Source organism: Tachyglossus aculeatus, chromosome 3 (assembly GCF_015852505.1).
Source record: "Tachyglossus aculeatus isolate mTacAcu1 chromosome 3, mTacAcu1.pri, whole genome shotgun sequence".
In the NCBI taxonomy this organism is placed as follows: domain Eukaryota; kingdom Metazoa; phylum Chordata; class Mammalia; order Monotremata; family Tachyglossidae; genus Tachyglossus; species Tachyglossus aculeatus.
In genome coordinates, this window is record NC_052068.1 from 5727384 (window position 1) to 5871562 (window position 144179).

Genomic DNA, 144179 nt, shown 5'->3' on the forward strand with positions numbered 1-144179 from the left:
ATCAATCAATCAATCAATCATATTTATTGAGCGCTTACTATGTGCAGAGCACTGTACTAAGCGCTTGGGAAGTACAAATTGGCATCACGTAGAGACAGTCCCTACCCAACAGTGGGCTCACAGTCTAAAAGGGGGAGACAGAGAACAGAACCAAACATACCAACAAAATAAAATAAGTAGGATAGAAATGTACAAGTAAATTAATTAAATAAATAAATAAATAGAGTAATAAATATGTACAACCATATATACATATATACAGGTGCTGTGGGGAAGGGAAGGAGGCAAGACGGGGGGATGGAGAGGGGGACGAGGGGGAGAGGAAAGAAGGGGCTCAGTCTGGGAAGGCCTCCTGGAGGAGGTGAGCTCTCAGCAGGGCCTTGAAGGGAGGAAGAGAGCTAGCTTGGCGGATGGGCAGAGGGAGGGCATTCCAGGCCCGGGGGATGACGTGGGCCGGGGGTCGATGGCGGGACAGGCGAGAGCGAGGTACAGTGAGGAGATTAGTGGTGGAGGAGCGGAGGGTGCGGGCTGGGCAGTAGAAGGAGAGAAGGGAGGTGAGGTAGGAGGGGGCGAGGGGATGGACAGCCTTGAAGCCCAGGGTGAGGAGTTTCTGCCTGATGCGCAGATTGATCGGTAGCCATTGGAGGTTTTTGAGGAGGGGAGTAATATGTCCAGAGCGTTTCTGGACAAAGATAATCCGGGCAGCAGCATGAAGCATGGATTGAAGTGGAGAGAGACACGAGGATGGGAGATCAGAGAGAAGGCTAGTGCAGTAGTCCAGACGGGATAGGATGAGAGCTTGAATTAGTAGGGTAGCGGTTTGGATGGAGAGGAAAGGGCGGATCTTGGCAATGTTGCGGAGCTGAGACCATGTGGCTCACACTATTAATCCCCATTTTACAGATGAGGTCTCTGAGGCCCAGAGAAGTGAAGTGACTTGCCCAAGATCACAAAGCAGACAAGTGGTAGACCCAGAATTAAACTACGTTCTTCTGATTCCCAGGCCCGTGCTCTATCCACTAAACCGCACTGCTTCTCCAATGGATATTTAAAAATATTTTAAGAAAGCTGTTCTGCTTTCAGGGAATTAAATAATACCATTCAAAGTATAATAAATCTCACAAGAAATTGTTTTTAAGAAGCAGGGTGGTTATTCCAGGGAACAATAAAAATGAATCAGTTGGGGATATGATATGATGCTTAGTCAAACTAAGTTGAGCCCCAAGGTCAAACGAAAGCTTAATAAAATCTGATCAATCATTGCTAGTTGAAATACAGCCCCAACTTAAAATCACGGTCCATCTTAGCCATTTCTTAAGACACTGTTTAGACAAAACAGACAAATTTTCACGGCAGATATTCACTTAATCCAGGATATAGGAAAGGCAAATCTGGGTTAGGAGCAACAACTGAAGGAATATGTCTTAAGAGTGTCGCTTACTACTGAAGTGTTAGGCTTTAATTCATCAGACCAATTTGTTGCCAGTTGATAAGGTTTTAGTCCAATATGCCGAAATGACTTCTAGTGTGTGCTGTCAAGGTCTGGAATATGACTTCGCCGATGCTCCAACACGTTTCATCCAAGGCTTTCAGAATGCCTATGAGACGTAAATATGCGTTGTGGATGAGATAGACGGGTTGGGTTTGGCTCGGGTTGCTCATTTCCTCGAAAGATGGAAGCTACCAGCCTGAGAGACAAAATTGCTAAACAGAAATTCACTCCAGGAGAAGGTTTGAGAGTCCAAACCACCCCTCTCCCTCCCACAATGCCTTGTCCTCTCTATTGTTAAGACACTAGGTCAATGATTCTCTTGCAGAGCAGATGACCTTGTTTAAGTGGCTGTGAGTATCAGACCCAAGGAGAGCCTTCCAAGTGGATAATGGATTAGTGTTGACTGCTGTGTCAAAGGAGAAATGAGTCTTTATTATCCCATTGTACAGATGAGGCAGCCAAGACCCAGAGAGGTTCAGAGATGGGCCTGAAGTTACACAGCAGTAGCAGCTCTGGGACTAGAACTAGAATCCAAGCCAGCTGACTTCCAGATATCTGTTCTTTCACCTACACTTTGGTGATTCCCACAATGATTATGATTCCATATATATACATATTTTTTTTTTTCAGTGTGACATTACCAGAATTCTCAGCCCTAAATCCCAGTAGAAAGAAGAAGCATCATGACCTAATGTTAATTCCACAGGCCTGGGAATCAGAAGGACTTGGGTCCTAATCCTGGCTCCACCACTTGTCATTCATTCATTTGTTCATTCAATTGTATTTATTGAGCATATTTACTTGTACATATCTATCCTATTTATTTTATTTTGTTAGTATGTTTGGTTTTGTTCTCTGTCTCCCCCTTTTAGACTGTGAGCCCACTGTTGGGTAGGGACTGTCTCTATATGTTGCCAATTTGTACTTCCCAAGCGCTTAGTACAGTGCTCTGCACATAGTAAGTGCTCAATAAATGTGATTGATGATGATGATGATGATGATTGAGCGCTTACTGCGTGCAGAGCACTGTGCAACAGGATAATCGGGTTGGACATAGTCCCTGTCCCACACAGGGCTTCCAATCTTAATCCCCATTTTATAGATGGGGTCACAGAGGCACAGGGAAGTGAAGTGACTTGCCCAGGGTCACACAGCAGACACGTGACAGAACCAGGATTAGAACCCAGATCCTCTGACTCCCAGGCCACACTGCTCCTCACTATTGACATTGGTTCATCGCTTTGTCGAATGGGTTTCTGGAAGACAAAATGATCCTCTTCGCCTTTGAATTCACCTTTCTTCTCTCCTGTGCTGGGGTTGATAGAAGTCCAGAACTGATTACTAAATCCCTCCCCCTAGACTGTAAGGTCACTATGGGCAGGGAATGTGTCCATTATAGTGTCATATTGTACTCTCCCAAGCATTTTAGTGCAGTGCTGTGCATACAGTAAGCGCTCAATAAATACAAGTGACTGTCTGACTGTCCCTTAAAAGCCACGAACAGCAGTTTGGAGTATCTCAGAGCATCACAAACATCAAGGCTGGAGAGAGTCTGCCCAGACAAAGCCTGAAAATGTTTCTAATACTAATCAATCAATCAATCAATGGCCTCTATTGAGCACTTACTATGTACAGAGCACTGTACAAAGCACCTGGGAGCGTACAACAGAATTAGCAGGCGCATTCCCTATCCAAAGCGAGAAATCTCTTCATTTTCTCCTCCCCACCCGCTTCCTCCTCTGCCTCCATAAATATTTAGTCAAGTGTAAAACCTTATGTCTTGCCTTAATTGGGTCTTTGAAGTACAAATCCATACTTTGGTTTGATGCATTGATCTATCAAAAGGCTAAATTAGAAGCCAAGTCTGAAGCTGAAAGAATTGGGACAGTTTGAGATGAACACAATGCTGTTGAAAATTGGTGGCAGACTCTTTGGGCCTCTGTCAGAGAAACTGTGAATGAGAGCCATTAGAAAGATTGAAATTATAGTCTTCAGAGTCCTGGCTCATTTTGGGAATGGCTTCATTGAAGGAGCTAACCATTAATCGGGAAGAAACTCCCCCACTTTTTTGCTACACCCCAAATCCCCATTTTCCTGATTGTCAAAGAAGCAGTCTAAGTGGCCTAGTGGATAGAGCCTGGGCCTGGGAGCCAAAGGACCTGGGTTCTAATTCTGTATTCGCCACTTGTCTGCTGAGTGATCTTGGGCAAGTCACCTCCCTTCTCTGGACCTTAGTTACCTCATCTGGAAAATGGGGATTAAGACTCTGAGCCCCAGAAGGGACAGGGGCTGTGTCCAACCTGACAACCTTGTATCTACCTCAGCACTTAATACAGTGCCTGGCTTATAGTAAGCACTTAACAAATACCGTAAAAAAGTGGCAAATCCAATGGACTTCTCCTGTGTGTTCTGGGGGAGAGGAAGGTGGATGAGGGATTTGTGGAATTCCAAAAATTTAGTGGAATACATGGAGAGAGCTGACTCTTCATTGGATGGTACATTCCCAATCAGTCAATCCCAGTACTAAGGCCTAACCCCCTCCCTTCTGCATCAACCCTGCACTGGGCCACATTCCCCTTAATCCTTTTAGAAAAGCAGTATTGCCTAGTGGGTAGAGCACGGACCTGAGAGTACGAGGACTTGGGTTCTAATCCTGACTCTGCCACATGTCTGCTGTGTGACCTTGGATCACTCACTTCACTTCTCTGTGCCTCATCTGTAAAATGGAGATTAAGGGTGTGAACCCCATTTGGGACAGGGGCTGTGTCCAACCTGATCACCTTTCATCTACCCCCGTGCTTAGAACAGTGCTTGGCAAATAGTAAGCACTTACCAAATACCATAATAATTATTATCATTAATCCCTTTGACACTTTGCCCCAGTCCCACAGTACTTACGTCCATACCCTTAAACTCTACTATTTTCCCTTATCCTTAATCTATTGTATTTTCCCAAGCAGTTAGTTCAGTGCTCCGTACCACTGACTGATAAGTGCTTCAGAGAATTCAAGATATTAGAGTTCCTTCAGGAAACTCACACTCCCAAGAGATCTTCTTTTGGGAGGCACCAGTGGAAACAAAATTGAGTTTATTCACCTTTCCAAGATGTTGGCACATCCAAACTACTACTATGCTGATCCAAGTACTAATTCTATCCCACTATGACTACAGAACCAGCTTCCTCATTGACCTTCCGGCCTCCTGACTCTCCCCAGTCCAGTCTGTACTTCACTCCACTGCCTGAATCATTCTTCTACTAAAAATATTTAGTCCATTTCCCCCCGACTCCTCAAAACCTCCAATATTTTCCCATCCATCTCCACATCAAACAGAATCCTTTTACCATCTACTTTATGACACTCAATCAGCTCACCCCCTCCTACCTTACCTCCCTGAGTCCTACTGCTCTTAGTACAGTGCTCTGCACACAGTAAACGCTCACTAAATACGATCGAATGAATGAATACTGTAACCCAGCCTGCACATTTCACTCCTCTAACTCCAGCCTGCTCATTGTGCCTCGATTTTCTCTCTCTAGTAACAAACTCTTGCCCACATTATTGTTCTATTGTACTCTCCCAAGCACTTAGTACAGAGCTTTGCACAGAGTAAGTGCTCAGTAAAGACAATTGAATGAATGAATCCTCCCTGTAGCTTGGAAATCCCTCCCCCTTCATACGTGACAGACCACCACTTTCCCCAACTTCAGAGCCTTACTACAATCACATCTCTGCCTAATGCCTTCCTCGGCTAAATCCCATTTCCTCTAATCCGCATCACTTTTGCATTTGGATTTATGCCCTTCAAGCACTTGATATTCACCAGAACCTCTGCCCCACAGCATTTATATTCATATCCATTATTTTTTTCTTTATATCTGTGTCTCCCCTCTAGACTCGAAGCTTCTGATGGACAGGTAATAATAATGATGGCATTTGTTAAGCACTTACTATGTGCAAAGCACTCTTCTAAGCACTGGGGAGGATACAAGCTGATCAGATTGTCCCATGTGGGGCTCACCGTCTTCATCTCCATTTTACAGATGAGGGAACTGAGGCACAGAGAAGTTAAGTGACTTGCCCAAAGTCACACAGCTGACAATTAGTGGAGCTGGGATTAGAACCCATGACCTCTGACTCCCAAGCCCGGGCTCTTTCCACTGAGCCACGAATCCCTCTCCCTCCTGCATCATCTCTGCACTTCGATCTGTGACCTTTTGACAGGTGATATTCTCCCCACTCCCAAGACTTTCTTTACATAACTTTAAATTCTCTATTATCAATGACTTACTCATTTACATTAATGTCCGTCTCCCCCTCTAGACTATAAGCTTGTTATGGACAGGGAATGTGTCAGCTACCTAGACTGTTGTTGGGTAGGGATTGTTTCTCTCTGTTGCCGAATTGTACTTTCCAAGTGCTTAGTTCAGTGCTCTGCACACAGTAAGTGCTCAATAAATATGAATGAATGAATGAATTCCATCATATTGTACTCCCCCAAGTGTTTAGCACAGTGCTCTGCACATAGTAAGCACTCAAGAAATACGATTGATGGATGGGTTGATTAAAGGTTTGACATTTCATAATCAAGAACCACAGGGAGGAATAGATTCTAGTACAAGCGATTTCATACAATTCATTCAGTCTTTTTTGTTGAGGGCTTACACTGTGCAGAGGGAGCACTGTACTAAGTGCTTGGGAGCAGAAAATACAACAATAAACAGACACATTCCCAGCCCACACTGATCTTACAGTCTAGAGGGGGAGATGGATATGAATATTAATCTCTGTGATCTCTGCCCATCATATTGCCACTGGAGCTTGGAGCCTAACAAGGCTGTAAGTAGGCACATAAGCAGTTCACCGTCTAGTCAGTCAGTCATCACATTTATTGTGTGCTTACTGTGTGCAGAGCATTGTACTCATTGCTTGTGCAAGGACAATATAATAATAATCAGACATGCTCCCTGCCCACTCATTCATTCATTCAATCATATTTATTGAGCACTTACTGTGTGCAGAGCACTGTACTAAGAGCTTGGGAAGTAAAAATCGGCAACAGATAGAGAACGGTCCCTACCCAACAATGGGCTCATCTGACAGTTTAGAGGGGGAGACAGACATGAATAGAAAGAAATAAACGACAGATTTTGACATAAGTGCTGTGGGGCTGGGACGGAGGATGAATAGAGGGAGTAAATCAGGGCGATGTAGAAGGGAGTGGGAGAAGAGAAAAGGAGGGTTTATCATCATCAATCGTACTTATTGAGCGCTTACTGTGTGCAGAGCACTGTACTAAGCGCTTGAGAAGTACAAGTTGGCAACATATAGAGACAGTCCCTACCCAACAGTGGGCTCACAGTCTAAAAGAAGACTAAAATAAGGTTTAGTCAAGGAAGGCTTCTTGGAGGAGATGATGATGATGATGATGGTATTTGGTATTTTAGACTGTGAGCCCACTGTTGGGTAGGGACTGTCTCTATATGTTGCCAATTTGTACTTCCCAAGCGCTTAGTACAGTGCTCTGCACATAGTAAGTGCTCAATAAATACGATTGATTGATTGATTGATTGATTGGTAAGTGCTTACTATGTGCCAGGCACTGTTCTGAGCGCTGGGAGAGATACTAGGTCATCAGGTTGTCCCACAGTCTTAATCTCCATTTAACAGATGAAGGAACTGAGACCCAGGGAAGTTAAGTGGCTTGCCCAAGGTCACACAGCAATAAGTGGCAGAGCCGGGATTAGAACCCATGTCTTCTGACTCCCAAGCCCAGGCTCTTGCCACCAAGCCACGCTGCTTCTCTGAGGCTTCAAAGGGTGGGGACAGTCTAGTGCTCTCAGAGATTCTTTACCTACAGGATCCATTTCTAGCCAAAGTGACCAGGGAGACAATTGCCTTGATAACTGCTGAGAGAAAGGGTTTGGAATCAATCAATCAATCAATCAATCAGTCAATCAATCAATCATATTTATTGAGCACTTACTGTGTGCAGAGCACTGTACTAAGCGCTTGGGAAGTAAAGTTGGCAACATATAGAGACAGTCCCTACCCAACAGTGGGCTCACAGTCTAAAAAGTTTGGAAGGTTTGTAGGTGAGAACACTCTTCTCTTGTCAGAGATACTTTGGCTCTTCCTTTCACAGATTATACAAAAATGGATTTCCCCTAAATTTCCAGACATCAGTATCCATGGATTTTTCTCACTTTCACACAGCCTTGCACGTGGCGTGAATACGAATGCTGAAGCCCCGATTAGATCAGAAGGAATAACAAGGCTTAATGCATATTGATAGTACGATTTCATAAAACCAAAGAGAACAGCTGTTAGGCGGCGATTAGCCAAATATCCCAAAATGAATTTGAACAGTCAGTGAATGGTCAGATTTGCCATCTCAAGAACAAGGCGGAAACTCCAGGTTGCCTGGTTGAATTCCCGACAGCTATTTGCTTAAGGTCAGAAAGTCATCTGTGGAGATACTTGCAAAATATTTATTTCACTCTATGCTTACACTGCATGAGAAAAATGGGATTTAGAATGTTTATAGTAAATAACAAAATAATGGCAGAATGTTTCACTTCTGGATTTCAGAGTACTATAAATCAAAACATAAAAAAAGGAATAATTGTGCACCTGTAAATGTTTGCAAGTAGGCTATAAATATAATGCATCTGGTTTCTAGGCTTTTTACTTCTCACTCCTACTTCCAGTCATTCCCCTCTCTGGTCGACATTTCACGCTGCTCAAGGGATAATTTTTCTAGAACGTTGCTCTGGACATATTTTTCTACTTCTCAAAAGCCTCTAATGGTTAACCATTCCTCTCTGTAACCAAGGAGAAGCTCCTGACTATTAATTTTAAGGCATTCAGTCAGCTCTCTCCCTCCCATTCTCCTGCTCTCTGCAGCCAAAACAGTAGGAGGAGGAGGAGAAGGAGTAGTAGTAGTAGAAGTAATAGTAGTAGTAGTAGTAGTAGTAGTAAGAAAAGTAGTATTCAGGGTAGGAGTAGTAGTAGAAGAAGGAATGGGAAAGTCATAAGATTAGCAATAATAAGAGTAGGGATAGGATGAGGGTAGTATTCATTCATTCATTCAATCGTATTTATTGAGCGCTTACTGTGTGCAGAGCACTGTATTAAGCGCTTGGGAAGTACAAGTTGGCAACATATAGAGACGGTCCCTACCCAACAGCGGGCTCACAGTCTAGAAGGGGGAGACAGACAACAAAACAAAATGTACAAGTAAAATAAATAGAGTAATAAATATGTACAACCATATATACATTTATACATAGTAGCAGTAGCAGTAATATTAGTAATAGTAAGAGTAGGAGTAGTAAAAGTACTTGTAGTAAGAGTAGTAGTACTAATAGGAGGAGTAAGAGTGGTTGTAGCAGGAGTAGTAGTAAGAGTAGAAGTAGGAGTAGAAGAGGAGTAGTAGTAAATGTAGTAGGAACAATAGCAGTAAGAATAGTAGGAGGAGGAAGAGTAAGATTAGGAGTAAAAGAGTAGTAGCAGCAAATGTAGTAGAAGCAATAGCAGTAAGAGTAGTAGTAGGAGGAGGAGTAAGAGGAGGAGTTGTAGTAAGAGTAGTAGTAAGTGTAGTAGGAGCAGTAGTAGTAAGAGTGGAGGGAGGAGTAAGTGTAGTAGGATCAGTAATAATAATAATGATAATAATAATGATGGCATTTATTAAGCACTTACTATGTGCAAAACACTGTTCTAAGCACTGGGAAGGTTACAAGGTGATCAGGTTGTCCCACAAAGGGCTCACAGTCAATCACCATTTTACAGATGAGGTAACTGAGGTGCAGAGAAGTTGTGATTTGCCCAAAGTCACAGAGCTGACAATTGTCAGAGTCGGGATTTGAACCCATGATCACTAACTCCAAAGCCCATGCTCTTTCCACTGAGTCATGCTCAGTGCTCAGTGCTACTGCTGAGTAGCAGTAAGAGTAGTAGTAGGAGTAGCAGTAGGAGGAGGAGTAAGAGTAAGAGAAGGAGGAGTAGTAAGAATAGGAGGAGGAGTAGAAAGTGTAGTAGGAGCTGTAGCAGTAAGAGCAGTAGTAGGAGGAGGAAGAGGAAGAGTAGGAGTAGTAGTAAGAATAAGGGGAGTAGTATTAAGTGTAGTAGGAGCAGTAGCAGTAAGAGCAGTAGTAGGAGGAGGAAGAGTAGGAGTAGTAGTAAGAATAGGAGTAGTAGTGTTAAGTGTAGTAGGAGCAGTAGCAGTAAGAGCAGTAGTAGGAGGCGGAAGAGTAAAAGTAGGAGGAGGAGGAGGAGGAGGAGGAGGAGGAGGAGGCCTTCCCAGACTGAAGGAAGCCTTCCCAGACTGAGCCCCCTCCTTCCTCTCTCCCTCCTCCCTCTCTCCATCCCCCCGCCTTACCTCCTTCCCTTCCCCACAGCACCTGTATATATTTTTGTATATATTTATTACTCTATTTATTTATTTATTTTATTTGTACATATCTATTCTATTTATATTATTTTGTTAATATGTTTTGTTTTGTTCTCTGTCTCCCCCTTCTAGACTGTGAGCCCACTGTTGGGTAGGGACCGTCTCTATATGTTGCCAACTTATATTTCCCAAGCACTTAGTACAGTGCTTTGCATACAATAAGCACTCAATAAATATGATTGATTGATTGATTGATTGAGTAGTAGTAAGAATAGGAATAGTAGTATTAAGTGTAGTAGGAGCAGTAGCAGTAAGAGCAGTAGTAGGAGGAGGAAGAGTAAGAGTAGGAGTAGTAGTAAGAATAAGAGTAGTAGTGTTAAGTGTAGTAGAAGCAGTAGCAGTAAGAGCAGTAGTAGGAGGAGGATGAGTAAGAGTAGGAGTAGTAGTAAGAATAGTAGTAGTGTTAAGTGTAGTAGGAGGAGGAAGAGTAAGAGTAGGAGTAGTAGTAAGACTAGGAGTAGTAGTAGAAAGTGTAGTAGGAGCAGTAGCAATAAGAGTAATAGTAGTAAGAGGAGGAGTAAGAGTAGAAGTATTTATTTTATTTTGTTATTGATGTGCATCTAGTTTTATTTCTGTTTATTCTGATGACTTGACACCTGTCCACATGTTTTGTTTTGTTGTCTGTCTCCCCCTTCTAGACTGTGAGCCCACTGTTGGGTAGGGACCGCCTCTATATGTTGCCGGCTTGTACTTCCCAAGTGCTTTGTACAGTGCTCTGCACACAGTAAGTGCTCAATAAATATGATTGAATGAATGAATGAAAGTAGTAGTGAGAGTAGGAGTAGTAGTAGCAGTAAGAGTAGTAGGAGTAGTAAGAGTAGAAGAAGGAGAAGGAGAAGGAGGAATAAGAGTAGTAATAGTGGTAGTAGCTGTGGAGTATAGTAATAATAATGATGGTATTTATTAAGTGCTTACTATGTGCGAAGCACTGTTCTAAGCACTGGGATAGATATGAGGTTGTCAGGTTGTCCCACATGGGGCTCACAGTCTTAATCCGCATTTTAAAATGAGGGAACTGAGGCACAGAGAAGTGAAGTGACTTGCCCAAAGTCAAAGAGCTGACAAGTGGCAAAGCCAGGATCAGAACTCACAACCTCTGACTCCCAAGCCTGGACTCTTTCCACTGAGCCACGCTGTTTCTCTAATAGCAATAGCAGTTGTAGCTGCAGCATTTATTGAGCTCCCTCTTGGCAGATATTGAACGAGGTGCTAGGGAAGTAGAGAATGAAAGAAGTACCATGTCCCCTGTCCACAGGGAACTTCCACCCTAGTCAGGGGGACAAACGAAACATAGTCACAACTTGAGTGGCTAAATGAAGTGATTGAGGACACCCAGATCCATGAGTGCTGGGGAGGGGAATAAATAATTTGTAAGTCCCAAATTTGCCTGACAGAAGATACGATTCCAGACGCTGGAAATCAATCTGATGGTCAGAGGATTTGACCGTGGGAAGAGTTGTGGTCGGACTGACGTGGCCAGAGGGGAAGTTTCAACATCTGGGAGATGTGATTTGGAAAATATAGTCCGGGTTTGTCAGAAGACCCAGTGTGAGTGTTGAACAATGATAAAGAGGCGCAGAGGACGCCAACAAGGTTGTGGGCTTCTGGAAATGTTCAGTCCGGAAGACAGGGATCACTTCCACCAACTCCGTGATATTGGACTTTCCCGAGTGCTTAGTACAGGGCTCTGCACATAGTAAGTGCTCAATACGTACCATTGGTTTATGAAGTTGAGGAGGCTTCCTTTAACCATGCTGACTTCGAGGTTGTCAGCAGAAGCCTGGCCTAGTGAGAAGTCAGTAGGACCTGGATTCTAATCCCGGCTCTGCCTCTTGACTGCCGTGTGACCTTGGGCAAGCCACTTCACTTCTCTGGGACTCAGTTTCCTCATCTGTAAAATGGGGATTAAGACCGTGAGCCCCATGTGGGACAGGGAGACTGTGTCCACCTGATTAGTTTGCATCTACCCCAGCACTCAGAATAGCACCTGGCACATAGCAAGAGTTTTAAAAAGTATATTATTAAAAAAAAAAAAAAAACCATGCAGGTGGAGATGCCCTGAAATCCTGGGAGAAAGAAGAGCGCGTTCGAATCCTGGCTCTGCTACTTGCCTGCCTTGTAGCTTTGGGAAAGTCACTTAACTTATATGTGCCTCAGTTTCCTCACTCATAAAATGGGGATGAAATATTTGTTCTCCCTCCCCCTTGACTGTGAGCCCGATGAGGGACAGGGACAGTGTCCAACCTAGTTATAGCATAACTATCTCCCTGCTTGTCATATAAAAAGCCATTAACAAATACCGCAATTATCATGATTATCATTACGATTATTCTTGGAAGAACTAGAGACCTTACAGAAGAGCTAGGAACCTTTTCTGAGTCCCAGGAATATGAGCATTGCACCATTTAAACATCCAGAGATTATGTAGAGAAGCAGTGGAAAGAGCCTGGGCTTGGGAGTCAGAAGTCATGGGTTCTAATCCCGGCTTTGCCACTTGGCAGCTGTGTGACTTTGGGCAAGTCACTTAACTTCTCTGTGCCTCAGTTACCTCATCTGGAAAATGGGGATTAAGACTGTGAGCCCCACATGGGACAACCTGATTACCATGGGTTCGAATTCTGACTCCGCCAATTGTCAGCTGTGTGACTGTGGGAAAGTCACTTCACTTCTCTGGGCCTCAGTTACCTCATCTGGAAAATGGGGATGGAGACTGTGAGCCCCCTGTGGGACAACCTGATCACCTTGTAACCTCCCCAGTGCTTAGAACAGTGCTTTGCACATAGTAAGCACTTAATAAATGCTACCATCATCATCATCACTTAGAACATTGCTTGGCACATAGTAAGCACTTAACAAATGTCATTATTATTATTATTATTATTATTAAATATCATTATTATTAAGCTTTATTATTATTTAGTAATCATTATTATTAAGTGGCTTTGCCACTTGTCAGCTGTGTGACCTTGGACAAATCACTTAATTCCTTTGTGCCTCAGTGACCTCATCTGTCAAATGGGGATGAAGATTGTGAGCCCCACCTGGGACAACCTGATTACCTTGTATCTCCCCTAGTGCTTAGAACAGTGCTTGGCACATAGTAAGTATGTACCAAATACCATTATTATTATTATTATTTGCTGAATCCTTATTTCTCTCCCACCTGCCATTTATATCCACCATAAGGATACGAGACAGAGAAGACTGGAGCGACTTTTACAGTCCTGATGGCCCAGCAATTTTGATTGGTTGTTTGAAACTGTCGGTATAAAGGGAATATATTTTTCAACTTTATTACACAACAACTTTTATTAAGGATTTCAATTTATCATCCGAGTGTTATTATCCATTTCCCAGAGAGATGGCACTTTTAAGATAATAACAAATGTGACTGCATCAAGAGCTTGGAGTCTAAGATAAAAAAAAACCTGGCATTTACCACTGTCATGAAGTTTGCTAGAATGCACGGGCGATTAATCCATGGTATTTATTGAGTACTTACTGTCAGTCAATCATATTTACTAAGCGCTTACTGTGTGCCGAGCATTGTATTAAGCACTTGGGAGAGTTCAATACAATATTAAACAGACAAAGTCCCTGCCCACAACAGTCTAGAGGGGGAGGGAGATAGTACTATAAGTAGATAAATAAATGACAGATATGTACAGAAGTCCTGTGGGGCTGGGAAGGGAGATGAAAAAAATGGAGCAAGTCAGGATGATGCAGAAAGGAGTTGAAGAAAAGAAAGGAGGGCTGAATCAGGGAAGGCCTCTTGGAGGAAATGGGCCTTCAATAAGGCTTTGAAGGTGGGCAGAGAGTGATTGTCAGATATGAGGAAGGAGGGCATTCCAGGCCAGAGGCAGGCTTTGGGAAAAAAGTTGACATACAGAGCACTGTACTAAGCACTTGGGAGAGAACAATACAGCAGAATAATCAGACCTGATAATCAGATCGTTCCCATCCTGTAGTGAGCTTATAGTCTAGAGGGGGAGACAGACATTCACATGAATAAATAAATAATTTATAATCTGTAATTTAAAGGTAAGTACTGTGGGATTGGGGATGGGGCGAATATCAAATGTCCAAAGGTCACAGATTGAAGTGCATAGGCATTGCAGAAGGGAGAGTGAGCTGGAGAAAAGAGGGCTTAATTGGGGAAGGCTTCTTGGAGGAGACGTGGCCTTAGTTATGGTTTGAAAGCGGAGAGAGTGGTGGTCTGGCACATATGGAGGAGGAGGGGATTCCAGGCCAGGGAGAGGATGTGGAAAAGGAGTCGGCGGCGAGATGACAGGACGTGAGTCAGTAGTTGGCTGCGAGACAGACGAGATGGAGGTACAATAAGAAGGTTAGCAGCAACAGAGGAGCGGAGTGGGCGGGCTGGGTTGGAGAAGGAGACTGTGACTGTGAGCCCACTGTTGGGTAGGGACCGTCTCTATATGTTGCCAACTTGGACTTCCCAAGCGCTTAGTACAGTGCTCTGCACACAGTAAGCACTCAATAAATATGATTGAATGAATGAAAGGAGAGAAGCGAGGTGAGGCAGGAGGGGGCAAGGTGCTGGAGAGCTTTAAAGCCAATGGTGAGGAGTTTCTGTTTGATGCAGAGGTGGATGGGCAACCACTAGAGGTTCTTGAGGGGTGAGGTGACATGAAATGATCATTTTCATTGATAAATGATTCATTCATACAGCAGAGTGAAGTAGGGACCAGAGGGGTGAGAGCCAATAGTCTGGGAGGTCAGCGAGGAGGCAGATGCAGTAGTCGAGGAGGGAGAGGAGAAGTGCTTGGATCGGCAGGATAACAGTTTCAGTGGAGAGGAAAGGGATGATTTTAATGATGCTGTGAAGGTAGATCTGACAGGATTTGATGACAGATTATGTGGGTGGAATGCCTGTCTACTTGTTTTGTTTTGTTGTCTGCCTCCCCCTTCTAGACTGTGAGCCCGTTGTTGGGTAAGGATTGTCTCTATCTGTTGCTGAATTGTACTTTCCAGCCACTTAGTACAGTGCTGTGAGCAGTAAGCGCTCAATAAATATGACAATGAATGAATGAGTGAGATGAGTGGAGGAAATAGCCAAGGTTAAGGGTTTGTGAGATAGGGAGGATAGTGGTGTTGTCTACTGTGATGGGAAAGATAGGGGAGGACAGGGTTTGGGTGGGAAGATGAGGGGTTCTGTTTTGGACATGTTTAATTTAGGGTGTCGGTGGGACATCCAACTAGAGATGTCTTGAAGGGAGGAAGACATGTGAGACTGGAGAGAGGGAGAAAGAGCAAGGCTGGATGTAGATTGGGAGTAGTTGAAGCCATGGGTGTGAGTGAGTTCCCTAAGGGAGTGGGGGAAGATGGAGACTAGAAGGGGACCCAGAACTGAACCTTGTGAACCTCCACAGTTAGGGGGTGGGAGGCAGAGGAGGAGCCCACAAAGAAGACAGAGAATGAATGCCCAGAGAGATAAGAGGAGAACCACGAGAGGATGGAGTCAGTGAAGATATGGTAGGATAACGGAACCAGGAGAAGGGGGTGGTCCACAGTGTCGAAGGTGACTGAAAGGTAGAGGAGGATTAGAATGGATTAGAGTCTTAGAGATTTGACAAGAAGGAGATCATTAGTGACCTTTGAGAGGGTGGTTTCAGTGGAGTGACAGGGACAGAAACCAGATTGGAGGTGGTCAAGGGGAGAATTTGAGGAGAGGAAGTGGAGACAGCAGGTGTAAACAACTCTCTCAAGAAGTTTGGAGAGAAATGGTAGGCATGAGATGGGGTGATAACTGGAAGGGAGGCATGGGGTCAAGGGAGCATTTTTTTTAGGATAAGGGAGACATGAACATGTTTGAAAGCAGTAACAAAGAAGCCATCAGAAAGCAAACAACCTAGGAGGGAAGAAGGGAAGGGATGGGTTTTAAAAAAAGTCTGAAGGAATGGTGTCAGAAGCACAGATGGAGTGAGTAGGTTTATAGAGAGCATGAGAGATTTCTTCTTGAGTTACTGCAGGGAAGGTAGGGAGAGTTGAAGAGGGTGGAGAAGGAGGGGGAGATTTTAGGGAGATCGTGCCTCAAGGTCGCAATTTTGTTGATGAAGTAGGTAGGCAGGTCATTAGGGGAAAGAGATGGTGGGGGTGGGGGATAGGAGGTTTGAGAAGGGACTTAAATGTCTGGAACAGCTGGTGGGGGCAGTGGGTGTGGGAATGAATTAGGAAGGAGAAGTCTTGTTTTCAGGCAGTGGAGAGGGCCAAATTAAAGCAGGTGAGAATGAATTTATGGTGGGCAAGGTCAGAAAGATGTCTAGATTTCCTCCAACGTTGAGGCAACTCAGGCAGAGGACTAGAGGAAATACGGATCCACTAATGTAAATAAATAAATTACGAATATGTGCTTAAGGGCTGTGGAACTAAGGGCTGGGTAGAGGGGGTAAATCAAATCCATTAATAAAAATGAAAATAATAATAATGATAATAACAATAACAACTGTGGTGTTTTTAAGTGCTTACTACGTGCCAGGCACTGTATTAAGAGCTGGGATAGATGGAAGATAATTGTGTCAGACACAGACCTGGTCCCTTATAGAGAAGCAGCATGGCTCAATGGAAAGGGCACGGGCTTGAGAGTCAGAGGTCATGGGTTCAAATCCCAGATATGCCAATTGTCAGCTGTGTGACTCTGGGTAAGTCACTTCACTTCTCAGTTACCTCATCTGTAAAATGGGGATGAAGACTGTGAGCCTCATGTGGGACAATCTGATCACCTTGTATCCTCCCAGGCGCTTAGGACAGTGCTTTGCACATAGTAAGTGCTCAACAAATGCCATCATCATCTCATCTCTTAATACCCATTTTACAGATGAGGGAACTCAGGCACAGAGAAGTTAAATGACATGTCTAAGTTCACACAGTAGAGAAGTGGCAGAGCTGGGACTAGAACTCAGGTCTTCTGATTCGTGGGCTCGTGATTTTTCCTCCAGTCATGAGAAGCAGCTTGGCCTAGTGGCAAGAGCATGGGCTTGCGAGTCAGAAGATGTGGGTTCTAATCCTGACTCCACTACTTGCCTCCTCTGTGAATTTAGGCAACTCACAATTTCTCTATGCCTCAGTTACCTCATCTGGAAAATGGGAATTAAGACTGTGAGCCCCATGTGGGACAGGGACTGTGTCCAACCTGGTTATCTTGAATCTACCCTAGCTTAACAAATACCATTATTCTGTTCTTTGAAATGCACATTTATCTTTGCTTAATGGAATTTACAGGTGAAAATGCAAATACATTTTGCACACGTTCACCTGATGATTCTTCTTGAAGAAACCACCGTGGGGTATTTCATTCTGCAGCAACTGCTGATTTGTGGATTGGTGTTTTCACAAGACCCTTCAGGCAGCCACTACAGTGTGGGAGGAATAAGTAAACAGAAAAGATCGGTTCCGTTCTCTCCATTTGCTTTGAATTTATAGGCTTCTGGAAAGCAGAAATGAAATTGTTTTTTTATCCCCAAAGCTAGCCTGTTTGGCCCCACCAGAAACAGTTTGTCACCTAGTAGGTGACAAAATCACCTGCCTGTTTCCCGGGACTGACTAAGGAGGTGGTGTCAGGAGGTCGCAGATAATAATAATAGAAACTGTGGTATTTGTTAAGTGTTCACTATAATAATAATAATGGCATTTGATAAGCGCTTACTACTACTACTACTAATAAATACGATTGAATGAATGAATGAATGAATGAATAATGGCATTTATTAAGCGCTTACTATGTGCCAAGCACTGTTCTAAGCGCTGGGGACTTTAGACTGTGAGCCCACTGTTGGGTAGGGACTGTCTCTATATGTTGCCAATTTGTACTTCCCAAGCGCTTAGTACAGTGCTCTGCACATAGTAAGCGCTCAATAAATACGATTGATGATGATGATGGGGAGGATACAAGGAGATTAGATTATCCCACAGGGGGCTCACAGTCTTAATCCCCATTTTACAGATAAAGGAACTGAGGCCCAGAGAGGTGAAGTGACTTGCTGTCCTGAGGTGACCCTGGGGTAGCGGCCATCTCAAGGTCAAATACTATCTCATGACCACCTGAGCCAGCAGGCAGAACTCAGAAGTGAGGGTGGGATACTGCCCCCAATCAATCAATCAATCAATCAATCAATCAATCATATATATTGAGCACTTACTGTGTGCAGAGCACTGTACTAAGCGCTTGGGAAGTACAAGTTGGCAACATATAGAGACAGTGCCTACCCAACAGTGGGCTCACGGTCTAAAAGGGGGAGACAGAACCCCCACAACCAAAACTGCTAGATTGACAGCCCAAACCGGGAATACAGAAGGTGTCCCTCGCCCCTGTGCCAGTCAAATTAGGTACAGAGGAGGGGGGAGGGCAGAGATTGGGTAGACTGAGGCCTGAAGCTGGAATGGCCTAGGGGCACAGGCGACAAATACCTGTCACCTCTGGCCTTCGGGGTCAGAAGACCAAGACATGCAGCAGCAGCAGCCCACGTGTCTTTCTCTGCCCAGAAGGCCAGTTGCCCGCTCTGCAACCAGAACCAACATACTGAGGCAAGGGCCGCGGGATGGGTGAGTGTCTCGTGGGTGGGGCCCAGGTACCCCGCTGCTGATGGGAATCATGACTGGATTCCTCCCATGGAGGGAGAGCACATGGTGAGAGCTAGCCACCCACCACGTGCGCGGGGAATGGAATGAATTCTTCCCATGTGGATTATTCCCAAGTGGGAAGTGCACATGGATGAGAGCTAGTCGCATCACCCATGCGCGATTAGCGTATGATTATGTTCCTCCTGTGTAGGGAAGCTCTAATATTGCTAATTGATTATATTCCTCCCGAAAGGGAAGTTCAATCCATTGAGCCTAAACAATTACATAAATTCATTTTGCCTCGCGGAATATACATTTTATATAAAACTCAGGCTTTCCGTCCCCGGCCTCTCTCTCTCTCTCTTGCCTCGCCGATCACTGAATGAACCCGTCCCTGGACGACGGGTGACACTTGCCCAAAGTCACACAGCTGACAAGCGGCGGAGCTGGGACTCGAACCCATGACCTCTGCCTCCTTAGCCCGGGCTCTGTCCACTCAGCCACGCTGCTTCCCACTATGCTTCAAGCTCTGTGCTAAGCATTCGGACAGACACAAAATGATCAAACTGGACACAGTCCCAGTCCCATATTGAACTCACATTCAAAGTAGGAGGGAGAACAGGAATTGAATCCCCATTTTACAGATGAGGCAAGTGGGGCACAGAGAAGTTAAGTGACTTGACATAAGGCTCTACAGCACACAAGTGGCAAAGCAAGGATTAGAACCCAGGTTCTCTGATTCCCAGGTTTGTGGGTTTTCCCTTAGGCCACCCTGATTTTCACTGCTCTGCACTGGACTATACTCTCCTCAGTGCTAAAAACAGTGCTCTTCTGCCAGTAATAATAATAATTATGGTACTTGTTAAGCATTTACTATGTGCCAAGTGCTATTCTAAGTACTGAGGTAAATATAAGTTAATTAGGTTGGACACAGTCCTGGTCCCAGATTGGACTCACGCTCTTCTCTGCATTTTACAGTTGAGATAATTGAGGCACAGAGATGTGAAGTGAGTTGCCCAAAGTCACACAGCAGACACATGGCAGAACCGGGATTAGAAAACCAGGCCCCCACTAAGCCACATTGTTTCTGGGCATCAGTCAGCTCCCATTCCAATTAATCACTTGAAAATCTACAGGAAAATGTATCCTACGATGCAACAATTTGCAGTACAGCCACCAGAACGCCGTTGTATCATGGGGTTTCCTCCTTATTTTGTTGCTGGTCATGCTGCTGAGGGAGGTGCCTTCTCTAATAATAATAATAATAATAATAATAATAATAATAATAATAATAATAATAATAATAATAATAATAATTTCTGATTACGGCATCTGTCCACCTGTTTTGTTTTGTTGTCCGTCTCCCTCTTCTAGACTGTGAGCACGTTGTTGGGTAGGGACCGTCTCTGTATGTTGCCAACTTGTCCTTCCCAAGCGCTTAGTACAGTGCTCCACACACAGTAAGCGCTCAATAAATATGATCGAATGAATGAATGAATTCCCTTTTGATCTCCCAATCTGATAGCTCTCGCCCTGAAAGCAAAGTTTCCTACCTCCATGCCTTACATTGCTAATTTCTTGTGAGTAGCTGGGTGCTCCTGTGACGGGGAGGATCACCCCTTTCCCAGTGACCCCAATTATGGCAACATTTGTATATATATATATATATATATATATATATATATATATATATATCTGTACAAATTTATTACTCTACTTATTTTACTTGTACATATTTACTATTCTATTGATTTTTGTTAATGATGTGCATATAGCTTTAATTCTATTTGTTCTGATGATTTTGACACCTGTCAAAATGTTTTGTTGTGTTGTCTGTCTCCCCCTTCTAGACTGTGAGCCCGTTGTTGGGTAGGGACCGTCTCTATATGTTGCCGACCTGTACTTCCCAAGCGCTTAATACAGCGCTCTGCACACAGTAAGCGCTCATTAAATGCAATTGAATGAATGAATGAATGAATGAATGAGTGGGTTATTGGTTAAAAATGTTGTCTTTATTCATTAATGACCCAACAGAATTTGTCCTTCTGAGGGCTGTTGGAGTTCATCTGCAAGATGATCATCCCTTGGTGGAAAGGAATAATAATAATTATTATTATTATTATCGTGGTATTTGTTAAGCATTTACTATCTGCCAGACACTGTACTAAATGCAGGGGTGGATACAAGCAAATTGGGTTGGACACAGTCCCTGTCCCACATGGGGCTCACAGTGCTCCAGCGCTTAGAACAGTGCTTTGCACATAGTAAGCGCTTAACAAATATCATCATTATTATTATTGTTAGTATTTTACAGATGAGGTAACTGAATCACAGGGAAGTGAAATGACTTAGCCAAGTTCACCCAGCAAAGGGGTGGATCAGGAACTTCATGTAATCTCCTGGTTCATCCATACTGGAATGTATTGGCTTTGGGTGAATTATCTTCTCCCTTTGATTTAATTTTCCGAGGTCCTATAAGGTAAAGCCATAACAAACCTTTGGCAAGTAGCTTGACCTAGTAGTGGAAAATCACAGGTCTGGTAGTCAGAGGTTGTGGGTTCTAATCCTGGCTCCTCCACTTGTCAGCTGTTTGACTATGGGCAGGTTCTCTGTGCCTCAGTTACCTCATCTGTAAAATGGGGATTAAGACTGTGAGCCCCAAATGGGACTACCTGATCATCTTCATCCTCCACAGAGCTTAGAACAGTTCTTTGCACATAGTAAGCGCTTAACAAATGCCATTATTATTATTATTATTATTATTATTATTATTATTATTATTATTATTATCCCAGCTCCACCACTTCCTAGCTGTGTGACCTTGAACAAGTCATTTCACTTCCCGGTGACACAGTTCCCTTACCAGAAATGTTTTTATGGTATTCTTTATGTGCTTACTCTGTGCCAGACACTGTACTAAGCACTGGGGTTGATTTGAGCTAATCAGGTTGGACACAGTTCCTGTCCCACATAGGGTTTACAGTCATAATCCCCATTTTACAAATGAGGTAACTGAGGCACAGAGAAGTTAAGTGACTTGCCCAAGGCCATACAACAGACAAGTAGCAGTGTTCATCTGGCTCTCAGGTCCTTTTCCCTATCCACTAGCCCACACTGCTTCTCTATGGGGATGAAATATCTGTTCTCGCTCCCTCTTAGACTGTGAGTCCCAAGGGGGAATAGGCACTGTGTCTGATCTGATTCTATTCTTGACAGATAATGGAACAGTCAATCATATTTTTTGAGTACTTATTGTGTGCAGAGCACTGTAATAAGAGCTTGGGAGAGTACAATATAACAGAGTTGGTAGACATGTTCCCTGCCCATGATGAATTTATAGTCTAGAGAGGGAGATAGACATCAAAATAAATGAATAAATTAAGGGATGAACATAAGGGTTGCCTCAATAAGCTTACAGTCTTACAACCTCGTCAAGCTTCCCACACACTCTCTCTCTGAGGGTTTCCTCCACATGCCAACTTCTCATCATCTTAATGTAAATAAGAGGTTCAATTTTGCTTTCACTCCCAAAAGAACAGCTCCCTCAAATTTATTGGAATGCTTACTGAGATGTTTCCAAGTAGTAGCAGTAGTAAGTAATAAGTAAGTAATAAGTAGTAAGACCATTTATTAAGCTCCTAATGTGTGCATTGCATTGTATAAGTGCTGAGGGGGGTGAATATCAAGTGCTTAAAGGGTTCAAATGCAAGTGGAATGGCCATTATTATCATTACAGTACTTTTCAAGCACTCATTATGTGCCAAACACTGTTATAAGAGTGGGGGAAGATAGAAGTTAATCAGGTTGGATTAAATCCCTGCCCCATATGAGGCTCACAGCCCAAATCCCCATTCTACAGGTGAGGATTACAGATGACCATGCAGAATGGGGAGGGTGCAGCTGAAATGAGGGTTTAGTGAGGGGCGGCCTCTTGGTGGAGAGGTGATTTGAATAAGGCTTTGAAGGTGGGGAGAACAGTAGTTCTTTGAATATGAAAGAGGAAAGAGATCCAGGCCAGAGGCAGGACTGTGAGGTAGGTGAGATCGAGGAACTGTGAGTAGGATGGTATTAGAGGAGCAAATTACGTGGGCTGGGTTGGAGTAGAAAATCAGAGAGGTAAGATAGGAGGGGGCAAGGTGATGGAGTGCTTTAAAGCCGGTGGTTAGGCATGTCTGTGATATGGAGGTGGATGGGCAACCACTGGAGGTTGTTGAGAAGTGAGGAGACAAGGACTGAACGTTTTTGTAGAAAAATGATCTGGGCATCAGTGTGAAGTCTGGACTGGAGTGGGGAGAGACAGGAGGCAGAGAAGTCAGTGAGGAGGCTGATGCAGTAATCAAAGAGGGATGGGATAAGTGCTTGGGTCAGATTAGTAGCGGTTTGGATGAACAGGAAAGGGCAGATTTGAGGGATATGTGAAGGTAGAATGGACAGGATTTAGTGACACATCGAATATGTTGGTTGAATGAGAGAAATGAATAAGTGCTTAACACGTCATTAATATTATTATTATCATTAAATCAAGAATATTATATAGTCATCAGGTAAGACCATGTTATTGTTATCAAAAAATCAATTTCTATTTAATGTCACTGGAGGCAGCATGTCCTAGTATAAAGAAAATTGGTCTGCAACCCAGGACATATGGGTTCTAAATCAATATTCATTCATTCGTTCATCCAATCGTATTTATTGAGCATTTACTGAGTGCAGAGCACTTTACTAAGCACTTGGAAAGTACAATTCAGGAATATAGATAATCCTTGCCCAACAACAGGCTCACAATCTTGGCCACTCAAGTCACTGGTCTGCAATGAAACATTTGGCAAGACACTTTACTCTTCTGGGCCCCAATTTTCCCCTCTGTAAAATCTGTATAAGATACCCATAGATTGTAAGCTCCTTGCGGGCAGGGATCTTGCCTACCAACTCTATCGTATTGTGCTTTCCCAAAAGCTCAGAGCAGTGCTCTGTACACAGGGAGTGCAGAGCCAGGATTAGAACCCAAGTCCTTCAGTGGATTAAATTTACTGCAGCTATGCATTGTACCGAACACTTGGGAAGTACAAACAAAGAAACATCACACTCCTTGCCCATAAAGAGCTTCACGCCAATGGAGGAGGCAGACATAAAGATGTTTACAAATAATCAAAATTAATTATAAAATGTACAGATGAATAAGCATAGGTACAAGGAACATGTCTACCAACTCTATTGTATTGTACTGGAGAAGCAGCGTGGCTCAGTGGAAAGAGCTCGGGCTTTGGAGTCAGAGATCATAGGTTCGAATCCTGACTCCGCCACATGTCTGCTGTGTGACCTTGGGTTAGTCACTTAACTTCTCTGAGCCTCAGTTACCTCATCTGTAAAATGGGGATTAAGACTGTGAGCCCTACATGGGACAACCTTATTACCTTGTTTCCCCTCCCCAGCGCTTAGAACAGTGCTTTGCACATAGTAAGCACTTAACAAATGCCATTATTATTATTATTATTACTCTCCCACGCATTTAGCACAGCACTCTGCACATAGTAAGCACTCAATACACATGACTGATGTACATTTGCTGAAGATGGTACCCAAATTCACAGATAGCAGAGATTACTGATGGGTTTATATGACTTGGGGTGCTGGGAATTGGTAGGAAAAAGCTTGTTAGAGGACACAGATTTCAGCTAGAGTTGAAGAACAGGGCAGAATAAATAGGATCGATTGATCGATCGAAAAGTTCCCATCAAAATGTTGGCAATTCAGGGAATGATGATGGTGATGATGATAGTATTTGTTAAGCATGTACTATGTGCTAAACAGTGTACTAGGCGCTGGGTTCGATACAAAGTAATCCGTTTGGACATAGTTCTTGTCCCCCATTGGGACTCATACTCTAAAAAGGAGGGAGTGGGATTTAATCTCTGTCAGATGAGGAAACTGACACACTGAGAAGTGAAGTCACCTGCCTAAGGGTTTAGTACAGTATTTTGTACTTGGTGAATGATCATTAATGACTCAGTGGAAAGAGCACAGGCTTGGGCGTCAGAGGTCATAGGTTCGAATTCCAGCTCCTCCACTTGTCAGCTGTGTGACCTTGGGTAAGCCACTTAACGTCTCTGAGCCTCAGTTACCTCATCTGTAAAATGGGGATGCAGACTGTGAACCCCCCGAGGGACAACCTGATCACCTTGTATTCTCCCCAGTGCTTAGACACATAGTACTTGGCACATAGTAAGCACTTAACAGATACCATCTTTTTTTATTAATACAATTAATCTATTGATTGCTCTCTGTTAAGGACACTTGCCTAGGCGCACATTTCAGGATGCTCAAGAGATCTGAATGGAAAACTCATCTAATCTTGGAGATCGCAGTCCTGAGTCAGATAGTTTAAACTTCAGGCAAATTCAGTTGAATGTCAAAAGTGGGATACCTATTTCAGCAGGGAGAGATTTGGATAAACAACATAGAATACTACTGGTGGTATTTATATAACGCTTAAAATGAACCACCATCTTGTTCATCAGCCAAGTTACTTTGTTCACCTCTAACAATAACGATAATAACTGGTATTTGTAAGCGCTTACTATGTGCTGGCCACTGTTCTAAGCGCTGGAGTAGAAAGAAGATAATCAGGCTGGACACAGTTCCTGTTCCACATGGGCCTCACAATCTTAATTCCCATTTTACAGATGAAGGAACTGAGGCACAGAGAAGTGAAGCGACTTGCCAATGGTAATAATAATAATAATAATAATAATAATGGCATTTATTAAGCGCTTACTATGTGCAAAGCACTGTTCTAAGCACTGTGGAGGATACAAGGTGATCAGGTTGTCCCAAGTGGGGCTCACAGTCTTAATCCCCATTTTGCAGATGAGGTAGCTGAGGCACAGAGAAGTTAAGTGACTTGCCCAAAGTCACACAGCTGACAAGTGGCGGAGCCGGGATTTGAACCCTTGACCTCTGACTCCAAAGTGCTTGCTCTTTCCACTGAACCACGCTGCACTAGACAAGTGGCAGAGCTGGGTTTAGAATCCAGGAACTTCTGACTCTCAGGCTCTATCCACTAGGCCATGCTGCTCTGTCACTCTTATTGAGCATTTACAGTGTGCAGAGCACTGTACTAAGCGCTTAGAGTAGTACAATATAACAGAGTTGGTAGACATGTTCCCTGACCAGAAGGAGCATTCAGTCTTATGACAATTATTTCTTGTCATAAGAAGCATAGAGAAGCAGCGTGGCTCAGTGGAAAGAGCACAGGCTTGGGAGTCAGAGGTCATGGATTCAAATCCTGGCTCCATCAATTGTCAGCTGTGTGACTTTGGGCAAGTCACTTAACTTCTCTGTGCCTCAGTTCCCTCATCTGTAAAATGGGGTTTAAGACTGTGAGCCCCACGTGGGACAGTCTGATCGCCTTGTATCCTCCCCAGTGCTTAGAACAGTGCTTTGCAAATAGTAAGTGCTTAACAAATTCCATTATTATTATTATTATTATTGTCAAATATCTGGTCTGGTCCAGAGGAAAGGGAGTAGAGAGTTTCAGTAGCTCCAAGGCTTTTGAACTAGATTTATTTTGCTGTGAGGGTAACAGCACAAGTGTCTTCAAATTGTGTGTCAGTGTGCAGGTGTGAGCCTTTATTGTAGTCTTTGAGCCCAAAGTCAGAGTTGACTAATCAAACATTTAGCCCTTGTAGGGAGGGATCACTTTTGACCGAATTTTACACCAGTCTTCACTCTGGGAGTCAGACTTAATTGAACAGCTAAACGCAGCGGGAGGGTCATTGATTTTATGTAATCTGAAAATGTTGGGCTGTGCTTGTAGAAACAGAACAGTCTGGGCCAGGACATATTACTCTGTCTCTGCTAATATGAAATGAGAAAAGCAACACCGTTTTCCAGCCGGAGGATGTTTCAATTCAGAGGGAGCTTGCTTAGTTTTTTTTGTCCCACATGGAGACCACTTAGACTGTGAGCCCCCTTATCCTAAAATCAAGTCACTTGACCCCACGGCTCCCTCCAGTAATCGCCCTGTCTCCTTCCTATCATTCCTCTTCAAACTTCTTGAGTGAGTCATCTACACCCCTGTCTCAAATCCCTCTCCTGATTCTCTCCATGACCCCCTCCAATCTGGCTTCCATCCCCTTCACTTCAAAGAAACAGCCCTCTCAAAGGTCACCAATGATCTCCTTCCTGCCAAATCCGAAGGCCTCTACCCCATCCTAATCCTCCTCGACCTCTCAGCTCCCTTCGACACTGTGGACCATCCTCTTCTCCTGGAAGTGTTATCCAACCATGACTTCACTGATGCTATCCTCTCCTGGTTCTTCTCTAATCCCTCTGGCTGCTCATTCTCAGTTTATTTCATCAGTTTCTCCTCTGCTTCCCACCCCTTCGCTGTAGGGGTCTTCAAAATTCAGTTCTGGGTCCCTTTTTATTCTCCATCTGCAGCCACTCCCTTGGAGAGCTCATTCGCTCCCACAGCTTCAACTCCCACCTCTACGTGGGTGATTCCCAAATCTTCATCTCTCTCCCTCTCTGCAGTCTCGCATTTCCTTCTGCCTTCAAGACATCTCTACTTGGCTGTCCTCCCGTCACCTCAAACTTAACAAGACCAGAACAGAGCACCTTATCTTCTCACTCAAATCCTGTCCTCCACCTGACTTTCCAATCACTGTAGACAGTCCCTCATCAATCGTATTTATTGAGTGCTTACTGTGTGCAGAGCACTGTACTAAGCACTTGGGAAGTACAAGTTGGCAACATATAGAGACAGTCCCTACCCAACAGTGGGCTAAAAGTCTAAAAGCCCCTCCATCCTTCCTGTCTCACAAGCCCGTATCCTTGACGTTATCCTTGACTCATCCCTGTCATTCAACCTGGTGTGGGCAGGGATTATCTCTCTTTATTACCGAATTGTACTTTCTAAGCACTTGGTAGAGTGCTCTGCATACAGTAAATGCTTAATAAATACGATTGAATGAATGAATTCAACACATATATTCATCCTGTTGGTCTCACTTTTAAAGCATTGCTAAAATCTGCCCTTTCTCCTCCATCCCAACCGCTACCATGTTAATCCATGCACTCATCCTATCCCGCCTGGATTACTGCGTCAGCCTCGTTGCTGATCTCCCGGCCTCCTGTTTCTTCCCACACCACAGCGTGGCTCATTGGAAAGAGCCCAGGCTTAGGAGTCAGAGGTCATGGGTTCTAATCCCACTCCACCACGTGTCTGCTGTGTGACCTTGGGCAAGTCACTTAACTTCTCTGAGCCTCAGTTACATCATCTGTAAAATGGGGATGAAGACTGTGAGCCCCATGTGGGACAACCTGATCACCTTGTATCCTCCCCAGCACCTAGAACAGTGCTTTGCACATAGTAAGCACTTAACAAATGCCATCATTATTATTATTATTACTTCATTCTTCTGCCTGGATTATTTTCCTCTAAAATTGTTCAGGACATTGTGACCCCGCTCCTTAAAAGATGCTAGTGGTTGCCCATCCACCTCTGAATCAAACAAAGACTCCTCACCAGTGGCTTTAGAGAAGCAGCGTGGCTCAGTGGAAAGAGCCTGGGCTTTGGAGTCTGAGGTCATGGGTTCAAATCCCGGCTCCGCCACTTGTCAGCTGTGTGACTTTGGACAAGTCACCTCACTTCTCTGGGCCTCAGTTACCTCATCTGTAAAATGAGGATTAAGACTGTGAGCCCCCCGTGGGACAACCTGATCACCTTGTAACCTCCCCAGCACTTAGAACAGTGCTTTGCACATAGTAAGCGCTTAATAAATGTCATCATTATTATTATTATTTGAAGTTGTCCATCCCCTTACCTCCTCCTACCTCACCTTCCTTCTCTCCTTCTCCAACCCAGCCTGCACACTTCACTCATCTGGTGCCGTTAACCTTCTCACTGGGCCTCCATCTCTCCTGTCTCACAGCCAACCCCTGGCCCACGTCCTGCCTCTGGTCTGGAATGCCCTCCCTCCTCAAATCCCTCAGACAATGACTCTACCCCCCTTCAAAGCTTTATTGGAGGTCCATCTCCTCCAAGAGGCCTTCCCTGATTAAGCCCCACTTTTCCTCATCTCCCACTCCCTTCTGCGTCACCCTGACTTGCTCCCTTTGCTCTTTCCCCCACTCCCAGCCCCCACACCACTTATGTCCACATCTGTAACTTTATTTGTTTGTACTGATGTCTTTTTTCCTCCTCATCTAGACTGTAAGCTTGTTGTGGGCAGGGAAAGTCACTGTTGGTAGTTGTGTTGTATTTTCCCAAGCTCTTAGTACAGTGGTCTGCACACAGTAAGTGCTTAATACAATTGATTGATTGGGATCTGGTAGTGTCTCCGGTAAGGAGTCTCAGTCAATCAATCATATTTAATGAGCACTTACTGTGTGCAGAGCATTGGCCTAAATGCTTGATAGAGTCCAATAGATGTACTGAAGGCAGGAGAAGACACGAGCCTGGAGGGAGGGAGAGAGAACAGGGGCAGAGTTGTAGATTTGGGTGTCATCAGCGTAGAGGCGACAGTTGAAGCCATGGGAGCGAATGAGTTCACCAAGAGAGTGAGTGTAGATAGAGAACAGAAGAGAGCCAAGAATAGACCCTTGAGGAACTCCTACACTCTCTTCTGTGTCGCCCTGACTTGTTCCCTCTATTCTTCCCCCCTCTCCCAGCCCCACAGCACTCTAACTCTAACTTTATTTTATAATAATGTTTGTCTCCCTCTGTCTGGAATGTAAGCTTGTAGTGGCCAGGGAATATTTCTGTTTATTGTTTTACTGTACTCTTCCAAGTGCTTAGTCCAGTACTCTTCACACAGAAAGTACTCAACAAATACAATTGAATGAATGAACGAATGCCAGGTACTGTACTAAGTGCTGGGAAGGATTCAAGCAAATTGAATCGGGCACCATCCCTGTCCCACACGGGGCTCATGGTCCCAATCCCTACTTTGTAGTTGAGGTAACTGAAACCCAAAGAAGTGAAGTAACTTAACCAAGGTCACTCAGCAGACAAGTCTAAGGTCACAGAGCTGGTCACTTTCAGAGCTGGGATTAGAACCCAGGTCTCTTGACTCCCTGCCTCTGCTCTTTCCACCAGGCCTTGCTATGTAGAGGAGCTTGTCTTTTTGTAACAATCTGTTTTAAGGCACATTGAAGAACATCCAGAGCATATGTAAATTTAGTAGGGATGTGGGAGATTGGGAGTGGATGTCTACTCTTCATTTTGCTAGAGTTGAGAAGTAGCATAAAGCAGACCAGCCTGGTTTACGGCCATGACAAAAAAAAGGAGTGACTTTCTTAATAAAATAATAACAATTATTATGGTATTTGTTAAATGCTTACTATGTGCCAAGCACTGTTCTAAGCACTGGAATAGATACCAGATAATCAGCCCACAACCTTGGTGTCATCCTCAACTCTGCTCTCTCGTTCACCCCTCACATCCAATCCATCACCAAAAACTGCCGGTCTCACCTCCGCAACATCGCCAAGATCCGCCCTTTCCTCTCCATCCAAACCGCTACCCTGCTCGTTCAGTCTCTCATCCTATCCCGACTGGATTACTGCATCAGCCTCCTCCCTGATCTCCCATCCTCCTGTCTCTCCCCACTTCAATCTATACTTCATGCCACTGCCTGGATCATCTTTGTGCAGAAACGCTCTGGGCATGTTACTCCCCTCCTCAAAAATCTCCAGTGGCTACCAATCAACCTACGCATCAGGCAAAAACTCCTCACTTTCAGCTTCAAGGCTGACCATCCCCTTGCCCCCTCCTACTTCAGCTCCCTTCTTTCCTTCTACAGCCCAGCTGGCACCCTCTGCTCCTCTGCCACTAACCTCCTCACTGTGCCTCGCTCTCGCCTGTCCCACCGTCGCCCCGCGGCCCACGTCCTCCCCCTGGCCTGGAATGCCTTCCCTCTGCACATCCGCCAAGCTAGCTCTCTTCCTCCCTTCAAAGCCCTACTGAGAGCTCACCTCCTCCAGGAGGCCTTTCCAGACTGAGCCCCCTCCTTCCTCTCCCCCCATCCCCCTGCCCTACCTCCTTTCCCTCCCCACAGCATCTGTGTATATGCTTGTACAGATTTATTACTCTATTTTTTTGTACATATTTACTATTTATTTTATTTTGTTAATATGTTTTGTTTTGTTATCTGTCTCCCCCTTCTAGACTGTGAGCCCGCTGCAGGGAACGCATCTTTTTTATATTGTTGAACATTGTACTCTCCCAAGCGCTTCGTACTGTGGGCTGTGAGCCCGTTGTTGGGTAGGGACCATCTCTATATGTTGCCAACTTGTACTTCCCAAGCGCTTAGTACAGTGCTCTGCACACAGTAAGCGCTCAATAAATATGATTGAATGAATGAATGAATGGGTAGGGACTGTCTCTATATGTTGCCAACTTGTACTTCCCAAGCGCTTAGTACAGTGCTCTGCACACAGTAAGTGCTCAATAAATATGATTGAATGAATGAATGAATGAAAGGTTGTCCCACATGGGGCTTAATCCTCATTTTCCCGATGAGGGATAGAGAAGTGAAGTGACTTTGCCCAAGGTCACCCAGAAGACAAGTGCGAAGCTAGGATTAGAACCCAAGTCCTCTGACTTCCAAGCCCAGGCTGTTGCCACTAGGCCATACTGCTTCCCCAAAACAGAGGCTAGAAGATTTTACTCCCTTTTGCATCATCCTTGCACTTGGATTTGCTCCCTTTATTCACCCTTCCATCAGCCCCGCAGCACTTGTGTATTTATCCGTAATCTAGACTATAAACTTGTTACGGGCAGGAAACTTGTCTGCTCATTCTGTTGGATTATCCTCTCCCGAGTGCTTAGCACAGTGCTCTGCATGTGGTCAATTCTCAATAACAATGATTGATTGATTTATATTAATGCCTAGCTTTCTCTCCAGACTGTAAACTCATTGTGGGCAGAGATCATGTCGACCAACTCTTATATTGTTATATTGTACTCTCCTAAGTGCTTACTACAGTGTTGTGCACACCGTAAGTGCTCAATAAATACAATTGATTAATTGACTGATGACATAGAGGAACCAGCTTGAAGCTGTCAGTGCAGGGAGAGCAGTGTTTGAGTTTCAGCTCTGTCATGGGCCTGCTGGGTGACCATGAGAAAATCACTTACCCCGCCTGAGCCTCAGTTTCCTCATCTGCAAAATGGATATAATGGTACCTAGTTTTCTTACTTACCTCCTCTAGACAGCAAGCTCACTGTGGGCCGGGAATGTGTCTGCTATATTGCTGTACTCTCCCAAGCACTTATTATGTGTTAAAAGTGCTCAGTAAATATGATTGGCTGACTGACTACTTCACGGTGTGGTTTTGAGGGTAATAATGAGTTTTGTAAAGTCCTCTAAACTATAAGATCGTGGTGGGCAGGGAATGTAACTGTTTCATTGTCATTTTGTCCTCTCCCCACCTCCTCCAGGAGGCCTTCCCAGACTGAGCCCCCTCCTTCCTCTCCCCCCCTTCCCCCAGGCTTACCTCCTTCCCCTCCCCACAGCACCTGTATATATGTTTGTACAGATTTACTACTCTATTTATTTTACTTGTACATATTTGCTATTCTATTTTATTTTGTTAATATGCTTTGCTTTGTTGTCTGTCTCCCCCTTCTAGACTGTGAGCCCACTGTTGGGTAGGGACCATCTCTATATGTTGCCAACTTGTACTTCCCAAGCACTTAGTACAGTGCTCTGCACACAGTAAGCGCTCAATAAATACCATTGAATGAATGAATGAATGAATGTAGTAAAGTACTCTGTACACAGTAAGCGCTCAATAAATACGATTGAATGATTGATTAATGTGGCAGTGCCCTGTGAATAAAAACACCCTCCAAAACCAACAGAATCTTCATGACATCTGAGGGAGAAGTGACAGGATTCAGAGAGCCAAAAGTCCCAAATCCATTCCACCCTAAGCTTGTCTTCTAGACTGTAAACTTGTTGTGGGCAGGGAATGTCTCTGTTATATTGGACTTTTCCAAGCGCTTAGTACACTGCTCTTCTCACAGTAAGTGCTCAGTCAATACCACTGGTTAATGAATGTAATGGCAAACACACTTCCCATGCAGCCCCAATGCAAGTTGTCATCTCTGTGTCCAAAGATATCAGTCCCAACCCCACCTTCCTCTTAAAAATGCAATTTTCTGTAGCAACAGATTCCAACGAGAAGAGAAACTATGTGTGGAGAGTTTTGATAAGTTTCAAAGGAACAAATCATCTGAAAAAGCAACAATAGGGGGTATGGCATCTGAAGCATATTCTGATTGATTTAAGCTATCTCTAGCCTTCCCTAAATTTCAATAAGTTAATTTCTACCATCTTCCCTCTGTGATATTAAGGGCTGCTTTTCACAACAAAATCATAATCTTGTACATTAAAGAATACTTTGAAATTTTTCGACTGTTAGGGAGTCATTCAGTTAGTCATTCGATCGTATTTATTAAGCAGTTACCGGGTGCAAAGCACTGTATTTAGCACTTGGGAGAGTACAATACAATGACAGATAGACACATTCCTACTCAGGTCATGTGAATTTGCTCTAGGGAATGGGTGGTGGCGATTTGGGGAAAACATTCTAAAAATCCCACTATTGGAAACAGACTAGAAAAAAAAAGTTTGAAAAAGTAATCACTAAATTATACATCCATTTGTTTATTTTTCAAAATAGTAAAAAAATATTTTATAAGCTAAAGGGGATCTTTTCAAGAATGTAAAGGTAAGGTCAGAATTTAATAGCATTAAAACTTTTCAAATTAAGGAATAGAAGCCCAAACTGAATAGAATTAATTGTTTATGTGAAACTTTTCCTAGACCCCTTATTACACACTGAGGCTATTCTTCCTAGAATAAGTGATGCCCTTCGGTCTCTAAATGTAAAATCCCCAGTGGTTCTAGAGCAGATAATATGCATGTGGGATTGGGAACATGTGATTTTGTCTGTCAGAAAGATAGACGGCAGATGGAATTTAAACAGGATTTAATGTTGTAAGGGCCCACTGTGTGGCATTAAATTGGGTAAAATCCTAGTAGATTGGGTAAGACTGAGCTATTCACCCTACAGTCCCGAAAACACATATGGCAGGTATAGAACAGGCTTCCTTGACTAACTGATTCAAAATGAAAAATGAAATAATCATTCTTCTGCACTGACTGCTTCCGCTTTTGTCTTCCCTCTCAGAAGTCTGTCTTTTGTTCCAAAGAAACTTTATCTTTTTAAAGTAAATCATTCGTTTCTGAGACTCTTTTCAGAACCTGTGTCCTAAAGTTTATGACCCCGTCAAAGTTATGAAACATTCATACACATTCATTTATTCATTCAATCGTATTTACTGTGTGCAGAGCACTGTATTAAGTGCTTGGGAGAGTACAATACAACAATAAAGAGCGACAATCCCTGCCCACAACGAGTTCACAGTCTAGAGGTACATCAATACAAATGAACAGACATCAGTACAAATAAATAAAGTTGAAGATATGGACATAAGTGGTGTGGGGCTGGAAGAGAAGAGCAAAGAGAGAGAGTCAGGGCATCATCATCATCATCATCAATCGTATTCATTGAGCGCTTACTATGTGCAGAGCACTGTACTAAGCGCTTGGGAAGTACAAATTGGCAACATATAGAGACAGTCCCTACCCAACAGTGGGTTCACAGTCTAAAAGGGGGAGACTGAGAACAAAACCAAACATACTAACAAAATAAAATAAATAGAATAGATATGTACAAGTAAAATAAATAAATAAATAAATAGAGTAACAAATATGTACAACCATATATACATATATACAGGTGTTGTGGGGAAGGGAAGGAGGTAAGATGTGGGGGGATGGAGAGGGGGACGAGGGGGAGAGGAAAGAAGGGGCTCAGTCTGGGAAGGCCTCCTGGAGGAGGTGAGCTCTCAGCAGGGCCTTGAAGGGAGGAAGAGAGCTAGCTTGGCGGATGGGCAGAGGGAGGGCATTCCAGGCCCAGGGGATGACGTGGGCCGGGGGTTGATGGCGGGACAGGCGAGAACGAGGTATGGTGAGGAGAACGAGGGCAATGCAGAAGGGAGTGGGAGATGAGGAAAAGTGGGGTTTAGTCAGGGAAGGCCTCTTGGAGGAGATGGGCCTTCGATAAGGTTTTGAGGCAGGGGAGAGTCATTGTCTGTGGGATTTGAGGAGGGAGGGCGTTCTGGGCCAGAGGAAGGACGTGAGCTGAGGGTTGATGGTGGGACAGGTGAGAACGAGGCCCGGTGAGGAGGTGAGCGGCGGCAGAGGAGCGGAGGGTGCGGGCTGGGCTGGAGAAGGAAGAAGGGAGGTGAGGTAGGAGGGGACATGGGGTTGGACTGCTTTAAAGCCAACGGTGAGGAGTTTTTGTTGGACACCTACATATATGTCCGCCATTTCTTGTATATTTGCAATGTGGTCTTTGTGGGCAGGGAACATCATCATCATCATCAATCGTATTTATTGAGCGCTTACTATGTGCAGAGCACTGTACTAAGCGCTTGGAAAGTACAAATTGGCAACATATAGAGACAGTCCTTACCCAACAGTGGGCTCACAGTCTAAAAGGGGGAGACAGAGAACAAAACCAAACATACTAACAAAATAAAATAAATAGAATAGATATGTACAAATAAAATAAATAAATAAATAAATAGAGTAATAAATATGTACAAACATATATACATATATATAGGTGCTGTGGGGAAGGGAAGGAGGTAAGATGGGGGGGATGGAGAGGGGGACGAGGGGGAGAGGAAGGAAGGGGCTCAGTCTGTTTACCATGTCTACCAACTCGGTTGTACTGTACTCTCCCAAGCGCTTAGTACAGTGCTCTGCACTCAGTAAGCTCTCAATAAATACAATTGATGGATATATTCCATTTCTAATCTTTGACAGGACTGGCTGCTTAAGAATGGTCTCCCATTCTCCACCCGGTGTCTACTCACTTTGTTCTACAGGCTATAAAGCAGTCAACCAGCTCTCCCCCTCCTACCTCACCTCACCACTCTCCTTCTCCAGCCCAGCCCTCACACTCCGCTCACCAGCCCCCATCCCATCCAGCTCACTGCCAACCCCTTTCCCACCTCCTTCCCCCTTGCCTGGAATTCCCTCCCCCTCCCTGGGGCTATGCCAGACCCCCACTCTCAGCGTGGCTTAGTGGAAAGAGCCCGGGCTTGGGAGTCAGAGGTCGTGGGTTCCAATCCTGGCTCTGCCACTTCTCTGCTGTGTGACCTTGGGCAAGCCACTTACCTTCTCTGTGCCTCAGTTTCCTCATCTGTAAAATGGGGATTCATTCATTCATTCAATCATATTTATTGAGTGCTATGTGCAGAGCACTGTACTAAGCATTTGGGAAGCACAAATTGGGAAAATATAGAGATGGTCCCTACCCAACAACGGGCTCACAATCTAGAAGGGGGATGAAGATTGTGAGCCCCACATGGGACAACCTGATTACCTTGTATCTATCCCAGTGCTTGGCACATAGTAAGTGCTTAACAAATATCAAAATTATTATTATTATTATTATTATTATTATTATTATTTCAAAACATTACTAAGGTCACGTCTCCTCCAAGAGGCCTTTCCCAGTTAAGCCCTCTTTTCCCTAGCTTACTCTCCCTTCTGTCCTCAGAGCACTGAAATCCGTGACTTTGAGCCCCTTCCTTCCTCTCCCCTCGTCCCCCTCTCCATCCTCCCCATTTTACCTTCTTCCCTTCCCCACAGCACCTGTATATATGTATATATGTTTGTACAAATTTATTACTCTATATTTATTTATTTTATTTGTGCATATCTATTCTACTTATTTTATTTTGTTAGTATGTTTGGTTTTGTTCTCTGTCTCCCCCTTTTAGACTGTAAGCCCACTGTTGGATAGGGACTGTCTCTATATGTTGCCAACTTGTACTTCCCAAGCGCTTAGTACAGTGCTCTGTACACAGTAAGCACTCAATAAATACGATTGATTGATTGATTGATTTTTATTTTTGCCCCACCCCCCAATCCCAAAGCACTTAGGTATATATCTTTAAGTTTATATATTATTAATTATGAATTTATTCATGTCAGTGTCTGTCTCATCATCTAGACTGTAAGCTCGTTAAGGGCAAGGAACATATTTGCTAACTCTGTTGCATTGTTCTCTCCCAAATACTCAGTACAATGCTCTGCACATAGGAAGTGCTCAGTGGATACCACTGACTGATTAATCGATTGACTATTATTCACGGGGTTTGAGGATTAGCAGGAATCCAGATCATTAGAAAATAAACTCCTTGAGGGCAGGGAATTTAAGGAAGCAGCGTGGCTTAGAGGCTAGAGCCTGGGCTTGGGAGTCAGAGGTTGTGGGTTCTAATCCCAGCTCCGCCACTTGTCAGTTGTGTGACTTTGGGCAAGTCACTTCACTTCTCTGGGCCTCGGTTACCTCATCGGTAAAATGGGGATTAAGACTGTGAGCCCCACGTGGGATAACCTGATTACCTTGTATCTACTCCAGCGCTTAGAACAGTGCTTGGCACATAGTAAACACTTAACATGTGCCATCATTATTATTATTATCATCTTGTTTTGTGCTTTCCAAGTGCTTAGTACAGTGCTCTGTACTCAGTGGCAGTTCAATAAAAGGCTCTTATCATGACTATTTCTACTGTTTGCAGTATGACAAATGACAATGGCTTTCAGAACCGAAAGCTTTTACTCCCCATAGGGCAAACACGTCAGAATCGTTATCTGCTGAGAGAAAAAGAGAGACCATCTTTATTGTAGGACATCTATAACCCTGAGGAGACCCTTTTTTGTTTTATGGTATTTGTTAAGTGCTTACTATGTGCCAGGCACTGTGCTAAGTGCTGGGGTAGATTCAAGATTATGAGGTTGGACACAATCCCTGTCATGAATGAATCTCACAGAGAAGCAGCGTGGCCTACTGGACAGAGCTTGGGCCTGGGAGTCCCAGGACATGAGTTCTAATCCCGGCCCCGCCACTTGTCTGCTGTGTGGCTGTGGGCCAGTCACTTTACTTCTCTGGGCCTCAGCCTGCTCACCTGTAAAATGGGGATTAAGGCCGTGAGCCCCATGTGGGACAGGGACTGTGTCCAACCTGAGTACCTTGTATCTAACCCCAGTGCTTACAACACACTTGGTAGACAGTAAGTGTTCAACAAATACCACAGTTATTATTAATATTATTCTATTTATTATTATTATCAAGTGCCATTGAGTTGTTCCTCAGTCACAGTGACTATGGATAGATTTTCTCCAGAACGTCCTGTCTTCTGCCAGAATCTGTAACCTTACCAACGGTTCTTCCATCTTCGTTGTTACGGTCTCTATCCATTTAGCCATTGGTCTTCAAGTTTTCCCTGGACTTTTTCTAACATTAGTGTCTTCTCCAGAGAATTAGTCCTCCTGATAATGTGTCCAAAATATGTTAATCTAAGATGTGTCAGTCGTCCTTCCAAAGACCACTTTGCTAAATTTGTTCCAAAGCCCATTTATTCATTTTTTGGGCAGTCCATGGTATCCTCCAAAGTCTTCTCCAACACCATATTTCAAAAGGATAGATGCTCTTTCTATCCTATTTTGTTTTTCACTGTCCAACTTCCGGATCCATACCTTGTCACTGGAAAAACCATAGAATCGGCAATTTGCCTTTTTGTGGCAATTGCTACATCAGCGCATTTCATGATATTTTCCGGGCTATTGTAACAAATCTTCCTATCATTTATCTTTGTTGTATTTCCTGACTACTAATTACTTTATTATTGATTATCGATCCCAGGAGAGAAAAATCGTTACCTCTTTCAATCTTCTCTTTTTAATACCTTCCGCTATGAAGGTGTTAAAACCTCCAGTTGTCATGATCTTTGTTTTCTGGGCACTCAAATGCAGGCCCATCTTTTTGCTCTGTTCCTTAACTTCTAATAATAAGCCCTGCAAATCTTCTTTACTTTCCGACTTCCTTGACTTCCCTGACCCTCCTTTCCTCTTCTGCCCCTCTCTTCCACGTCACCCTGACTTTCTCCCATTATTCATTCCTCCTTCCAGCCCCACAGCACTTATGTTCTTGTGCACCATTTAATTATTTCTATTCATGTCTGTCTCCCCGCCTCTAGACTGTTAGCTTGTTGTAGGCAGAGAATATGTTTAGTATATTGCTGTACCATACTTTCCCAAGAGCTTAGTACAGTACTCTGCTCACAGTAAGCACTTGATAAATAATTACTGATGAGATGCAACGTGGCCTAGTGGGTAGAACCCGGAGCTGGGGATCAGAAGGACCTGGGTTCTTAGTGGCTTCACCACTTGTCTGCTGGGCGACCTTGGACAAGTCACTTCCCTTCTCTGTTCCTCAGTTCCATCATCTGCAAAATGGGGATTAAGACCTCGAGCCCCACGTTGGACATCAACTGTGTCCGACCTGATTAACTTGTATCTTCCCCAGCATTTAATACAGGGCCTGGTACATAGTCAGTGCTGAACAAATATCATAAAAAGGAGAAAAAGAAACGAAAAGAAAAGGGAGCCTGGGACACAGAAAACAAAAAGAAAACTGTCATGAAGTGGTCCAGTGATGTAATTGTCCCTGACTGGGAAGAGGACCATCTGGAAAACAGACAACTGGTATAAATCCGAACAAATGTTGCTGCCCTTAGAGCAAATGAAACTACCAAATAGCTTCCTTCCAAACCGACTATGTAAATTGAGTTAAATGTTCTTGCAGACCACAAAAGGCGAGCTGGTTTCCAATGAACAATTATAATTCCGCAACAATGTGCACCAGACTATTCGCTCCTGCAGATAATCACAAGGAGAAACCTTATGCTCATACAAAAGGTCTTCATATGGTCTCTATGAAAATTCAGCTATAACCCATCACCTTTGGGACTTAGTGAAACTGAACGGTACCGGTTAGGCTTCTTAATCAGCCTAGGAAAAACAATATAAGGAATAAATGAGGATTGTGAAAAAATTTCAAGTATGGAACACCGAAGTTAATATCTCCTTGCGGGAACACGCTGGGACTTTAAGTTTTATTCTGTTTTCTGTTTCTTCTCCAAATACATAAGGGCCCATAAATATTCAGCTGTATTGGGTGTACGGTTTTGTTTTTGCGGGGCGGGGAGGTGTCATAAAAAGGTATGAATTAAAAGACCAAATCGGAGAAGAAAATCCATTCGGCATTCAGGATTTCTGCCTGCTTTCTCTATGCACTTTTCAAACTAAGTTCCCTGGTTCGCATCCACGTGCAATCTGTTATTAGCTCAAGGCTCTGGCGAAATCTCTCCGCCTGTCCAAAGACATCATTAACGGGATTTTCCTTCTTCCAGCTGCCAGCCTCTGAACAGCTCCGGCTACGTGGACTCCATTTAATGGACACTTCACCCTTGTGTCTCTGCTGGATTCGTAGTATCTTAATGACCGGATTTGGAGGAAACAAAAACTGCTCTCCACTCTTCTTGCAGACAGGAAGATAATGGATTCACAGCGTGGCTCAGTGGAAAGGGCCCGGGCTTTAGAGTCAGTGGTCATGGGTTCAAATCCTGGCTCCACCAATTGTCAGCTGTGTGACTCTAGGCAAGTCACTTAACTTCTTCTCTGTGCCTCAGTTGCCTCATCTGTAAAATGGGGATTGACTGTGAGCCCCCCGTGGGACAATCTTATCACCTTGTAGCCTCCCCAGTGCTTAGAATAGTGCTTTGCACATAGTAAGCACTTAATAAATGCCATCATCATCATTATTATTATACCAACAAAGTAATGACAGCAATTTGCTACATCACTTGCTTGTTTAGCTTCCTACGTCCTTTAGTCTTAGCTGTGATAGTTCAGAGAGATTTACACCTGGAGTAGGTATCTTTCGGATAATGACGGAGCGGAGTTTTATTTTACTATAAAACCAATGAGGAAGGTGATGCTCAATTCAAAAGGCAGTTCAGATTGTGATGATGATGTTTAAGAATTGAATTCCAGTCCAGATATCTAGCTTCAATGTATAAAATTCCTGTCCATCAATATTTCATGTCTTCAGCTATATTTCCTTAACCGATAAGTTGTGCCTTTTATGAAGGAACCATGTAGAGGGTTCTGTATTTGCAGTGTTTCAGGATATGGCCATTTTCCATAATGCCCTGTGAGTCGACATTTCGACAACTTAAAATTTTCATGTTGACTGTCACTGAACAAGAACCGTAGACTGATGCAGTAGTTCAAATAAAGTAAAGAATCTAAGGGTTTTTGATCAATAATAATAATAATGATAATAATAATAATTCTGGTACTTGTTAAGCACTTATTCTGTGCCAGACACTGTTCTAAGCGATGGGGTAGATACAATTTAGTCAGGTTGGACACAGTCCCTGTCCCACATGGTGCTCACAGTCTCAGTCGCCATTTCTTAGATGAGGTAACCAAGGACCAGAGAAGTGGAGTCACTTGCCCAAGGTCAAACAGCAGATCAAGGCATAAGTAGGTGATTTAGTAGTTTTTGTTTTTTGTAAATTATAATAGTAGTAGTAGTACTACTATTACTGAAAAGGAGCATTGCCTAGTGGACAGATCATGGGTCTGGGAAGCAGAAGGACCTGCATGCAATCCCTGTTCCACCGCTTGTCTACTGTGTGACCTTGGGTAAGTCACTTTACTTCTCTGTGACTTAGTTTTCTCATCTGTAAAATGGGGGGATTGAGACTGTGAGCCCTATGTGGTACTGGGATTGTGTCCAACCCGATTATCTTGGTACAGTGCTTGGCAAATAGTAAGTACATAACAGATTCCACAATTATCATTATTAGTAGTGGCAGTTATATTAGTAGTCATAGTAGAAGTAATAGTAGCATAGTACAAGTAGTAGCAATAGTAGTAGAAGTAGTATTATAGTAATAGTAGTAGAAGTAACAGTATAATAATAGTAGTAATAGTAGTGGCAATAGTATTCACTCACTCATTCAATCATTTATTAAGCGCTTACTGTGTGCAGAGCACTGTACTAAGTACTTGGAAAATACAATTTGTCAATAGAGACAATCCCTATCCAACAACGGGCTCGCAGTCTAGAAGGGGAGAGACAGACAACAAAACAAAACAAGGAGGCAGGCATCAATGGCATCAATATAAATAAATAGAATTATGGATATATGCACATCATTAATGAGATAAATAGAATAATAAATATGTACATATATGCACAAGTGCTGTGGGGTGGGGTGGTAAAGCAGAGGGAGGGAGTTGGGGCGATGGGGAGAAGAGGAGCAGCAGAGGAAAATGGGGGCTAAGTAATAGTAGTAATAATAATAAATATGTACATCATCATCATCATCATCAGTCATATTTCTCTCTGGACCCCACCCATCTTTCGGAGCGCCTCACACCCCACCTCGCCGCCCTCTCCTCTCTACCCAGTCTTGATGATCAGATTACTGCTCTCAACTCTACCCTTTCTACTCAGCTAGACTCGCTCGCTCCCCTTTCCCTTCGCCGCTCTCGCACCACTAACCCACAGCCCTGGATCACTGCCACTGTCCGCCTCCTTCGCTCTTATGCTCGAGCTGCCGAACGCTGCTGGCGAAAGTCTAAACACCATGCCAACCTCGTTCACTTCAAGTTTATCCTTTCCTGCCTTAACTCAGCCCTCTCTTCTGCCAGACAAAACTATTTCTCCTCCCTTATTGACACCCATGCCCATCACCCCCGCCAGCTCTTCCGTACATTCAACTCCCTTCTCAGGCCCCCGGTTCCTCCCCCTCCTCCTTCCCTCACCCCCAACGATCTGGCCTCCTACTTCATTAACAAAATTCAATCCATCAGCTCCGACCTCCCCAAAGTCTCTTCCCCCCTTTCTCCAACCCCCCGGCTCTCAACACTCTCTGCTACTCTCCCATCCTTCCCAGCGGTATCCTCAGAGGAACTCTCCTCCCTCCTCTCAAGTGCTACTCCGGCCACCTGTGCTTCTGACCCCATTCCCTCTCATCTTATGAAATCTCTCGCTCCATCCCTTCTCCCCTCCTTAACTTCCATCTTCAACCGCTCACTCTCCACTGGTTCCTTCCCCTCTGCCTTCAAACATGCCCATGTCTCTCCCATCCTAAAAAAACCCTCTCTTGACCCCACCTCACCTTCTAGTTATCGTCCCATATCCCTCCTACCATTCCTTTCCAAACTCCTTGAACGAGTTGTCTACACGCGCTGCCTAGAATTCCTCAACAACAACTCTCTCCTCGACCCCCTCCAGTCTGGCTTCCGTCCCCTTCATTCCACGGAAACTGCGCTCTCAAAGGTCACCAATGACCTCCTGCTTGCCAAATCCAACGGCTCCTACTCTGTCCTAATCCTCCTCGACCTCTCAGCTGCCTTTGACACTGTGGACCACCCCCTTCTCCTCCACACGTTATCTGACCTTGGCTTCACAGACTCCGTCCTCTCCTGGTTCTCCTCTTATCTCTCCGGTCGTTCTTTCTCAGTCTCTTTTGCAGGCTCCTCCTCCCCCTCCCATCCTCTTACGGTGGGGGTTCCCCAAGGTTCAGTGCTTGGTCCCCTTCTGTTCTCAATCTACACTCACTCCCTTGGTGACCTCATTCGCTCCCACGGCTTCAACTATCATCTCTACGCTGATGACACCCAGATCTCCATCTCTGCCCCTGCTCTCTCCCCCTCCCTCCAGGCTCGCATCTCCTCCTGCCTTCAGGACATCTCCATCTGGATGTCCGCCCGCCACCTAAAGCTCAACATGTCGAAGACTGAGCTCCTTGTCTTCCCTCCCAAACCTTGTCCTCTCCCTGACTTTCCCATCTCTGTTGACGGCACTACCATCCTTCCCGTCTCACAAGCCCGCAACCTTGGTGTCATCCTCGACTCTGCTCTCTCATTCACCCCTCACATCCAAGCTGTCACCAAAACCTGCCGGTCTCAGCTCCGCAACATTGCCAAGATCCGCCCTTTCCTCTCCATCCAAACTGCTACCCTGCTCATTCAAGCTCTCATCCTATCCCGTCTGGACTACTGCACTAGCCTTCTCTCTGATCTCCCATCCTCGTGTCTCTCTCCACTTCAATCCATACTTCATGCTGCTGCCCGGATTATCTTTGTCCAGAAACGCTCTGGACATATTACTCCCCTCCTCAAAAACCTCCAATGGCTACCGATCAATCTGCGCATCAGGCAGAAACTCCTCACCCTGGGCTTCAAGGCTGTCCATCACCTCGCCCCCTCCTACCTCACCTCCCTTCTCTCCTTCTACTGCCCAGCCCGCACCCTCCGCTCCTCCACCACTAATCTCCTCACTGTACCTCGCTCTCGCCTGTCCCGCCATCGACCCCCGGCCCACGTCATCCCCCGGGCCTGGAATGCCCTCCCTCTGCCCATCCGCCAAGCTAGCTCTCTTCCTCCCTTCAAGGCCCTGCTGAGAGCTCACCTCCTCCAGGAGGCCTTCCCAGACTGAGCCCCTTCTTTCCTCTCCCCCTCTCCATCCCCCCATCTTACCTCCTTCCCTTCCCCACAGCACCTGTATATATGTATATATGGTTGTACATATTTATTACTCTATTTATTTATTTATTTATTTATTTTACTTGTACATTTCTATCCTACTTATTTTATTTTGTTGGTATGTTTGGTTCTGTTCTCTGTCTCCCCCTTTTAGACTGTGAGCCCATTGTTGGGTAGGGACTGTCTCTATGTGATGCCAATTTGTACTTCCCAAGCGCTTAGTACAGTGCTCTGCACATAGTAAGCGCTCAATAAATACGATTGATTGATTGATTGATTGATATTTATTGAGCGCTTACTGTGTGCAGAGCACTGTACTAAGTGCTTGGGAAGTACAAATTGGCAACATATGGAGACAGTCCCTACCCAACAGTGGGCTTATTTACATATATACACAAGAGCTGTGGGGTGGGGTGGTGAAGCAGAGGGAGGGAGTTGGGGCGATGGGGAGGAGAGGAGCAGCGGAGGAAAAGGGGGGCTTAGTCTGGGTAGGCCTCCTGGAGGAGGTGAGTAGCAACAGTAGTAGTATAGCAGTAGTAATAGTAGTGTTAGCATTAGTAGTAATAGATGTAGTAGCGTAGTATTAGTAGTAGTATAGTCTCCTCTTAGAGTCGCAACTGGAGAGTTTCCAGTTCTCTACTAGTCTTCTCTATGAGAGGGAGAGTGAAGCAGAGATCTGTCCATTCCATGCCTAGCTTGGGGAGTGGCAGGCCATCTGCTACAAGGCAAAACTCCCCCGTGCTGGGCAGCAGTGGCGTGGGAGAGAGTCAATCAATCAATCAATCAATCATATTTATTGAGCGCTTACTGTGTGCAGAGCACTGTACTAAGCTCTTGGGAAGTACAAGTTGGCAACATATAGAGACAGTCCCTACCCAACAGTGGGCTCACAGTCTAAAAGGGGGAGACAGAGAACAAAACCAAACATACTAACAAAATAAAATAAATAGAATAGGCATGTACAAGTAAAATAAATAAATAAATAAATAAATAGAGTAATAAATATGTACAACCATATATACATATATACACAGGTGCTGTGGGGAAGGGAAGGAGGTAAGATGGGGGGATGGAGAAGGGGAGGAGGGGGAGAGGAAGGAAGGGGCTCAGTCTGGGAAGCCTCCTGGAGGAGGTGAGCTCTCAGTAGGGCCTTGAAGGGAGGAAGAAAGCTAGCTTGGCGGATGGGCAGAGGGAGGGCATTCCGGGCCCGGGGGATGACGTGGTCTGGGGGTCGGTGGCGGGACAGGCGAGAGCGAGGCACGGTGAGGAGATTAGTGGTGGAGGAGCAGAGGGTGCGGGCTGGGCAGTAGAAGGAGAGAAGGGAGGTGAGGGAGGAGGGTCGAGGGCAGAGACTCTGGTTTACTGCGCAGAAGGCGGAGGTGGTAAACCACTTCTGTACTTTTACCAAGAAAAGTCTGTGGATCCACTACCAGAGCAATGGCAGATGGAGAGCGGGGCTTTCTGGGAGAGATGTGTCCATGGCGTCGCTATGGGTCAGAGACGACTCAACGGCATAAGACAAGACAAGTAATATAGTAGATAAGAGAAGCAGCATGGTGTAATGGCTAGAGCATGGAGCTGGACATTAGAAGGACCTGGATTCTAATCTCTGGTCCACCACTTGTCTGCTGTGTCACCTAGGGGCAAGTCCCTTAGCTTCAGCATGGCTTAGTGGAAAGAGCCCGGGTTTGGGAGTCAGAGGTTGTGGGTTCTAATCCCAGCTCCGCTGCTTGTCAGCTGTGTGAATTTGGGCAAGTCACTTCAGTTCTCTGGGCCTCAGTAACCTCATCTGTAAAATGGGGATTGACTGTGAGCCCCACGTGGGACAACCTGATTACCTTGTATCTCCCCCAGCGCTTAGAATGTGTTTGACAAACAGTATGCGCTTAACAAATACTATCATCATCATCATCGTTATTGGGAAGCAGCGTGGCTCAGTGGAAAGAGCATGGGCTTTGGAGTCAGAGGTCATGGGTTCTAATTCTGGCTCTGCCAATTGTCAGCTGTGTGACTTTGGGCAAGTCACTTAACTTCTCTGGGACAACCTAATCACCTTGTAACCTCCCAGTGCTTAGAAAAGTGCTTTTCACATAGTAAGCACTTAATAAATGCCATCACTATTATTAGTGGCTGTAGTAGTAGTAGTAGTAGTACTAATAGTAGGAATGGTATTTAAAAAAATGGTATTTTTTAAGCACTTACTATCTGCCAAGCTGTGTTCTAAAGTCTAACCTGATACAAGGTAATGAGGTTGGATGCAGTCCCTGTCCCACATGGAGCTCACAGTCTTAATCCCCATTTTACAGATGAGGTTACTGAGGCAGAGAAGTGAAGTGACTTGCCCAAAGTCATACAGCAGACAAGTGACAGAGGCGAGATTAGAACCCACGTCCTCTGACTCCCAAGCCCGGGCTCTTTCCACTAGGCCATGCTGCTTGTAATGCACAGTACTAAGCCCCTGGAAAGTATGACAGAAACAAGCCTTGTTCCCTGTACACAAGGAGCTTACACTCTAACAAGAATAACGGTCAGATAAATATCCACAGGCTGTGGAATCAGAATGAATCAATTGAATGCCCAATTAAATATTCATACACTCACATATGCTGAAGATGAGTATCAGTGAAAAGATACATAAGTTCAGGAGGTGGCTGAATGCTCGGTGGTATTGCGTGCTAACTTTGTGCAGAACACTGTCGTGAGCACTTGGGCAAGAACAATAATAATAATGAATAACAATTATTTTATTGGTTACAGCATTTTTTAAGCCCTTACTATATGCCCTGCGCTGTTCTATGTGCTGGGGTGGATAGAAGCAAATCGGGTTGGACATAGTCCCCTGTCCCACGTGGAGCTCACAGTCTCAATCCCCATTTCCATATGAGGTAATTAAGGCCTAGGGAAATGAAGTGACTTGCCCAAAGTCACACAGCAGACAAATGGCAGAGCCAGGATTAGAATCCATGACCTTCCGATTCCCAGGCCCATGCTCTATTCACTACTCCCTGCTGCTTTTCTGCCACTTCTAGACAAGACTAGACTAGACTGTGAGCCCGCTGTTGGGTAGGGACCATCTCTCTATGTTGCCAACTTGTACTTCCCAAGCGCTTAGTACAGTGCTCTGTACACCGTAAGTGCTCAATAAATACGATTGAATGAATGCTACGTCCCGATGCTTCTACCAGCTATGCAGTCGGTAGCCTGGATCCTTTCCTTCAAGCATTTGGGGTGCTGCTGATTACTTGGGGAAGTTGATTTGTGGGTTTGTTGATTTGGAAGACTTCGAACCAGTTCTTTCTCAGCAAATCTTTCCAGGGTCAAAGACATCAAGCCCTCTGCTCCTCCTGAGATAATAATAATAATGATAATTACGGTATTTAAGTGCTTACTATGTGCCAGGCACTGTTCTAAGAGCTGGGCGAGATAGAAGGTAATCAGGTTGTCCCATGCGGGGCTTACACTCTTAATCCCCATTTTACAGATGAGGGAACTGAGGCCCAGAGAAGTGAAGGGACTTGCCCAAAGTAACACAGCTGACAAGTGGTGGACCCGGGATTTGAACCCATGACCTCCGACTCCCAAACCTGGGCTCTTGCCACTGTGCCACACTGCTTCACATGACATGTGAGATGAACCAGGTCACCACTGGAAGATGGAGGGAGGGAGAAATGTGTTCTGAACATTGCTTTAAAGGATGATACACTCCTCTGTAAATGACATTCGTTCATTCAATCGTATTTATTGAACACTTACTGTGTGCAGAGCACTGTTCTAAGCGCTTGGGAAGTACAATTCAGCAACAATTAGGGACAATCCTTGCCCACAGTGGGCTTGCAGTCTAGAAATAGAATGAAGAGAAGCTTTGTGGCCTACTGGAAAAAGCCCGGACCTGGGAATCAGAGGACCTGGGTTCTAATCCTCCACACTATAAACTCACTGTGGAGAGGGAACGTTTCTGTTTATTGTTGTATTGAACTCCCCCAAGTGCTTAGTACAATGCTCTGCACACAGTAAGTGCTCAGTAAATACAACTGACTATCATCATCATCATCAATCGTATTTATTGAGCGCTTACTGTGTGCAGAGCACTGTACTAAGCGCTTGGGAAGTGCAAGTTGGCAACATATAGAGACAGTCCCTACCCAACAGTGGGCTCACAGTCTAAAAGGGGGAGACTAATGAGAAGCAGCTTGGTGTTGCAGTTAGAGCACAGACCTGAGAGTTGAAGGGTCATGGGTCCTTATCCCTGCACTGCCACTTGTCTCCTGTGTGACCTTGGGCAAGTCACTTCACTTCTCTATGCCTCAGTTACCTCATCTGTGAAATGGGGATTGAGACTGCGAGCCCCCCATGGGACAAGGACTGCGTCCAACCCGATTTGCTTGTATCCACCCCAGCGCTTAGAGCAGTGCCTGGCACATAGTAAGCGCTTAACAAATACCATCATCATCATTATTATTAATGCTAATAATCCCGGCTCTGCCAATGGTTTAATGTGTGACCTTGGACAAGTCCCTTAACTTCTCTGTGCCTCAGTTCTCCTGTTCTCCCTCCTAGTTAGACTGTTAACCCCATCGGGACAGGGACTGCAGCCAACCTAATTAATTTGAACCTAGCCCAGACCTTTGAACCATGTTTGACACATATAGTAAACGCTTAGCAAATCCCAGAAAAAGAGGGGAGAGGCTGGAGGCAGGGAGGCCAGTCAGAAGGCTGTGAAAGTAGTCCAGGAGCTTAGCTTGAGATGCAGCGTGGCTCAGTGGAAAGAGCACAGACTTTGGACTCACAGGTCATGGGTTCAAATCCCAGCTCCACCAATTGTCAGCTGTGTGACTTTGGGCAAGTCACTTCACTTCTCTGTGCCTCAGTTCCCTCATCTGCAAAATAGGGATTCATTCATTCATTCAATCATATTTATTGAGTGCTTACTGTGTGCAGAGCACTGTACTAAGCACTTGGGAAGTACAAGTTGGCAACATATAGAGACAATCCCTACCCAACAAGGGGCTCACAGTCTAGAAGGGGGAGACAGACAACAAAACAAAACATGTGGACAGGTGGCAAGTCATCAGAATAAATAGAAGTAAAGCTAGATGCACATCATTAACAAAATAAATAGAATAGTAAATAGTAAAGGTAAATAGTAAATAGTAAAAGTAATAGGATGAAGACTGAGCTCCCCGTGGGAAAATCTGATCACCTTGTAACCTCCCCAGTGCTTAGAACAGTGCTTTGCACATAGTAAGAGCTTAATAAATGCCATTATTATTAGTAGTAGTAGTAGTACAGTCAGTGCTCAATAAATGATGTTAATAATAATAATAATAATGGTATTTGTAAAATGCTTACTATGTTCCAAGCACTGAATTGATTGATTAATTGCCACAGTGCTCTGTATTTTCTGTGTGCTCTATAAATATTACTGATCGATTGATTGCCACAATACCATGGTAATGTTGCCACCACCTCATTCACCTTGAGCACAAACCCAACGTACTTTTTACAGCCTAGGGAGAGAGCTAATTTGGAACACCGATCCGCTCTGAAAATGGAGCTGTAATTGGATCTCTGGCCTAATGGCACATGTTGGATTTGTATCCAAAAAACAGCCATTTCCTGATCCCATGAGGGAGACCTTTCCCTTTCAGGATGAGGATGAACATCAACCGATTCAAGGAAATCCCCCCCGAAAATCGTACCTTCTGTTGGCCCCAGGTTTCACCGTGACTGAGCATTTGGAGTCTCTTGGATAGAAATAGAAAGCAATTTTTCATTCATCTCTCTAGAGGAACGTCATCTCTATCTCCCTTCTCCTGATTTCTCATTAGTGCGGCCAGGGGACAGATAAGCCTTTGCTCAGCCAGCCTTGAGGAAGCTGAATTCACGGGTCAACGTGGAGAAGCAGTGCGGCCCAGTGAATAGGGTGCGGACCTGGGAATCAGAAGGAGGTGGATTCTAATCCCGGCTCCGTCGCTTGTCTGCTGAGTGACCTTGGGTTGGTCACTTCATCTCTCTGTGTCTCAGTTAAGTCATTTGTAAAATGGGGATGAAGATGGAGAGGCCCTGGTGGGGCAGGGACTGTATTCCAATGGGCTACGGTGGATCCACCCCAGCTCTTAGAACAAATACCAGAAAAGCAAAAATCAAAACACCGTTCCTCCTTGCATCTGGAATGATCTCTTCACCTCCAGAACACAATGATTCATTCAATCGCATTTATTGAGTGCTTACTGTGTGCAGAGCACTGTACTAAGCGCTTGGGAAGTACAAGTTGGCAACATATAGAGACGGTCCCTACCCAACAACGGGCTCTAGAAGGATAATACTAATACTAATAATAATAATGATCATACTTGCTAAGTGCTTACTATACGCCAAGTATAGTTAGAGAAGCAGTGTGGCTTAGTGGAAAGAGCCCGGGCTTGGGAGTCAGAGGATGTGGGGTCTAATCCTGGCTCCGCCACTTGTCTGCTGTGTGACCTTGGGCAAGCCACTTAACTTCTCTGTGCCTCAGTTGCCTCATCAGGAAAATGGGGATTAATCTGCGAGCCTCGTGTGGGCCAACATGATTACCTTTTATCTACCCCAGCACTTTGAACAGTGCTTGGCACATAGTAAGTGCTTAACAAATACCATAGTTATTAATTATTTTTATTAAGTTACCTCATCTGTAAAATGGGGATTACCGACTGTGAGCCCCACGTGGGACAACTTGATCACCTTGTATCCCCCCAGCACTTAGAACAGTACTTTGCACATGTAAGCACTTAACAAATGCTATTATTATTATTATTATTATTATTATTATTATTATTATTATTATTATTAAGTACTGCTCTAAGTTCATAGCGATGTTCTAAGAACATCAATCTCAGGTTAGCATCTGAGCATGCTTGACTGAGTGAAATTCTTGATTCATGAAGTTTCACGATGCCCCTATCTGTGTCTTGTGATTAAATTAAAAATTAAATTACATTTTTCAAATAGATTTTCTTTTTTTCAGCTCCTTTTTACCTGCTGATGAATTGGACATATGATGATGATGGTATTTGTTAAGCGCTTACTATGTGCCAAGCACTGTTCTAAGCCCTGGGGTAGATACAATATCATCAGGTGGTCCCACGTGGGGCTCACAATCTTAAATCCCATTTTATAGATGAGGTAACTGAGGCACAGAGAAGTGAAATAACTAGCCCAAAATCATACAGCTAAGTGACATATGAGAGGGGACTTTAGAAAGAAGATGCAGTAAACACCTCTCATTCATTAAAGTAGCATGGCGTAGTGGATAGAACACAGGCCTGGGAATCAGAAGGTCATGGGTTCTAATACCGGATCCGCCACTTGTCTGCTGTGTGACTTTGGGCAAGTCACTTAATTTCTCTGGGCCTCGGTTATCTCATCTGCAAAATGGGGTTTAAGATTAAGATTAAGACTTTTGGCAGCTCACCCTTTCTGTGCCTCAGTTTCTTCATCTCTAAAATAGGATTCAGATACCCTGTTTAGACTGAGCTGCTTCCATCTGCCCCTGCACTTAGCACAGTGTTATGTACATAGTAGGTACTTAAATTCAAATTTAAATTCGAAGTATTATTGAAGGCACATCCCCGTTGTGCCACTTGTCAGCTATGTTACTTTGGGCAAGTCACTTAACTTCTCTGTGCCTCAGTTACCTCATCTGTAAAATGGGGATTAAGACTGTGAGCCCCCGTGGGACAACCTGATCACCTTGTAACCTCCCCAGGGCTTAGAACAGTGCTTTGCACATAGTAAGCATTTAATAAATGAAATTATCCTTATTATTATCTCCTCTAAGAGGCCTTCCCAGACTAAGCCCCACTTTTCCTCATTTCCCACTCCCTCTGTTACTCCCTGACTTGCTTCCTTTGTTCTTCCCCCCTACCAAACCCCACAGCACTTAAAATATCCAGATCTGTCATTTCATTTATTTGTATTGATGTCTGCATCCCCTCCTCTAGACTGTAAGCTTGTTGTGGGCAGGGAATGTTACTGTTTTTTGTTGTATTGGAATTTTCCAAGTGCTTAGTTTAATGTTCTGTACGCAGTCAGCGGTCAATAAATGCGAATGAATGAATGAAATTCCACAGGCATCATTTTTCTCCTCCTCCTTTCTCTTCTCTCCTCTTCCCCCTCTTTCCCTTCCTCTTGATCCTCCTCTTCCTCCTCCTCCTCCTTCTGCATTCTAGGCACTCACTAAATGCTATCGATTCATTTTGATTTATTGAATCACTCGTATTTGTGTTTACCATTCTTCTAACACACCTTACCCAGGAAAGTCCCAAATTGCTTTGGAAAGGAAAGAAAGAGGCTGACACTTTAGTTCATGGAAACATAGAAAATCAACCAGTTCCAGGGGCTGAGTTGGAGAATAATTTCCTTATGGCATTCTGACAAGTAGCAGCGCTCCTTATTCACTCTCCTCATTACCGAGTGAAAGCATTACTGGCTAATTGCAGGAGCATTCTGGAACAATTTGATTTACATCCTTTTGTGTGTTAAAAACCCACGGCAAGATTAAATGGGGTGAATTGGAATTTAATATTAGTCCCAGTGATCGATCAACGTAAATGTTTAAATACAGTGAAAATGATAGAAACTGGCAAAGCTCTGAATTGGATTCAAAAAACACATCACGTAAGGAATATTTAATGCAATAGAGCCTTGAGCCAAGCATGGAGGTAAAGTTCTTTGTAAACTCCACTAATCCATCATATTTAAGTGCTTAAATATGTGTTATTTATTTCTATTCATCATCATCATCATCAATCGTATTTATTGAGCGCTTACTGTGTGCAGAGCACTGTACTAAGCGCTTGGGAAGTACAAGTTGGCAACATATAGAGACAGTCCCTACCCAACAGTGGGCTCACAGTCTATTCTAGTCTATTCTATTCATTTCTGTCTCTCCCTCTAGACTGTAAGCTCATTGTGGGCAGGGAATGTGTCTGTTATGTTCTTGTATTGTACTCACCCAAGCGCTTAGTACAGTGCTCTGTGAGCAGTAAGTGCTCAATAAATGTGACTGACTGACTTGACTGTGTGTAAAGCACTGTACTAACCATTTGGGAGAGTGCAATATAGCAGAGTTCATAGGCATGTTCCCTGCTCACGGAATGTATGTTTCAGGAAATAGCCCAACATTTTACACAGATTGAGGGCCTGAGAAGGAAAATTATATTCCTTATTTTATGGAATTTATTAAGTGCTTACTATCTGCCAGGCACTGTACTAAGCGCTGGGGTAGATACAAGCTAATTAGGTTGGACACAGTCCCTATCTCACATGAGCCTCACAGCCCTCTGAACCTAAAGGCCTAGGCTTTTAATAATAATAATAATAATGATGATGATTATAGCAATCATTAAGCACTTGCTATGTGCCAAGCACTGCTCTAATCGCTTGGGTAGATACAACTCAATCAGGATGGATACAGTTCCTGTCCCACATGGGGCTCACAGTCTCAATCCCCATTTTCCAGATGAGGTAGCTGAGGCCCAGAGAGGTGAAGTGCCTTGCCCAAGGTCACACAGCAGACAAGTGGCAGATCCAGGATTAGAACTCATGACCCTCTGAATCCCAGGCTACTCAGATGGAACACAGTTTCTGTCCCATATGGGGCTCAGGGTCTAAATAGGAGGAAGAAGGATTTAATCTCCATCATACGGGTGAGGGAACAGAGATGCAGAGAAGTTAAGTGACTTGCCCAAGGTTGCCCAACAGGAAAGTAGTGTAGTCAGCATTAGAACTCAGGTCCTCAGACTCCCAGGCCTGCGGTCTTTCTATTAGGATACTTGGTTCCCAGGAGCAATAAAAAATGTCTACTGAATACCAATTAATCTGTGAATGAATGAATCAATTGAGCACATTTGATTTGAGCTTTTAGACTGTGAGCCCACTGTTGGGTAGGGACTATCTCTATATGTTGCAAATTTGTACTTCCCAAGCGCATAGTACAGTGCTCTGCACATAGTAAGTGGTCAATAAATACGATTGATGATATTTGTTGAGCATCAACTGTGTGCACAGCACTGTACTAAGCACTTGGAAGAGTATGATACAGGAGAGATGGAAAAGTCATGATGTCCACTCATAAGGGGTTTAAAGTCTAGATGGGGAGACAGGGGAAATAGCAGAGAATCAGGATATGCACATAAATGCTGTGGGGCTGGGGATTGGGGTGAATCAAAAATGATGAAGGTACAGATATCACAATTGGTATAATTGTATTTATATCCAAGCACATAAGCAAGTCACATGGAAGAAGGACAGTGTAGAAGTTATCTACATCTGCTGTCTCCAAATCATCATCAACCGTATTTATTGAGCACTTACTATGTGCAGAGCACTGTACTAAGTGCTTGGGAAGTACAAATTGGCAACATATAGAGACAGTCCCTACCCAACAGTGGGCTCACAGTCTAAAATCTCTCCTTGATTCTCTCCAATTTGGTTTCCACCCCATTCGCTCCTTGAAAATAGTCCTCTTGAAGGTAACCCATGACCTCCTTCTCACCAAATCTGATCAATCAATCAATCAATCAATCGTATTTATTGAGTGCTTACTGTGTGCAGAGCACTGTACTAAGCGCTTGGGAAGTACAATTTGGCAACATATAAAGACAGTCCCTACCCAACAGTGGGCTAACAGTCTAAAAGGGGGAGACAGAACAAAACCAAACATACTAATACTAATGACTTCTACTCTATCCGAATCCTCCTCGACCTCCAAGCTTTCCTTGAGCCTTATCAATCAGTCAATCCATCATATTTATTCAGCGCTTAGTGTCCTGTGTTTGGGAGAGTACGATATAATAATAGTCGGTAGACACATTCCCCGACCACAACGAGTTTACAGTCTGGAGGGGGAGACGTGCATTCATTCAAATAAATAAATTATGGATATGGACACAAGTGCTGTTGGGCTGAGGGAGGGGGGAATCATCATCATCAATCGTATTTATTGAGCGCTTACTGTGTGCAGAGCACTGTACTAAGCGCTTGGGAAGTACAAATTGGCAACATATAGAGACAGTCCCTACCCAAATCCAAGTGATGCAGAAAGGAGTGGAAGAAGAAGCAGCCTGGCTTAGTGGAAAGAGCCCAGGCTTGGGAGTCAGAGGACACGGGTTCTAATCCCGACTCCACCACTTGTCACCTGTGTGACTTTGGGCAAATCACTTAGCTTCTCTGGGCCTCAGTTACCTCATCTGTAAAATGGGGATTAAGACTGTAAGCCCCATGTGGGACAACCTGTTAACCTTGTATCTATCCCAGAGCTTAGAACAGTGCTTGGCACGTAGTAAGCACTTAACAAATACCATCATTATTCATTCATTCATTCAATCGTATTTATTGAGCACTTACTGTGTGCAGAGCACTGTGCTAAGCACTTGGGAAGGACAAGTTATTATTATTAAGAAAGGGGAGCTTAGTAAGGGAAGGCCTCTTGGAGGAGAACTGCTTTCAATAAAGCTTTGAATAATAATAATAATAATGACATTTATTAATTTATTAATAATGATAATAAATACTTTATTTATTAATAATGACATTTATTAAGCACTTACTATGTGCAAAGCACTGTTCTAAGTGCTGGGGAGGTTACAAGGTGATCAGGTTGTCCCACGGGGGGCTCAAAGTCTTAATCCCCATTTTACAGATGAGGGAACTGAGGCCCAGAGAAGTGAAGTAATTTGCCCAAAGTCACACAGCTGACAATTGGCAGAGCTGGGATTTGAAGTCATGACCTCTGACTCCAAAGCCCGGGCTCTTCCCACTGAGCCACGCTGCTTCCTTTTGATGATGGGGAGAGATACCCTCTGTCAGATATGAAGAGGAAGAGAGTTCCAGGCGAGAGGCAGGATGTGGATGAAAGGTTGGCAGCGAGATTGATGAGATGGAGGTACAGTGAATATGTGGGTAACAGAGGAAAGAAGTGTTTGGGCTGGGTTGTAGCAGAAGAGCAGTGCAGTAAGGTAGGAAGGGGCAAGGTGATTTAATGTCTAGATTGTGAGCCTGTTGTTGGGTAGGGATTGTCTCTATCTGTTGCCAAATTGTGCTTTCCAAGCACTTAGTGCAGTGCTGTGCACACAGTAAGCACTCAAGATCCGCCCTTTCCTCTCCATCCATACCGCTACCCTGCTCATTCAAGCTCTCATCCTATCCCGTCTGGACTACTGCATCAGCCTTCTCTCTGATCTCCCATCCTCGTGTCTCTCTCCACTTCAATCCATACTTCATGCTGCTGCCCGGATTATCTTTGTCCAGAAACGCTCTGGGCATGTTACTCCCCTCCTCAAAAATCTCCAGTGGCTACCAATCAATCTGCGCATCACGCAGAAACTCCTCACCCTGGGCTTCAAGGCTGTCCATCACCTCGCCCCCTCCTACCTCACCTCCCTTCTCTTCTTCTCCAGCCCAGCCCGCACCCTCCGCTCCCCCGCCGCTGATCTCCTCACCGTACCTCGTTCTCGCCTGTCCTGCTATCGACCCCCGGCCCACGTCATCCCCCGGGCCTGGAATGCCCTCCCTCTGCCCATCCGCCAAACTAGCTCTCTTCCTCCCTTCAAGGCCCTACTGAGAGCTCACCTCCTCCAGGAGACCTTCCCAGACTGAGCCCCTTCCTTCCTCTCCCCCTCATCCCCCTCTCCATCCCCCCATCTTACCTCCTTCCCTTCCCCACAGCACCTGTATATATGTATATATGTTTGTACATATTTATTACTCTATTTATTTATTTATTTATTTATTTTACTTGTACATATCTATTCTATTTATTTTATTTTGTTAGTATGTTTGGTTTTGTTCTCTGTCTCCCGTTTTAGACTGTGAGCCCGCTGCTGGGTAGGGACTGTCTCTATATGTTGCCAATTTGTACTTCCCAAGCGCTTAGTACGGTGCTCTGCACATAGTAAGCACTCAATAAATACGATTGATGATGATTGAATGAATGAATGAATGTTTTAAAGCTGATGGAAATTTTATCCAACCTTGGCTTCACTGACTCTGTCTTCTCCTGGTTCTCCTCCTATCTTTCTGACTGCTCTTTCTCAATCTCCTTCGCAGGCTCCTCCTCTGCCTCCCACCCCCTAACTGTGGGAGTCCCTCAAGGCTCAATTCTGGTTTCCCTTCTTTTCTCCATCTACACCCACTCCCTCGGAGAATCATTCACTCCCGTGGCATCAACCATTCGTTCATTCATTCAATTCAATCGTATTTATTGAGCACTTACTGTGTGCCGAGCACTGTACTAAGCGCTTGGGAAGTACAAGTTGGCAACAGATAGAGACAGTCCCTGCCGAACAATAGGATCACATTCTAGAAGGGGAAGACAGACAACGAAACAAAACATGTGGACTGGTGTCAAGTTGCCAGAACAAATAGAATTAAAGCTAGATGCACATTATTAACAAAATAATTAGAATAGTAAATATATACAACCACCTCCTCTATGCGGCTGATTCCTAAATCTCCATCTCCAGCCCCGACCTCTCTCCATATCTGCAATCGCTCTCATTCAAGCCCTATATTCAATCCGTTACAAAAGTCTCTCGGTTATTCCTTCACGGCATCTCTAGACTCCACACTTTCCTCTCCATCCAGACTGCTACTCTGCTGATCCAGGTGCTTATTCTATCCTTCCTTAATTACTACTGACCTCCCAGTCTCTTGTCTCTCCCCAGTTTAGTCCGTTCTTCACTCTGCTGCCTGAATGATTTTTCTAAGGAACTATTCAGTCCATGTTTTCCAGCTCCTCCAGGATCTCCAGGAGTTGCCCACTCACCTCTGCATCAAACAGACACTCCTCACCTTGGCTTTAAGGCGTTCAATCAGCTCTCCCCCTACTATCTCAGCAACCTGCTCTCCTACTTCAACCCAGCCTGCATGCTTAGCATATTTTATGTCAAGCTACACTACTTCCATCTTGCGTAACTCACTACCAACCCCTTGCCTATGTCCTCCTTCTGATAATAATATAATATATAAAATATAATATATATAATATAATAATATAGCACAACATAACACAATAAAATATAATATAACATAATACAATATAGCACAATATGATATAGTATAATACAATATATAATATAATATAATATAAAATAATATAATACAATATAAAATATAAAATAAAATAAAATAAAATAAAATAAAATAAAATAATATAATATAATATAATATAATATAATATAATATAATATGATATATAATATAATATCAATAATAATAATAACTTTTATTAAACACTCACTATGTGCAAAGCACTGTTCTAAGGGCTGGGGAGGTTACAAGGTGATCAGGTTGTCCTATGGGGGGCTCACAGTCTTAATCCCCATTTTACAGATGAGGTAACTGAGGCGCAGAGAAGTTAAGTGACTTGCCCGAAGTCGCACAGCTGACAAGCGGCGGAGCTGGGATTTGAACCCATGACCTCTGACTCCAAAGCCCGTGCTCTTTCCACTGAGCCATGCTGCTTCTCTATAATCATGATTATAGTGTTTGTTAAGTGCTTACTTTGTTCCTGGCACTTAATTGAGCATTGCGGTGGATACAAACAAATCAGGTTGGACAAAGTCCCTGCCCGCAGTGGGGCTCACAATCTCAATACCCATTTTACAGGTGAGGGAACTGAGGTACAGAGAAGTTAAGTGGCTTGCCCAAGGTCACACAGCAGACAAGTGGTAGAGCTGGGATTAGAACCCATGACCTCCTGACTCCTAGGCTTATGCTCTATCCACTAAACCATGCTTCTTCTCTGATTTGTTACTCCCTCTAAACTTCATATTCAACAGGCCCCCACCCTGAGCAAAAGTGACTATGTCTAATCAATCAGCAGTATTTATTGAGCGCTATCACTATGCAGAGCACTGTACTAAGCCCTGAGGAGAGTACAATGCAATAGAGTTGGTAGACACAATCCCTGCCCACAAGAAGACTACAGTCTAGAGGAATTCCGCCGAGAAATTCCCATCTGTACTCTTACGTGGTGTTTACTACAGTACTCTGCACACAGTAAGCATGGTAATAAATTCTATTTATTTATACTGCTGCTATTGACGCCTGTTTACTTGTTTTTGATGTCCTCCTCTCCCCTGCTAGACTGTGAGCCTGTTGTGGGCAGGGATTGTTTCTCTTAATTGCTGAATTGTATTTTTCAAGCGCTTAGTACAGTGCTCTGTACACAGTAAGTGCTCAATAAGTACGATTGAATGAATAAGCATTTAATAAATACTCCTACCGCTACCAATAATTAATAACAATTATGGTATTTGTTCATTCATTCATTCATCCAATTGTATCTATTGAGCGCTTACTGTGTGCAGAGCACTGTACTAAGCGCTTGGGAAGTACAAGTTGGCAACATATAGAGACGGTCCCTACCCAACAACGGGCTCACAGTATAGAAGGGGGAGACAGACAACAAAACCCAACAACGGGCTCTTACTACATGCCAAACACTGTTCTAAGTAGCGGGGTAGAAATAAGGTAGTGAGGTTGTCCCCCGTGGGGCTCCCAGTCTTAATCCCCATTTTATAGATCAATCAATTAATCAATCGTATTTATTGAGCGCTTACTGTGTGCAGAGCACTGTACTAAGTGCTTGGGAAGTACAAGTTGGCAACATATAGGGATGGTCCCTACCCAACAGTGGGCTCACAGTCTAGAAGGGGGAGACAGAGAACAAAACATATTAACAAAATAAAATAAATAGAATAGATATGTACAAGTAAAATAAATAAATAAATAAAGTAATAAATACGTACAAACATACATACATATATGCTGTGGGGAAGGGAAGGAGGTAAGGCGGAGGAGGGGGAGAGGAAGGAGGGGGCTCAGTGTGGGAAGGCCTCCTGGAGGAGGTGAGCTCTCAGTAGGGCCTTGAAGGGAGGAACTGAGGCACAGAGAAGTGAAGTGACTTACCCAAGGTCACACAGAGGAACTTGAGTACTTCTGCACTTTGTTGGATAATTGTAGAAAGATAGAACTGAAGCAGTGAAGCAGTTTTCCTCCTGAACAAGCATTTCACAGAGCCTTTAGCGTTTGCTTTTATCACTGCTGCCAGTTCAGGCTTCACACCTTTTGTGTCAGTGTGGACCACAACACACTCTCCTAATACAACACATTGTGACAAGGTCAGTACTCAGCTGACACAGTTCACTGGCCAGATAACTGGACCAGCTTTCATGTGGGGAATTTCAGCTTTCTGCCATAGGCAACTGAATAATAATAATAATAATAATAATAATAATAATAATAATAGCATTTGCTAAGTGGTTACTACGTGCCAGGCACTGTTCTAAGCGCTGGGGTAGATACAAGATAATTGGGTTGGACGCAGTCCCTGTCCCACGTGGAGCTCACACTCTCAATCCCCATTTTGCAGATGAGAGAACCAAGGCCCAGAGAAGTGGGTGGCGTGGGAAGGTGGTGGGGCAGTTGGGGCTGACAGGATGGTGTGGGGACCAGGGCCACGGCAAGGGCGAGGAGGAGGAGGAGGAGAAGGAGGAAGAGAAAGCCACCCTGCCCTGCCCCCTTTAGACTGTGAGCCCACTGTTGGGTAGGGACCATCTCTATATGTTGCCACCTTGTACTTTCCAAGCGCTTAGCACAGTGCTCTGCACACAGTAAGTGCTCAATAAATGCGATTGATTGATTGATTGATTGATTGATTGAGAAGGGGGAAGGACGGGAAAAAGCGTCTTCCCTCACCCGCCAAGTGCCCAGGGATTCGAGGCCTCAGAAGCGGCAGGGCCTAGTGGCTAGATGTCAATCATTCATTCATTCATTCACTCACTCACTCACTCATTCATTCATTCATTCATTCAATCGTATTTATTGAGCGCTTACTGTGTGCAGAGCACTGTCCTAAGCGCTTGGGAAGTACAAGTTGGAATCTCTAATTCTACTGATTTCTATCGATGCTGCTGATGCCTGCTGAATATTTATTCTATTTACTTCATTTTGTTAATATGTTTTGTTTTGTTCCCTGTCTCCCGCTTCTAGACTGTGAGCCCGCTGTTGGGTAGGGACCGTCTCTATATGTTGCCAACTTGTACTTCCCAAGCGCTTAGTACAGTGCCCGGCACACAGGAAGCGCTCAATAAATACGATTGAATGAATGAAAAGTGAAGTGACTTGCCTAAGGTCACACAGCAGACAAGTGGCGGAACCGGGATTAGCGTGGCTTAGTGGAAAGAGCATGGGCTTGGGTGTCAGAGGCTGTGGGTGCTAATCTTGGCTCCTCTACTTGCCACCTGTGTGACTTTGGGCAAATCACTTCACTTCCCTGTGCCTCAGTTACCACATCTGTAAAATGGGGATTAAGACTGTGAGCTTCATGTGGGACAACCTGATTACCTTATACCTACCCCAGCACTTAGAACAGTGCTTGGCACGTAGTAAGCGCTCAATAAATACCATAATAATAATAATCATCATCATCATCATCAATCGTATTTCTTGAGTGCTTACTGTGTGTAGAGCACTGCACACAGTAATTAATATTAATTAATATTAATCGATTAATTAATATTAATAATGATAAAATTATTATTATTATTATTATTATTATTATGACCTTCTGACTCTCAGGCCTGGGCTTTCTCCACTAGGCCAGGCTGCTTCTCTAATGACACTGAAAGAACTCATCATCATCAACATCGTCAATCGTATTTATTGAGCGCTTACTGTGTGCAGAGCACTGTGCTAAGTGCTTGGGAAGTACAAGTTGGCAACATATAGAGACAGTCCCTACCCAACAGCGGGCTCACAGTCTTAAAAGGGGGAGACAGAGAACAAAACCAAACATACTAAACCAAACAAACTCAAACATGATCAATCAATAGATGGTATTTATTGACTGGTTACTGTGTTCAGAGCATTTCAGTCGTACTTATTGAGTGCTTGCTGTGGGCAGAGCACTGTACTAAGCGCTTGGGAAGTACAAGCTGGCAACATCTAGAGACGGTCCCTACCCAACAACGGGCTCACGGTCTAGAAGGGGGCGCAGAGAACAAAACAAAACATATTAACAAAATAAAATAAATAGAATATATATGTACAAATAAAATAGGGTAATAAATACGTACAAACATATATACATATATATAGGTGCTGTGGGGAGGGGAAGGAGGTAAGGCAGGGGGGATGGGGAGGGTGAGAGGGGGAGAGGAAGGAGGGGGCTACAGAGCATTGTACTAATTGTTTGGGAGAGGACAATATAACAGAGTTCATCATCATCATCATCAATCGTATTTATTGAGCGCTTACTATGTGCAGAGCACTGTACTAAGCGCTTGGGAAGTACAAATTGGCAACATATAGAGACAGTCCCTACCCAACAGTGGGCTCACAGTCTAAAAGAGTTGGTAGACATAACAACGAGCTCACAGTTTAGAGGGGGACATGACGTGAGCATCATGGCAAGGATTGAGAAGAGGTGTGGCCTAGTGGATAGAGCTCAGGCTTGGGAGTCAGAGGACATGGGTTCTAATCCCTGCCCCGCCACTTGTCCGCTGCGTGACCGCAGGCAAGTCGATTCACCTCTCTGTGCCCCAGTTTCCTCATCTGTAAAATGAGGATTGAGACTGTCTGTGAGCCCCACATGGGACAGGGACCGTGTCCTACCAGATTTGCTTGTATCCACCCAGCTCTTAGTACAGTGTCTGACACATCAGCGCTTAGTACAGTGCTCTGCACACAGTAAGTGCTCAATAAATACGATTGAATGAATGAATGAATGAATGTATGAATGAATATTGGCTTAGTGGTTTGAGTCAGGGCCTGAGAGTCAGAAGGTCCTGGGTTCTAATTCCAGCTCCACCACTTGTCTACTGTGGGACCTTGGGCAAGTCACTTCACTTCTCTGTGCCTCAGTCCCCTCATAATAATAATAATAATAATGTTGGTATTTGTTAAGCGCTTACCATGTGCAAAGCACTGTTGTAAGCACTGGGGGGAACACAAGGAGATGAGGTTGTCCCGTGTGGGGCTCACAGTCTTAATCCCCATTTTACAGATGAGGGAACTGAGACACAGAGAAGTGAAGTGACTAGCCCAAGGTCACACAGCAGACGTGTGGGGGAGGTGGGATCTGTACAAGGAGAATGGAGACTGTGAGCCCTACATGGGACAGGGACTGTGTACTACCCGATTTCCTTGTATCCATCCCAGTGCTTAGCATGGTGCCTGGCACATAGTAAGTACTTAACAAATACCATTATTATTAATAAATAATAATACTATAAATAACAAATACCATAATAATAAGTATAATGAAACAAAAATCTGATCTGACAAACTCTTTTTCCCAGCTGAAGGCATTCTACAGGAATGAGAGTCTGATGTATAATTTCAGGGACCTCAACCTTTAGTGCTAATAGAAATGAAGGAGGTTGGACTTCCTGAGGACTTATTAGGATAAATGACTGCAGGAAAAGATTGACGTGTAATAATAATGATAATAATAATGTTAATAATAGGGGAAACGGAGGAGGCCTCAGGAGACTGGACTTGTCCCTAATTTGTCCTTTGATTTTTGACTCCCCTTTTTACCCCACCCAGAGTAATAATAATAATAAATAATGATGGTATTTGTTAAGTGCTTATTATGTGTGAAACGCTGTTCTTAGCACTGTGAGGGTCTGGGGGGATACAAGATAATCAGGTTGTCCCACGTGGGGCTCCCAGTCTTAATCCCCATTTTACAGATAAGGTAACTGAGGCACTGAGAAGTTGTGACTTGTCCAAAGTCACACAAGGGTCAAGTGTTGGAGCTGGGATTAGAACCCAGGACCCCTGACTTCCAAGCCCGGGCTCTTTCCACTGAGCCACGCTGCTTCTTATTTTATTTTTATAATAATAATATTTTAATCATAATTTTATTTATCTCCTACCCACTGTGACAGAAGGATGCAAGCTTGTCCCTAGACTGTCAGCTCATTATGAGCGGGGAATTTGTCCGTTCATTGTGATTTTGTACTTTCCCAAGTGCTTAGTACAGTGCTCTGTACACAGTAAGTGCTCAGTACATACAACTGAATGAAGGATGCTGCAAACGCTCATTGTCCCGGTTTAGAGTGTAAGCTCCCTGTGGGGAGAGAATGGGTTTTTTGCTTCTGTTTTTGGTTCTCAAGCTCTTACAGTCAATCAAGTGTATTTATTGAACTTTTGCTGCAGAACAATGAACTAAAGGCTTGGGGGACTACAGTACAATTGAACACGTACTGTGTGCAGAGCACTGTACTAAACACTTAGGAGAGTACAGAATAGCAGAGTTGATAGACGCATGCCTTGCCCACAAAGAGTTTATAGTGCACTGCATTCAGTAGATGCTCAATAAATGCTATCACTACCTTCCTAGACCTCACTTAAATTCCTAAGAGGATCCATCCTATGTTTGTGGAGCCCAAAATATTTGGCATTTCTGAAGGACCCTGGAGAAATTTCCGACATAGTATTCATAACAATAATAATGATGGTATTTGTTAAGTGTTTACTATGTGCTAAGCACTGTTCTAAGCATTGGTAGATACAGGGTAAACATGTTGTACCACGTGGGGCTCACACTTTCAATCCCCACTTTACAGATGAGGGAACTAAGGCTCAGAGAAGTGAAGCGACTTGCCCAAGGCCACACAGCAGACAAGTGGCGGAGACGGGATTAGAAACTACATCCTCTGACTCCCAGCCTAGGCTGTTTTCACTATAAGTGACGCTGCTTCAATCATGTCAGTCAATCACGCTAAAGCCCAAGTCTGGAAGTCAGAGGTCATGGGTTCTAATCCTGCCTCTGCCAATTGTCTGCTGTGTGACTTTGGGCAAGTCATTTCACTTCTCTGGGCCTCAGTTCCCTCATCTGTAAAATGGGGCTGGAGACTGTGAGCCCCATGTGGGACAGGGACTGTGTCCAACCCGATTGGCTTGGATCCACCTCAATGCTTAGTACAGTGCTTGGTACATAGTAAACACTTAGCAAATACCATTATTATTATTATTATTATTATTATTATTATTATTATTATTATTATTATATTTATTGAGTGCTTATTCTGGGCAGAGCACCGTATTAAGCGCTTGGGAGAGTACAATAGAACAATATAACGGATGCAATTCCCGCCCACAATGAACTGGGGGGACAATCAATTGATGAACAAATACATTCTTCTGACACTTTTTCTTTGCAGCATGCTCTCTTAGAAAGGATCCTTGGATAATGATAATGATAATAATAATAATAATAATAATAATAATAATAATAATAATAATGACATTTGTTAAATGCTTACAATGTGCGAAGCATGGCAATATGTTAATCACACCATTTTCCCACAAGAGTCTCATGCCTCCTAATTAGCTTCATTGGAAAAGCAACAACTTCAATCTATCCTTTAATGGGATTGACCCCAACAAAGATGTTTTCCCTGGGAAAATCCCACCTGGCTTCACTGAAAACGTCTTAAGAATGAGCTCATTGTGGACAGTCAGTCAGACAGTCATTTGTATTTATTGAGCGCTTACCACGCAGATCACTGGACTATGTGTTTGGGAGGATACAGTATAACAATATAACAGAAACATTTCCTGCCCTCAGTGAGTTTACAGAGAAGGAGACAGATGTTACCATAAATAAATAAAATTCCAGATACGTACACAAATGTTTTGGGGCTCAGGGACTGTTGAATGAAGGGAGCAAGTCAAAGTGACATAAAAGGGAGTGTAAGAAGAGGAAAAGAGGGTTTAGTCCGGGAAGGCCTCTTGGAGGAGATGGGCTTTTAGTAAGGATTGGAAGGTGGGTAGAGTCATTGCCAGATACGAGGAAGGAGGGACGTGGGCGAGGAGTCGATGTTGAAATGTTATGTTGCTAACTTGTACTTCCCAAGTGCTTAGTACAGTGCTCTGCACACAATAAGCGCTCAATAAATATGATTGAATGAATGAATGAAATAGACAAGATGGAGACACAGAGGAGGTTGGTGGCACCAGAGAAGCGAAGTGTGAGGGCTGGTTTGGAGAAGGAGGGAAGTGAAGTGAGGTAATAATGATTATAATGATGGTATTTGTTAAGGGCTTACTATGTGCCAAACATTGTTCTCAGTGCTGGGGAAGATACAAAGTAATCAAGTTGTCCCATGTGGGGCTCAAAGTCCTAATCCCCAATTTTCAGTCGAGGTAACTGAGGCCCAGAGAAGTGAAGTGACTTGCCCAAAGTCACACAGCTGATAAGTGGAGGAGCCGGGTTTAGAACCCAAGACCTCTGACTCCCAAGCATGGGCTCTTTCAAGGTAAGACGGAGCGAGGATCAAGCCAAGGTAGGACGGAGCAAGGTTGTGGATGGCTTTAAAGCCAATGGTGAGGAGTTTCTGTTTAATGTGGAGGTGGATGGGCAACTACTGGAGTTTTTTGAGGAGAGGGGTGACACATCCTGAACGTTTTTGTAGAAAGATGATCCAGGAAGCAGGGTGAAGCCTGGACAGGAGTGGGGAGAGACAGGAGGCAGGGAGGTCAGCGAGGCGGCTGATACGGTAATTAAGGGGGGAATAGGATAAATGCTTGGATTAACAACATAGCAGTTTGGATGGAGAGGAAAGGGCAGATTTTAATTCATTCAATCATATTTATTGAGCGCTTACTGTGTGCAGAGCACTGTACTAATTGCTTGGGAGGTACAAGTTGGTAACATATAGAGATGGTCCCTACCCAACAGCGGGCTCACAGTCTAGAAACGGGCTAACAGTCTAGAAATAGCATATATACAGTGTATATAAAAACATGTGATACAAGATCTTTGGTTTCCTTATCCTATAACATCACTGCATCGTGACTTTTCAATTAGTCAAATCTATTTCTATTTTGTTTTGCTTTAAGCTATTAATGAATTATGAGCACCAGCCAGGGTGAGCAGCAGTACTTACAGGGAGGTGAAGGGAAGTGCTTAAAACACTGCAGCGTCCATTACAAAATCCTATCACAATAAAACTCCAACAGATGGGTTTTTCAAACAAGGATATCAGTGGAGTCATTTTTTTTTTCCAGTTGACCAGTCCAGGCTCAGACCCGCTTTTTAATGATGTTGTGAAGGTCGAACAGACTGTTAAGGAACGTGTCTACCAACAGTGTTGTGTGGTGCTCTCCTCATCACTTAGTACAGTGCTCTGCACACAGGAAGCGCTCAATAAATACCATGAATGTTGATGATGACAGAATGTCATCCTGCGACCTTTTCAGCTGAGTTCTCCAGGGAGTAAAAGCGAAAAGAACCAGTGGGGATGGCTTCTTCCTACCCAACAGTATCCACTGTTTCTGAAGCGGCAGGTCCTAGCGGAAAGAATCCGGGGCTGGGAGTCATGGAATGTGGGTTCTAATCCCGGTTCCGCCTCTTGTCTGCTGTGTGACCCTGGGAGGGACACTTGAAGTCTCTGAGCCTCAGCCTCATGAATGGGAATTCAACACCCAATTTTGCTCCTTCTTAATTGGTGAGCCCCAAGTGGGACAGGGACTGTGTCCAAAATAACTGTCTCATATCTGTTACCGGGGCCAAGCCTAGGGATAAGGACTCATATTCTGCATTTATTTGGGGCCAAAGAGCTGGCTTGCTGTAAAATGGGGATTAAATCCTACTCCCTCTTACACAGACTGTGAGCACCACGTGGGACAGGGACTGTGTCTAACCCAGTTATCTTGTATGTATCCCAGCACTGTACTAAGTGCCTAACACATAGTAACCACTAAGAAAATATTATTATTATTATTATTATTATTATCATTATTCTTATTATTATAATATTATTATTATTATATTATTATCATCATCATCATCATCATCATCATCATTAGGATGTCTTAGTGGAGACATCCTGGTACAGTCTTGCAGGGGAGCCAGAGGACCTGGTCCTAATCCCTGCTCTGCCACTTGTCTGCTGTGTGACCTTGGGCAAGTCACTTCAGTTCTCTGGGCCTCAGTTATCTCAACTGTAAAATGGGGATTAAGACTGTGAGCCCCACGTGGGACAGGGACTGTGTCCAACCTGATTACCTTCTATCCACCCCAGCTCTTAGAAAAGTGTTCGGCACATAGTAAGCATTTACCAAATGCCCCGTTGTTGGGTAGGAATTGTCTTTATCTGCTACTGAATTGCACTTTCCAAGCACTTAGTACAGTGCTCTGCACACAGTAAGTGCTTAATAAATACAATTGAATGAATGAATGAAATACCATAATAATAATAATAATAATAATAATAATAATAATTATTATTATTATTATTGGCTCTTCTCCTGGTTTGCTGTGATAACTTGGGACACTTCCTCAACTGTAAGATGAGGCTAGTAATGACTTCCTCTCTCTGCCTCAGATGCATGTTGTGAGGACAAAATGAGGTCAGTGATATGATTGTGCCTTGGGAAAAACAAGCTGTAAGGGCTTTAGAGGCTTAAGGTGTTATTTTATGACAGAAAAGAGAAATGATAATGGCACTTCACTGACATTTAATTATGAAATGGTAATAAGGATGAGAACGTGTGAAATAAATGTCTTCCTGAGTTTGAAAATTTATGTTTATTCATTCATTCAATCGTATTTATTGAGCATTTACTGCGTACCGAGCACTGTACTAAGCACTTGGAAAGCACAGTTGGGCAACAGACAGAGACAGTCCCTACCTATGTTGAAAAAGCCTGTCAGAGTGTCATCATCAATCGTATTTATTGAGCACTTACTGTGTGCAGAGCACTGTACTAAGCGCTTGGGAAGTACAAATTGGCAACATAATGGATGGAGTATCCATCCATGGTATCAATCAATCAATCAATCAATCAAATAGCCCGGCCTAGTAGAAGTGGCATGGCTTAGTGGGAAGAGCCCGGGTGTGGGAGTTAGAAGGTCATGGGTTCTAATCCCGGCTCCGCCACTTGTCTGCTGTGTGACTTTGGGCAAGTCACTTCACTTCTCTGAGCCTCAGTTACCTCATCTGCAAAAAGGGAATCGAGACTCTGAGTCCCATGTGGGACAGGGACTGTGTCCAACCTGATTGCCTTGTGTCTACCCCAGTGCTTTGAACAGTGCTTGGCACATAATAACTGCATAACAAATACCATAATAATAATAATAATTATTATTATTATTATTAATAACGGTATCTATTGAGACACATTGTATGCAGAGCTGTGTACTAAGCACTTGGGAAAGAAAATACCACAGAGATGGTGAGCATCATTCCTGCCCACAGGAATTTGCAGTCTAGAAATAAAAAAAAGACAAATAAATAAATTCATTATGGATAATGGGGCCTGAGAGAGGGGTGAATATCAAGTTCTTAAAGGGGAAAGATCCAAGTGCATAGATGTTACAGAAAGGAGAAGTATTTGTCAGTCAATCATATTTATTGAGTGCTTACTGTGTGTAGAGCACTGTAATAATAATAATAATAATAATAATAATAATAATAATAATAATGGCATTTGTTAGGTACTTACTATGTGCCAAGCACTGTTCTAAATGCTGGGGTAGATACAGGGTAATCAGGTTGTCCCATGTGGGGCTTATAGTCTTAATCCCCATTTTACAGATGACGGAACTGAGGAACAGAAAAGGGAAGTGACTTGCCCAAAGTCATGCAGCTGACAAGTGGTAGAGGCAGGATTAGAACCCATGACCTCTGACTCCTAAGCCTGTGTTCTTTCCACTAAGCCATGCTGCTTCCCTACAAAGTGTTTGGGAGAGTCCAATAGAAAAATCTAACAGATGTAATGCCCTGCCCACAACAAACTCACAGTCTAGAGGGTAGTGGTAGGGGACTTGGGTAAGATCTCTTGGATATATGATTTTTGGAGAGCTGTGAAGGAGCAGGGATGATGGTTTGTCATATAGGAAAGAGGAGGAAGTGCCAGGCTAGAGGAAGGATGTGGGAAAGGGGTCGGTGGTGAGATAGATAAGATAGGAAGAAGCAGTGTGGCTCAGTGGAAAGAGCATGGACTTTGGAGTCAGAGGTCATGGGCTCAAATCCCGGCTCCACCAACTGTCAGCTGTGTGACTTTGGGCAAGTCACTTCACTTCTCTGGGCCTCAGTTACCTCATCTGAAAATCATCTGAAAAATGGGGATGAAGACTGTGAGCCCCCTGTGGGACAACCTGATCACCTTGTAACCTCCCCAGTGCTCAGAACAGTGCTTGACACATAGTAAGTGCTTAATAAATGCCATCATCATTATTATTATTATTATAGAGGCACATTGAGTGAGCTGGCACTTAGAGGAGTGAAGTTGGAGGGCTGGGCTGTAGTAGAAAATAATAATAATAATGATATTTGGTAAGTGCTCACTATGTAACAGGCACTGTACTGAGCACTAGGGTGGAATCCAAGCAAATTGGAATGGACACAGTCCCTGTCCCACTTGGAGTTCACAATCTTAAACCCCATTTTACAGATGGGTTAACTGAGACATAGAGAAGTGAAGCAACTTGCCAAAGGTCACACAGCAGACAAGCGGCGGAGCCGGGATTAGAACCCAGGTCCTTCTGACTTTCAGGCCTGGGCTATATCCACTAGACAACCTTGCTTCCTTGATGATAAGCATGATAAGACAGAAGAGGGAGAGCTGATTGAGGGCTTTAAAGCCAACTCTGAGGAGTTTCTAGTTTGATGCTTTCATTCATTCATTCGTATTTATTGAGCGCTTACTGTGTGCAGGGCACTGTGCTTAGCGCTTATGAAGAGGTGGATGGGCAACCCCTGGAGGTTCTTGAGGAGTGGGGACATGTGGACTGAATGTTTTATTGTGGGCAAGGAATGTGTTTACCAACTCTGTTATATTGTACTCACTCAAGTGCTTACTACAGTGCTTTGCACGCAATAGGAGCTTAAGAAATACCACCGACTGACTGATTAACTGAAATATGATCAGGCCTGCAGAGTGAAATAGGGACTGGAGTGGGGAGAGACAGGAGCCAGAGATGACAGAGGAGAGGCTGATGCAGTAAGCAAGGCAGGAGAGGATAAGTATTTGGTTCAGCATAGTAGCAATTTTGAACAGAGAAAAAAGGGTAGAATTTAGCGACTGTGCGAAGGTAGAACTGAGAAGATTTGATAGATTGGCTGTGTGCATAAAATAAGAGAGATGAGTCGATGATAACGCCAATTTTATGGGCTTGTGGAATGGGAGATGGGGATGAAAATGGTATTATCTACAGTGCTGAGAAATACAGGGAGAGGGGAGGGTTTGGTTGGGAAGATGAGGAGTTCCGTTTTGGACATGTTCAATTTCAGGTGATAATAATAATAATAATAATGACATTTATTAAGCACTTACTGTGTGCAAAGCACTGTTCTAAGCACTGGGGAGGTTCCAAGGTGATCAGGTTGTCCCACAGGGTCTCACAGTCTCAATCCCCATTTTACAGATGAGGTAACTGAGGCACAGAGAAGTTAAGTGACTTGCCCAAAGTCACATCTCTGACTCCAAAGCCCGTGCTCTATCCTCTGAGCCACGCTGCTCCGCAATAGCGGGACTTCCAGGTAGAGAAGTCCTGACAGCAGGAGGAAATGAGGGACAACACCGAGAGAGGTCAAGGCTGGAGAGGGAAATTTAGTAGACGTCTGCATGGCGATGGGAGTTGAAGCCGTGGGAGCGAATGAGCTCTCCAAGGGAGCAGGTGTAGATGGAGAATAAAAGGGGACCCAGAAGTGACCCCCGAGGGACCCCCACAGTTAGAAAATGGGAGGCAGAGGAAGAGCCCACGAAGGAGACTGAGAATGAACAGCCAGAGAGATAAAAGGAGAACCAGGAGAGGACGGAGTCAGGAAGGCCAAATCTGAATAATATTTCCGGGAGGAGGAGGTGGTCCACAGTGTCGAAGGAAACCCAAGAGGTTGAACGAGTGCTTAGTACAGTGCTCTGAACAAAGTAATAAATACAGTAATAAATACAATTGAATGAATAAAGAAGAGTAGAGCCTATTGGATTTGGCCAGAGATCTTTGCTGACCTTTAACATGATGGAAGCAGCGTGGCTCAGTGGAAAGAGCCCGGGCTTTGGAGTCAGAGGTCATGGGTTCAAATCTAAGCTCCCCTAACTGTCAGCTGTGTGACTTTGGGCAAGTCACTTAACTTCTCTGCGCCTCGGTTCCCTCATCTGTAAAATGGGGATAAAGACTGTGAGCCCCCCTGTGGGACAACCTGATCGCCTTGTATTCCCCCCCGTGCTTAGAACAGTGCTTTGCACATAGTAAGCGCTTAACAAATACCATCATTATTATTATTATGGAACGGGGATGTCCTGCTAGGACTCGTCCAAGCCTGGGAGTGAGAAGGCTCTACGTTCTAATCCCAGATCGGCCACTTGTCTGTTGCATGACCTTGGACCAGTCACTTCATTTCTCCGGGCCTCAGTTCCCTCATCTGTGAAATGGAGATTAAGACTGTGAGCCCCACGTGAGACAAAGACTGGGTCCAACCTGATGACACCTGTCTACATGTTTTGTTTTGTTGTCTGTCTCCCCCTTCTAACAATAATAATAATAATGATGGCATTTGTTAAGCTCTTACTCTGTGCAAAGCACTGTTCTAAGCACTGGTGGGATACAAGGTGATCAGGTTGTCCCAAATGGGGCTCACAGTCTTAATCCCCAATTTACAGATGAGGGAACTGGGGCACAGAGAAGTGAAGTGACTTGCCCAAAGTCACACAGCTGACAGTTGTTGGAGTCGGGATTTGAACCCATGACCTCTGACTCCAAAGCCCGGGCTCTTTCCACTGAACCACTCTGCTTCTAGACTGTGAGCCCGTTGTTGGGTAGGGATGGTCTCTACGTGTTGCCGACTTGTACTTCCCAAGCACTTAGTAAAGTGCTCTGCACACAGTAAGCGCTCAATAAATATGAATGAATGAATGAAATAATAATAATAATAATAATAATGTTGGTATTTGTTAAGCGCTTACTATGTGCCAAGCACTGTTCTAAGCGCTGGGGTAGATACCAGGTAATCAGATTGTCCCACGTGGGGCTCACAGTCTTCATCCTCATTTTACAGATGAGGGAACTGAGGCCCAGAGAAGTTAAGTGACTTGCCCAAGGTCACACAGCTGACTAGTGGCGGAGCCGGGATTTGAACCCACGACCTCTGACTCCGAAGTCCGGGCTCTTTCCACTGAGCCACGCTGCTTCCCCAGCACTACCCCCAGCACTTAGTACAGTGGCTGAAACATAGAAAACACTGAAAAAATACTATTAAAAAAAATAAAAAAAAACATTTTCAAACAGTGATAGAATATTTCTTGAAATGCATCATTCTCGGGTAGATTTCACTGTTGAGTTTTGGAACAAATAAAAAACCTGTCCAACCTGCACACAAGTAATTTATTTATAGCCTTAAAAGTGCCGCTATTACCTTTATTGTCCGGACATGTTACTGTTTCTCACCACATATTCCTTATCACACCGGCTGGTTTCCTCTCTGCTTTGCAGCCAAATCACAATAGGATTTTACGGTGATTTGTTGCTTTTATCCTTCTCATTTTCCTCATTGTCCAAAGTCCTTGGACGAGGGAGATGGTATTGAAAAGCAGAAGCCCCAAACTCTCAACAATAAAGAGGTAGCTCTGGGGGAGGGGGATGAATCGTGGCTCAGTGGAAGGAGCCCGGGCTTTGGAGTCAAAGGTCATGGGTTCAAATCCCAGCTCTGCCAATTGTCAGCTGTGTGACTTTGGGCAAGTTACTTCACTTCTCTGGGCCTCAGTTACCTCATCTGGGAAATGCTGATTAAGACTGTGAGACCCCCTTGGGACAACCTGATCACATTTTAACCTCCCCAGTGCTTAGAACAGTGCTTTGCACATAGTAAGTACTTAATAAATGCTATTATTATTATTATTATTATTATTATTATTATTATGAATCAATGTGGTGACACGTCTCATGCTTCACTTGTGTTCATCTCCAGTATCAGCAGCGAGGCCTAGGAGCTACAGCCTGCACCTGGGAGTCGGAAGGGCCTGGGTTTGAATCTCAGATCTGCCACTTGTCTGCTGTGGGTTGTTGGGCAAGTCACTGCACTTCTTGGAGCCTCATTTACTGCATCTGTAAAATGGGGATTAAGAGTTTGAGCCCCACGTGAGACAGGGACTGTGTCCAACTTAATAATAATAATGGAATTTGTTAAGTGCTTACTATGTGCAACGCACTGTTCTAAGAGCTGGGTGGGACACAAGGTGATCAAGCTGTCCCATGTGGGGCTCACAGTCTTCAGCTCCATTTTACAGATAAGGTAACTGAGGCTCAGAGAAGTTAAGTGACTTGCCCAAAGTCACACAGCAGACATGTGGAGGAGCTGGGATTAGAACCCATGACCTCTGACTCCAAAGCCCGGGCTCTTTCCACTGAGCCACGCAGCTTCAACCTAATGATCTTGTAACTACCCCAGTGCTTAGAACAGTTCTTGGCACATAGTAAGGGTTCAACAAGTACAGTAATAATTCATTCATTCAATCATATTTATTGAGCGCTTACTGTGTGCAGAGCACTGTACTAAGCACTTGGGAAGTACAAGTTGGCAACATATAGAGACAGTCCTTACCCAACAACGGGCTCACAGTCTAGAAGGGGGAGACAGACAAAACAAAACATGTGGACAGGTGTCAAGTCATCAGAATAAGTAGAAATAAAGCTAGATGCACATCATTAAGAAAATAAATAGAATAGTAAATACGTACTACTACTAATAATAGTGATGATAATAATAGTTTTGGTATTTCTTAAGCACTTCCTATGTACCAGGCATTGTACTAAATGCTGAGGCAGACACAAGAAAATTGGGTTGGGCACAGTCCCTGTCCCAGGCTGGGCTCACAATCACAATCCCCATTTGCCAGATGAGTTGACTGTGGCCCAGAGAAGTGAAGTGACTTGGCCAAGGTCACAGAGCAGACAAGCAGCGGAGCCAGGATTAGAACCCATAACCTTCTGACTTCCAGGGCCAGGCTCTATCCACTTACCTCACTCTTCTTCTGCATTTAGTTATCGCCATATAATCCATTTCACGTTCACTTTTTCTACTTGCAAATGCCTTTGTGATTTTCTCCCCAGTTAGAATAAAGCTCCCTGTTGGTTGGGAATGTGCTATGTACTTCCGTTTGGTTGTTTGGTACAGAGTGTTACACCTAATAGGAGCTCAGTAAGTAATAATAATGATAATAATGATGGTATTTGTTAAGCGCTTCCTATGTGCCAAGGCATTTCAACTACCAGCAATGGAAAAATGAAGGACACTAGGCCATTTTCAAAAGATCAAGTGCTTACTGTGTGCGGAGCACTGTACTAAGTGCTTGGCAGAGAAGAGAAGCAGCGTAGCTTAGTGGAAAGAGCCCGGACTTGGGAGTCAGAGGAGGTGGATTCTAATCCCGACCCCACCACTTGTCTGCTTTTTGGCATTGGGCAAGCCTATTCACTTGTCTGTGTCTCAGTTACCTCCTCTGTAAAATGGGGATTAAGACTGTGAGCCCCACGTGGGACTACCTGATTACCTTGGATCTACCTCAGCGTTTAGAACAGTGCTTGGTACATAGTAAGTGATTAACAAATACCATCACTACATTATTATTATTATTATTATTGTTGTTTTTAGCAGAGTTGGTAGACGCATTCCCTGCCCATGACATGCTTACAGAATAGAGGGAGGTTTCATGGTAAAGTAGGAAAAATCAGAGTACACTTCTCAAAAATGTATGAAAAATACACTCTTCATCAATTAATTGATTAACCACCAATCCATCAATGGTGTTTGTTGAGTGCTTGCTATGTGCAAAGAATTGCACTAAACCTTGCACTAAACCGGTTACTTTTGTTTTCCCTCTAGACATGCTGAAGAACAGGAAAACCATATGTATATATGTTTGTACATATTTATTACTTTATTTATTTATTTATTTTACTTGTACATATCTGTTCTATTTATTTTATTTTGTTAGTATGTTTGGTTTTGTTCTCTGTCTCCCCCTTTTAGACTGTGAGCCCACTGTTGGGTAGGGACTGTCTCTATATGTCGCCAACTTGTACTTCCCAAGCACTTGGTACAGTGCTCTGCACACAGTAAGCACTCAATAAATATGATTGATTGATTGATTGGGAGAGAATAATAAATTGGCATAATCTCAGAGTGGCCAGGAAAAGTGTCTACCAACTCTGTTATACTATATTTTCCCAAGCGTACACAATTATAACATGTATTCCCGTTGGAGAAGCAGCGTGACTTAGAGGATAAAGCCCAGGCCTGGGAGTCAGAAGGATCTGGGTTCTAATCCTGACTCTGCCCCTTATCTGCTGTGTAACCTTGGGCCAGTCATTTTACTTCTCTGGGCCTCAGTCGCCTCAGTTACACAGTGAGAGTGTGAGCCCCATGTGGGATGGGGACTGTGTCTGACCTGATTAATCTGTATATTCCCCAGCACTTAGAACAGTGCTTTTTTTGTACAATGGCATTTATTGAGTGCTTACTATGTGCAGAGCACTGTTCTAAGTGCTGGGGAGGTTACAGGATGATCAGGTTGTCCCACAGGGGGCTCACAGTCTTAATCCCCATTTTACAGATGAAGTAACTGAGGCCTAAAGAAGTGAAGTGACTTGCCTAAAGTCACACAGCTGACAAGTGGTGGAGCCGGAATTTGAACCCATGACCTCTGACTCATCATCATCATCATCAATTGTATTTATTGAGCGCTTACTATGTGCAGAGCACTGTACTAAGTGCTTGGGCAGTACAAATTGGCAACATATAGAGACAGTCCCTACCCAACAGTGGGCTCACAGTCTAAAAGGGGAAGACAGAGAACAAAACCAAACATACTAACAAAATAAAATAAATAGAATAGATATGTACAAGTAAAATAAATAAATAAATAAATAGAGTAATAAATCAGTACAAACATATATACATATATACAGGTGCTGTGGGGAAGGGAAGGAGGTAAGAAGGGGGGGGATGGAGAGGGGGATGAGGGGGAGAGGAAGGAAGGGGCTCAGTCTGGGAAGGCCTCCTGGAGGAGGTGAGCTCTCAGCAGGGCCTTGAAGGGAGGAAGAGAGCTAGCTTGGCGGATGGGCAGAGGGAGGGCATTCCAGGCCCGGGGGATGACGTGGGCCGGGGGTCGATGGCGGGACAGATGAGAACGAGGTACGGTGAGGAGATTAGCGGCGGAGGAGCGGAGGGTGCGGGCTGGGCTGGAGAAGGAGAGAAGGGAGGTGAGGTAGGAGGGGGCGAGGTGATGGATGGACAGCCTTGAAGCCCAGGGTGAGAAGTTTCTGCCTGATGCGCAGAGTGATTGGTAGCCACTGGAGATTTCTGAGGAGGGGAGTGATATGCCTAGAGCGTTTCTGGACAAAGATAATCTGGGCAGCAGCATGAAGTATGGACTGAAGTCGGGAGAGACACGAGGGTGGGAGATCAGAGAGAAGGCTGATGCAGTAGTCCAGACGGGATAGGATGAGAGCTTGAACGAGCAGGGTAGTGGTATGGTTGGAGAGGAAAGGGTGGATCTTGGCAATGTTGCGGAGCTGAGACCGGCAGGTTTTGGTGACGGCTTGGATGTGAGGGGTGAATGAGAGAGCGGAGTCGAGGATGACACCGAGGTTGCGGGCTTGTGAGACGGGAAGGATGGTAGTGCCGTCAACAGAGATGGGACAGTCAGGGAGAGGGCAGGGTTTGGGAGGGAAGACAAGGAGTTCAGTTTTGGACATGTTGAGTTTTTGGTGGTGGACAGACATCCAGATGGAGATGTCCTGAAGGCAGGAGGAGAAGCGAGCCTGGAGAGAAGGGGAGAGAGCAGGGGCAGAGATGTAGATCTGGCTGTCATCGGCGTAGACATGATAGTTGAAGCCGTGGGAGCGAATGAGGTCACCAAGGGAGTGCGTGTAGATCGAGAACAGAAGGGGACCAAGCACTGAACCTTGGGGAACCCCCACAATAAGGGGATGGGAGCGGGAGGAGGAGCCTGCAAAAGAGACTGAGAATGAACGACCGGAGAGGTAAGAGGAGAACCAGGAGAGGACGGAGTCTGTGAAGACAAGGTCAGATAGCGTGTTGAGGAGAAGGGGGTGGTCCACAGTGTTGAAGGCAGCTGAGAGGTCGAGGAGGATTAGGACAGAGTAGGAGCCATTTTATTTGGCAAGCAGGAGGTCATTGGTGACCTTTGAGAGGGCAGTTTCCGTGGAATGTAGGGGACGGAAGCCAGACTGGAGGGGGTCGAGGAGAGAGTTGTTTTTGAGGAATTCTAGGCAGCACGTATAGACTCCAAATCCCGGGCTCTTTCCACTGAGCCATGCTACTTCTCATGCTGCTTGATACATAGTAAGAGCTTAACAAGTACCATAGTTAAGCAGCATGGCCTAGTGGATAGAGCCCGGGCCTGGAAGTTAGAAGGTCTTGGGTTCTAACTCCGACTCTGCCACTTGTCAGCTGTGTGGCCCTGGGCAAGTCACTTCACTTCTCTGTGCCTCAGTGACCTCATCTGTAAAATGGAGATGGAGACTGTGAGTCCCACATGGGGCAGGGGACTGTGGCCAACTTGATTTGCTTGTATCCACCCTTGCACTCAGTATAGTGCCTGGTGCACAGAGTAAGCACTTAGCAAATCCAATCCTTATTATTATTAAGCAATTTGGAAACGACACAATAGAATATTTGAAACTATCGATCCCACAGCCTGAGCCTTCCTGGTAGAGCACGAGCACCTTGACGGCGTGGGGAGATTGGGTGTCGGAAGAGACGGCTGGCGGATGTTAGAGAAAGAAGGTGTGACACTGCTGGTCTTCTCAGCCCTGCTTTGCTGCACCTGATAATAATAATAATAATAATAATAATAATAATAATAATAATAATAATAATGGCATTAATTAAGCGCTTACTATGTGCAAAGCACTGTTCTAAGCGCTGGGGAAGTTACAATGTGATCAGGATGTCCCACGGGGGGCTCACAGTCTTTATCCCCATTTTACAGATGAGGGAACTGAGGCGCAGAGAAGTTAAGTGACTTGCCCAAAGTCACACAGCTGACAGTTAGGGGAGCCGAGATTTGAACCCATGACCTCTGACTCCAAAGCCTGGGCTCTTTCCACTGAGCCATGCTGCTTCCATCCTGGGTCTCGTTGCATTCTGTCACTCTCCGAAATTCAATCTAGTCGAGTGGCAGTGAGTGACAAGGTCTGGGAAGTTCTACTGTTCATGGGCAAATACATGATGTCAATTTACCCCCTCCTACCCAACTTCACTTCCCTCCTTCATCATCATCATCATCAATCGTATTTATTGAGCGTTTACTATGTGCAGAGCACTGTACTAAGCGCTTGGGAGGTACAAATTGGCAACATATAGAGACAGTCACTACCCAACAGTGGGCTCACAGTCACAGTCCTCCTTCTACAACCCAGCCCGCACACATCTCTCCTTTAACACTACCCTTCTCACTGGGCCTCCATCTCATCTATCTCGACGCCGACCTCTCGCCCACGTCCTGCCTCTGGCCCGGAAAGCCCTCCCTCCTCAAATCTGCCAGAAAATGACTCTCCCCCCTGTTCAAAGCCTGATTGAAGGCCCATCTCCTCCATGAGGCCTTCCCTGACTGCACCCCCCCTCCTCTTCTCCCACTCCCTTCCGCATCACCCTGACTTGCTCCCTTTATTCATCCCCCCTCCTAGCCCTGCAGCACTACTGTCCAAATCTGTAATTTTATTAATTTTTATCAATAAATGTGTGGCTTAGTGGAAAGAGCCCAGGCTTGGGAGTCAGAGTTTGTGGATTCTAATCCCAGCCCCGCCACTTGTCAGATGTGTGACCTTGGGCAAATCATTTAACTTCTCTGGGCCTCAGTTCCCTCATCTAGAAAATGGGGATGAAGACTGTGAGCCCCATGTGATTACCTTGTATCTAGAACAGTGAGTGCTTGGCACATAGTAAGTGCTTAACAAATACCATCATTTTTTCCCTCTGTGCCTCAATTCCCTCATCTGTAAAATGGAGAATAATAATAATAATAATAATAATAATAATAATAATAATCATGGCATTTATTAAGCACTTACTATGTGCAAAGCACTGTTCTAAGTGCTGCGGGGATACAAATGATGGTATTTGTTAAGTGCTTACTATGTGCAAAGCACTGTTCTAAGCTCTGGGGAGGTTACAAGGTGATCAGGTTGTCCCACGGGGGGCTCACAGTTTTAATCTCCATTGTACAGATGAGGGAACTGAGGCACAGAGAAGTTAAGTGACTTGCCCAAAGTCACACAGCTGTGACAGTTGGCGGAGTTGGGATTTGAACCCATGACCTCTGACTCCAAAGCCCGTACTCTTTCCACTGAACCACGCTGCTTCTCCTAATAAGAATAAGACTGTGAGCCCTTTGTGAGACAAAGACTATGTCCAACCCAATTTGTTTATATCCACCCCAGCACTTAGTACAGTGCCTGGTGCACAGTAAGTGCTTAACAAATATCATAATTATTATTATTACAAGTCCAAAACAAAAGTCCACATGTTCCTACACAAGCCCTGTCCTCCCCCAGACTTTCCCATCACCATAGACCCCACCATCACCATCCCTGTCCTCCAAGTCTGCAGCCTTGACCTTAACCTCCACTCATCAGTAAATTGATGATATTTATCAATCAATCAATCAATGTCGTATTTATTGAGCACTTACTCTGTGCAGAGCACTGTACTAAGCACTTGGGAAGTACAAGATGGCAACATATAGAGACAGTCCCTACCCAACAGAGGGCTCACAGTCTAAAAGGGGGAGAGAGAGAGCAAAACCAAACATACTAACAAAATAATATTTATCGAGTGCTTAGTACGTACAGAGCACTGTACTAAGACCTTGGAAGAGTACAGAACAACAGAATCAGCAGACACTTTCCTGCTCATTATAAGCTTGCTTTAATTCCCCCTGCTCATTGAATCTGTGACCAAATCCTGTCTGTTTTATCCTCACAGCATCCTCAGAATTCACCTCTTCTACTCTAGCCAACCTATCAACACACTGGCCCGAGAGCTTGTCATATCAGAGCTCCTCACAGTGAGAGGTAGCGTGGCCTAATGGATAGAACATGTGGGAGAGGGATCTGGGTTCTAATCTCAGTTCTGCCTCTTGTCTCTTGTGTGACCTTGGGGAAGACGCTTCACTTCTTTTTGCCTTGATTTCCTCATCTGTAAAATGGGAGCCCCATGTGGGACAGGGACTGTGTTCAAACCCATTCGCTTGTAGCTCATTTCTGAACTGTGAGCTCGCTGTGGGCAGGAATGTGTCTGTTTGTTGTTATATTGTACTCTCCCAAGTGCTTTGTGCAGTGCCTTGCACACAGTCAGCTCTCAATAAATATGACCGAATAAATGAATGACTCTACCCCCGCGCTTAGTGCATTGTCTGGCACATAAGTGCTTAGCAAATATCATTAAAAAGAAAACAAAAAAAACTACTGTACCAACTTCCTCAATGACTTCCCTGTCTCTGACCCTTTCCCTTTCATATGTTTGTCATTCCAATTTGCCAATTTGTACTTCCCAAGCGCTTAGTACAGTGCTCTGCACATAGTAAGTGCTCAATAAATACGACTGATGATGATGATGATTCCACTGCCAAGATCATTTTTCTAAAAAGTCATTCTGCACAAGTCTTCCCATCCCTTCAGCCTCTTCTTTTCAACAATAAGCAGAAAATCGTCCACGTTGGCCTTAAAGCACTCAATTATTTATCTCTCCTTTATTTAACCCTCTAGACTTCGAGCGTTTTGTGGGCAGGGATTGTCTCTCTTTATTGCTGTATTGTACTTTCCAAGCGCTTAGTACAGTTCTCTGCACACAGTAAGTGCTCAACAAATACGACAATGAATAAATATTTACCCACACTCCTCTCCCACCACACTCCTGCTCAGAGGTATCGTTCCTCTCAGCTGACTGTGTCTCCTTCTCATCTCTCTCTCCTCATTGTCAGTCAGTCGTATTTATTGAGCTCTTACTGTGTGCAGAGCACTGTACTACGTGATGGCAGAGTACAATAGAACAATATAACAGACACATTCCCTGACCATAATGAGCTATGCTCACACTCATCAGCCTGCCGGAAACTTCCACCTACTTCACATCTGCCGAACTTCTGTCCTCCCCAACGTCAAAGCCCTTCTGAAGCCACGTCTCCTCCAGGAAGCTTTCCCTGATTCCCTGATTCATCTCCCATCTCATATCATCTCTGACTGTGACTTCAGTAACTTCTGAATCTCCAATATAATCCAGTACTCACTCCTCCCACTCCTGTAACACTGATGTATGGATATTTATACTCTTGATTTTTCCCATATTATAATCTTATTAATAATAATGGTAACAGTGGTATTTGCCAAGTGTGTCAAGCACCGTTCTAAGCACTGGGGAAGACACTGGATAATCAGGTCAGACACAATCCCTGTCCCACAAGGGCTCACAATCTAAGTAGGAAGAACAGGTATTGAGGTAACAGATTGAAGTAACTGAGGCCCAGATAATTATAAATATCTGTGTTTCATTTATTTCTATTAACATCTGTCTCCCCCTCTAGACCGTAAGCTTGTTGCGGGCAGGGAATATGTCTGTTTATTGTTATCTATATGTTGCCAACTTGTGCTTCCCAAGCGCTTGGTACAGTGCTCTGCACACAGTAAGAGCTCAATAAGTACTATTTAATGAATTGAATGAACGAATAGAAGGGGGGGGGACCATCTCTATATGTTGCCAACTTGTACTTCTCAAGAGCTTAGTACAGTGCTCTGCACACAGTAAGTGCTCAATAAATACGATTGCATGAGTGAATGAATGTCGTCTAAACTTGCTTCCTCATATTCCTCAACTCCAATAGAATAAATTATTCGATTTATTTTATTAATGATGTGTAAATAGCTATAATCCCATTTATCTATTTTTGATGGTGTTGACGCCTGTCTACTTGTTTTGATGCCTGTGAGCCTGTCATTGGGTAGGGACCCTCTCTATATGTTGCCAAGTTGTGCTTCCCAAGCACTTAGTACAATGCTCTGCACACAGTAAGTGCTCAATAAATATGATTGAATGAATGAATATTGTACTCTCCCAAGCACTTTAGTATAGTGCTCTGCATGCAGGAAGTGCTCAGTAAATACAATTGATAGATGGATTGATTGATGAATTGAAGTGATTTGCCCAAGGTCAGAAAGCAGGCATGTGTGAAGCATTTTAGTGTCCGTCATTCCTGTTTTGAGTGACAAAGTCCTCAAGGACAGGAATTATATCTACTATCTCTCTTGTACTCTCCCAACTGCTGAGTATAGTGGTCAGCACAGAGTATGCCTTCAATAAATAATATTGATTCACTGATTAATGTCGGTCTACCCCACTCGAACGTAAGCGTGCCATGATCAGAGAACGTTTCTACCAACTCTGCTGTACTGAGCCCTCCCAAGTGCTGAGTACAGTTCTCTGCATACAGCAAGCACTCAGTAAATGTAACCGATGGATTAATTGATTCAACTCATCCACCCCTGAACCCATTCACCCTAACCGAATGAGCGTTGAACTTTCCATGTTATCGAAACCTCCTCCATATTTAAAGAGAATCTCCTGAATTTCAATAATAATAATAATTATGATATTTGTTAAGTGTTTACTATGTGCCAAGCACTCTTCTAAGAGCTGGGTTAGATACAAGGTAATCAGGTTGTCCCACATGGGGCTTACAGTCTTAATTTCCATTTTACAGATGAGGTAACTGAGGCTTAGAGAAGTGAAGTGGCTTGCCCAAGGTCACACAGAGGAGAAGTGGAGGAGCCAGAATTATAATAATAATAATTATTATTATGATATTTGTTAAGTGTTTACTTTGTGCCAAACACTCTTCCAAGAGCTGGAGGACGGGGGGGACGGGGGGGATACAAGATCATCAGGTTGTCCCACATGGGGCTCACAGGCTTCATCCGCTTTACAGATGAAGTCACTGAGGCACAGAGAAGTGAAGTGACTTGCCCAAAGTCACACAGCTGATAAATAGCAGAAGCAGGATTAGAACCCACGTCCCCTGACTCCCGAGCCCAGGCTCTTTCCACTGAACTGTGCTGCTTCACCAATCGATCAGGGGTATTTATCTAATAATTTTTTAGTGCGGAACACTGTTCCAAATGCAAGGGATAGCACAATAGAGGACTCTTTTACTGTATTTTCATGGAACCAATTAAGAACTCTAACTAGGCAGCCTCTGTTCACCAGAGAAGATAGTTGAGATGGAGAGCTTGCAGTCCCAAATGTCCAGGAAGAAATTATAGGGCAAGAGAGCAAGATGAACCACAGAAACTTACAACCTTTTTCTGTTTGGGTTTGTCTGTTGCAAGAGTACACTGGGGAAATGAGCTCTTGCAGGGATAATACTCTTTGGAATTGCAGTCTATGCAGAGGCCTACCAAGCTTATCGGGGTCAGAGCCGATGTTCCGGCCTAAAAGGCTCCAAAGCCCGCCCTTTCCAGAAAAGTCTGTTAATAAAGATCAGGAGGATTTATTAATCGTGATATGGAGGGAGGGGCCCTTGCCAGAGCAAATTTAACCTGGGATTTGATGAAGAAGAAAAATTAAAAGGACCGTAATTGATGGGAGATGAGATTGTCAGGATAATGGGTTTCTCTTAGAGCTTCGAGCTCTGCAGGATGAAAAGCTGGGGAGGGGAACATTAATAGCTGGGGGTTGGAGGAGGGGAGATGTGCAGCTGCCTGGAGAAACTGGGTGATTCCTCGGACATGTAGACAGATGAATTGTTTCCAACTAGGGAAAGCATTTAATGGAAGGAAAATAGACCATGTCCTGAAAGGGAGTTGGCAAGTGGAGGACTTTCACTGGAGCAGATCGGAGGAAGATGGGAGGATGGAAGATAATAATCTTGTCTTATGCCGTCGAGTTGTTTCCGACCCATTAGTGACACCACAGACACATCTCTGCCAGAAGGCCCTACTCTCCGTCCGCAGTCATTCTGGTGGTGGATCCACAGTGTTTTCTTGGGAAAAATCTGGAAGTGGTTTACCATTGCCGCCTTCCACGCAGTAAAGTTGAGTCTCCGTCCTCGACTCTCTCCCGGGCCGCTGCTGCCCAGCACGGGGGAGTTTTGCCTTGTAGAGGATAGCCTGCCACTCACTAGCCACTGCCCAAGCTAGGAATGGAATAGACAGGCCTCTGCCTCACTCTCCCTCCCATAGCCGAGACTAGTAGAGGACTGCTAACTCTCCACGTGGGACCCTGAGAAGGGCAAGCTAACGATAATAATAATAATAATTATGATATTTGTTATGCGCTTCCTAAGCACTGTTCTAAGCACTGGGGTAGATACAGGGTAATCAGGTTGTCCCACATGGGGCTCACACTTTTAATCCTCATTTTACAGATGAGGGAACTGAGGCCTAGAAAAGCAAAGTGACTTGCCCAAAGTCCCACAGCAGGCAGGTGGAAGGGGTAGGATTAAAATCCATACCCTCTGACTTCCGCACCCAGGCTCTTTCCACTAAGTCATGCTGCTTCTCTTTGATGGCAGGGATCATGTCTCAACTACTGTTCTCTCCCAAGCGCTTAGTACAGTGTTCTGCATTCAGCATGCATTCGGTAAATATTATCAATCGATATTTGAACCGATAGTCATTCGGTGAAGAGACTGTCAACTCCTCCACTAGACTTAAAGTTTGTTGAGGGTTCGGATCATGTCTGCTGAATCTATTGTGCATCTCAAGAGCTTAATACAGTGCTCTACATTCAATATGCTCCCTAAGAGCAAGTATTTGGTCTACTAACTCTACTGTGCTCTCTCAAGTGCTCAGTACAGTGCTCTGTACACAGATGACTAAGCTCTTTGAGAGCAGGGAGTGTGTCTAATGGCTGGGTCATATTGTACTCTCCCAAGAACTCAGTTCATTGCTCTGCCCACAGTAAGCACTCATTCACTCAGTTGATCAATCAAATGTATTTATTGAGTAGATAGTGTGTGCCAAGCACTGTACTAAGCACTTGGGGGAGTAATAATAATAATAATAATGGCATTTATTAAGTGCTTACTATGTGCAAAGCACTGTTCTAAGCACTGAGGAGGTTACTAGGTGATGAGGTTATCCCACCTGGGGCTCAGTCTTAATCCCCATTTTACAGATGAGGTAACTGAGGCCCAGAGAAGTTAAGTGACTAGCTCCAGGTCACACAGCTGACAACTGGCAGAGACGGGCTACAATAAAGCAGAGTTGGTTGATGCATTCCCTGCCCACAAGGAGCTTAAGAACTAGAGGGGGCTACAGATATTAATATGAATAAATAAAGTACAGATATGGACATAAGTTTTTTTCGGGGGGGGGGCAGGGTGAATAAAGGATGCAAATCCAAGATCAAAGACAATGCATAAGGGAGTGGGAGAATAGAAATGAGGGCTTAGTCAGGGACGGCCTCTTGGAGGAGATGTGATATTAACAAAGTTTTAAAGATGATGATGATGATGATAATTATATTTCTTCCTCCACCTGGCCCGGAATGCCCTCCCTCCACACATCCGCCAAGCTAGCTCTCTTCCTCCCTTCAAAGCCCTACTGAGAGCTCACCTCCTCCAAGAGGCCTTCCCAGACTGAGCCCCCTTTTTCTTCTCCTCCTCCCCATCCCCTCAGCCCTACCTCCTTCCCCTCCCCAGAGCACCTGTATATATGTTTGTACAGATTTATTACTCTATTTATTTTACTTGTACATATTTACTATTCTATTTATTTTGTTAATGATGTGCATCTAGCTTTACTTCTATTTCTTCTGATGACTTGACACCTTTACCACATGTTTTGTTTTGTTGTCTATCTCCCCAATCTAGACTGTGAGCCCGTTGTTGGGTAGAGACTGTCTCTATATGTTGGCAACTTGTACTTCCCAAGCGCTTAATACAGTGCTCTGCACACAGTAACCGCTCAATAAATATGATTGAATGGATGAATGAATGAACTTACTATGTGCCAAGCATTGTTCTAAGCACTGGGGTAAATATAAGTTAATCAGGTTGTCCCACATGTTGTCCCACATGGGGCTTACAGTCTTCATCCCCTTTGGGCAAGTCACTTAACTTCTCTGGGCCTCAGTTACCTCATCTGAAAAGTGGGGATTGACTGTGAGCCCTCCGTGGGACAACCAGATCACTCTGTAGTCTCCCCAGCGCTTAGAACAGTGCTTTGCACATAGTAAGCGCTTAATAAATGTCATTATTATTATTATTATTATTATTATTATTATCCCCATTTTGCAGATGAAGATGGGGCGAGTGATCGTCTGTTGGATAGGGAGAGGGAGGGTGCTCTGGGCCAGAGGCAGAATGTGGGCGAGAGGTGGGAGGCGAGAAAGACAAGACTGAGGTACAGTGAGTGGGTTGTCATTAGAGGAGCAAGGAGTATGGGCTGGGAGCAAGGAGAACGGGCAAGGGGATGGAGAACATTAAAGCCAATGGTGAGGAGTTTCTGTTTGATGTGGAGGTGGATGGGCAACCACTGGACATTCTGGAGGAGGGGGGAAACATGGCCTGACCTTTTTCTGTAGAAAAAGGATCCGGGCAGCAGAGTGAAGTCTGGACTGGAGTGGGGAGAGACAGGAGGCCGGGAGGCCGGCAAGGAAGATGATGCAGTCATCCAGGCAGAATAGATTAAATTCTTGGATTAACATCATCATCATCATCAATCGTATTTATTGAGCGCTTGCTATGTGCAGAGCACTGTACTAAGTGCTTGGGTAGTACAAATTGGCAACATACAGAGACAGTCCCTACCCAACAGTGGGCTCACAGTCTAAAAGGGGGAGACAGAGAACAAAACCAAACATACTAACAAAATAAAATAAATAGAATAGATATGTACAAATAAAATAAATAAATAAATAGAGTAAAAAATATGTACAAACATATATACATATATACAGGTGCTGTGGGGAAGGGAAGGAGGTAAGATGGGGGGGATGGAGAGGTGGACGAGGGGGAGAGGAGGGAAGGGGCTCAGTCTGGGAAGGCCTCCGGGAGGAGGTGAGCTCTCAGTAGGGCCTTGAAGGGAGGAAGAGAGCTAGCTTGGCGGATGGGCAGAGGGAGGGCATTCCAGGCCCGGGGGATGACGTGGGCCGGGGGTCGATGGCGGGACAGGCGAGAACGAGGTACGGTGAGATTAGCGGTGGAGGAGCGGAGGGTGCGGGCTGGGCTGGAGAAGGACAGAAGGGAGGTGAGGTAGGAGGGGGCGAGGTGATGGACAGCCTTGAAGCCCAGGGTGAGGAGTTTCTGCCTGATGCGCAGATTGATTGGCAGCCATTGGAGATACCATTAACATGCTAGCATTTGGATGGAGAGGAAAGGACACATTCTAGCAATGTTGTCAAGGCTGAACCAGCAGGATCTGGTGGCAGATTGAATTTGGTATCAGTGGTAACCATTAATCAATCAATCAATCCATCAATGCCATTGATTGAATGATACGTACATATATAATATATAAATATGAATATATGAGCCCACTGTTGGGTAGGGACTGTCTCTATATGTTGCCAACTTGTACTTCCCAAGCACTTAGTACAGTCCTCTACACACAGAAAGCGCTCAATGAATACCATTGAATGAATGAATGAATGAATGAATATATAAATATGACATATCTGAATAAATGTTTGACCAAACAGATACAAAAAAACTGTTTGGTCAATTATTTTTTCAACTGTCTTATCTTCAGTCGGTCAAGTAGGCCCTTAACAAATACCAACGATGAAGAATAGTATCACAAACTTATTACGTCATTTTTCCTATTTTTTGACAAACAAGATGTTAGTAGGCTCCAAGACCGTAGTTATGTCACGAGGCATACTACTACTACCAGTGCTTAGAACGGTGCTTTGCACATAGTAAGTGCTTAATAAATGCCATTATTATTATTATCTATTATTATAGTTATCATTATTATTATTATGATAACAATAGAGAAGCAGCATGGCCTAGTGGAAAGATCAAGTATTTAGGCATCAAGGGACCTGGGTTCTAATCCCAGCTCTGCCATTTGCATCTTGTCTGCCCTTTACCAAATCATTTAACTTCTCTGTGTCTCAGTTACTTCATATTTAAAACAGATGTTAAGACTGAGCCTCATGTAGGACACGGACCATGTCTAACCTGATGAGCTTGCATAGTCATTCATTCATTCATTCAATCGTATTCATTGAGCGCTTACTGTGTGCAGAACACTGTACTAAGTGCTTGGGAAGTCCAAGTCGGCAACATATAGAGATGGTCCCCACCCAACAACGGGCTCACAGTGTAGAAGGGGGAGACAGACAACAAAGCAAAACATGTGGACAGATGTTAAAACTGTCAGAATAAATAGAATTACAGCTTTATGCACATCATTAACAAAATAGAGTAGTTAATATGTACAATTAAAATAAATAGAGTAATAAATCTGTACAAATATATACAGGTGCTGTAGGGAGGGGAAGGGGATAAGGCAGAGGTGGGGATGGGGAGGAGGAGAGGAAAAAGGGGGCTCAGTCTAAGATGGCCTCCTGGAGGAAGTGAGCTCTCATTAGGCATAGCTACCTCAGCACATAGTACAGTGCCTGACACTTAGTAAGCACTCAACAAATATCATCAGAATGATCTCCCTCCCTCTGCTCTACCCCCTTCCCTGCCCCACAGCACTTTTGTATATATATATATATATATATGTATTATTGTATTATTCTATCTATTTTATTAAAGACATGTATATATCTATAATTCTATTTATTTATTTGGATGCTATTGATACCTGTCTACTTGTTTTGCTTTGTTGTCTGTCTCCCTCCTTCTAGACTGTGATCCCGTTGTTGGGTAGGGATTGTCTCTATCCGTTGCCAAATTGTACTCTCCAAGAGCTTAGTACAGTGCTCTGCACACAGTAAGTGCTCAATAAATACAATTGAATGAATGAATGAATCATGATTAATAATTGCATTATTTGTTAAATGCTTACTATTTGCGAGGCTCATTGTGCTAAGTGTTGGGGTAGACACAAGATATCAGGTCAGGCATGGTCTCTGTCACCATGTTGGGGAGAGAGATCGGGTATTCATTCATTCATTCATTCATTCATTCATTCATTCATTCGCGGTATTGAGCCTTCATTTTGTGGATGAAAAAATTGAAGCCCAATGACTTACTCAAGGCCACTGAGCAGGCCAGGATGGCTGTGACACTAAAATGCAGGTCTCCTGCTGAGCAGAATAGAGCTCTTTCCACTACGCTACGCTGTTAATAGACAAGCAGCATGGCTCAGTGGAAAGAGCACGGGTTTGGGAGTCAGAGGTCATGGGTTCTAATCCCAGCCCCCCCCCCACATGTCTGCTGTGTGACCCTGGGCAAGTCACTTAACTTCTCTGAGCCTCAGTTGCCTCATCTGTAAAATAGGGATTAAGACTGTGAGTCCCCTGTGGGACAACCTGATCAGCTTGTGTGAGCCCACTGTTGGGTAGGGACTGTCTCTATCTGTTGCCAATTTGTACTTCCCAAGCGCTTAGTACAGTGCTCTGCACATAGTAAGCGCTCAATAAATATGATTGATTGATTGATTGATTGATTGACTGTGAGTCCCACATGGGACAATGTGATCACCTTGTATCCCCCAGGGTTTAGAACAGTGCATTGGACATAGTAAGCACTTAACAAATGCCATCATTATTATTAGTTTTATTATTATCACTGAGATGGATTCTCCCCCCTCCTCCCCTTCCCCCTCTAGACTGTAAACTCGTTGTGGGCAAGAAATGTGTCTGTTGATTATTGTATTGTCCTCTCCCAAGTGCTTGGTACAATTTTCTGCACACAGTAAGCACTCAATAAATATGACTGACTGACTGAATGAATGAATGTATGTGGGGCGCTTGGTGTTGAAGTGGGGAAGGGGAGGCAGGAGAGAAGAATACACAATTGTTAGATTGTAATAATTAAGCAATTACTATGTGACAGGCACTGAACTAAGCGCTGGGGTGGATAGAGGCAAATCGGGTTGGACACAGTCCCTATCCCATGTGGGGCTCACAGTCTCGACCCCCATTTTACTAATGAGGGAACTGAGGCCAGGGAAGAGCTTAACAAATATCATTATCATTACTATTGAAGCAGCATGGCTCAGTGGGAAGAGCACGGGCTTTGGAGTCAGAGGTCATGGGTTCAAATACCAGCTCTACCAACTGTCAGCTGTGTGACTTTGGGCACGTCACCTCACTTCTCTGTGCCTCAGTTACCTCACCTGGAAAATGGGGATTAAAACTGTGAGCCCCCTGTGGGACATCTGATTACCTTGTAACCTCCCTAGTGCTTAGAACAGTGCTTTGCACCTAGTAAGCACTTAACAATTACCATTCTTACTTTTTCTCCTTCTCCTTCTCCTTCTTCTCCTTCTCCTTCTTCTCCTTCTCTTTCTTCTCCTTCTTCTTCTTCTTCTTCTTCTTCTTCTTCTTCTTCTTCTTCTTCTTCTTCTTCTTCTTCTTCTTCTTCTTCTTCTTCTTCTTCTTCCTCTTCTTCTTCTTCTTCTTCTTCTTCTTCTTCTTATGCGTGGGGGTTGGGGGTGGGATTTTGGGTGCTGATTGGTTGCTGATTCTATACCCTCAAGGAGCTTCCAATCTAATGGGGGAAGAAGGGGGACGACAGAGAGTCTCTGAGTCTGTTTCCTCATCTGAAAAATGGGACAAAAAAGGATATGACAGGTTGTAGAATGAGTTATTTCTGGTTAAAATAGTTGAAAAAATAGCTAAATGTACAAATGAGTGCAGAGTTACCTGGGTTCCTCCATTTGACCTTGGACAAGTCACTTCTCTGCGCCTCAGTTCCCTCATCTGTAAAATGGGGATTAAGACTGTGAGCCTCATGTGGGATAAGTGCATAGTTCAGTTCTCTGCACACAGTAAGTGCTCAATAAATACGATGGAATGAGTGAATGAATGAATGAATAAAGAGTGGGTCCCACTTGATTATCTTATACAATAATAAGTCGTATTTGTTAACAATTACTATGTACCAGGAACTGTACTAAGTCGAGGTGTTGACACAAGATAATCAGGTTGGACACAGTCCCTGTCCATTATGGGGCTCACAATCTTAATCCCCATTTTACGGATGAGGAAACTGAGTCACAGAGAAGTGAAGTGACTTCCCCAAAGCCCAGCAGACAAGTGGCAGAGGAGGGATTAGAACCATGGTCCTCTGACTCCCAGGCCTGTGAAGGAGAAGCAGAGTGGCTTAGTGGAAAGAGCCCGGACCTGGGAATCAGAGGATGTGGGTTCTAATCCTGGCTTTGCCACTTGTCTTCTGTGTGACCTTGGGCAAGTCACTTCTCTTTGCCTCAGTTCTCAGTAACTGAGACAGTGAACCCCACATGGGACAACCGGATTATCTTCAATCTACCCCAGCTGCTTAGAACAGTGCTTGGCACATATTAAGCACTTATCAAATACCATCATTATTATTATCTTTCCACTGGGCCACACTGCTTCTCTTTCCTAGTGGTTAGTACAGTGCTTGGCTCAGTATAGGTCTTAACACACACCATGAAAAAGATGTGGGGTATAGGATTTATAACAATGTGCAACATTTTTAGAGTTTTGTCTTCCTCATCACTATCTCCCCACCACATTAACACCCGGGTCCCCTCTCCCTATTCCTGGAATTCATTCATTCAATCATATTTATTGAGCACTTACTGTGTGCAGAGCACTGTACTAGGCACTTGGAAAGTACAATTCAGTAATAGATAGAGATGGTCCCCACCCAACAACGGGCTCACATTCTAGAAGGGGGATATAGACGACAAAACGAAACAAGTAGACAGGTGTCAATACCATCAAAATAGATAAATAAAATTATAGAATTATCGATATATACACATCCTATATAAGAATCCTAGCCTCCCTTTCCATTCCCGTGTTCCTTTTCCCTTACCAACTTTCTCTCATGACTTTTCCCCACTCCCTGCCTCCCCCACTTTCTCATCTATCCTCTTTCCTTTCCCATATCCCCACTCTGGAAACAATTTTTTTAAACTGGTGTTTGTTAAACACTTACTCCGTTTCAGGCACTGTACCAAGCCCTGGGGTAGATATTCAATATTGAGCACTTATTCTGCACAGAACATTGTACTAAGCACTTGATAAAAGCACTAAGATACAAGATAATCAGGTTGGATACATGGGGCTCAATGTATTCATCCCCATTTTCCAGATGAGGTAGCAGAGGCCCAGAGAAGTGAAGTGACTTGCCTTTGGGGTCCTGTTTGGTTTGGACATTGCTTGTATCCACCCCAATGCTTAGTGCGCTGCCTGGCACATAGTAAAAGCTTAATAAATACTGCAATTATTCTTCTAGTTATTATAGCTAACATTCTCTTCAAGCGCCTAGGACAGTGCTTTCCACACAGTAAGCACTCAATAAATACCATTGGATGAATGAATTCTCCTCATAACTAGGTCTAAATTAGTCCAGTTTTTGGCACTCAATAAATACCACTACTCCTGCTCTAAAATTTATTACCTCTACCAGACTCTTTTTCTGGTCTGGGACGGGATCTGGTAGTGTCAATAAGCCCAGGTGTATAAAGAGTTATTCACCATTCATTCATTCATTCAGTCATATTTATTGAGCGCTTACTGTGTGCAGAGCACTGTACTAAGGGGCTGGAAAGTACAGTTTGGTAACAGAGAACATCCCTACCCAAGAAGGGGCTCACAGTCTAGAAGGGGGGAGACAGATAACAAAATAAAACAAAACAAAACAAGTTCTTTCCTCTCCCCACCCTGCTTCAGACATCACTGGGTGAATGGATTGTAAGTGCTTCTGTTTGACTTTAAGCTCCTTGAGGATAGGGAATCTACTAAGGCTTTTGTATTTCTCAAATACTTAAAACACTAGACTGCATAATAATAATAATGATGGTATTTGTTAAGCACTTACTATTTGCCAAGAACTGTTCTAAGCACTGGGTAGTAAGGTAATCAGGTTGTCCCACGTGGGGCTCACAGTCTTAATCCCTGTTTTACTGATGAGATAACTGAGGCATAGAGAAGGACTTGCCCAAAGTCACACAGCTAATAAGTGGCAGAGGTGGGATTAGAACCCATGACCTCTGACTCCCCAGCCTGTGGTTCTTTCCACTAAGTCACGCTGCTTCTGTGCATGTTCCTTGATAATAAGGATCATGTCTACTAAATGTATTTTGCTCGCTCAAGAGTTTAGTACAGTCCTCTGCCCCTAGTAGAGTGCAAACTCCCTGAGGGGCGGTATCACAGTCTACTAATTCTGTTGTTCTCTCCCAAGTGTTTAATATAGTGCTCTGCATACAGTAAACTTCTTGAGGGCTGAGGGATCATGTCTGTCGATCAATAATTTTTATTGAATGACTGTAATCTCCTTCAGGGCAGGTATTCTATTGTCTCTTCCAACTGCTTAGTACAGTGCTCTGCGTACAGAAGACTGTAAGGTTGTTTGGGGCAGGGAATGTGTCTACCAACTCTGTCATATTGTGCTCTCCCAAACACTGAGTACAGTGCTCTGCACACAGTAAGTGCTCAATAAATAGGATTCATTGAGTGCTTACTGCATTTAGAGTAGTGTAATAACTCCATTGTGCTCTCCCTATCTCTGCCCATCATATGAGCTCGAGCAATACTATAGAGGATGCCAATTTCTATTATAGAAACACCTCATCTTTGTTGAAGTTATATGACTGCTGAGCAAAACTTATTCATTCAATCGTATTTATTGAGCGCTTACTGTGTGCAAAGCACTGTACTAAACACTTGACCTTCCCCAACTAAGCCTTCATTTCCTATTCTCTCATTCCCTTCTGCTTCGGTTTTACATCTGTATTTGCCCCCTTTATACATCCCCTCTCAGCCCTGAAGCATTAAGGACAGATTCATGATTTATTTGTTTATTTATTTACGAATAATAAATAATGATGGTATTCGTTAAGCACTTACTAGGTGCCAGGCACTGTACTAAGCGTTAGGGTGGATTCAAGCAAATTGAGTTGGATACAGTCCTTATCCCGTGTGGGGCTTGCAGTCTCAATCTCCATTTTACTGATGAGGTAACTGAGGACCAGAGAAGTGAAGCGATTTACCCAAGATCACACAACAGACGAGTGGCAGAGCTGAGATTAGAACCCATGACTTTCTGACTCGCAGGCCTGTGCTCTATCCACTCTGCCATGCTGCTTGTGGACAGAGAAATTTTCTATCTATTCTTGTATTTTTTTCAATGATGCTCATCGAGCACTTACTAAGTGCCAGGAACTGCACTGAGTTACAGAGAAGCTAAACAGGTTGGACATAGTCCCTGCCCGACATGGGGCTCACAGTCTTAATCCCCATTTTACAGATGAGGGGACTGAGGCCCAGAGAAGTGAAGCAACCTGCCCAAGATCACACAGCAGACAAGTAGCAGAGCTAGGATTAGAACTCATGACTTCTGACCTCCCAGGGCTGTGCTCTGTCCACTATGCCATGCTTATACTAATGTCAGTCTCTCCCTTTAGACTATAAACGCACTGTGGACAAGGAATGTGCCTACCAACTCTATTACATTGTAATAATAATAATCATTATAATAATGATATTTGTTAAGCACTTGCTATGTTCAAATTACTGTTCTAAGTGCTGGGGTAGATACAAGGTAATCAGATTGTCCCACATGGGGCTCACAGTCTTAATGTCCATATTACAGATGAGGGAACTGAGGCACAGGGAAGTGAAGTGACTTGCCCAAGGTCACACAGCTGACAAGTGTGGAGCTAAGATTAGAACCCATGACCTCTGACTCCCAAGCCTGGGCTCTTTCCACTAGGCCACACCGCTTCTCAAGCACTAGGAGCAGTGCTCTGCACGCAGTAAGTACTCAGTAGCATTGCATAATGGATAGAGCACCAGCTTGGAAGTCAGAATGTCTTGGGTTCTAATTTGGCTCTGCCTTGTCTGCTGTGTGACCTCAGGCGAGTCACTTCACTTCTCTGGGCCTCAGTTCCCTCATCTGGAAAATGGGGAATGAGACTGTGAGCCCCATGTGGGACAGGGACTGTGTCCAAACCGATTTGCTTGTATCCACCCCAGCGCTTAGTACAGAGCATGGCACACAGTAAGCGCTTAACAAATACCACAGCTATTAATAGGACTGATTGATCGATTTAAGGTTATTTACTCAGCTCCTGACCTGATTCTTCTACTAAGGCAAGCAGCTCATTATGTAGTCGCTTCCTTTGTGAAGTTTTATCTCTTCTATGTAGGACGACTGCCTCTGCACCTAGTCATTAGGGGTGTCCAGAGAATTCAACACCTACTAGAATAAGAATGACACAGATCCAACATCCACAAGGAAACTTGCTTTATGGTGCAAAAAAATAAAGCTGAGCCTTGCAGAAATCTCCATGTATGTCAAAAGGAGTTTGTTCTTCTGTGAATGGAAAGAAGAAATCCCCTAAACCGCGAGGTCTGTTTCTTTTTCGTTTTTATGGTAATTGTTCATTCATTTAATCGTATTTATTGAGTGCTTACTGTGTGCAGAGCACTGTACTAAGCGCTTAATTCTTAAATGCTCACTATGGATCAGGCACTGTACTAAGCTCTGGGATAGATCTAAGTCAATCGGGTAGGACACAGTCCCTGTCCCAGATAGGGCTCGCTATTGCTAATGGCTAGATACCACTTAAGCACTTTGATCAGTAATAATAATAACACTAATTATGGAAATTTTTAACCGTTTACTATGTGTGAGGCGCTGTACTAAGTACTGGGGTGGACACAAGCAAATTGGGTTTGATGCAGTCCCTGACCCACGTGGGGCTCAAGATGCAGCGTGGCTTATTGGTAAGAGCAAGGCCTCGGGAGTCAGAAGTCGTGGGTTCTAATCCCGGCTCCGCCACTAGTCAGCTAAGTGATTTGGGGCAAGTCACTTCACTTCTCTGGGCCTCAGTTCCCTCATCTGTAAAGACTGTGAGCCCCATGTGGGACAACCTGATGACCTTATATCTACCGAGCACTTAGAACAGTGCTTGGCACATAGTAAGCGCTTAACAAATACCATTATTAGTAGTAGTATTTTACAGATGAGGGAACTGAGGCCCAGAGAAGTGAAGTGACTTGCCCAAGGTCATACAGCAGACTTGTGGCGGAGACGGGATTAGAACCTACAACATTCTGATGCCCAGGCCTGTGCTCTATCCACTGCACCATCCTGCTTCCCATGATACTAATGTGGGAATAATACTTATTGTACATAATACTTATTGTATACAATACAATACTTATGTAGATTTGCTTCTACTCTACTATTTCCCTTATCCCTAATCTAGTTTAATGTCTGTCTTGTACCTACCGGAGATCTTAGAATTATGCTTGACACATAGTAAGGGCTTAACAAATATCATAATCATAATAATCCAAATAATAGCGGTTAGTGCTTAATAAACTCATCATCAATGTTGTTATTGTCATCATCATGATCATCATTACCATTATTTTACCACTCCTATGGCTACTCAGCTGCCCCTCAGCTGCCTTCGACACTGTGGACCACCCCATTCTCCTCAACACGCTATCCAACCTTGGCTTCACAGACTCCGTCCTCCCCTGGTTCTCTTCTTATCTCTCCGGCCGTTCATTCTCAGTCTCTTTTGCAGGCTCCTCCTCTCCCTCCCATCCCCTTACTGTGGGGGCTCCTCAAAGTTCTGTTCTTGGTCCCCTTCTGTTCTCGATCAACACTCACTCCCTTGGTGACCTCATTCGCTCCCACAGCTTCAACTATCATCTCTATGCTGATGACACCCAAATCTACATCTCTGTCCCTGCTCTCTCTCCCTCCCTCCAGGCTCTCATCTCCCCCTGCCTTCAGGACATCTCCATCTGGATGTCTGCCTGCCATCTAAAACTCAACATGTCCAAGACTGAACTCCTTGTCTTCCCTCCAAAACCCTGCCCTCTCCTTGACTTTCCCATCACTGTTGATGGCACTACCATCCTTCCCGTCTCACAAGTCCGCAACCTTGGTTTCATCCTCGACTCCACTGTCTCGCTCACCCCTCACATCCAAGCCATCACAAAAACCTGCCGGTCTCACCTCCGCAACATTGCCAACATCCACCCTTTCCTCTCCATCCAAACCATTACCCTGCTCGTTCAAACTCTCATCCTATCCCGTCTGGATTACTGTATCAGCCTCTCTCCGATCTGCCATCCTGCTGTCTCTCCCCACTTCAATCCATACTTCACGCCGCTGCCCGGATTGTCTCTGTCCAGAAACACTCTGGGCATGTTACTCCCCTCCTCGAAAATCTCCAATAGCTACCAATCAACCTACACATCAGGCAAAAACTCCTCACCCTGGGCTTCAAGGCTGTCCATCACCTCGCCCTCTCCTACCTCACCTCCCGTCTCTCCTTCTCCAGCTCAGCCCGCACCCTCCGCTCCTCCACCGCTAATCTCCTCACCGTGCCTCGTTCTCGCCTGTCCCGCTGTCGACCCCCGGCCCACATAATCCCTCTGGCCTGGAATGCCCTCCCTCTGCCCATCCGCCAAGCTAGCTCTCTTCCTCCCTTCAAGGCCCTACTGAGAGCTCACCTACTCCAGGAGGCCTTCCCAGACTGAGCCCTGTCCTTCCTCTTCCCCTCCTCCCCCTCGCCATCCCCTGTCTTACCTCCTTCCCCTCCCCACAGCACCTGTATATATGTTTGTACATATTTATTACTCTATTTATTTATTTTACTTGTACATATTTATTCTATTTATTTTATTTTGTTAATATGTTTTGTTTTGTTTTCTGTCTCCCCCTTCTAGACTGTGAGCCCACTGTTTGGTAGGGACTGTCTCTATATGTTGCCAACTTGTACTTCCCAAGCGCTTAGTACAGTGCTCTGCACACAGTAAGTGCTCAATGAATACAATTGAATGAATGAATGAATGAATGCTCACTATTTCTCTCAAAGCAGTAGAAATGACAGCAGCATGGCCTAGTGGGAGTCAGAAGGACCTGGGTTCTAATCCTAGCTCTGCCACTTGTCTGTTGTGTGACCTTGGGCAAGTCAGTTCACTTCTCTGTGCTTCAGTTACCTCATCTAGAAAATGGGGACGAAGACTGTGAGCCCCACGTGGGACAGGGACTGTGTCCAAACCTATTTTCTTGAATCTACCCAGTAAAAGGAGCAGCATGGCCTAGGGACAAGAGTCCCGGCTTGGGAGTCAGAGGTCATGGGTTCTAATCCCGGTTTCGCCACTTGTCTTCTGTGTGACCTTGGGCAAGTCACTTCATTTCTCTGTGCCTCAGTTACCCATCTGTAAAATGGGCATTAATAATAACAATAATAATAATAATAATGGCATTTATTAAGCACTTACTACGTGCAAAGCACTGTTCTAAGCACTGGGGAGGTTACAAGGTGATCAGGTTGTCCCATGGGGGGCTCACAGTCCAAATCCCCATTTGAACCCACAACCTCTGACTCCAAAGCCTGGGCTCTTTCCACTGAGCCACGCTGCTTGGGAGAATCTGATTACCTTGTATCTACCCCAGCGTAGAACAGTGTTTGGCACATAGTAATTGCTTAACAAGTACCATAATTATTATTGTTATTACTTAGTACAGTAACTGGCACATAGTAACCATTATGAGAAGCGGCATGGCTTAGTGGAAAGAGCCTGGGCTTAGGAGTCAGAGGTCATGGGTTCTAATCCTGGCTCTGCCACTTGTCAGCTGTGTGACTTTGGGCAAATCACTTCACTTCTCTGTGCCTCAGTAACTTCCTCTGTAAAATGGGGATGAAGACTCTGAGCCCCATATGGGACAACCTGATTACCTTGTATTTATCCCAGCTTTGAACAGTGTTTGGCACTGTTCCAATCTGGCTTCCGTCCCCTTCACTCCACTGAAACTGCCCTCTCAAAGGTCACCAATGACCTCCTTCTTGCCAAATCCAATGGTTCCTGCTCTATCCTAATCCTCCTCGACCTCTCAGCTGCCTGCGACACTGTGGACCACCCCCTTCTCCTCAACATGCTATCCAACCTAGGCTTCACAGACTCTGTCCTCTCCTGGTTCTCCTCTTATCTCTCTGGCTGTTCATTCTCATTCTCTTTTGTGGGCTCCTCCTCCCCCTCCCATCCCCTTACTGTAGGGGTTCCTCAAGGGTCAGTTCTCAGTCCCCTTCTGTTCTCTATCTACACTCACTCCCTTGGTGACCTCATTCACTTCCACGGCTTCAACTATTATCTCTACGCTGATGACACCCTGCTCTCTACATCTCCCTCCAGGCTCATATCATCCATCTGTTCTGGATGCCTGCCCGCCATCTAAAACTCAATATGTCCAAGACGGAACTCCTTATCTTCCCTCCCAAACCCTGCCCTTTCCCTTATTTTCCTGTCACTGTAGGTGGCACTACAATCCTTCCCGTTTCACAAGCCCGCAACCTTGGTGTCATCCTAGATTCCGCTCTCTCCTTCACCCCACACATCCAATCTGTCACCCAAACCTGCCAGTATCACCTCCACAAAATCACCAAGATCCACCCTTTCCTTTCCATCCAAACTGCTACCTTGCTGGTTCAATCTCTCATCTTATCCCTATTGGATTACTACATTAGCCTCCTCTCTCTCCCCGCTTCATTCTATATTTCACTCTGCTGCCCGGATTATCTCTGTACAGAAACGCTGTGGGCATGTCACTCCCCTCCCCCAAAATCTCCAGTGGCTGCCTGTCAACCTACTAATCAAGCAAAAACTCCTCACTCTCGGCTTCAGGGCTCTCCATCCCTCGTCCCCTCCTACCTCACCTCCCTTCTCTCCTTCTCCATCCTAGCCTGCACCCTCCGTTCCTCTGGTGCCACTAACCTCCTCACTGGGCCTCGTTCTCTCCTGTCCTGCCATCGATGGCCGACCCACGTCCTTCCCCTGGCCTGGAATGCCCTCCCTCCATACGTCTGCCAAGTTAGCTCTCTTTCTCCCTTCAAAGCCCTACCGAGAGCTCACCTTCTCCAGAAGGGCTTCCCAGCCTGAACCCCCTTTTTTCCTCTCCTCCTCCCCACCCCACCGCCCTACCTCCTTCCCCTCCCCATAGCACTTGTATATATTTGTACAGATGTATTACTCTATTTATTTTACTTGTACTATTTACTATTCTATTTATTTTGTTATTGTTGTGCATATAGCTTTAATTCTATTTGTTCTGACGATTTTGACAACTGTCTACATGTTTTGTTGTGTGGTCTGTCTCCCCCTTCTAGACTGTGAGCCCATTGTTGGGTAGGGACTGTCTCTATACGTTGCCGACTTGTACTTCCCAAGCACTTAGTACAGTGCTCTGCACACATTAAACGCTCAATAAATATGATTCAATGAACGAATGAATGGCATATAGTAAATGCTTAAAAATACAAACATTTTTATTATTATTAACCAATATTATATTATCATTCAACAAATTCATGGTCCTGCCCGCTCAGGAGGACTGTAATCTTAGCACTAGTTTATATCCTTGGAGGGAGGCAGGTGACTATGGAAAACTCACTGCATCACTGCATTCTATCTACTCCATTGTGCCTTCCTGGGAACTTTCAAACTGTGAACCACTGGAGATTAAAGTTTCCTCCTGACTTCTTATAACTCACTAAATCAATAGCCATTTTTTCTGGTTCATCGAATCCACTGAGCACCTCGAAAGTCTCACGCTGAGATTTAATTCCCCTAAACTCCAGGTATGCTGTTCTCAGTCTTTTTTTCCTCCACCTCCAGTAGCCTGGATAATGAAAAAAAAGATCCATTTGGAAAATAAAAATAAATATAGTTTGGTAAACGAAGAGGCAACGTGAGTCAGGGAATATTTTCCAGTAAGTACCATTCCAATGGACCAGTGAGCAAATGAATGGAGAGAAGACCAAATGCAATTACATCGTTGAAATTTCCAGTTTTACCCCAAATTTAAATGGGATTGAAAAAGAATGAATTAGTTGAGATATTCAATATCATTTCATATCCTGTAGCGGACTGATTCTCCGCATTCACAGGGTGAGAAGGGAATTAGAATCAAGCCAAAACTGCAGTCTGGCTTCTCTGTGAAGAAGCTCTAATCAAGGAAAATGTTGGCTGAGATTGGTTAAGCAGAAACATCGTTTCTTAAAAGGATCTTGAATTTGGACCATTTCTCTCAATTTCTATTTGGAGATTAATCACCTTGCACGCTGCTAAGCAGGGCTTCTTAGTGTGTTACATTTTCATTCATCTTGATTGTATTACTGGGATCCATAGTATGGGGAATAGACCTTAATTAATTCTACGGCAATTCATTTCACTGTCACATTCTTCTGATATTCGCGGCGTAGAGGGTGATGATCAACCTAACAACTAGGAAATGAAAACAGATTCAGGGGCCCGCTCAGTCAGCTACACGAGAAAATCGTCATTTCATTTTACTTCATCTGCACCAGGAACCTGAAGGGTCAGGGTTCTAAAAAAAATCTAAGACTTGTAGAAGACACAATAATAAAAATAACGGTATTTCATTCATTCATTCAATCGTATTTATTGAGCGCTTACTGGGTGCAGAGCAATGGACTAAGCACATGGAAAGTACAATTCAGTAACAAATGGAGACAATCCCTACCCAACAATGGGCTCATAGGCTATTTATTAAGCGTTTACTATGTGCCAGGCACTGTACTAAGCTCTGGGGTGGATACAAGCAAATCGGGTTGGACACCGTCCCTGGCCCACGTGGGGCTCACGGCCTCAATCCCCATTTTACGGATGAAGGAACTGAGGCCCAGAGAAGTGAAGTGACTTGCCCAAGGTCACCTAACAGACAAGCGGCAGAGCCGGGATTAGAACCCATGACCTTCTAACTCCCGGACCCGGGCTCTACCCACTGAGCCATGCCGCTTCCCTATTGTGAGACACATTCCTCCTCTTTACTTTTTATTAATCCATCCATCAATCGTATTTATTAAATGCTACCTGTGTGCAGAGCACTGTAGTAAGTGCCATTGAGCACCTGTTGGATATAAAGCACTGTTCTGGGGACTTATTGTGTGTGTGAGATACTGGCCTGAGTTTCTCTACTTTGGGAAAGAGCACTGTATTGAGTGCTTCCTGTGTTTAATAATAATAATAATAATGATAATAATAATAATAATAATAATAATAATAATAATGACGGTTTTGTTAAGTGCTTACTATGTGCAAAGCACTGTTCTAAGCACTGGGGAGGTTACAAGATGATCAGGTTGCCCCACAGGGGGCTCACAGTCTTAATCCCCATTTTACAGATGAGGGAACTGAGGCACAGAGAATAATAATAATAATGACGGTATTTGTTAAACACTTACTATGTTTAGTAACTGGGCTCAGTGGAAAGAGCCCGGGCTTTGGAGTCAGAGGTCAGGGGTTCAAATCCCAGCTCCGCCACCTGTCAGCTGTGTGACTTTGGGCAAGTCACTTCACTTCTCTGGGCCTCAGTGACCTCATCTGCAAAATGGGGATGAAGATTGTGAGCCCCACATGGGACAACCTGATCACCTTGTAGCCTCCCCAGCGCTTAGAACAGTGCTTTGCACATAGTAAGCGCTTAACAAATGCCAAAATTATTATTATTATTATGTGCCAAGCCCTATTCTAAGAGCTAGGGTAGATACAAAGTAATCAGGTTGTTCCGTGTGGGGCTCACAGTTTTAATCCCCATTTGACAGATGAGGGAACTGAGGCACAGAGAAGTGAAGTGACTTGCCCAAAGTCATACAACTAACAAGTGGTGGAGTCGAGATTAGAACCCACAACCTCTGACTCCCAAGCCCGGGCTCTTTCCACTGAGCCATGCTGCTGTTCTAAGTGTTTAGAGCACTGCATTAGAAGACAGTGGGAACGGCAAGGAATTGGGCATTTCTAATCAATCAATCAATCTGCCAATCAATGATACTTTTGAGCACACACTGAATGCAGAGGCACTGTATTATTGTTATTATTATGATATTTGTTAAGCGCTTACTATGTGCCAAGCACTGTTCTAAGCGCTGGGGTAAGTACAAAGTAATCAGGTTGGACACAGTCTGTGCCCCACATGGGGCTCACAGTCTTAATCCCCATTTTCCAGAGGAGGGAACTGAAGCACAGAGAAGTGAAGTGACTTGCCCAAGGTCACACAGCAGACGAGTGGTGGAGTCAGAATTAGAACCCACGACTTCTGATTCCCAAGCCCGGGCTCTACCCACTAGGCCATGCTTAGCCTTTGTACAGAGAAGCAGTGTGGCTCAGTGGAAAGAGCCCGGGCTTGGGAGCCAGAGGTCATGGGTTCTGGTCCCGGCTCCACCACCTGCCAGCTGTGTGACTTTGGGCAAGTCACTTAACTTCTCTGGCCTCAGTTACCTCATCTGTAAAATGGGGATTAAGACTGTGAGCCCCCCACGGGACAATCTGATCACCTTGTATCCCCCCAGCACTTAGAACAGTGCTTGGCACATAGTAAGCACTTAACAAATGCCATCATTATTATTATTATTACTATTACAATGTAGAGAGAAGACACAATCCCTTTCCTCAGGGAGATCACAGTCTAGTTGGGGCGACAATCAATCAATCAATCGTATTTATTGAGCGCTTACTGTGTGCAGAGCATTGTACTAAGCACTTGGGAAGTACAAGTTGGCAACATATAGAGACAGTCCCTACCCAACAGTGGGCTCACAGTCTAGAAGACAGACACCACAATGAATTTGAGATATTTGAGATATCTGTAATTTATTAATTTCAGTTGAAATGTATTTATGACATCCATAATTAATTTATTTCTATTCCTGTCTGTCTTCCCCTCTAGACTGTAAGCTGGTTGGGGTCAGGAAATGTTTCTGTTTATTGTATTGTACTCTCCCAAGCATTTAGTACAGTGCTCTGCACATAGTAAGTGCTCAATAAATACAACTGAATAAATTGAGTACCTGGGGGGAGGTCACAGTAAGAAGGAAACAGTAAAACGTAGAAAACACAGTCCTGCCCTAATAGAATGTAAGATCTCATGGCATAATGATAATGATAACATTAATCTAGTGGGCTAGTGGAAAGAGGTTGGGCCCGGGAGTCAGAGGCCCTGGGTTCTAATTCCAACTCTACCGATTGCTTGCTAGGTGACCTTGGACGAGTCACCCTCTTAGCCTCGATTTCATCACCTGTAAAATGCAGATTCAAAATCTGTTCTCCCTCCCACTCTGTGTGGGACAGGGACTAGATCTGAAGCAGTGTGGCTTAGTGGCAAGAGCCCGGACTTGGGAGTCAGAGGTCATGGGTTCAAAACCCGGCTCTGCCACTTGTCAGCTGTGTGACTTTGGGCAAGTCACTTAACTTCTCTGTGCCTCGGTTACCTCATCTGGAAAATGGGGGTTAAGACTGTGAGCCCCCCGTGGGACAACCTGATCACCTTATAACCTCCCCAGCACTTAGAACAGTGCTTTGCACATAGTAAGCACTTAATAAATGCTATTATTATTATTATTATTAATATCAGCCTCCCATTACAGGCTGTAAGCTCCTTGTGGGTAGGGAACATTTCTCTGTCCCAACTTTATTATATTATCCTCTCCAAAATGCTTAGTACAATGCTCTGCACAAAGTAAGTCCCATGCTGGGAGTCAGAAGGTCATGGTTTCTAACCCCGGTTCTGCCATTGTCTGCTGTGTGACTTTGGGCAAGTCACTTCACTTCTCTGGGCCTCATCTGGAAAATAGGGATTGAGACGGGGAGCCTCCTGAGGTACAGGGACCATGTCCAATCCTATTTACTTGTGATAAAAATTAATAATTATGGTATTTGTTAAGTGCTTACTATGAACCAGGCACTGTACTCATCTCTGTATTCACCCCAGTGCTTAGTACAGTGCAGTTCAGAGAAGCAGTGTGGCTATGAGAAGCAGCGTGGCTTAGTGGAAAGAGCCTGAGCTTGGGAGTCAGAGGTCGTGGGTTCTAATCCCGGCTCCACCACTTGTCAGCTGTGTGACTTTAGGCAAGTATTGTCACTTCTCTGTGCCTCAGTTACCTCATCTGGAAAATGGGGATTAATAATAATAATAATTATTATTATAATATAATAATATAATAATTAAAATAATTCTTTTAGACTGTAAGTCCACTATTGGGTAGGGATTGTCTCTATATGTTGCCAACTTGTACTTCCCAAGCTCTTAGTACAGTGCTCTGCACACAGTAAGCGCTCAATAAATACAATTGATGATAATAATAATGATGGAATTTATTAAGCGCTTACTATGTGCAAAGCACTGTTCTAAGGACTGGGGAGGTTACAAGGTGATCAGGTTGTCCCACGGGGGGCTCACAGTCTTAATCGCCATTTTACAGATAAGGTAACTGAGGCACAGAGAAGTTGCATGACTTGCCCAAAGTCACACAGCTGACAATTGGCAGAGCTAGGATTTGAACCTGTGACCTCTGACTCCAAAGCCCATACTCTTTCCACTGAGCCACGCTGCTGTAAGCCCCACATAAGACAACCCAATTACCTTGTACCTCCCCCAGCACTTAGAACAGTGCTGGACACATAGCACTTAACAAATACTATCATCATTAATATTATTATTGCAGTACTTGGCACATAGTAAGAGCTTAACAAATACTATCATTATTATTTTTCCTCTCGACCCTGCTGGCTCTCAGAACCTTTCTATATTTACTCAAATAACCCTTGCAATAGCCTGTTTCTTTATGTGCTAATGTAGAAGAGCTGACTCCACCTTCTACTGAATGAAAACACTCCATTTCCTTGAAGATTGTTATTAAGGCAGGAAGAGACATGATTGATAATCAGATAATGAGGGTCATTAGTCCAGTCAGTCAGAGACGGGAAAACCACTTATGGGGCATTGGTTAAACCAGAGGCTTCAGCTCTTCCAAAGCTTGTGACTTCACTGCACATTCAGGGGAGATAATTTGGAGGGGATTGGGGGATGTGGATCTCCAGCGTGACGTGAGACTGGAGAATATACCTTGTGAGCATGAGCAGGAGAAATTCATCCATTGCTTCATTCCAATGTATTTATTGAGTGCTTACTGTGTGCATGTGTTTGTACATATTTATTACCCTATTTATTTATTTATTTATTTTACTTGTACATATCTATTCTATTTATTTTATTTTGTTAGCATGTTTGTTTTTGTTCTCTGTCTCCCCCTTTTAGACTGTGAGCCCACTGTTGGGTAGGGACTGCCTCTATATGTTGCCAAGTTGTACTTCCCAAGCACTTAGTACAGTGCTCTGCACATAGTAAGCGCTCAATAAATACGATCGATGATGATGATGATGCAGGGCGCTGTACTAACTGCTTCGGAGAGTCCGATACAACAATAAATTCCCTGCCCACAATGAGCTGTCAGTCTAGAGAGGGAGAGACAGACAACAATAGAAATAAATAAGTGACAGATAGGGACATAACTGTGGGGTTGAGGAGGGGGATAAATAAAGAGAGCGAGTCAGGGCGATGCAGAGGGCAGTGGGAGAAGAGGAAAGGAGGGCTTAGCCTGGGGAAGCCTCACGAAAGAGATGGGCCTTCACTAAGGGTTTGAAGGGAGGGAGAGTCATTGTGTGTGGGATTTGAGGAGGGAGAGTGGTCCAGGCCGGAGGCACGATGTGGGCCAGGGGTCAAGACAAGCGAGATGGAGGCCCAGTGAGAAGGTTAGTGGCACCAGAGAAGCCGAGTGTGCGGGCTGGGTTGGAGAAGAAAAGAAGGGAGGTGAGGTAGCAGGGAAGCAGGTGTCCACTCCCAAGATCTTAGTACAGTGCTCTGCACATGGTAAGTGCTCAATAAATATGATTGAATGAATGGGTGGGTGCTTTAAAGCCAATGGTGAGGAGGTTTTTGTTTTTTTTGCTGTGGAGGTGGATGAGCAACCACTGGAGGGTTTTGAGGAGCGAGGTGACATCATCATCATCATCATCATCAATCGTATTTATTGAGTGCTTACTGTGTGCAGAGCACTGTACTAAGCGCTTGGGAAGTACAAGTTGGCAACATATAGAGACAGTTCCTACCCAACAGTGGGCTCACAGGCTAAAAGGGGGAGACGGAGAACAAAACCAAACATACTAACAAAATAAAATAAATAGAATAGATATGTACAAGTAAAATAAATAGAGTGATAAATATGTACAAACATATATACATATATACAGGTGCTGTGGGGAAGGGAAGGAGGTAAGATGGGGGGATGGAGAGGGGGATGAGGGGGGAGAGGAAGGAAGGGGCTCAGTCTGGGAAGGCCTCCTGGAGGAGGTGAGCTCTCAGTAAGGCCTTGAAGGGAGGAAGAGAGCTAGCTTGGCGGATGGGCAGAGGGAGGGCATTCCAGGCCCAGGGGATGACATGGGCCGGGGGTCGATGGTGGGACAGGCGAGAACCAGGTACAGTGAGGAGATTAGCAGCAGAGGAGTGGAGGGTGTGGGGTGGGCTGTAGGAGAGAAGGGAGGTGAGGTAGGAGGGGGCGAGGTGATGGACAGCCTTGAAGCCCAGGGTGAGGAGTTTCTGCCTGATGTGCAGATTGATTGGTAGCCACTGGAGATTTTTGATTTTTGGAATTAGAACCCAGGCCTTTCTGACATGTCCTGAGTGTTGTTTTTAGAAAAATGATCTGGGCAGCAGAGTAAAGTATGGATTGGAGTGGAGAGAGGCAGGAGGTTGGGAGATCAGAAAGGAGGCTGATGCAGTGATCTGGGTGGGAGAGGATGAGTGATTGTACTAATGTGGTAGCAGTTTGGATGGAGAGGGAAGGGAGGATTGTAGCTTTGCTGTGAATGTGGGACTGACAGGATTTGGTGATGGATTGAATATGTGGGTTGAATGAGAGAGAGGAGTCAAGGATACCATTGTTAACATGTGCGGGGATGGAGGAAACAGCTTATGAGCATGCACAATTCTGGAGGAAATGCCTTGTGAAATGGGTTAGTCTATAGTGATGATTTTAGGGTTGCTGTTTTTAAAGGTGTTTTTTAAGCGCTTACAATTTGCTGGGCAGTATACTAAACGCTGGGGTAAATACAAGTTAATCAGGTTGGACCCAATCTCTGTCCCACGGGGGGCTCACAGTCTTAATCCCCATTTTTCAGATGAGGGAACTGAGGCCCAGAGAAGTGAAGTGACTTGCCCATGGCCACAGCAGAGAAGTGGGGGAGTCGGGATTAGAACCCAGGGCTTTCTGACTCCCAGGCCCAGGGTCTATCCACTAGGCTCCGCTGCCCGCTGGATGATGCAGCAATCTTGCCGCCTCCCAAAGCCCCTCCCTGCTCCCTCCTTCATCGTATTACATGGATGATTGCTGAGCCTTTCATTCACTGACTCATTCCTTCATTCAATCACATTTATTGAGCACTTACTGTGTGCAGAGCACTGTACTGAGCACTTGGGAGAGTCCAATAGAACACTAAACCAACACATTCCCTGCCTGCCACAAGCTTACATTCCCCAGGTGTTCTAGGTTGGTGGGTCATTTTCTGTCCTCTTTCTATTGTACTTGAGTTCTTCTGGTCTCCCCATCTAGACTATATGCTCCCTGTGGGCAGGGAATGTGCCTATTAATTAAGTCGTACTGTAATAATAATAATAATAATGATTATGGTACTTGAAAGCACTTACTATGTCCCAAGCACTGTTGTAAGCACTGAGGTAGATAGACGTTCTTCAGGTTTGATGCAGTCCCTGTCCCACACAGGGCTCAAACTCTTAATCCCCATTTTACAGATGAGGTCACTGAGACCCAAAGAAATGAAGCGACTCACCCAAGGCAACACAACAGGCAAGTGGTGGAGCCAGGATTAGAACTCATGACCTTCTGATTCCCAGGCCTGAACTCTATTCACTACACCATACTGCTCAGTACAGGGCTCTGCACACAGTAAACGTTCAGTAAATAGCATTGTTTGGTCTCTCCCACAGGCAAGCTGTGAACTAGGGTCACTTGTAACAGTCTGCACTCCTGAATGTTCCCATTCAATCAATCTTATTTATTGACCACATACAATCTGCACAGCACTGTACTAAGCGCTTGGGTAAACTGTAAACTCATGGGCAGGGAATGTCTGTTTGTTGGACTCTCATAATGATAATAATGATATTAATTACGGTATTTGTTAAGCGTTTTCTATGTGCCAAGCACTGTTCTAAGTGCTGGGGAAGATGCAAGATAATCGGGTTGGGCACAGCCCCTGTCCCACATAGGGCTCACAGTCTTAATCCCCATTTTACACATGTGATAACTGAGGCCCAGAGAAATTAAGTGACTTGCCCAAGGTCACACAACAGACAAGTAGTGGAGCTGGGATTAGAACCCATGACCTTCTGACTTCCAGTGCCGTGCTTCACCCACTAGTCCATGCTGCTTCCTTGCTGCTCCCAAGCGCTTAGTACAGTGCTCTGCCCACAGTTAGCGCTCAATAGACTGACTGATTTTGACAGCACAATATCACAGAATTAGCCTGCAGTGAGCTTCACATCTACAGTCTTTGTCTTCCATTGCTACCTACCAGTTGCAGTATGAGAAGCAGTGTGGTTTAGTGGACAGAGGCCGGGCTTGGGAGTCAGCGGCCGTGGGTTCTAATCCCGCCTCCACCACTTGTCAGCTGTTTGACTTTGGGCAAGTCGCTTCACTTCTCTGGGCCTCAGTTCCCTCATCTGTAAAATGGGGATTGAGACCGTGAGCCCCAGGTGGGACAACCTGATAACCTTTTATTGATCCCAGTGCTTAGAACGGTGCTCGGCACATAGTACGTGCTTAACAAACACCATTATTAATTAATTAATTAATTAATTTGTCTTTCTTAGTCCTCCAGTCTTTTTTTTTTTGGTCACTCTATCAAGGAAATAATAATAATAATAATAATAATAATAATAGTATTTGTTAAGCACTTACTATATGCAAAGCACTGTTCTAAGCGCTGGGGAGGTTACAAGGTGATCAGCTTGTCCCATGGGGGGCTCACAGTTTTAATCCCCATTTTACAGATGAGGTAACTGAGGAACAGAGAAGTTAAGTGACTTGCCCAAAGTCACACAGCTGACAGTTGGAGGAGCTGGGACTTGAACCCACGCCCTCTGACTCCAAAGCCCGTGCTCTTTCTTCTGAGCCACACTGCTTCTCCGAAATTCACCCTTTGGGTTGGCTTCCCTTTCCCCACTATGTTTTTAACCGTATCGCTGCTGTCGGCATCCCTTTTCCTCCCCACCGGTTCTGGCCCCGATGGAAAAGTTTGCCAACCACCTTGTCCGGGGGTTAGGCTGAGTGATAGAGGCTGAGGGAGCAGCTTTCCAGCATCCACACACCTTGGGAGTCTACACTGCCAAATCACCACAATTGCTGTGACCCTGCCGGCCCAAGGCATTATGGAAGGACTGGGGGCCTTGGTATGGTGATTGAGGGGCGATTGGGGGTGGTCTCGCTTGGTAGTAAAGCGATATGGGGAAGCCGTGTGGCCTACTGGGTAATAATAATAATAATAAAAATAATAATAATAATAATAATAATGACATTTATTAAGTGCTTACTATGGGCAAAGCACTGTTCTAAGCGCTGGGGAGCTTACAAGGTGATCAGGTTGTCCCACATGGGGCTCACAGTCTTAATCCCCATTTTACAGATGAGGTAACTGAGGCACAGAGAAGTGAAGTGACTTGTCCAAAGTCACACAGCTGACAAGTAGCGGAGCGGGATTTGAACCCATGACCTCTGACTCCAAAGCCCATGCTCTTTCCACTGAGCCACACTGCTTCTCAATTCTCAAGGGTAGAGTCTGAACCCGTTGTTAGGTAAGGCTGGTCTCTATTTACCGAATTGTACATTCCAAGTGCTCAGTACAGTGCTCTGCACACAGTAAGCGCTCAATAAATACGATTGATGATGATGAGTAAGCATTCAATAAAGACTACTGAACGAATGAGTCCAGGGAACATGTCTTTCAACTGTGTTCTAGTTCAATAATAATAATAATATTCATTCATTCATCCAACGTTCAGAACAGTGCTTTGCACATAGTAAGCACTTAATAAATAACATCATTATTATTATCCATGAATTCAATCATATTTACTGAGCACTTACTGTGGACAGAGGTCTGTACTAAGCACTTGGGAAAGTACATTACAACAATGAACAGTGACATTTCCTGCCCACAACATAACTGTGGTACTCATTAAGTGCTTTCTATGTACCAGGCATCGTACTAAGCGCTGGGGTGACTACAAGGAATCAATCGTATTTATTGAGCACTTACTGTGTGCAGAGCACTGTACTAAGCGCTTGGGAAGTACACGTTGGCAACATATAGAGACAGTCCCTACCCAACAGTGGGCTCACAGTCTAAAAGGGGAAGACAGAGAACAAAACCAAACATACTAACAAAATAAAATAAATAGAATAGATATGTATAAGTAAAATAAATAAATAAATAAATAAATAGAGTAATAAATATGTACAAACATATATACATATATACAGGTGCTGTGGGGAAGGGAAGGAGGTAAGATGAGGGGGATGGAGAGGGGGGCGAGGGGGAGGAAATCAAGTAGGACACAGTCCTCGGCCCACATGGGGCTCACAGGCTTAATCTCTTTCTTTACAGATGAGGGAACTGAGGCCCGGAGAAGTGAAGTGAATTGCCCAAGGTCACCCAGCAGCAAGGTCACCCAGCAGACAAAGACAAATGGCAGAGTCAGGATTAGAACCCAGATCCTTTTGACTCCCAGGGCCGAGGTCTATCCACTAGTTCATGCTGCTTCTGTACATATCATACTTTCATTCATTCATTCAATCATATTTATTAAGCACTTACTGTGTGCAGAGCGCTGTACTCAGCGCTTGAGAAAGTAAGATACAACAATTGACAGTGACATTCCTTGCCCACAGCGAGCTCACAGTCTAGAGAGGGGGAGACAGACATCAATACAAATAAATAAAATTAAAGATAAATACATAAGTGCTGTAGGGCTGGTGCTTAGTACAGTGTTGTGCACACAGTAAGCGCTCAATAAATGTCATTGATTGATTGACAGGTTGAGTTATTGAACCTGGTTACCGATCCTGGTTACCCCACTTGCTTGCTGTGCGACCTTGAATGAGTCATTTAAGTTTCCAGTGCCTCGGTTTCTTCCTCTATATACTGGAGTTTCAATACCTGTTCTCCATCCCTCTTTAGACTGTGAACCCCATATGGGCACAGGAATGGGTCACATCCTGATTATCTTGTAATAATCATAATAATAATTGTGGTATTTGTGAAGCGCTTACTATGTCCCAGGCACTGTTCTAAGGGTTGGATATAGTCCCTGTCCTGCATGGGGTTCAATGTCTTAATCCCCATTTTTACAAATTTATCTTCCCCAGGGCTTAGACAGACCTTTGTCAGAGAGTAAGTGCTCAGTGATAATAATAATAATAATAATGATGGTATTTGTTAAGCGCTGATTATGTGCCAAGCACTGTTCTAAGAACTGGGATAGATACAAGGTGATCAGGTTGTCCCACATGGGGCTCATGGTCTTAATTCCCATTTTACAGAGGAGGTAACTGAGGCATAGAGAAGTTGTGACATGCCCAAAGTCACACAGATGACAAGTGGCGGAGGTGGGATTAGAACCCATGACTTCTGACTCCCAAGCCGATGCTCTTTCCACTAAGCAACGCTGCTTCTCTCAAGTCCCCCAGTTATACAGGGGCCCTTCCCCCAACATCTGATATTTTCCTAATCCATCTAGAAATAACATGGCAAATGAGCGAAGTTGTAGAATGATGTTTCATAGAAAAATATCCAACTCGGGTCATTCCGTATTTTGCAAGAGCTGAGGGTGTCCTGTGAACAACGATAGATGACAAGGGTCAAACTTCAAAACAAGGCAGCTCCGTTCCCTGGCGGATTTCTTTGTCTGTCTTTCCGCTGGGATAGTTTCCTGTTTTCCAGCGGCCGCTGGAACACGTATGAGTTCTCCATCACCCCAGCGGTGAGGGGTTTAGGGCTGTTGAATTTTACATGAACGGAGCCTCAGTGAGCGCTGACAAGTCGGTTAAGTCAGTATAAACCTGAGCCGAGCCTCCTGGGTTGAATCATAACAGAGAGAGGACGTGGTCAGTCCGGCTGTGAAGAACAAAGGGCTAGAGAAGCCGGCTTTTAATGGCCAGAAATCCCACACCTGAGAGGTTTCCAATAAAGTGACCGGCTCCGCTTTTGGTCTTCCTTCAGTGCTTCGGTTTGCAATCGCGTGTTTAGGGAGTGAGAAGGAGCAAGGCCGAGTGGGTAAGAGGTCAGGCTTGGGAGTCAGAGGACCTGGGTTCTAATCCCAGCTCTGCCTCTTGTCTGCTCTGTGATCTGGGGCTAGTCGCATCACTTCTCTGGGCCCCGTGTCCTCATTTATAAAATGGGGATCATCATCATCATCATCAATCGTATTTATTGAGCGCTTATTGTGTGCAGAGCACTGTACTAAGCGCTTGGGAAGTACAAGCTGGCAACATATAGATGAATGATCCCATATAGATGGGATGAAGACAATGAGCCCCACATGGGACAGGGACGTGTCTAACCTGATTACCTTGTATCTACTCCAGTGCTTAGTTCAGTGCCTGGCGCATCGTAAGTGCTTAACAAATACCATAAAAAAATACCACTCTCTCATTCACTCCACACCTCCAATCCGTCACCAAAACCTGCCGGTCTCACCTCCATAACATCACCAAAATCCGTCCTTCCCTCTCCATCCAAACCGCTACCGTACTGGTTCAATCTCTCATCCTATTCCGACTGGATTACTGCATCAGCCTCCTCTCTGATCTCGCAAACTCCTGTCTCTCCGCGCTTCAGTCTATACTTCACTCTGCTGCCCGGATTATCTTTGTACAGACACACTCTGGGCATGTCACTCCCCTACTCAAAAATCTCCAGTGGCTGCCTGTCAACCTACGAATCAAGAAAAAAACTCCTCACACTCGGCTTCAAGGCTGTCCATCCCCTCGCCCCCTCCTACCTCACCTTCCTTCCCTCCTTCTCCATCCCAGCCCGCACCCTCCACTCCTCTGCCGCCGCTAACCTCCCACTGGGCCTCGTTCTCGCCTGTCCCACCGTCGATCCCCAGTCCACGTCCTTCCCCTGGCCTGGAACGCCCTCCCTCCACACATCCACCAAGCTAGCTCTCTTCCTCCCTTCAAAGCCCTACTGAGAGCTCACCTCCTCCAGGTGGCCTTCCCAGACTGAGCCCCCTTTTTCCTCTCCTCCTCCCCTCCCCATCGCCCCCCGCCCTATCCCTTTCCCCTCCCCACAACACTTGCATATATTTATATGTATTTATTACTTTATTTATTTTACTTGTACATATTTACTACTCTTTATTTTATTAATCGGTGCATATAGCTATAATTCTATTTATTCTGATGGTTATGACACCTTACTACTTGTTTTGTTGTGTTGTCTGTCTCCCCCTTCTAGACTGTGAGCCTGTCGTTGGGTAGGGACCATCTCTATATGTTGCCGACTTGCACTTCCCAAGCGCTTAGTACAGTGCTCTGCACACAGTAAGTGCTCAATAAATACGATTGAATGAATGGATGAATGAATGAATGAATGAATGGACAGGGAATGTGTTTATCAACTCTGTTATATTGTACCCTCCCAAGTAAGGCAGAATAGCCTAGTGACAGGAGCCCAGGCTTGGGAGTCAGAAGAAGTGGATTCTAATCCCAGCTCCACCACCTGCCTGTTGCATGACCTTGGGCAAGTCACTTAAATTCTCTGTGCCTCAGTTCCCTCACCTGTAAAATGGGGATTAATACTGTGAGCCCCATGTGAGATTATTTTGTATCTACCGTAGAATTTAGAACAGTGTCTGGCACATAATAAGCGCCTAAGAAGTACCATAATCATCATCAAATGCTTAGTAAAGTGTTCTGTGCATAGTAAACTCTTAATGAATATCATTGATTACTTGAGGAGCAGCATGGCTTAGTGGAGAGAGCACAGGCTTGGGTGTCAGAGGTTGTGGGTTCTAATCCTGCTCCACCACTTATGAACCATGTGATTTTGGTCAAGTCACTTAACTTCTCTGTGCCTCAGTTACCTCACCTGGAAAATGGGGATTAAGACTGTGAGCCCCACGTGGGACAATCTGATTATCTAGCATCTAACCCAGTGCTTAGGACAGTACTTGGCACCTAGTTAGTGCATAACAAATACGTGGCTTGAGAAGCAGGGTGGCTTAGTGGAAAGATCCTGGGCTTGGAAGTCAGAAGTCATGGGTTCTAAATCCTGGCTCCGTCCCCTGTCTGCTGTGTGACCGTGGGCAAGTCACCTCACTTCTCTGGGCCTCAGTTCCCTCATGTGTAAAATGGGGATTAAGATTGTGAGCCCCACGTGGGACAACCTGATCACCTTGTATCTACCCCAGTGTTTAGAACAGTGCTTGCCACATAGTTAGCGCTTAGCAAATACCATCATTATTATTATTATTGGAGGAGTTGTGCAAAGTTTCTGTCCCTCATGGGGCTCACAGTCTCCATAATCACTTTTTTATAGATGAGGTAACTGAGGCCCAAAGAAGTGAAGTGATTTGCCCAAGGTAACTCAGCAGACAAATAATAATAATAATAATAATAATAATAATAACAGTGGTATTTTTTAAGTGCTTACTATGTGCCAAGCACTGTTCTAAGCACTGGAATAGATGCAAGGTGGTCAGGTTGTCCCACGTGGGGCTCACAGTCTTAATCCCCGTTTTACAAATGAGGGAACTGAGGCCCAGAGAACTTTAATGATTTGCCCAAAGTCACACAGCTGACAAGTGGCGGAGCTGGGATTAGAATTTATGACCTCTGACTCCCAAGCCCGGACACTCTCTAATAAGCCACTCATTGTGGGCCAGGAATGTGTCTGTTTATTGTTATATTGTACTCTCTCCAAAGAGCTTAGTACAGTGCTTTGCACAGAGTAGGTGCTCAGTAAATACAAATGAATTAATTGTATGAATGAAATGGCAGAGCTGGGATTAAAATCCAGGTTCTTCTGACTCCCAGGACCATCTCTATCCACCTGCACCCCCTCAAACACACACACACACACACACACACACACACACACACACACACACACACACACACACACACACACACACACACACACACACACACACACACACACACACACACACACACACACACACACACCCGCCCCCCTTGGCTCGTGTACTAAGAGGAACATGCCATGCAGGGAATGCTGAGCAAGCCACAATAATAATAATAATAATGGCATTTATAAAGCACTTACTATGTGCAAAGCACTGTTCTAAGTGCTGAGGAGGTTACAAGGTGAACAGAATGTCCCACGGGGGGCCCATAGTCTTCATCCCCATTTTACAGACGAGGTCACTGAGGCACAGAGAAGTGAAGTGACTTGCCCAAAGTCACACAGCTGACAAGTGGTGGAGCTGGGATTTGAACCTATGACCTCTGACTTCAAAGCCCGGGCTCTTTCCACTGAGCCACGCTGCTTCCTCTAGCTTCCACTTCTACAAGCACTAGAATCAACTCCTCCATTCAGGCTCTTGGTCCTGAAGAGTGATCAATCAATTAATCAATCAATCAATCGTATTTATTGAGCGCTTACTGTGTGCAGAGCACTGTACTAAGTGCTTGGGAAGTACAAGTTGGCGACATATAGAGACAGTCCCTACCCAACAGTGGGCTCACAGTCTCAAAGGGGGAGACAGAGAACAAAACCAAACATACTAACAAAATAAAATAAATAGAATAGATATGTACAAGTAAAATAAATAAATAAATAAATAGAGTAATAAATATGTACAACCATATATACATATATACAGGTGCTGTGGGGAAGGGAAGGAGGTAAAACAGGGGGATGGAGAGGGGGACGAGGGGGAGAGGAAAGAAGGGGCTCAGTCTGGGAAGGCCTCCTGGAGGAGGTGAGCTCTCAGCAGGGCCTTGAAAGGAGGAAGAGAGCTAGCTTGGCGGATGGGCAGAGGGAGGGCATTCCAGGCCCGGGGGATGACGTGGGCCGGGGATCGATGGTGGGACAGGCGAGAACGAGGTACGGTGAGGAGATTAGCGATGGAGGAGCGGAGGGTGCGGGCTGGGCTGGAGAAGAAGAGAAGGGAGGTGAGGTAGGAGGGGGCGAGGTGATGGATGGACAGCCTTGAAGCCCAGGGTGAGGAGTTTCTGCCTGATGCGCAGATTGATTGGTAGCCACTGGAGATTTTTGAGGATGAACTAGATGATGAACTAGACCTATCTGTCATTCCTGATGACAGGCAGAAAAAAAATGAGTTTGGCTGGCCAAAACAGAAACAAAAATTGGCTAACTAAATAATAATAATAATGGCATTTGTTAAGCACTTACTATGTACCAGGCACTGTACTAAGCGCTGGGGTGGATAGAAGCAAGTCAAGTTGGACACAGTCTCTGTCTACATGTGGGGCTCACAGTCTCAATCCCCATTTTACAGGTGAGGGAACTGAGGCCCAGAGAAGTGAAGTGACTTGCCCAAGATCACACAACAGAGAAGTGGTGGAGCCAGGGTTAGAACCTATGACCTCCTGACATTCAGGTCCAGGTTTTATCCACTACACCAGGGTGCTAGAAGACCAGTCCCTTCTCTATTGTAAAGTCATTATTACATGGACTATAAACAAGATTTGGATTTTCTTCACCTTTCTTGGAGAGGAGAGACTTGGCTCTTTTTACCACCCCTTTCTCTCTTTCTATAAAAAGCGAACACTCATGCTGACAACTTCACCATCAAAACCTGATTTCCTTTCTGCTCTTAAACACATTTCTCAGGTCATTTATTTCAATTGAAAAACACATTTTCGCCCTCATGGTGAAGCAAGGATCACGAGTTATAATTGGAAATCAAAATGGAAGCCAAAAAACCCAAATGTTCAGTGAGGAACTAGAAAAGGATCAAAATCAGCTCGGTTGCTTGGCAGATAATTGTCGATGCCCATAGTAACAAAATAACCTGAACGTCTATTGGACTTTGGAAATCACTTTTGAAATAAAACTTTGTGTGCGAAACATCACTTGTTCATGGACCAAGACTCTGAGACTAAAAAGTCCCATCACATAGATTATTATATTATTATTATTATTATTAATAATAATAATAATAATAATGAAAGAAGTGATATTTGTTAAGCACTATCTGTATGTCAAGCACCGTACTAAGTGCTGGAGTAGATACAAAATGATCAGGTACTTCAAGGGGCTCACACTGTAAGTAGGAGGAACAGGTTTTGAATCCTCATTTTGCTGATGAAGAAACTGAGGCACAGAGAGGTTAAGCAACTTGCACAAAATCACACAGCAGGGATGTGGCTAGAATCCAGGTCCTCTGACTCCCAGGCCCTCGCTCTTTCCACTAGGCCATTATTAATAATAATAATGATGGCATTTATTTAGCGCTTACTATGTGCAAAGCACTGTTCTAAGCGCTGGGGAGGTTACAAGGTGATCAGGTTGTCCCACGGGGGGCTCACAGTCTTCATCCTCATTTTAAAAATGAGGTAACTGAGGCACAGAGAAATGAAGTGACTTGCCCAATTGGCAGACAATTGGCAGAGCCGGGATTTGAACCCATGACCTCTGACTCCAAGACTGTGACTTCACATCCAAGCCGTCACCAAAACCTGCCGGTCTCAGCTCCGCAACATTGCCAAGATCCGCCCTTTCCTCTCCATCCAAACCGCTACCCTGCTAATTCAAGCTCTCATCCTATCCCGACTGGACTACTGCACTAGCCTTCTCTCTGATCTCCCATCCTCGTGTCTCTCTCCACTTCAATCCATACTTCATGCTGCTGCCCGGATTATCTTTGTCCAGAAACGCTCTGGACATATTACTCCCCTCCTCAAAAACCTCCAATGGCTACCGATCAATCTGCGCATCAGGCAGAAACTCCTCACCCTGGGCTTCAAGGCTGTCCATCCATCACCTCGCCCCCTCCTACCTCACCTCCCTTCTCTCCTTCTCCAGCCCAGCCCGCACCCTCCGCTCCTCCACCACTAATCTCCTCACTGTACCTCGCTCTCGCCTGTCCCGCCGTCGACCCCCGGCCCACGTCACCCCCCCGGGCCTGGAATGCCCTCCCTCTGCCCCTCCGCCAAGCTAGCTCTCTTCCTCCCTTCAAGGCCCTGCTGAGAGCTCACCTCCTCCAGGAGGCCTTCCCAGACTGAGCCCCTTCTTTCCTCTCCCCCTCGTCCCCCTCTCCATCCCCCCGTCTTACCTCCTTCCCTTCCCCGCAGCACCTGTATATATGTATATATGGTTCTACATATTTATTACTCTATTTATTTATTTATTTATTTTACTTGTACATTTCTATCCTACTTATTTTATTTTGTTGGTATGTTTGGTTCTGTTCTCTGTCTCCCCCTTTTAGACAGTGAGCCCACTGTTGGGTAGGGACTGTCTCTATGTGATGCCAATTTGTACTTCCCAAGCGCTTAGTACAGTGCTCTGCACATAGTAAGCGCTCAATAAATATGATTGATTGATTGATTGATTGACTCCAAAGCCCATGCTCTTTCCACTGAGCCGCACTGCTTCCAGGAGGCCTTCCCACACTGGTCTCCCGCTTTTTCATCTCCTCATCCTCCACCTCCCCCCAATCTCCCCCTCCCTTTCCCCTCCCCACAGCACTTGCATATATTTCTACATATTTATTACTCTATTTATTTTATTTGTTCATATTTATTACTCTATTTTATCAATGATGTGTATATAGCTATAATTCTATTTATTCTGATGGTATTGACACCTGTCTACTTGTTTTGTTTTGTAGTCTGTCTCCCCCTTGTAGACTGTGACCCCTTTGTTGGGTAGGGACCGTCCTCTGGTCCACATCCTACCTCTGGCCTGGAATGCTCTCCTTCCCCCCACCTACCAAACATGCTCTCTTCCCCCACTTCAAAACCCTACTGAAAGCTCACCTCCTCCAGGAGGCCTTCCCAGACTGAGCCCCCTTTTCCTCTGCTCCCCTTCCCCTCCCCATCGCCCCGACTCCCTGCCCCTCCTCTACCCCCTTCCCCGGCCCACAGCACTTGTGTACACATTTATTATTCTATTTATTTTATTAATGATGTGTTTAGATCTATAATTCCATTTATTTCAATCAATCAATCAATCAATCATATTTATTGAGCGCTTACTATGTGCAGAGCACTGTACTAAGCGCTTGGGAAGTACAAATTGGCAACACATAGAGACAGTCCCTACCCAACAGTGGGCTCACAGTCTAAAAAGTGGGCTCACAGTCTAAAAATTTATTTACATTGATGCTATTGATGCCTGTCCATTTGCTTTGTTTTGTTTTGTTGTCTGTCTCTCCCCTTCTAGACTGTAAGCCCGTTGTTGTGTAGGGATCGTCTCTGTTGCCAGATTATACTTTCCAAGCGCTTAGTATAGTGTTCTGCACACAGTAAGCGCTCAATTAATATGATAGAACGAATGAATGAATGAAAGTGCTCGGGAGAATATGCTGTAACAGAGCTGGGAGACACGTTTCCTGCCCACAGTGAGCTTACAGACTAGAGGGGGATGTGGTAGCCGATTAACAACATTTCCACCCCATGAGAGTACTTTCTAAAATTTAAGTAGAATAAAATAAGGGGCAGCTGGCTTAGCGGAAAGAGCATGGGACTCAGAGTCAGAAGACCTGGGTTCTCAACCTGACTCTGCTACATGTTCACTGCATGACCTTGGGCAAGTCACTTCACTTCTCTGGGCCTGTGAGCCCACTGTTGGGTAGGGACTGTCTCTATATGTTGCCAACTTGTACTTCCCAAGCGCTTAGTACAGTGCTCTGCACACTCTAAGTGCTCAATAAATACGATTGATTGATTGATTGATTGGTTTTGTCCACTGTGAAATGGAGATTCAATGCCTGTTCTCCCACCTACTATTAACATAAGCCCCGTGTGGTAGAGGAATGTGTCCGACCTAATAATAATAATGGCATTTGTTAAGCGCTTACTCTGTGCCAAGCACTGTTCTAAGTGCTGGGGAGGGATACAAGGTAATCAGGTTGCCCCACGTGGGGCTCACAGTCTTCATTCCCATTTTACAGATGAGGTAACTGGGGCCCAGAGAAGTGAAGTGACTTGCCCAAAGTCACACAGCTGACAAGCGTCGGAGTCGGGATTAGAACCCATAACCTCTGACCCCCAAGCCCATGCTCTTTCCACTATGATTATTCTCTTGATAATATTGAATTTAACCCCTTTCCTTGGAACAATGCATGACCCATAGTAAGCACTTAACAAAGACCCTAATCATTATTATTCATTCAATTGTATTTATTGAGTGCTTACTGTGTGCAGAGCACTGTACTAAGTGCTTAATTATTATGACCCTAATTATTATTATAACCCTAATTATTATTATGACCCTAATTATTATTATGAGAAACAGCACAGCATAGTGGATAGAGCACAGGCCTGGCATTCAGAAGAGCATTGATTCTAATCCTGCCTCCACCACTTGTCTGCTGTGTGACCTTGGGCAAGTCACTTCACTTCTCTGGGCCTCAGTTCTCTCATCTCTAAAATGGGGATTAAGACCCGTGAGCCCCATGTGGGACAGGGATTGTGTCCAACTTGATTTGCTAGTATCCACCCAGGGTTTAGTACAGCTCATGGCATCTAGTCAGCGCTTAACAAATACCACAGTTATTATTGTTACTATTATTATCCTCTGGGCCTCAGTTACCTCATTTGCAAAGGATGGGGATTAAGAGTGAGAGCTCAGTGTAGGGCAGAGACTGTGTCCAGCCTGATCTACCTCACTGTTTAGAACAGTGCTCGGCATATAGTAAGTGCTTAACAAGTACCATCATCATCATCATTATTAGTTCCCTCATTAGGCCTCAGTTACCTCATCTGTAAAATGGGGATTAAGACTGTGAGCCCCCTGTGGGACAACCTGATCACTTTGTAACCTCCTCAGCGCTTAGAACACTGCTTTGCACATAGTAAGCACTTAATAAATGCCATTATTATTATTATTAGTAGTAGTAGTAGTAGTAGTATTAAAATGTGATAGCTTTCCGAAAATGAAAGTATTTTCTTAGGTGCAACGAAACCCTCTGACGGCTCTCCTATGAAGCGCTCCCGTCAAACCAGTACTGAAGGCAGCTTGCCATATGCGGATGACACCAGCCTTGACAGCCCCGACTTGTATTTGCTTAATCCCAAACCCGTTTGAAATCAAACGTACCGCCTCTTTGTGACAGGCAGGCAGACATTACAGAATTGCTATCTCCGGGCCGCGCGCGAAGTTCCCGATTGAGTTCAGATCCACTCTCGGGGCTACCCGGTTCTCTAGACTTATCATCGAAACTCAGAGATCTTTCACTTATTTATTTATTTTACCTGTACATATCTATTCTATTTATTTTATTTTGTTAGTATGTTTGGTTTTGTTCTCTGTCTCCCCCTTTTAGACTGTGAGCCCACTGTTGGGTAGGGACTGTCTCTATGTGTTGCTAACTTGTACTTCCCAAACGCTTAGTACAGTGCTCTGTACACAGTAAGCGCTCAATAAATACGATTGATTGATTGATTTCACCTAGCGTTCCCCGGTGCGAGGATTCTCTCTTTCCTTCCTAGGCTGATAACCTGTACATCGTGGACAAGATGAAGGTTGTCTCTGTGTGACAGAAGCGGTATTTCTGGTGAAAGTTTTCCACCGTGATGGACAGAAGCAATATACTCTACCTAGCTATGGAACTACTCAATCGTTTCAACTTTTAGAAAGATATCCTGTTCGAAGTAAGGGGTTTTATTCGCCCAGATGTAGGCAGAAAACATTTTAAAATCACCCATAGTGAAAAGAACAATTTTTCTCGACATCCACAAAGTTTTCCACACCATGGATGTTGCCCTGTGCTGCTCTGATTGTGGGTAGAAGAGGGGGGATGAAACTGGGTGTCATTTGTTTATCATACAAAGAATCGCTGACCTGGTGGACAGAGCACAGGTTTGGGAGTCAGAGGACCTGGGTTCTAATCCTGACTTGGCCACTTCATTCATTCATTTATTCAATCATATTTATTGAGCGCTTACTGCATGCAGAGCACTGTACTAAGCACTTGGGAAAGTACAACTGTGACTGTGAGCCCGTTGTTGGGTAGGGACCATCCCTATATGTTGCCGACTTGTACTTTCCAAGCTCTTAGTACAGTGCTCTGCACACAGTAAGCGCTCAATAAATATGATTGAATGAATCAGTCAGTCAGTCAGTGGTATTTATTGAGAGCTTATTTTGTGTAGAGCACTATACTAAGCGCTTGAAAGGTACAATACAAATATCAACTGGGGCCAAGGCTCCTTGCACGCCTGGCCTGGCCCTGCAAAGCCCGTTACCGTACCCTCTTGCCACCCCCCACGCAAGTGAGGCGCTTAGTACAGTGCTCTGCACATAGTAAGCGCTCAGTAAATACGATTGATGAAATACGATTGATGATGAGGCTCCAGTTTCCCCCTAAATATACCCGACCTTCTTTTCTGGAGGACAGACTGAGCTTCCCTGTCCCTCACCATGGCAGAAAGTAACTCTCCCCTTTTCAAAGCCATACTGAAGGCCCATCTCCTCCAAGAGGCCTTCCCTGACTGAGCCTCCTTCTTCTCCCAATCCCTTCTGTTTTGCCCTGACTTTCTCCCTTTATTCATTCAGTTCATTCAATCGTATTTATTGAGCACTTACTGTGTGCAGGGAACTGTGCTAAGAGCTTTATTCATCCTCCCTCCCAACCCCACAGCACTTATGACCATATCTGTGATTTATTTACTTCTATTCATGTCTGTCTCCCTGTCTAGGATGTAAACTCGTGTTGGCAGGATATATGTCTATTATATTATATTGTACTCTCCCAAGTGCTCTGCACACAGTAAGTACTCAATAAATGTGATTGTCTGACTGACTGACTGAGGTTAGGCAATGAGTTGGAGGGATTAATCCGGGCAGAGATTCAAGTCGGACTGGAGAGGAGAAAAGCAGGAGGCAGGGAGGTCAGCAAGGCAGCTGATGCAGCAGTCAAGGCAGGATAGGATAATAATAATAATGATGGTATTTGTTAAGCACTTACTATGTGCAAAGCACTGTTCTAAGTGCTGGGGAGATGCAGGGTGATCAGTTGTCCCATGTGGGGCTCAAAGTCTTAATCCCCATTTTACAGATGAGGGAACTGAGGCACAGAGAAGTTAAGTGACTTGCCCAAAGTCACACAGCTGACAATTGGCGGAGCTGGGATCTGAACCCACGACCTCTGGCTCCAAAGCCCGAGCTCTTTCCACTGAGCCACGCTGCTTCTCTAAGGGCTTGGATCAACGTGGTAGCAATTTGGATGGAGGGGAGAGGGGGATTTTAGTGATGTGAGGAAAAACTGACAGGATTTGGTGACAGATTGAATATGTGGGTTAAATGAGAGAGAGGAGTTTAGGAGATTTCCGAGGGATGTTGGTGGCATTACCTAAAGTGATGGGGACGTCCTGGGGAGGACAGGGTTGGGTGCGAAGATGAGGAGTTCTGCTTTGTATATGTTTATTTCAAGGTTTCAGCAGGACATCCAAGTGGATATATCATGAAGGCAGGGGGAAATGTGAGACTGCAGAGGAGAGCAGGTTTGGAGATAGAGATTTGGGAATCATCATTGAAGAGATGGCAGTTGAAGCCATGGGAATGAGTTCTCCAAGGGAGTGGGTGTAGATGGAGAATAGAAGGGGACCCAGAACTGACCATTGAGGGACCCCCCAAAGTAAGAGGGTGGGAGGAAGAGGAGGAATCTGAAAAAGAGACTGAGAAGGAGAAGCCAAGGAGATAGGAGGAGAACCAGGAGAGGAAAGTGAAGCCACGGTTAGATCATTTTTCCAGGAGAAGGGGGTGGTTCACAGTGTTCAAATCAGCTGAGAATTGAGGTGGATTATGTTGGGAGAGGGGTCATTGGATTTGACAAGAATGAAGTCACTAGTGAGTTTTGGTGGAGTGAAGGGGGGATACAAGGTAATCAAATTGTCCCACGTGGGACTCACAGTCTTCATTCCCATTTTACAGATGAGGTAACTGAAGCACAGAGAAGTTAAGTGGCTTGCCCAAAGTTACACAGCTGACAAGTGGTGGAGCCAGGATTAGAACCCATGACTTCTGACTCCCAAGCCTGGGCTCTTTCTGCTGAGCCATGCCATCCTGCTTCTTCAATAGAGTTGGTTGATCTACTTCCTGCCCATTAATAGGATTTTTTATGGTATTTATTGACGATAAAGATGAAGTTGGTATTAGTTAAGCACTTATTATGTGCCAAGGACTGTTTTAAGTGCTGGGGTAGATACAAGCTGATCAGGTTGTCCCATGTGGGGCTCACAGTCTTAATCCCCATTTTACAGATGAGGTAACTAAGGCTGAGAGAAGTTAAGTGACTTGCCCAAAGTCACTCAACTGAGAAGTGGAGGAGCTGGGATTAGAACCCGCAGCCTCTGACTCCCAATTAAGTGCTTACTGTGTGCCAGGCACTGTACTAAGCTCTGGGGTAGATACAAGACGATCAGGTTGGACACAGTCCTCGTCCCATGTGAGACTTGTGATGGGCCCACAACAAGCTGCCTTATTAGTTTATTCAATCGTATTTATTGAGTGCTTACTGTGTGCAGAGCACTGTTCTAAGCGCTTATTAGTGACTGTTTGTGATCCCACGTGGCTTGTAGAAGCAGTATGGCTCAGTGGAAAGAGCACGGGCTTTGGAGTCAGAGGTCGTGGGTTCAAATCCAGCTCCACCAGTTATCAGCTGTGTGACTTTGGGCAAGTCATTTAACTTCTCTGGGCCCCAGTTACCACATCTGTAAAACGAGGATTAAGACTTTGAGCCCCCCGTGGAACAATCTGATCACCTTGTAACCTCCCCAGCATTTAGAACAGTGCTTTGCACATAGTAAGCACTTAATAAATGCCATCATTATTATTATACCACGATCAACAACAAGGAAGAGACCAGTTAATGCAGTGATGGGCTCTACCTGAGACAGGTGATTGCAGTCTGTGGGGGTGGAGCATGGAGGGAAGCGGGGCCTTCTCTCCCTGCTCTACCCCGTAACGGGCCTGAACCGATCAATGACTGCCATGTGAGCCCGAGCTGCCACACCTACGGCACGTAAAAGGTGGCTGGTTTGAATGGCAGGGGGGCACGCTGAGACGCAGAGGCCTGGAAGAAGCACATGGAGCAGGAGCCTGCAGAGGAGCAAGAAGGAAGCATGCTGAGACCAGCAGAAGCAGCAGAAAGAAGAAGCATTGGCAGAATGGGCTCCTTTGACCGGCAGACAGGTATCGGACCCTTGGGTGGTGGAGTGAACGAGTGTATTTATGTGTCACTCCCTCACATGTTGGTAAATCGAAGTAAAAACCTTCCACAGTAACCCTGGTGATGAGAGGGGTGGTTTGACTTATAATAAAAATGGCATTTATTAAGTGCTTACTATGTGCGGAGCACTGTTCTAAGTGTTGGGGAGGTTACAAGGTGATCAGTTTGTCCCACATAGGGCTCACAGTCTTCAACCCCATTTTATAGATGAGGTAACTGAGGCCCAGAGAAGTTAAGTGACTTGCCCAAAGTCACACAGCTGACAATTGGCAGAGCTGGGATTTGAACCCATGACCTCTGACTCCGAAGCCCGTGCTCTTTCCACTGAGCCACACTGCTTCTCTGACTTCTACTATGTGTCACCGAGGCTCCCTCGGTCCAGGAAGGACCTGGTTTGTACCAATCTGGTTGGTACAGTCTCCATCCCTATTAAACGGATGAGGTCACTGAGCTCCAGAAAAGAAAAGTGACTTGCCCAAGGTTCTACAGCAGCTGATTGGCGGAGTCAGAATTAGAACCCAGGTCTTTCTGACTCTCAGGCCCGTCCACTAGGCTGTTCACATTCCAGTCTTAAAGTCTACAGAGAGATGATCAAAATAATGAGTGTTCTATTCTTGGTTGACTCCCAAAGAATGGTACTGTTAATTGTTGCTTTACAAAGCAGGAACCTGGGATGTAATATATACCTACTCAAGTATCATTTCACTCTGTAAATAAAGCAATGCAATGAATTATTCATGGTCTATGCAAGAACATTTGCATTCACTCGAAATCCAGGATAATAAAGAATGTGTAGCTCTAAAGACATTTTGTAATATGTATAGGAAACCGATTCATGAAATTAAATCCTCATAACCCTAAATTAACACTTGACCTTTACCATATTCATAACTTTTGGTTCCTGGATGGGGACGATCTGATGCTTAATGGATTCTTCAGCGACAGCTGGCTGTGAAATTCTCATTCTAGGTCATAAAATGTGACTCTCCTCAAGTAATTAGTTCTTTATTTGACTTGGACCGTGTAACTGCTCTCCTTTCAATATATGCCTTAATGTTTTGGATCTCTGACCTCATCTGTAAAATGGGGATTTAGATTGTGAGCCATATATGGATCAGGGAATGTGTCCAATCCACTGTTCTAGTCGCTGGATAGATGCAAGGACACTCACAGTCTTTATCCCCATTTTATAAAGTGGGGAACTGAGTCCCAGAGAAGTGACGTGGCTTGGCCAAAATCGCACAGCAGACAAGTGGCAGAACAGGGATTAGAACCTCTCAAGCCCGATGGGGATTCGAAACCTGTTCTGCCTCTGACTTAAGGGTAAGGCATTTCACTTCTCTGGGCCTCAGTTTCCTCCTCTGTAAACTGGGGATTACGTTCTCCTCCCTCCTACCTAAACTGAGAGCCCAATGTGGGACCAGGCTGTGTCCAACCTGGTGATCTTGGAGCTATCTCAGTGCATAGTACAGTGCTTGGCACACAGTTAGCCCTCAACTCTACTCTATTTATTTATTTATTTTATTTGTACATATTTAGTCTATTTATTTTATTTTGTTAATATGTTTTGTTTTGTCGTCTGTCTCCCCCATCTAGACTGTGAGCCCGCTGTTGGGTAGGGACCGTCTCTATATGTTGCCAACTTGTACTTCCCAAGCAATCAATCAATCGTATTTATTGAGCGCTTACTGTGTGCAGAGCACTGTACTAAGCGCTTGGAAAGTACAAGTTGGCAACATATAGAGACAGTCCCTACCCAACAGTGGGCTCACAGTCTAAAAGCACTTAGTACAGTGCTCTTACACAGTAAGCGCTCAATAAATACGATTGAATGAATGAACAAATATTATTCTCGTTAGCATCATCATTATTGTAATGATTATTTTTATTATTATCGAGTGTTGTTAGAGTAACGTTGGCGAGGGAAGGGACCCGGTTCTTTCTGAGCTCTTTCCGAGTGCTGTGCTGGCCGCCCAGGGGGATTCCAGGATCGGGAAGCAGCTGCTGCGGTCCTAGTGACCCGCATGCTCCAGTGAAGACACTGAGACCGTCATCAGGAGAGGTTGATGTCCATGCTCTTGGGGGCCATTTGGCTAGAGAAGCAGTGCGGGCTAGTGGATAGAGCTTGGGCCTGGGAATCAAAGACCTGGATTCTAATCTAGGCTCTGCCACTTGTCGGCTGCGTGACCCTGGGCAAGTCACTTCACTGGGCCTCAGATTCTTCACCTTTAATGGGGATTCATACTGTGAGCCCTCAAGGACTGTGTCCAATTCGATGGGCTTGGTCTACTACTAGTACTACTACTAGTACTACTACTAGTACTATTACTACTACTACTACTAGTCTACTACTACTACTACTACTGCTACTACTACTACTAGTCATAATGATATTTATCAAACATCTACTGAGAGCAATGCACTGCTTCAAGTGCTTAGGAAAGTAAAATGGACACAAGACACACTCTTCACCCACAGGACACTTATATACATATGAAGCAGTGTGGCTTAGTGGAAAGAGCCCAGGCTTGGAAGTCATCATCATCATCATCATCATCAATCGTATTTATTGAGCGCTTACTGTGTGCAGAACACTGTACTAAGCGCTTGGGAAATACAAGTTGGCAACATATAGAGACAGTCCCTACCCAACAGTGGGCTCACAGTCAGAGGTCATGCGTTCTAATCCTGGCTCTGCCACTTATCAGCTGTGTGACTTTGGGCAAGTCTCTCAGAGAAGCAGAGTGGCTCAGTGGAAAGAGCACGGGTTTTGGAGTCAGAGGTCATGGGTTCAAATTCCGGCTCAGTTACCTCATCTAATTCATTCATTCATTTAATCATATTTATTGAACGCTTACGGTGTGCAGAGCACTGTACTAAGCACTTGGGAGGTACAAGTAGGCAACATATAGAGACAGTCCCTACCCAACAATGGGCTCACAGTCTAGAAGGAGGAGGCAGACAACAAAACAAAACATGTGGACAGGTGTCAAGTCGTCAGAACAAATATCTACCCCAAGGCTTAGAACAGTGTCTGGCGCATAATAAGAGCTTAACAAATACCACAGTTATTACTATTATTATCACTACTATTAGAAACTAGAAGAGTTGGAGGAATGTTCAATCAATCTTATCTATTGAGCACTTACTATGTGCAGAGCACTGTGCTAAGCCCTTGGGTGAGTACAACACAACAGAATTAGCAGACACCCTGCCCATAACGAGCTTACAGTCTAGAGGGGGAGACAGACACTAACGTGAATAAATGGTTAATTTATAATATAGGATTTAAATACATGTATATAAGGGCTGAGGGGTTTGGGATGGAGCCAATTCATTCATTCAATTGTATTTATTGAGCGTTCACTGTGTGCAGAGCACTGTACTAAGCGCTTGGGAAGTACAAGTTGGGAACATATAGAGACGGTCCGAATATCAAGTGTCCAAAGGTCAGAGATTGAAGAGTGTAGATACAGAGGGGAGAGCGATCCAGGGAAAAGAGCAGGATGGCCTAGTGGATAGAGCCTTGGCATGGAAGTCAGAAGGGCATGGGTTCTAATGCTGGCTCTGCCACTTGTCCCTGAGTGACCTTGAACAAGTCACTTCATTTCTCTGTGCCTCAGTTACCTCATCTGCAAAATGGGGAATGAGTCCTCTGTAAGACAGGTCCTGTGTCCAACCAGGCTTGCTTGTAGTAATAATAATAATGATAATAATAATGATCTATCAGTCAATCAATCAATCGTATTTATTGAGCACTTACTGTGTGCAGAGCACTGTACTAAGCGCTTGGGAAGTACAAGTTGGCAACATATAGAGACAGTGCTGGGGGAGATACAAGGTAATGAGGTTGTTCCATGTGGGGCTCACAGTCTTAATCTGTAAAATGGGGATTAAGACTGTGAGCCCCACATGGGACAACCAGTTCGTCTTGTATCCCCCCAGTGCTTAGAACAGTGCTTTGCACATAGTAAGTGCTTAACAAATACTATCATTATTATTATTAATCCCCATTTTCCAGATGAGATAATTCATTCATTCATTCAATCGCATTTATTGAGCGGTTACTGTGTGCAGGACACTGTACTAAGCACTTGGGAAGTACAAGTTGGGCTTGGGAAGCACAAAGGCACAGAGAAGTGAAGTGGCTTTCCCAAGGTCACACAGCAGACAAGTGGCAGAGCCGAGATTAAAACCCATGTCCTCTGATTCCCAAGCCCGGGTTCTTGCCACTAAGCTATGCTGCTTCCCTAGTGCTGGGGTATACATTCATTCATTCAATCGTATTTATTGAGCGCTTACTGTTTGCAAAGCACTGTACTAAGCACTTGGGAAGTACAAGCTGACAACATTTAGAGACGGTCCCTACCCACCAACGGGCTCACAGTCTAGAAGCGGGAGACAGACAACAAAACAAAACATATTAACAAAATGAAATAAATAGAATAGTAAATATGTACAAGTAAAATAAATAGAGTAATAAATCTGTGAGGGTACCCACCTCAGCGCTTAGTACAGTGCCTGGCACATAGTAAGCGCTTAACAAATGCTGTCATCATTATGACTGGAATTGGTAGGCATGATCCTTGCCCTCATGGAACTTACAATGTCTTTTATATTTGCCTATTATCTAATGTACATTTCTCTGACTAATTTCTACCACTCCCAATTGCAGAACTACTAGTCATAATGATATTTATCAAACATCTACTGAGAGCAATGCACTGCTTTAAGTGCTTAGGAAAGTAAAATGGACACAAAACACACTCTTCATCCACAGGACACTTATGAAGCTTATACATATGAAGCAGTGTGGCTTAGTGGAAAGAGCCCAGGCTTGGGAGTCAGAGGTCATGGGTTCTAATCCTGGCTCTGCCACTTATCAGCTGTGTGACTTGGGGCAAGTCTCTCAGAGAAGCAGAGTGGCTCCGTGGAAGGAGCATGGGCTTTGGAGTCAGAGGTCATGGGTTCAAATTCCGGCTCCGCCAATTGTCAGCTGTGTGACTTTGGGCAAGTCACTTAACTTCTCTGTGCCTCAGTTACCTCATCTGTAAAATGGGGATTAAGATTGTGAGCCCCCTATGGGACAACCTGATCATCTTGTAACCTCCCCAGCGCTTAGAAGAGTGCTTTGCGCATAGTAAGCACTTAATAAATGCCACTATTATTATTATTATTACTCTGTGCCTCAGTTACCTCATCTGTAAAAATGATATTAGGACTGTAAATCCCACGTGGGACAACCTGATTACCTTGAATCTCCCCCAGAGCTTAGAACAGTGCTTGGCACATAGTAAGCACTTAATGAATACCATCATCATCATTATTATTATTAATGATCAATCATTAGAATTTATTGAGAACCTCCTCTGTAGTACTCTATTTATTTATTTATTTATTTTACTTGTACATTTCTATCCTACTTATTTTATTTTGTTGGTATGTTTGGTTCTGTTCTCTGTCTCCCCCTTTTAGACTGTGAGCCCACTGTTGGGTAGGGACTGTCTCTATGTGATGCCAATTTGTACTTCCCAAGCGCTTAGTACAGTGCTCTGCACATAGTAAGCGCTCAATAAATACGATTGATTGATTGATTGATAGTACTATTCTAGGATCTTGGGTAAGTACGATAAAATTAGTAGATTCTAAATCTGAGATTTGGATTCATTCTAAATTTAAAATAATGTCACAATCTTTAAAATTTGGGTACTCTTTTCTCTAATTCACTAAACTTGGTAATAATAATAGTAATAATAATAATAATGTTAATAATAATAGTATTTGTTAAGTGCTTACTATGTGCCAAGCACTGTTCTAAGCACTGGGGTAGATATAAGGTAATCAGGCTGTCCCACATGGGGCTCACAGTCTTAATCCCCAATTTACAGATGAGGTAACTGAGCCACAGAGAAGATAAGTGACTTGCCCAAAGTCACACAGCTGATAAGTGATGGAGCTGGGATTAGAACCCACGTCCTCTGACTCCCAAGCCCAGGCTATTTCCACTAAGCCATGCTGATTTTCTGTGCCACGCTGCTTTTCTGCAAGACAAACAGCATCTTTTCTGGTAGACACTTGCTACAACCACATAGAACGTTTTATACACGAGAAGCCATAATTGATGTACTAAATAATCTGAAGCAACATGGGTGAAAAGAAGAATTTCAACCTCCCGTCTGCAGTCCCAGAAATCAGCAGAGATTGATAATTGAGAGATTCAGGAGCAGCCTGATTCAGGATACCGGGTTTAAAAGCAAGTCAATATTCACTGCGTCTCCTATCTCTGTCTCTTTAGCTTCCACCAGACTGCAGTGGAGATGTAACCCAGCCTAGTAGCATGAACACGGGACTGGAACTCAGCAGATCTAGATACTGGTCCGAATTCTGCCCCTGGCCTGCTGCATGTCCTTGGGTAAGTCACTTAACATCTCTGAACTTCAAATTCCTCATCTGTAAAATGGGGATAATAAAACTTCTTCTTTCCACTGCCTGGGGATGTTACGAGAATAAAACAGGATCGCCGAGGCGGAAGTGTTTTGGTCAAAAGAAAGTGTGGTACAAAGAGAGCGATCAGTCAATCCGAAAGCAGCGATTGTTTACTGAGCTGAGGGCTAAAGAACCTGAGTTTTTATCTCATTTTCGCTCCTACCTTGATTTGTTTTCCCGGCTAAGACATTTAACCTCCCTGGGTTTCAATTTCCCCCTCTGAGAAATGAAGATAGCGACAACCACAACCACCTAATTTTTGGAGATGCTCTTGGATTTGGGTGAAATTCTTTTCTGTCAGTAGTTCCCAAACCTTATTGGTTTTGCTCACCTTTAGAGCAGGAACAGTGTGTCATATACCAACCTATCAATCAATCAGTGAGTCACTGGTATTTTTTAAGTGGTTACAGTGTGCAGAGCACACTTGGAGAGTATGATATAACTATATAACAGACACATTCCCTGCCCACAACCTGCTTACAGTCTAGAGCCCCTTGCTGAGCAGCATGGCTTAGTGGAAAGAGCACGGGATTGGGAATCAGAGATCATGGGTTCTAATCCCTAATCTAGGGATCTAGACCTAATCCAGGCCTTCCCAGACTGAGCCCCCTTTTTCCTCTCCATCATCATCATCATCATCATCAATTGTATTTATTGAGCGCTTACTGTGTGCAGAGCACTGTACTAAGCGCTTGGGAAGTACAAGTTGGCAACATATAGAGACAGTCCCTACCCAACAGTGGGCTCACAGTCTAAAAGGGGGAGACAGAGAACAAAACCAAACATACTAACAAAATAAAATAAATAGAATAGATATGTATAGATATCTCCTCATCTCCATGCCCCCCTGCCCTACCTCCTTCCCCTCCCCACAGCACCTGTATATATGTTTGTACAAATTTATTACTCTATTTATTTTACTTGTACATATGTATTATTCTATTTATTTTGTTAATGATGTGCATCTAGCTTTATTTCTTCTTATTCTGATGACTTGACACCTGTCCACATGTTTGGTTTTGTTGTCTGTCTCCCCTTTCTAAACTGTGAGCCCATTGTTGGGTAGGGACCATCTCTATATGTTGCCAACGTGTACTTCCCAAGTGCTTAGTACAGTGCTCTGCACACAGTAAGCGCTCAGTAAATACGATTGAATGAATGAATAAATAATCCTGGCTCTGCTACTTGTCTGCTGTGTGATCTTGGGTAAGTCACCTCACTCCTCTGGGCCTCAGTTACCTCATGTGTAAATGGGGATCGAGACTATGAGCCCCACATGGGACAGGGACAGTGTCCAATCCGATTACCTTGTATCCACCCCGGCACTTAGTACAGTAACCATTTAAAAAATACAGTATTACTATTATTTTCTCTGTCCCAGCTTGGGGAATTTCCCTTCGCAGTTCCATTCACCTGAAGAGCATTCAGTTCAGGATGAAAAGCCCCCAGATGGCAGTTTTCTGGTCTGTCAGCTCTTTGAGTCCTGCATTCAATCACCCCCTCTAAAATCTCTGCTCCCTCCGCTCTTCAGCATTCACAAGGACAGCTTGGCCTCCAGCCCCACGGTAATACTTCCATTGCTCCACAAAGACCGTCGACAACACTGTGTTCTGGCCGGTTCAATAGCAAAGCTGGCTTAGTTTCAGAAATCTCAGAAAGAGACCGATATATGATCCATCTATTCTCTGGGAGCTCGTTGGTCTCCAGAGGAAATAACATTTATTTCTAAAGTGATAAAATGCCTTCAATATAAAATACAGTAGGTTTTCAAGCACTTACAAAGACATTTACCGTTTGGGATGAACAACATGTGTCAGTTTCAAAATGATCTCTTTTACATGTGTGTACACACACACACTCTTGCATGGAGCACAAACATAGATGGAGAATGTGTATCAAAGTTCTCAGACATTTTACGCCTTGATTAACTCACCAGTTATCACTGACAATGCATTCTCTTTATCGTATCCGGAAAATAATATCTACATTTTTGCTTATCAATCATCTGTGCTTAGAGAGGCAGCGTGGCTTAGTGGAAAGAGCCTGGGCTTGGGAGTGAGAGGTGAGTAATCCCCGCTCTGCCACTTATCAGCTGTGTGACTTTGGGCAAGTCACTTCATTTCTCTGTGCCTCGGTTACCTCATCTGTAAAATGGAGATTAAGACTGTGAGCCCCATGGGTGACAAACTGATTACCTTGTATTTACCCCAGCGCTTAGAACAGTGCTTGGCACAGAGTAAATGCTTAACAAATACCATTATTATTGTTATTACCATCTGAAGAATGTTTGTCCATGTCCTCCCCCCACCCCACCCCAGGTAGAATGGAAATTCCATGCAGGCAAGGAATGTGCCATTTCTCTATTATGTACCCCCCAAGAGTGCAGTGCAGTGTTTTGCACACAGTAAGCGCCCAATAAATGCCACGACGACTGCTAGCATCACCTAAAGGACCTGTGATCTAATCAATTGGTTACCTATAATCAAACTCTGTTTAGTATTGTATCCTTCCCTATTAATAACAATGATAATTATAATAATGATTATGGTACTTGTTAAGCATATACTATTAATAACAATGATAATAATAATAATTGTGGTACTTGTTAAGTGCTCACTGTATGCCAAGCACTGCTCTAAGCTCTGGGGTAGATGGAAGTTAATCAGGTTGGACACAGTCCCTGTCATTCATTCATTCATTCATTCAATCATATTTATTGAGTGCTTACTGTGTGCAGAGCACTGTACTAAGTGCTTAATGGGGCTCATATTCTTAATCTCCATTTTACAGATGAGATAACCAAGTCACAAAAAAGTGAAGTGATTTGACCAAGGTCACATTTCCTCTCCATCCAAACTGTTACCTTGCTGGTTCAATCTCTCATCCTATTCCGACTGGATTACTGCATCAGCCTCCTCTCTGATCTCTCATCCTCTTGTCTCTCCCCGCTTCAGTCTATACTTCACTCTGCTTTATGGATTATCTTTGGACAGAAACGCTCTGGGCATGTCACTCCCCTCCTCAAAAATCTCCAGTGCCTGCTTGTCAATCTACGAATCAAGCAAAAACTCCTCACCCTGGGCTTCAAGTCTCTCCATCCCCTCACCTCCTCCTACCTCACCTCCCGTCTTTCCTTCTCCATCCCAGCCCACACCCTCCACTCCTCTGCCACTAACCTCCTCACTGTGCCTCAATCTCGCCTTTCCTGCCTCCAATCCCCATCCCACGTCCTTCCCCTGGCCTGGAATGCCCTCCTTCCACACATCCGCCAAACTAGCTCTCTTCCTCCCTTCAAAGCCCTACTGAGAGCTCATCTCCTCCAGGAGGCCTTCCCAGACTGAGCCCACTTATTTCCTCTCCACCTCCCCATTACCCCCCTCTGCCCTACCTCTTCCTCCTCCCCACAGCACTTGTATATATTTGTACAGATTTATTACACTATTTTACTTGTACATATTTACTATTCTATTTATTTTGTTAATGATGTGCATATAGCTATAATTCTATTTATTCTGACGATTCTGACACCTGTCCACATGCTTTGTTTTGTTGTCTGTCTCCCCCTTCTAGACTGTGAGCCTGTTGTTGGGTAGGGACTGTCTCTATATGTTGCCGACTTGTACTTCCCAAGCACTTAGTACAGCGCTCTACACACAGTAAGTGCTCAATAAATATGATTGAATGAATGAATGAAAGTGGCATAGCCTGGATTAGAACCTAGGTCCTTCAGACATCCAGGCCTGGGCGCTATCCACTAAGGCAGGTTGCTTCTCAAAGTATTTCAACTGGGATTAGGGCTCCCCTCCTGCCTCCCCACTACTCCCTTGCAATGCTACCTAAGGAAGACAGATGTCTGGTTTGTTCTTTGACTCCTATTTTTTTTTTTCTGGCAAGATGGACCCTTCCAAAAGGAAACCAGGCAGTGGAATGGAATGAGCAGAAAAACTCTCAATATGGTATTTCTTGTGACTGTTATTTTGCTGGGGGAAAAATCTGAAAAGCGTTTTCACAAGAGCTATTTAAGGGCCATTTATTGGGTGAAGTTTAGAATGTGGAGGGAAGAAAACAATATAATTTGTGGTTTCTGGGCAGCATATAATGGGAGTCAAGTCCTTCCTTGGCTGGAAAATGGATTTTTTTTTAAACCGAGTAAACTGAACTTTTTTTCTGTTTTGTGAACTGTTCACCATTTGATGAATAGGTTCATTGTCTGACAGGAAAAACAGCATATCTTTAAGAATGAACATACACATTTTCAACAACCGAGAATCTCTTTGGGACTTCTGACAGAGAAGAAAAGGAGAGAGAAAATCAATTCATCAATTGGAGGGGAAGGATTCATATAGACCTCTGAGCAAAGTTATAATGACAGTATTTGTGAAGCATTCACTACGTCCCAAACACTGTGCTAAATCCTGAGATTGACACCATACAGTTGGATCTGACAAAGTCCCTGTCTTGTGTGGGGCTGACAAGTTAATGGAGAAGGGGAATGGGTATTGAATTCCAAATTTACAGATCTGTTAATTGAGGTGCAGAGAAATGAGGCAATTTGCCTAAGGTCACACAGTAGACAATTGGCTGAGTCGGGATTAGAACCCAGGTCCTTCTGACTCTATCCACTGGCCACACTGCATCTCTAATCTTCACTTTAAGGTGAATTTAATAATCAGCAGTGACTTCCTTTAATATAGAAAATTATAATAATAATTTTAGCCTTTACTAAGCGCTTATGATGAGCCAAGCACTGTACCAAGCACTGAGGTAGATACAAGATGGTCAGTTAGACCCAGTCTCTGACCCACAAGTCTAAGTGCAGGGGAGGACAGGTACTTATTTAATCTCCATTTTACAGATGAAGAAACTGAGGCACAGATAAGTTAAATAGCTCACCTATGGCCATAAAATGGGGAGATGGCAGAGTGGGAATTAGAACTCAATGATCATGTCTACTAATTTTATAATATTCTTCCAAGAACTTAGTAAAGTGCTCTGTACACACTGGGAATTTAATAGTAATATTAGGAAGAATAATAGTAGTGGTAGCAGAAGTAGTATTCATTCATTCATTCACTTCATTCAATCTTATTTATTGAGCACTTACTGTGTGCAAAGCACTGCACTAAGTACATGGGCGGTTCAATATAGCAACAAATAGACACATTTGCAGTGTAGTAGTAGTAGTATTAAATGGGTGCTATATGTGAGCATTGTACTAATCACTGGAGGAGAATACAGAGATGGGAATTCAAATTCGAATTGATAAATATTATTGGTTGATTGATCTTCCTCTGAAGGCAACGGGACCTGGTGTCAGGAGACCTGGGTTCTAATCCCACTCTGCCACTTGCTTGCTGTGGTTCCTAGGGTAGAGAAGCAGCGTGGCTCAGTGGAAAGAGCCCGGGCTTGGGAGTCAGAGATCATGGGTTCTAATCCCTGCTCCCCCACATGTCTGTTGTGTGACTTTGGGCAAGCCACTTAACTTCTCTGAGCCTCAGTTCCCTCATCTGTAAAATCAGGATTAAGACTGTGAGTCCCACGTGGGACAACCTGATCACCTTGTATCCCCCCCCCCCCCCGCCCCAGTGCTTAGAACAGTGCTTTGCATATAATAAGCACTTAACAAATGCCATCATTATATTATACTATAAATCACTCAACTTATCTGTGCATTAGTTTCCTTATCTGAGATGCAGCCTGGTCCATTGGGTACAGCACAAGCCTGGAAGTTAGATGAACCTGGGTTCTAATCCCAGCTCCGTCCCTTGTCTGCTGGGTGATCTTGGGCAAGTCACTTCACTTCTTTATGCCTCACTTCCCTCATCTGTAAAATGGGGATTAAGCCTTTGAGCCCCAAGTGGGACAGGGACTGTGTCCAACCTGATTTGCTTGTCTCTTTCCCGGTGCTTAGTATAATGCCTGGCATATAATAAGCACTTAACAAATACCACAATTTTTTTTAAATGGGACAGAAGACTTATTCCTTATCCACCGTAGACTACAGAAGCAGCACGGTGCAGTGGCTAGCACACGGGCCTAGGAGTCAGAAGGTCATGGGTTCTAATTCAAGCTCTGCCACTGGTCCACTGTGTGACCTTGGGCAAGTCACTTCACTTCTCTAGGCCTGAGTTACCTCATCTGTAAAATGGGGATTGAGACTGTGAGCCCTGCATGGGACAGGGACTGTGTCCAACCTGATTTGCTTGTGTCTATCCCAGCACTTAGTACAGTGCCTGACACATTTTAAGCACTTTACAAATACCATAATTATTAAGCCCGGGTGTGGGCAGGAATTGTCTGTCTTTATTGATGATGATGATGATGGTATTTAATAAGCGCTTACTATGTGCAAAGCACTGTTCTAAGCGCTGGAGAGGTTACAAGGTGATCAGGTTGTCCCACGGGGGGCTCACAGTCTTCATCCCCATTTTACAGATGAGGTAACTGAGGAACAGAGAAGTGCCTCAGTTCTCTTTGAGACTGTGAACCCACTGTTGGGTAGGGACCGTCTATATATGTTGCCAACTTGTACTTCCCAAGCGCTTAGTACAGTGCTCTGCACACAGTAAGCGCTCAATAAATACGATTGATTGATTGATTGAAGTGACTTGCCCAAAGTCACACAGCTGGCAATTGGCAGAGTCGGGATTTGAACCCATGACCTCAGACTCCAAAGCCCAGGCTCTTTCCACTGAGCCATGCTGCTTCTCACTGCTTTATTGCTGAATTAGGCTTTCCAAGCACTTAGTACAGTGCTCTCTGCACACAATAAATGCTCAATAAATATGATCGAATGAATGAATCGGCCCAAAGTGATAATAATAATAATGATAATGATAATGATAATAATAATAATAATAATAATAATAATAATAATAATGTTTAAGGGCTTACCGTGTGCATAAATGAGATAGGGACTGTGTCCAATATGGAATGAAGATACTTCAAAGTTTAGCACATTTTAAGCACTTAAACTCGTTATGGGCTGGGAACATGTCCGCTAATTCCATTATATTTTACTCTCCCAAGGGCTTAGTTCAGTGTTCTGCACATTGTGAGCGCTCAATAAATATCACTGATTGATTAAGAAATACCACATTTATTCATTATCATTCTGTTTCTCTTTCCCTTCCCCTCTTCTCCTCCAAGTGAATACCTTCTTGGTACATATTACCTATGGTATTCTGAGTTGTGTTGATGAGCATTGCAAATGACATTCAGGTTAACCAGAGATTAGAAAGGAAGCAGTTTGTAATCCAGAAGCAGGTTGGGTATGGGTGGGTTAGGGTTTGGGGCAGTAGACAACTAATTCAGTGGAGGGCTTAATAGCTAATCCATTATAGAGCCGGGGAACTTGAATTTGGAACTTGGGTATCAAAGGAAGGGGTCTAATTACAAATATATATTAAATTGACATGCCAGACTCACGATTCCTTTATTACTATGCAAATTTCAGAAATAAGCTACTTGGTATTTGCAAATTCCTTTGATTTAAGTTGCTGAGGGCTTCCCGCTATGCGATTAGTGTCCTTTCTTGGGAATATGAGAATTGGAAAGAAATCGTACTGTAATGTTTTTCCTTAGGAAAAGCCCCGACAACCACATACCTCATTAGGAGCTAGTCCATTGTTAAGTGAATCACTGTTGTAGACATCACTGCTTCCAATTGGTGAGTCAATTGTACTTTTTGAGCACTTACTGTGTGCAGAGCACTGTACTAAGCGCTGAGGAGAGGACAATGTAACAATAAAATGGACATATTCCCTTTCCACAATGAGCTTACAGACTGGGAAGCAGTATGGTCTAGTGGATAGACTGAGGCCTGGGTGTCAGAGGACCTGGGTTCTAGTCACGTCTTTGATAACTGTTTGCTGTGTGACCTTGGAGAAGTCACTTCTTATGGTATTTAAGTGCTTAGTGTGTGCCAAGCACTGTACTAAGCACTGGGGCAGATATAAGATAATCGGTTTGGACACAGTCCATGTCCCACATAGGGCTCAAGGTCTTAATCCCCATTTTGCATGGAGTCACGGAGAAGTGAAGTGACTTGCCCAAGGTCTCACAAATTACAAGTGGCAGAGCTGGGATTAAAACCTGGTTCATTCTCACTCCCAGGTCCACGTTACTTTCACTAGGCCACATTACTTCTCTGTCCCTCAGTTTTCTCAACTGTGACTCATTCATTCATTCAATCATATTTATTGAGTGCTCACTGTGTGCAGAGCATTTTACTAAGCACTTGAAAAGTACAATTCAGCAATAAAAAGAGACAATCCCTGCCCACAACGGGCTCACAGTCTAGATGGGGGGAGACAGACATAAAAGCAAGTAAACAGGCATCAATAGAAATAAATAGAATTATATATATGTACATATATACACAAGTGCTGTGGGGTGGGGAGGGGGGATAGAGGAAAGGGAGGGAGTTGGGGAGATGTGGAGGGGAGGGGGAGATGAGGAAAAGGGGGGCTCAGTCTGTGTAGGCCTCTTGGAGGAGGTGAGCTTTCAATAGGGCTTTGAAGGGGAGAAGTGTGATTGTTTGGCAGATGTGTGGAGGGAGGGCATTCCAGGCCAGGGGAAGAGCACAGTAAGAAGGTTAGCAGCAACAGCAGCAACCATGAGCTTTGAACAACCCCTGCCCCAGGTTCTTAACTCCACATTAGTAATTCATTCAATCGTATTTATTGAACACTTACTGTGTGAAGAGCGCTGTACTAAGTGATTGGGAAGTACAAGTTGGCAACATATAGAGACGGTCCAGAACCAACAATGGGCTCACATTAAGCTGCACCTAGTTGAATGGTGAATGTGGAAAATGAGACCTTCTAAATTACAATTTTTTCACTTGGAAGAGTGAAGTGCAAGGCATTCTGTCTTCCTAATTAGCGAGGCAAGAGCAGATGTTCCACAAAATCTTGGTGGAAATACTGGAAGAATTATCTCTGAAGGCAAAGGAAAAATGTGAGACCCTTAGTATACCATTCTGTCTTTCCTGACCTGAAAGTGTCTGGATGCAAACACTTTCTTCACAAATTTCACTCTTCAAACCACTTCTTGTGCTGAAGCACACTTTCTCCAAAGGGGGGAAAAAAGAAATCTGTCAAATCACTACATTAATTTAGCGATCGTGTCACCCGGATGATAAGCTGTCAGAATATAGAGATGAAGCCATCACATAGAATTACCGCCCTGACTTTTATCATTTATCTTACAGGGCATTTTTGACACCAGTTATAATTGCCTTGACACCCTAGTAGAATCAGCAGTGTATTGTTAATTGCTATTGGTGATAGTTTTAGAGTAGCATGAAAGAGTGAGATGGACACAAGGAAGTGTTTGTCAACTCAAACATGGGAGGAGAATAGGTCTGGGGGATATCGATGTCATGCCCAGTGATTTTCAGTAATAGTAGCAGTAGGTGTAGTAGTAATAATAGGAATAGTAGCATAGTAAGAGTAGTAATAGTGATAGTTATACAAATAATCATAATGATGATGGTATTTGTTAAGCGCTCACTCAGTGCCAAGCACTGTTCTAAGCGCTGAGGTAGATACTGGGTTATCAGGTTTTCCCACATGGGGCTCACAGTCTTCATCCCCATTTTACGGATGAGGGAACTGAGGTACAGAGAAGTAAAGTGACTTGCCCAAGGTCACACAGCAGACAAGTAGCAGGGCCAGGATTAGAACCCACATCCTCTGCCTCCCAAGAACGTGCTATTTCACCAAGATCTGCCCTTTCCTCTCCATCCAAACTGCTACCTTGTCGGTTCAATCTTTCATCCTATCCTATCTGGATTACTGCATCAGCCTCCTCTCTGATCTCCCATCCTCCTGTCTCTCGCTGCTTCAGTTTATACTTCACTCTACTGCCCAGATTATGTTTCTACAGAAACGCTCTGGGCATGTCACACTCCTCCTCAAAAATCTCCAGTGGTTGCCTGTCAACCCACGAATCAAGCAAAAACTCCTCACTCTCGGCTTCAAGGCTGTCCATCCCCTTGACCCCTCCTACCTCACCTCCCTCCTCTCCTTCTCCAGCCCAGCCCGCACACTCCACTCCTGTGCTGCCACTAACCTCCTCACTGGGCCTCGATCTTGCCTGTCCCACCATCGACCCCCGGCATACGTCCTTCCCTCAGCCTGGAATGCCCTCCCTCCACACATCTGCCAAACAAGCTCTCTTCTTCCCTTCAAAGCCCT